We start from the raw sequence: 142,388 nt of genomic DNA on the forward strand, positions 1-142,388 counted from the left end.
AGTTATTCATTCTGATTCATTCCTTCAGAACATGAATCCTCTTCTCTGCAGCTTTGGGTTTCATTCGTGATGCTGGGATTTAAAGACGCCTCAAACATTCTGGGACGTTTGCTTCAGCGCCGTTAGCTTAGCTTAGCATAAAGACTGGGAAACAATGGAAACCGTTAGCATGAAGATCCTTTAAAACTCTGATTTTTACAGAACGTTTAAATCGTTTCCAGCAGAGAAACAAGGTGAAGGTTCATAAACAGGTTTAAATATTAAATTTTAGACTCCACAACGGTATTAAATATACAAATATAGCTGAAGAATTAAATAAAAGGTCAGAAAACTACTGGACTGTTTGATTTCTGCAGTTAAAATGTTTTAGATTCAGCTTTAAGGTGAGTTTGTGGTTTCAGAATATTCCAGGTAAAGATTAGATCCACATTTAGGGTTTTTATGTAGAAATGTAAAAAAAAAAAAGACATTTGAAAGTGATTAACTGTTCAGCCAGACCGTTTGCTCTCAAATGTAAATCAGATATTTTTTAATAAAAGTAAATGTTTGAGCATCCACAGAATCCCTGGATTTATATGTTTAATTATTCAGATTAATCTCCATCATTAAAAACACTGTAAACTTGTATTACATATTTCTGAGGGGTTTTAATCCTTAATATTTAAATGACTCCAGTAAATTAAGGTAAATGACAGTGTGGGGTCATGAAGAAAATTAAACTCATTGGAATCATTGAAATCTAGTTTTTTCTGCTGGTTTTGGTTTGTTGGTTTAAATGATGATGCTGATTAATCGGGTGCTTCTGGAGCCGGTCTTTATGCTAAGCTAACGGTGGAGCCTACGTTTCCCAGAATGCTGCATGTCAGAGTGGTTGCAGTGCTGCTGTAGCTGCATGTCTGGTGGCGGCTTCTGCTGCGACTCTGCAGCTTTAACCTGTTTCCCCTCCGCAGCACAACATGCCGTTCTGGAGGATATCCAGCCACTCGGACCTGCTGGCGCTGCACCAGGCCCTGGAGTTCGAGTACCTGTAACCGTGGTAACCGTGGTAACCGTGACGACAGCAGGACTCGGGGAACGGAGCTTTTTTCTACGACTATTTAAGAACAAACTGCAGCTTTCTGTCTGTTTTCTGTCTTTTTTTTTCTGAATGTCTGGATTTACAAACTCTGAACGGTCTTAAAGAGGACGTCCTGGTCATGGTCCTGGAGTTCTGACTCCCAAAAGACTCGGAGGACTTGGCTGAACTCAGAGGATTCGACTGATGGACTCATAAGACTCAGCTGAATTCTGAAGACTCATCTGATGAACTTGGAGGACTCGTCTGGACACTGAGGAGTCGTCTGAAGAACTCTGAGGACTTGGAGTACTCGTCTGAACTGGTCCTGCTGGTCCGTCTCTGTACGGAGCTCCTCCTGTATCTGGGCTGGTGTTTCTTCCTGCTGGACTCTGAGGACTTTGATGAACTCTGAAGACTTTGAACTCTGAGGACTGGTCTGGACTTGGAGGACTGGTCTGGACTTGGAGGACTGGTCTGAAGCTCCTCCTGTACCTGGACTGGTGTTTCTTCCTCTGAACTTTGTGTAAATTATTTCCTGACGGACGGTGGAGGAAGCTTTAGGAGGACGTTGTTGTTTTTGTTAATTTGAGGTTTTTCTATTTGGTTTTCTCTAAGGAGCAGGTGGAGGATGGAGATGTGACGTGTTGTGCCTTAATGTGTTTGAATGTTTTTCTTTAATCTGTCTGTAGATATAAAGGAGGAATCCAACACCACACACCTGGACTTCTTATTTCATCAGACTACAAACCATCCAAACTTCTGCTGTTTAATCTCAGTTATCTGACGATGTTTCTGCTTCACTGAAACTGAAACTAACTCAATCTGGTTGGTTTGGTCTCTGACATCAGAAAATGGTGACAAACATCCATCAGTAGGGGGGACTGTGATTCTAGAAAAGGCCAGTAATGAGTTCAAATTAACCACATATCCATAAAAACTCCATTTTTCACCTTTGTTTTGTATTTAGAGTCGGCTTCTCTTGGCTACTGGCAGATATGTGAAAACTGCAGATAAACACACTGAGAGTTTCATCATCATCATGTCAGTCATTATGAGGCCAAACTGAATACACGTAATCAATGACTGACTGATGAACGTCTAGAAGATCTGAAGGAAAACCTGTCACCAGATAGACCATAAACAATGATAAGTTACTGTAAGACCGCTCACTAAACCCAGAGTTCTCTATGGATTACATTCCATGCATTGTTGGAGTCACTAGTGGTGGTTAAAGCAGCATTTTCTAAGCATTTTGTCCATTCCACAGACTAGCTACTATATTTGTGGACTGGAGTTCCTGATTGTACCCAGGATAAAAACAGCAGTGGTCTGCTGTTGCCTTCTTCAGCTGCAGTGTCCATACTGGAACCCTGGATGTTGATCTATGGACTCCTCTGCCCAGCAGTGCGGTTATAAAACCATAAATTCACTTTAACTGAAGCTGCTTCTGCAATCATCCATCATATCCAACACAAAGTGCAGCCATGAGATAAAACAACAAAATTACTGAAGAACAACCAATAGAACGAGGCTCAGACAGGGATGTGTCACCTGATCTGTTCTCCTCTGCAGTGGAAACATCAAGAGGAAAATACAATAAGGCTGACCGGGACCATCCATCAGAGGTTATAACATAAATATCAAACATTATGCAGATGACACCATGCTGATAGACAAAAAGTAGTCTTAGCTTTGGGTATTCAACCTCCAATCTGTACTCTTCATTACTTTTTTTTAAAGGTGAGTTGAAGTCCTTCATTTCATTCCTTCTTGGATACTTTGCAAGTTCATTTTTGCTTTATTTTCAGGTAATTTGAACACCATGGAGAGCAAGAGCCCCACCTGAGAAGCAGAGGCAACGTCTGACTGTTATTTCTGAAGTTTCTTCTCTGGCTGAGAATTTTTTTTTCTACAGGGTGTCCTTAACGTCTGGACACACAGGAAGTCTCATTAACTGTAATGTTTGTGCCTCCACAGATTAAATATGACTGTGGAAAGAAGAAAGAGTTGAACTGGTACTTCTCAATGGACGTGAAGGATGGACATATGGAAAGACAGGGTTAGATAGTAGGATTAGAGTTAGTAGGGTTAGGGCTGGAAGGGTTGAGATTCATAGGGTTAGGGTTAGTAGGGTTAGTAGGGTTAAGGTTAGAAACCTCACATGTGTGACATTAAATCTTGTGTTCAGAAACAAATCTGCTCATTTCAGGCCTTAAATGAGCCTAAAAACCAAACAAATGTAAAGCTGCTTCAGACTGGATGATCAGAGAAGAACCAGAACCAAGAACCTTGTTGTTGTTGAGCAGCAGCTGCAGTGTCCAGGTTTGAACAGCAGGAGGCAGCAGAGAACCAATCACTGACAGCTGTACAGCCCATAATAAGGTGAGTACAGTCTGTTCATTCTTTCTCTCTGTTCACATACTCACCTGTCTCTGAACCAATCAGAGTGGAGTCCAGCTAAGTTTCCACTCTTTGGACTCTGGTGTAGTTTTCTGTTGCTGCTTTTCTTCTTGTTCCATCACCAGGATGAGTTTCAGTAAACATGACATTTATTGTGGTGTTGAATCATCATCAGTTTCTCTCTTCACTCTTTATTTCCTTTATCTGTTTGGAAACATTCAGTAAAATCAGCTTCATGTTGTTGTTGAATGAAACATGAAGACAACATGAAGCATCTGGTAGCTCTGCTCATCTACCACCATCATCTATACCTCTGTGAACACCTAGACCTCCATAAGTCCAGGTTCTGGTTCCTACCATGAGTCCACATCAACATTTAGTCTGAACATCTAAAAACTGGATCCTTGTCTGGTTTTTACTTCTTCACAGAATCTCATGAGAGGAAACAGTTTATTCATGGAGATGTTTTTATTGCAGCATGGTTTAGTTTCTCTGATGACAGAATACATTTCTTTATATTGACTATGAGATAAAAACAGCAGATACATGAAGCAAAGAGTCTCACTAGAACCAGCACCAACGTCTCATTTTCTCTACAGCAAAATAAAATCTGTGCTCAAGAACAGAAGCTGGATTAATGGTCTTTATGATTCAGGATATCAACGTTCAGCAAATCAGTCTGAACGTTTCTTCATTGGTCATTAACAGCAGTTGGTAGTAAAGACGATGCATTTAATGAAAGCACAGAAAGCAGAAAAGATCAGGAAGCTGCAGCCTGTTCCTGAGATTATTTAATAGAATCTGTTTGTTAAACTGGTTTTAATGAGCTGCAGACAGCTGATGGTTCCACTGAAATCACTGAATAACACATTTCTTCTTCATTACTGTTGCAGTTATACCTGCCACTGCAGCTGCAAGTCCCACACCAGCTCCAACTACCGCTCCAACTGGACCCCCTACAAGACCAATAGTTGCTCCAACAGCAGGTCCACCAACACCTCCTAGAGCAGCTAGAACATCCTGAATGAACCTGTTTTTTCTCTCAGCCTGTCTTCTTGCTTCTTTAGGCTTCATATCTGGATTTTCTCTCAGGAGTCGCTTCATCTCTTCTTGAATCGCTCTCTCAGCCTCCCCTAACATCTCGCTGGTGTAGAAGCTTTCTCCATTTCTCTGAACCATGGTGTTGATCTTCTCCAGCAGCTCTCTGACCTGAGAGGGATCCTGGTTTCTGTTGTTGAAGACGTGATATCTTCCACCACACTGACGGATGAAGTCACAGAGATCATCATTTTTTTGATGAATTCTTCCATGGTGACTCCTTCAGCCTCCAGATCGTCTCCATGGGTGAACAGAACCATCGTGTAATGTGCTGCCTGTTCTCCAAAAATGGTCTGGATGATTTTGATGGTTTCTTGTTCTTCTTTGGTGAATCTGCCGGGTTGGATCACCACCAGGAACACATGAGGACCAGGAGAGGACAAGGAGATGCACCAAAGGATCTCTTCTGTGATCTCCTCTTGAGTTTTGTTGGTGTCAAACAGACCTGGAGTATCAACCACAGCCAGAAGTTTACCATCCAACTCTGCTTCTTTCTTCTGACATGTTGATGTGACTGTGGATGGAGATAATTCAGATTTAAAGTCTCTTCTGCCTAAGATGGTGTTTCCTGCTGCACTCTTCCCAGCTCCAGTTCTCCCAACCAGCACCATCCCGAAGTCTGGTTCTGCCAGTTCTGCTAGTTCTGCTAGTTCTGCTGGTTCTTCTGGTTCTGTGGAGAAGTTCACCAACATGTTAGTGATGATAATGGAGCACATGGAACATGTGAACATTTCATTTCTATCATTGAACATGAAACCCTGAGAACCAAGCATGAGCTGGAGATCTGCAGCCAAACAGTGATGGAACAGTCAACAACCACAGAACCAGACTGATGGACGGACAGGATGAAGACACAAAGTTCAGACTGTTTCTGTCCATATCAGAATTCTGACTGAATCTTAACCTCCTTCCCCATCAGCAGTCTGTGCAGTGATCTCTGCTCCCAGAACTCCCTGATTTTAATGTTGGGGACAAAGAACACATGGACATAAATATGGAATGAGGACACATGGACTATGTTGTTGAGGACAGGAAAACTTGTCCTGGAGCTGAGTCTCCACCATGCCATTGTTTGACAGTTCAGGTGGTCTGAATGTTTCCTTCCAGTAGAACTCTGTGGTGACAGTCTGACTGATGGGGATGAATTCATGGAAACAACCAGGAGAATGTTGAAGGATGATGGAGGTGTTTATTTTGGTTCTACGTCTCTGTGCAGCTGATTTCTGTCTCTTTGTGGTCATTTTGTGTCTCTGTGGTTTTCTGATAACCTTTTAGCTAAGATTTTTTTTTTTTTTTTTGCACAAGACTGCAGATGATGTTCCTCCATGCTGAATGGATCTCCAACAATCTGCTCCTCTGTTCTCTGTTTCTGCTTCATTTATTTTGTTTTTCCTCTCAGTATCTCTGAGGAAACACTGCCTGCAGTTCAAACTGAAACTCTCTGAATGAGTTGATTCTGGAGAATCAGAACCAGGAGGAAGAAGGTTTAGGTTTTGGCAGGACCTAAATCTGGGACATTTTTGGTCATTTTTTAATGAAAACTGGAGAATAAAGTCATTTTTTAAAACTTTTTCTTTATGAATTTTTATGATTTAGACCAGGGGTCGGCAACCCGCGGCTCCAGAGCCGCATGCGGCTCTTTCAGCCCTCTGTTGTGGCTCCCTGTAACTTTGGAAAATAAATTGTTCTGCCTTTCAGGCGCGTTTCAATGCATTTTAATATAGAGAGTTTTATTGTGAAATTACCGCTCTTATTTTGACGAGTCACTCCATCGGATGGGCTGCTGGGGTTTTCCCCTGGTTGGGACATGAGAGCGCAAAGCTGATGCAGAGAGACAACACGGAGCTTCCGATTCCCACACGTTTCATGCCTTTTTTTTTGTTTTACTCCTGGAGAAGCAACGCCTGTAGTTTCACATCGTTTTGTACTCAAGAATGTCAAGCCTGTTTATTAAAGCTCCACTCCAAGAAAGACACGTCTTTGAGTCAGAAGTACTCATGATAGGGTAATACACGTTACTCACAAGAACACGGCTCGATGTCCAGGCAGCAGGTCAGAGAGTCAGAGGAGTGTCGTCTGGGAAAAATAGGGCAGCGACTTACCGGAGAAAAGTTATTAGCTTAAGATAAATAGATTTTACAAGTTAAATAGACATTCGCAAAATATTGATTTCCAGCTAACATTATGTAACATATGAGGTCCAGGAGGAAAAATGACATTAACCAAGTAAGATAAATATTAGTGGAAGGACACAATTTAAAAAAATGAATCTATCTAATTAGAGGCTTTGTAATTAATTAATCACGACTGATTAACAAGGACATAGAGGTAAAAAAGCGAAATATGCAGCGTTGTCTTCACTTTAAATGTCAAAAGGATTTTGCGGCTCCCGGTGTTTTCTTTTCTGTGGGAAACGGGTCGAAATGACTCTTTGAGTGTTAAAGGTTGCCGACCCCTGATTTAGAACAACATAAATCAAACAGACAAACGTAACAAAAAAAATGCCCGAGACCAAGAGTTCATATAGTTAATTACCATTTCTCATTCAGCATTACATGGGCTGCACAGTAGTCTAGTGGTTAGCACTTTGGCCTTGCAGCAAGAAGATCCCCGGTTCAAATCCCGGCCTGGGATCTTTCTGCATGGAGTCTGCATGTTCTCCCTGTGCATGCGTGGGTTTTCTCCGGGTACTCCGGCTTCCTCCCACAGTCCAAAAACATGCTGAGGTTAATTGGTTACTCTAAATTGTCCGTAGGTGTGAATGTGAGTGTGATTGTGTGTCTGTATATGTAGCCCTGTGACAGACTGGTGACCTGTCCAGGGTGTCCCCTGCCTTCACCAGAGTCAGCTGGGATAGACTCCAGCACCCCCCATGACCCTAGTGAGGATAAAGAGGTGTATGGATGGATGGATTCAGCATTACCATTGGCTAAGTATTTGCACCATTTTCCCCAACACCTTTCACCTTGTTCTTTTTGTAATCTTATTGAACATGTCATCTGTTCCATGAAATGCAGCTGTTTAACAATATCTACATACACCATGGCTCAGTGGGTAGAGTGGCTGTCTTGCAACCAGAGGGTTGTGGTTCGACCCCCCAGCCCGTCGTGCTCATGTTGAGGTGTCCCTGAGCAAGACACCTAACCTCTAATTACTCCTGATGGGTTGTGGTTAGCGCCGTGCATGGCAGCTTCTGCCATCAGTGTGTGAATGGGTGAATGTGATGCATCATGTAAAGCGCTTTGGATAAAAGCTCTATATAAATACAACCACTTACCATTTACCATTTACCAAAACAGCAGTGGGGCATCCTTTCTGAAGCCTTAGTTTTGTGATGGCCTTCTTACTGGCAACCAATAAAATTTTTAGAAGGGATTGGTCCTCTCTGCTGAGTCCATCAGAGATGAGTCCAAGGTACAGGGATACAAAAGATGTGCTGATACTAAAGCCCAAGACTTTGGAAATAATTTTTTCTACTTTCCTCCAAAAAGGCTTTATGACAGAACACGACCAGAAGATGTGAGTGAGGTCTACCATAGTGTCTCCACAGTCCCTCCAGCAGTGTCACTATATTTGGATTTCTGTTTTGGTGTAATAAAGAAACGAACCAGGTTTTTCCAACAGAAGTCTCTCTCCATCCATGAATTTGTTGAAAAGGCCGTGTCCTCCAGGCCTGCTGCCACGTTTCTTCAGTTATAATCATGTCCAGTTCTTTCTCCCATTTTTGTTTAATACAGTCTGTGTTGTCATTCTTCATTGAGATAATGTTATTGTATATGTTGCTTATTAAAGCTTTACTGCTACCCGATTTATACGCATTAATAAAGATTTGAATACAAGCTGGTATCTCTGTTGAATCAGAACTTTTCACTTTTTAGTAAAATAGTCACGTAACTGCAAGTACCTAAATAAGTCATGGCCTCCTAGCCCATATGTTTGACACACAGCTTCAAAACTATTGAATTCCCATTTTTCAACTATCTTACACATGGAAGTAATACTTTTTGGGTCCACTGTCTGTATCTGGTATCATGTAATGATGGTATAAAATCGGGATCATATGCAGGCCACCTAAGCAACCTGACCTCTCTACCCATGCTTTCAGAGAACAGTTAACCCATTAGCTTGTTGTGAGCATCAGATCTTTCTCTGTATCAGTACATCCAAGGACAGACTGAACAGGTCTATCCATCAGGCTTAGTTCTATACTCTTCCACCTGCTTACATAATATGGATCACACCAGAACACAAGAGGTCTCAATTGTGCTGATATGTAATAATCTTTTAAAGATGAAGAGCCATGCCCCCCCCCCACCGGCAGTTGAAGAGTACAAAATTTCACTCTTGGTTTTTTTCCTGTTCCAGATGAATCATGAAATCTGTTTATTCCATTCTCTAAACTGTTTTTGGGGTATTTCCAACGGAAGTGATAAGAAAAGGTACAATAATCTTGGGAGAATGTTCATTTTTATTGTTCTTATCCTGCTGCTAAGGTCCAGAGAGAGCACACTCCAGCCATCAAGGTCATCGTACATTTGTTTGTTCCTGGGTTCATAATTGGTGCTGTATAGTTGTGATAAGTCTTTGGGCATGTTTACTCCAAGATATTTAAAGTGATTTTGAAGATTTTTTTGAACGTAACTTTTCCAACTGAACAGGAAAGAACAGATGAGTAGTTTAAGGACAGTCAGAACATTGGAAATCTGATTGTTTTTACAGTTTCTGGCTGATAAATGGAGACATTCTGATATATTTCTTCAAAGGATAAAAATCTTGTTTTCAGGTTCAGAAGGTTTAACTTGGATCTTTTCATCAGAAAACATCGGAAATAATCAGCAGCATGTGATCTCAAAACTGAGGGAACATTGAATTCTCTGCTTGTCTGTTTTTTCTAAATCCACCAGTTTATGATGGAAATGATGCAGCACTGTTATCTGTAATCAGATGGCAGCGGGCTGGTTTCTACCTGTTAACAGAACGTGTGGATTTTTATCTGTGAAGTTTTGTCCTGACATGAGATAGTCATCTGACAGCAGAGCAACAATCACCACACTAACATCGGGTTTATCAACTTTGGAAAACTCTAAAAATTGTAAAATACAGACATTTCACAACAAGTCCAGTAATAATCAGGTAAAGTCTTTAACTTCATGACTTCTTATCTGAGCTGAATCTAAAGCTGAACGTATCAGAGTGTGAACAGTCAGAGGGTGAATTCTGTAGATGTACTCACCAAGCTTAGTGTATCTGGAGGCCATGTTGGTTTTTACAGGAGGTTGAAGTCGTGTTGCTGCTGATGTTCTGATGCTGAATGTTTCTGTTTTCACCTCAGCTCTGTTTTAATCTGCTTCCAGACTCCTCCCTGTCAGGTCAGCTGATGTTCTTATAGAAAGCTTCACTAAAGACATCTCTCAATGCCAAGTATGTAAGTCTGTACCAACAAGTCTGTACTTGTGTACTTGGTTGTACAGACTCAGAAGTCTGGACTCCACAGAACACAAGATCACATCGAGGTTAATGTGGAATTGGAACATCAGTGTACTTTGTTATGTCATCACCTCTGTTCATCTGCTCCGATTATCGTCACCATGAAAAACAACAAATGGAATCAGATATAATAACACAGCCCTGCATGTTCACGTTTTAACATAAAAACAGTTTATATACATATATACACACCTTCTCATTCAGTTTATTTTTACTACTTTCTACATTGTAGATACAGACTGAAGACATCAGAACTACGAAGCAAGATTTATGGAATTATGTAGTAAAGAAACAACTGTGAAATCAGTCAGAACATGTTTTATATTTTAGATTCTTTGATTCCTGCTTTGAACACTCTTGTTATTCTCTGGATGAGCTTCATGAGGTACAACCTGAAATGGTTCCACCTCACAGCTGTTCCTTGTCAAGGTTCATTAGTGGAGTTTTTTCCTTCTTAATGGGGTTGGTCCATCAGAAGTCAGGTTGGTCCACAGTTAACAGCTCTATTGGACAACTGTTAGAATTCATATGATGGCAAGAACCAATCAGCTCAGAGAAACCACAGTCCATCATTACTATAAGAACTTAAGGTCAGTCAGTCCAGAAAACTACAAAAACTTTGAATGAATCCTCAAGCAACCATCTAGGAACTACCCAGGAACCTACCAGGAACCATCTAGGAACTACCCAGGAACCTACCAGGAACCATCTAGGAACCATGTAGGAATGTCTGGTGTTTGATCACCAAACGTTGCTAAATCTGAGAATCTTCTCTAAAGATCTCGCTAATTTAGATCTTTATGGACAGAAATCTCTTCCTCCTTTCCTATCGTACATCCCGACATACCTCAGCCGTACGCCAGTGCCACTCTCTTGGTGAAAACGTCGCTGGTACCGGGGTAAGCATAGCGGGTGTCTGGTGAGGCTGAGGGCTGGTTGGTGCTCACTGTTCATGGTGGATGTGGAGCGGTACCTTGATGTCTCCTGATGTTGGCTGGATCCTTCTGCTGTCTGCTTGGTACCAGTGACCGGCTCGGATGACATGTTTCTGCCCTGCAGTCCCGGCTCTCCTCATCCTCACTGGCATGGGGTGGATCTACAGGTTCCTCTGTAGGAACCCACTGTCAGCTGTTCATCCAGACCCACCAGCTCCTGCCAGGTTTGCCCCGGATAATGCAAGATCGTTTGCGAATAAAACATTCATCCTGAACGATTTCTTAACTTCTCGAAAACTGGACTTCCTCTTTGTTACAGAGACTTTGCTGAGTGTTGGTGAGTCCAGTACCTTCACAGAATTTGCTGCCATTTTAATTGTCCGTGGACACCTGATCGAGAAGAAGGAATTGCAACTGACATACTGACATACTAAACTATGACGTTTTTCTAATTTTTTTGGACGACATACTAAACTATAATGTTTTTTGCCATATTTTGGACGACATGCTAAACTATAATGTTTTTTGCCATATTTTGGACGACATACTAAACTATGATGTTTTTTGCCATATTTTGGACGACATGCTAAACTATGACGTTTTTTGTCATATTTTGGACGACATACTAAACTATGACGTTTTTTGTCATATTTTGGACGACATGCTAAACTATAATGTTTTTTGCCATATTTTGGACGACATGCTAAACTATAATGTTTTTTGCCATATTTTGGACGACATGCTAAACTATAATGTTTTTTGCCATATTTTGGACGACATACTAAACTATGATGTTTTTTGCCATATTTTGGACGACATACTAAACTATGATGTTTTTTGCCATATTTTGGACGACATACTAAACTATAATGTTTTTTGCCATATTTTGGACGACATGCTAAACTATGACGTTTTTTGTCATATTTTGGACGACATACTAAACTATGATGTTTTTTGCCATATTTTGGACGACATGCTAAACTATAATGTTTTTTGCCATATTTTGGACGACATACTAAACTATGATGTTTTTTGCCATATTTTGGACGACATACTAAACTATAATGTTTTTTGCCATATTTTGGACGACATACTAAACTATGACGTTTTTTGCCATATTTTGGACGACATGCTAAACTATAATGTTTTTTGCCATATTTTGGACGACATACTAAACTATAATGTTTTTTGCCATATTTTGGACGACATACTAAACTATAATGTTTTTTGCCATATTTTGGACGACATGCTAAACTATAATGTTTTTTGCCATATTTTGGACGACATGCTAAACTATGACGTTTTTTGCCATATTTTGGACGACATACTAAACTATAATGTTTTTTGCCATATTTTGGACGACATACTAAACTATAATGTTTTTTGCCATATTTTGGACGACATGCTAAACTATAATGTTTTTTGCCATATTTTGGACGACATGCTAAACTATAATGTTTTTTGCCATATTTTGGACGACATGCTAAACTATAATGTTTTTTGCCATATTTTGGACGACATGCTAAACTATAATGTTTTTTGCCATATTTTGGACAACATACTAAACTATGACGTTTTTTGCCATATTTTGGACGACATGCTAAACTATAATGTTTTTTGCCATATTTTGGACGACATACTAAACTATAATGTTTTTTGCCATATTTTGGACGACATACTAAACTATAATGTTTTTTGCCATATTTTGGACGACATGCTAAACTATAATGTTTTTTGCCATATTTTGGACAACATACTAAACTATGACGTTTTTTGCCATATTTTGGACGACATACTAAACTATAATGTTTTTTGCCATATTTTGGACGACATGCTAAACTATAATGTTTTTTGCCATATTTTGGACGACATACTAAACTATAATGTTTTTTGCCATATTTTGGACAACATACTAAACTATGATGTTTTTTGCCATATTTTGGACAACATACTAAACTATGACGTTTTTTGTCATATTTTGGACGACATGCTAAACTATAATGTTTTTTGCCATATTTTGGACGACATGCTAAACTATAATGTTTTTTGTCATATTTTGGACAACATACTAAACTATGATGTTTTTTGCCATATTTTGGACAACATACTAAACTATGACGTTTTTTGCCATATTTTGGACGACATACTAAACTATAATGTTTTTGCCATATTTTGGACGACATACTAAACTATAATGTTTTTTGTCATATTTTGGACAACATACTAAACTATGATGTTTTTTGCCATATTTTGGACAACATACTAAACTATGACGTTTTTGTCATATTTTGGACGACATGCTAAACTATGACGTTTTTTGTCATATTTTGGACAACATGCTAAACTATAATGTTTTTTGCCATATTTTGGACGACATACTAAACTATGATGTTTTTGCCATATTTTGGACGACATGCTAAACTATGACGTTTTTTGTCATATTTTGGACGACATACTAAACTATGATGTTTTTGCCATATTTTGGACGACATGCTAAACTATGACGTTTTTTGTCATATTTTGGACGACATACTAAACTATAATGTTTTTTGCCATATTTTGGACGACATACTAAACTATAATGTTTTTTGCCATATTTTGGACGACATGCTAAACTATAATGTTTTTTGCCATATTTTGGACGACATACTAAACTATAATGTTTTTTGCCATATTTTGGACGACATACTAAACTATAATGTTTTTTGCCATATTTTGGACGACATGCTAAACTATAATGTTTTTTGCCATATTTTGGACGACATGCTAAACTATGACGTTTTTTGCCATATTTTGGACGACATACTAAACTATAATGTTTTTTGCCATATTTTGGACGACATACTAAACTATAATGTTTTTGCCATATTTTGGACGACATGCTAAACTATAATGTTTTTTGCCATATTTTGGACGACATACTAAACTATAATGTTTTTTGCCATATTTTGGACGACATGCTAAACTATAATGTTTTTTGCCATATTTTGGACAACATACTAAACTATGACGTTTTTTGCCATATTTTGGACGACATGCTAAACTATAATGTTTTTTGCCATATTTTGGACGACATACTAAACTATAATGTTTTTTGCCATATTTGGACGACATACTAAACTATAATGTTTTTTGCCATATTTTGGACGACATGCTAAACTATAATGTTTTTGCCATATTTTGGACAACATACTAAACTATGACGTTTTTTGCCATATTTTGGACAACATACTAAACTATGATGTTTTTGTCATATTTTGGACGACATGCTAAACTATAATGTTTTTTGCCATATTTTGGACAACATACTAAACTATGACGTTTTTTGCCATATTTTGGACAACATACTAAACTATGACGTTTTTTGCCATATTTTGGACAACATACTAAACTATGACGTTTTTTGTCATATTTTGGACGACATGCTAAACTATAATGTTTTTTGCCATATTTGGACAACATACTAAACTATGACGTTTTTTGCCATATTTTGGACAACATACTAAACTATGACGTTTTTTGCCATATTTTGGACGACATACTAAACTATAATGTTTTTTGCCATATTTTGGACGACATGCTAAACTATAATGTTTTTGCCATATTTTGGACGACATGCTAAACTATAATGTTTTTTGCCATATTTTGGACAACATACTAAACTATGACGTTTTTTGCCATATTTTGGACGACATACTAAACTATGATGTTTTTTGCCATATTTTGGACGACATGCTAAACTATGACGTTTTTTGTCATATTTTGGACGACATACTAAACTATAATGTTTTTTGCCATATTTTGGACGACATACTAAACTATAATGTTTTTTGCCATATTTTGGACGACATACTAAACTATAATGTTTTTTGCCATATTTTGGACGACATACTAAACTATAATGTTTTTTGCCATATTTTGGACGACATACTAAACTATAATGTTTTTTGCCATATTTTGGACGACATACTAAACTATAATGTTTTTGCCATATTTTGGACGACATACTAAACTATGATGTTTTTTGCCATATTTTGGACGACATGCTAAACTATGACGTTTTTTGTCATATTTTGGACGACATACTAAACTATAATGTTTTTTGTCATATTTTGGACGACATACTAAACTATGATGTTTTTTGCCATATTTTGGACGACATACTAAACTATAATGTTTTTTGCCATATTTTGGACGACATGCTAAACTATAATGTTTTTTGCCATATTTTGGACGACATGCTAAACTATAATGTTTTTTGCCATATTTTGGACGACATACTAAACTATAATGTTTTTGCCATATTTTGGACGACATGCTAAACTATGACGTTTTTTGTCATATTTTGGACGACATGCTAAACTATAATGTTTTTTGCCATATTTTGGACGACATGCTAAACTATGACGTTTTTTGTCATATTTTGGACGACATACTAAACTATAATGTTTTTTGCCATATTTTGGACGACATGCTAAACTATAATGTTTTTTGCCATATTTTGGACGACATGCTAAACTATAATGTTTTTTGCCATATTTTGGACAACATGCTAAACTATAATGTTTTTTGCCATATTTTGGACAACATACTAAACTATGATGTTTTTTGCCATATTTTGGACGACATGCTAAACTATAATGTTTTTTGCCATATTTGGACGACATGCTAAACTATAATGTTTTTTGCCATATTTTGGACGACATGCTAAACTATAATGTTTTTTGCCATATTTTGGACAACATACTAAACTATAATGTTTTTTGCCATATTTTGGACAACATACTAAACTATGACGTTTTTTGTCATATTTTGGACGACATGCTAAACTATAATGTTTTTGCCATATTTTGGACAACATACTAAACTATGACGTTTTTGTCATATTTTGGACGACATGCTAAACTATAATGTTTTTTGCCATATTTTGGACAACATACTAAACTATGACGTTTTTTGCCATATTTTGGACAACATGCTAAACTATAATGTTTTTGCCATATTTTGGACGACATGCTAAACTATAATGTTTTTTGCCATATTTTGGACAACATACTAAACTATGACGTTTTTGCCATATTTTGGACGACATACTAAACTATGATGTTTTTTGCCATATTTTGGACGACATGCTAAACTATGACGTTTTTTGTCATATTTTGGACGACATACTAAACTATAATGTTTTTTGCCATATTTTGGACGACATACTAAACTATAATGTTTTTTGCCATATTTGGACGACATACTAAACTATAATGTTTTTTGCCATATTTTGGACGACATACTAAACTATAATGTTTTTTGCCATATTTTGGACGACATACTAAACTATAATGTTTTTGCCATATTTTGGACGACATACTAAACTATGATGTTTTTTGCCATATTTTGGACGACATGCTAAACTATGATGTTTTTTGCCATATTTTGGACGACATGCTAAACTATGACGTTTTTTGTCATATTTTGGACGACATACTAAACTATGATGTTTTTTGTCATATTTTGGACGACATACTAAACTATGATGTTTTTTGCCATATTTTGGACGACATACTAAACTATAATGTTTTTTGCCATATTTTGGACGACATGCTAAACTATAATGTTTTTTGCCATATTTTGGACGACATACTAAACTATAATGTTTTTTGCCATATTTTGGACGACATGCTAAACTATGACGTTTTTTGTCATATTTTGGACGACATGCTAAAACTATAATGTTTTTTGCCATATTTTGGACGACATGCTAAACTATGACGTTTTTTGTCATATTTTGGACGACATACTAAACTATAATGTTTTTGCCATATTTTGGACGACATGCTAAACTATAATGTTTTTGCCATATTTTGGACGACATGCTAAACTATAATGTTTTTTGCCATATTTTGGACAACATGCTAAACTATAATGTTTTTTGCCATATTTTGGACAACATACTAAACTATGATGTTTTTGCCATATTTTGGACGACATGCTAAACTATAATGTTTTTGCCATATTTTGGACGACATGCTAAACTATAATGTTTTTTGCCATATTTTGGACAACATGCTAAACTATAATGTTTTTTGCCATATTTTGGACAACATACTAAACTATGATGTTTTTTGCCATATTTTGGACGACATGCTAAACTATAATGTTTTTGCATATTTTGGACGACATGCTAAACTATAATGTTTTTTGCCATATTTTGGACGACATGCTAAACTATAATGTTTTTGCCATATTTGGACAACATACTAAACTATAATGTTTTTTGCCATATTTTGGACAACATACTAAACTATAATGTTTTTTGCCATATTTTGGACAACATACTAAACTATAATGTTTTTTGCCATATTTTGGACGACATACTAAACTATGACGTTTTTTGTCATATTTTGGACGACATGCTAAACTATAATGTTTTTTGCCATATTTTGGACAACATACTAAACTATGACGTTTTTTGTCATATTTTGGACGACATGCTAAACTATAATGTTTTTTGCCATATTTTGGACAACATACTAAACTATGACGTTTTTTGCCATATTTTGGACAACATGCTAAACTATAATGTTTTTTGCCATATTTTGGACGACATGCTAAACTATAATGTTTTTTGCCATATTTTGGACGACATACTAAACTATGATGTTTTTTGCCATATTTGGACGACATGCTAAACTATGACGTTTTTTGTCATATTTTGGACGACATACTAAACTATAATGTTTTTTGCCATATTTGGACGACATACTAAACTATAATGTTTTTTGCCATATTTTGGACGACATACTAAACTATAATGTTTTTTGCCATATTTTGGACGACATACTAAACTATAATGTTTTTGCCATATTTTGGACGACATACTAAACTATAATGTTTTTTGCCATATTTTGGACGACATGCTAAACTATAATGTTTTTTGCCATATTTTGGACAACATGCTAAACTATAATGTTTTTTGCCATATTTTGGACAACATACTAAACTATAATGTTTTTTGCCATATTTTGGACGACATGCTAAACTATAATGTTTTTTGCCATATTTTGGACGACATGCTAAACTATAATGTTTTTTTGCCATATTTTGGACAACATGCTAAACTATAATGTTTTTTGCCATATTTTGGACAACATACTAAACTATGATGTTTTTTGCCATATTTTGGACGACATGCTAAACTATAATGTTTTTTGCCATATTTTGGACGACATGCTAAACTATAATGTTTTTTGCCATATTTTGGACGACATGCTAAACTATAATGTTTTTGCCATATTTTGGACAACATACTAAACTATAATGTTTTTTGCCATATTTTGGACGACATACTAAACTATAATGTTTTTTGCCATATTTTGGACGACATACTAAACTATAATGTTTTTTGCCATATTTTGGACAACATACTAAACTATAATGTTTTTTGCCATATTTTGGACAATAAACAATAACAATAAACCTGAGAAAAATCATAAACAGTAACAATATTCCATACTGTTAAATTCATTTAATAGTGCACAGCTCAGCAAACATCACAGTGTTCTGCATAGAAATCACTAAAAGCTGCTCTCAGTAATCTTCCACAGTGAGCAGATGTTCTTGTGTTGCAGGTCCATGGTCCAGACGTGGACATCGAACAGGCCAGGGGGGGTCTGGTACCGTGGACTTCCTAGAGCTCCTCCTCTTTCTGCATTCTTCATATGGGATGGAATAAAGTAGCGTTGGTTTATCACGTCCATCAAAGGCCTGTAGGTGTGAAGCAGGAAGCCCTCCACAGTGAGGATGTGAGTCTCCTCCTCCTCCTTCAGGACCATCTCTGTGTCTAGGGTGTTATTAACGCCATGAGACTTCTCAAACTTCACCGGGTTCTCCAGCCACGTGTAGATCCTCCTCATCATGGCGTCCATGTCCAGAGCAGTGATGACATCGTACTGCTTAAAGCCATCTTCACCAACTTCAGTCTGATCTGGGGTCCTGAAGAAGTCATCCTGATGGACCAGCAGCAGTTGGGCAGGTTCTTGATCAGGCGGTTGGTGAGGCTGGTTTTCCCTCCATCGGTTACGCCGTCGATGCCGATGATGTACTTCATGTTCTCAGATCGGTCAAAGCTCAGAAAAAGAGTCAAAAACATCAACAAAAACCGGGTCAGGAGCGATCGAACATGGAAGAAAGCTGAAAAAGAGAAGGTTGCAGCAGGAAACATCAACTACTGGAGTCCTCCATGGACCTTGAGTTTAGTGAGTAAGGTCAGAGCAGAAAGGGAGCTGCCACTCAGACGCCGTTCTTCCACCCACAGAGGACCTCTTTCTGCTGTCGCTGCTACACAGACTGCCCTAGTGGAGGTTTGAGGTGGAATATTCCTTTTAACAGCCCCTCAGGTCTCTTTGAGGATTTTGGATGGAATACTCGGTTAAACCAACATTTTAGGTGCATGTCCAGGGATTTAAGGTGGAATGTTCCTTTAAGGTGGATGTGTGAGGACCTTGTAGGTGGAATACTTCCTGAAACCAAACTTTTAGGTCAACATTCAGAGATTTAAGGTGGAATATTCCTTTAAACCAACCTAAATTTCATGTTTTGATCATTATCAAGTGAGAAACCTCAATCCAGACTCCTCATAAAGACGCAAAGTACTAAATTACAGAGCTGGAGTTTGACATGTCTGATATATAAACGTAATTCCACATCTAGAAAATGATTTATAAACAGCAGTACAAAAGACAAGTGCTAAAGTAAGAATAGAGCAAAAAGCAGAATATTCCTTTTTCTAACGGTTTAAAACAGAGCTGCAGTTCAGAATTATTTTACTGAATTATCTTCTGGATCAGAAAAAGTCCAGCTGTACAGTGCCTATCATAAGTACCCCCCCCCCCCCCCCTTGATGTTTTACCCTTATATTGCTTTCATAAATCAATCATGGTCAATAAAATTTAGCTTTGTTAACAAAAAAAAAATTATTGGAAAAAACTCTTTAATGTCAAAGTGAAAACAGATTTCTATAAAGTAATGTTAATGAAAGAAAATTATATAAATAAAAATAATTGTTTGCATAATTATTCACCCCCTTTTAATTTAATGGTCTAATTCAATAGAGGTCCATCAAATTGTTGCCAATAGTCTCACAATCAGTGAAATGAAGATCAGCTGAGTGGTGTGGGTGTGTTTCAAGTGATTCAGTTGTAAAACAGCTGTGTCTGAAGGGTCCAGAGAGTGGTTGATCAGTATTCCTGGATACCATTACACCATGAAGACAGAAGAAGGGCCTTTTCCAAACCGCCCCCTACACACTCCCCCTCCGTCACAGAGTCACACTCACAGCAGAAAGAGGTTCAATTCATCAGGGTGTAGGGTATAAATACAGCTTTGGGACAAACTTCCCTCTCTCAGGCAGTGGATGTTCCCATGTTCCCATGGATCCGCAGCGGCATCTTGCGGGAGTGACAGTTCTGACTTAGATAAACCAACTGAGAAGTGAGTATTTGATCCTCCAGAAGGCGCAGACGTTTGAGGTGTGTTTTACTTTTGACCATGCGGCCTCTTTTTGTTGCTAACGCATTCTGTAAAAATCAATCTGTATATTGATTTTATTTATCTTTATTAAATTATATGACACTGAATCAGTAGATCACACTTTAATGTCTAATTTGCTGCAAAATGAGTGAGTTAATTCAATCACTTTGTTTAATCTTAGGAGAGCAGAGGGCTGTACATGCAGCTGAATGCAGCCACTCTGATTATAAAGCTGTGTAATAATACTGAGGCCTGTCTGAAGATGGATTTCCGTGTAACAAGAGCCACCGTGGGTTACCTCCTGAGGTTAATCTCTTCCCTAAGGGACCATGGTTGGTGCCAGGAGATGGAGGTTCTTGTTTTTCTTTATAGTTTTGCTCATGGACTTTCCCTCTCTGTGGTCAGTTCAACATTTGGGATACCAAGGAGCACAATATGATCCACAGAGTATGTGGGAGATTAAGGCCAAGCTCTCAAGCGTCATCTGTCTGCCATCTCCACATGAGCTTCCTGCTGTTGCCCAAGGATTCTGCGACCTTGCACAGAGCACTGTATTTGCTCATGTTGCTGGTGCCATTGATGGATGCCACATATGCATCAAAGCTCCAGGTAATCAGCACTATGCAGATCACCTTAATTACAAACTTTTTCCATCCATCCAAATGCTGGCCATCTGTGATGCAGATTCCTGGATGTGTTTGTCGGTTCTCCAGGTTCAGTTCATGATGCCAGAGTTCTGTGTAACAGCCCCATCTTCTACCAGGCCCTGTACCCTCCAGCAGCTTACTGTCTACTTGGTGATGGTGCCTGTCCTTGCCTCACAAAACCGATAGGCATCATAACACCACAAGCATCCTGTGCAAGACCGTATACAGGAGAGGTACAATGTACATCATTCAAAGGCGCATTCTGTCATTGAAAGCTTTTGGAATGATGAAATCATGCTGGTGAGCCACTCTTTTCAAGACCCTGAAGATGCTACCCCAGTTTGCACCAGACCTCATTGCCTGCTGTGCATTCCTCCATAATCTGTCTGACAATGTACGATGATCTTGAAGAGATGGAGGACATGCCACCAGACGAACAACCCCAAGATGCCCCTCTTCCATCGGTGCTGGTGGACAGGAAAGCCCTGGAACCCTGATAAGGGACAGGGTTGATGCTCACCTGCCATCATTTGGCTGACCATGATTATTTGTGACGAAACTATCATACGTTCTCTTTGAATTTCAGTTGTTGATTATAAATGATTTGTCTGAACATAAAGTAATTATTTCTAAATTTCCAATAAAAAGTGTGGCTTTACAAACCTCTTTCTTCTTCATATGCATTTAATCCTACACTTATTACTGTGAAACATGTTTCTCGGACCATGAAGCGATTTAGTCCTGCCAAACATGCATGTCAGTAGGGACACAAACCGTTTCCATTACATTTGGAAACATGGTCAATCTATAACAATTCAGCATTACCAAGAACAAGACCAAATCATCTCAAAGCCATACTGTGGTTTGCTGTGAAATGTCCATGCTTTTTAGTTGTGACAGGCCTGCTAAATCATTTTATTTATGAAGGTGCATGAAGCTGCCCTCTCTGCCCTGATGATGAAATTACCCATGTTGGTTCCCCTGAAGCTGCACTGAACTACAGACCACATCACAGCCGTGCTAATTTTATTTTTGTGAAGGTAAAACTGTTTTACTTGGCATCAGACAGTTCCTGTGTTAATTTGCTACATTTAGTAACACTAGAGACCACGGGCAGAACAGAGCTCTGAGCTGGTTGTGAATTAAAGTAATAACTGTGGTCTTTACATCTGCTCAAGAAACAAAGGATGCCTCTGTCCTGTGGGTTTGCTTTTTCCTTTAAGGCACCCAACAAGTAAAGTTTCAATAAAATGGTCATGATGCTAATTTGGATTTACTGAAGACACTGAGTAAACACAAGGAATGGTCGACTTTTTATTTAGCGATAAATCAAACATTTCAACCCCCCCCCCCTTCACAGAAGAAACAATATTTATAAATAAAATAATTTAAATGACTTAAACTGTAACCACAAAAACATTTTGGCAGTTAGCTCCTTGGTTTCCTTGTCTTTCATCGTCCTTCACTGCCTCCTTCTCCAAAAAAGCAGCCACCCTGTCTTCCACATCCACACGGCTTTTCTTGGCAGGAGGTGGCTGCTGGGGTTCAGGTGGGGGTGTTGTGGGCCTCTGAGAACTTTTGGGGGCCTCTGGATCGGATGGGGTTGGGGGGTCAGTAAGACCTGCATGAGCTCCAGAGGGACCAGGGAGTATGGTGGGATCAGACATGCATGAGGACAGGAGGAGCTACAGCTAACCCTAACCCTACACCCCACTGCCTCATGCATGTCGAGGTAGAAGGCCCATGTGGGGGGGGTTTCCTCTCCCTGGTCTGTTCCAGATCCAGTGGGAGGTGTTCTGTTCCTTTAAGGCAAACAATGAAACATTAGAAATCTCAGTGGCAGACAGTGATGTTTATTTTGGGACAAAGACTTCAAATGCAGCCTACCTTCTACTTGTTTTTTAAATCCTCCCATTTCTTGGATGCCTGTTTCACCATCAAGCCCTCAAGTTTGAGCTCCTTGATAATGAACCTGTAAAGCAATATGAGGAAAGTTCATTTTCATTCTGTCTGAAGCACACTTTTCTCCTACCACCACCACCTCTGGCCCACCATTCATATGGTTGTTAAGAGAAGCAGCATGAGGTGGCAGCCTCATTACGCTCCATCCACAGCAGTCTATAGACAGATATACAAAGAAAAAAGAAACCAAAACAAAGAAAAGACAAAAGAAACTTACTCCCATGCTTCTTTGGCAGCATTTCTTTTTTATTGAAGAGCTTTTCCTGTATCACTCTCGCTTGAATAAATTCTTTAGTTTTTGTGACAGTCCCTGTAAATATAAAACACTAAAATAAACACGAACTGTTTTCTGATCAAATGCAAGGCAGGCCTTAATCAATGACACGTACATCTAAAGTTGTGAAAATCTGCATGACAATCATTAAATATTTGTGTTAGTTTAACAGTGTTTGTGCAGGCACATGCGTGGAGCTTACATTTGTATGTTGCTTCCTCCATGGCGGACAGAATCGGCGCTACACATGTTCAGCGAGTCGGCATCCGTTCTGACTCGCTTGTGGAGGTTTTCATAGCCCACTAGAGTGCCTGTACACACGTGGACAAAATTGTTGGTAGCCCTCAGTTAAAGAAGGAAAAACCCACAATTCTCACTGAAATCACTTGAAACTCACAAAAGTAACAATAAATAAAAATTTATTGAAAATTAAATAATCAAAATCAGCCATCACTTTTGAATTGTTGATTAACATAATTATTTAAAAAAACAAACTAATGAAACAGGCCTGGACAAAAATGATGGTACCCATAACTTAATATTTTGTTGCACAACCTTTTGAGGCAATCACTGCAATTAAACGATTTCTGTATTTGTCAATGAGCGTTCTGCAGCTGTCAACAGGTATTTTGGCCCACTCCTCATGAGCAAACAGCTCCAGTTGTCTCAGGTTTGATGGGTGTCTTCTCCAAATGGCATGTTTCAGCTCCTTCCACATATGTTCAATGGGATTCAGATCTGGGCTCATAGAAGGCCACTTTAGAATAGTCCAACGCTTTTCTCTCAGCCATTCTTGGGTGTTTTTGGCTGTGTGTTTTGGATCGTTGTCCTGTTGGAAGACCCATGACCTGCGACTGAGACCAAGCTTTCTGACACTAGGCAGCACATTTCTCTCCAGAATGCCTTGATAGTCTTCAGATTTCATCGTACCTTGCACACTTTCAAGACACCCTGTGCCAGATGCAGCAAAGCAGCCCCAAAACATTACTGAGCCTCCTCCATGTTTCACCGTAGGGACAGTGTTCTTTTCTTCGTATGCTTGGTTTTTGAGTCTATGAACACAGAGTTGATGTGCCTTACCAAAAAGCTCCAGTTTGGTCTCATCTGTCCAAAGGACATTCTCCCAGAAGCTTTGTGGCTTGTCAACATGCATTTTTGCAAATTCCAGTCTGGCTTTTTTATGACTTTTTTTCAGCAGTGGTGTCCTCCTTGGTCGTCTCCCATGAAGTCCACTTTGGCTCAAACAACGACGAATGGTGCGATCTGACACTGATGTACCTTGGCCTTGGAGTTCACCTTTAATTTCTTTGGAGGTTGCTCTGGGCTCTTTGGATACAATTCCAACGATCCGTCTCTTCAATTTGTCATCAATTTTCCTCTTGCGGCCACGTCCAGGGAGGTTGGCTACTGTCCCGTGGGTCTTGAACTTCTGAATAATATGAGCCACTGTTGTCACAGGAACTTCAAGCTGTTTAGAGATGGTCTTATAGCCTTTACCTTTAAGATGTTTGTCTATCATTTTTTTTCGGATGTCCTGGGACAATTCTCTCCTTCGCTTTCTGTTGTCCATGTTCAGTGTGGTACACACCTTTTCACCAAACAGCAGGGTGACTACTTGTCTCCCTTTAAATAGGCAGACTGACTGATTATGAGTTTGGAAACACCTGTGATGTCAATTAAATGACACACCTGAGTTAATCATGTCACTCTGGTCAAATCGTTTTCAATCTTTTATAGAGGTACCATCATTTTTGTCCAGGCCTGTTTCATTAGTTTGTTTTTTTAAATAATTATGTTAATCAACAATTCAAAAGTGATGGCTGTTTTTGATTATTTAATTTTCAATAAATTTTTATTTATTGTTACTTTTGTGAGTTTCAAGTGATTTCAGTGAGAATTGTGGGTTTTTCCTTCTTTAACTGAGGGGTACCAACAATTTCGTCCACGTGTGTATATCAGAGTGGCGACAACTGGGGAATTGAAGCCATTTTGTTTCCATTCACTCAATATGGGACACATCAATGAGCTATTTGTGGATTTTTTACTGATTTCAAGACATGTTTTGGACAAAATATTTTACTGGCTTGTTTTGTCTGGATGTCCAAGGTTGGATTATGGCCGTTTTTTGTGGAATATTTAACCACGCCCGATGGGTACATCGGCGGGGTTATTGCATTCGGTGCAGTATCTGGCTGGGTAAGTATGTATGTGGGTATGTCCGGTCCGATATCTCTGCAACCGCTGAAGTCAGGATAATCAAACTTGGCACTGAAGATCAGTCTAAGGTTCCCTGCTCAGTTGTGGAGTTACAGGTCAGCAGATCAAGTAGGGAGGGAGATATGTAGGATGATCAAAATTGATATATTGCATCAGTTGTATAGGGAGGACAGGGTTTTCGCCAGCAGAGGGCGTGGTTCTGCCCTCTACTGAGGGCTCATCTAGTTTCATCTGTGACTCGTTATGAGGATTCAAAGGTGAGTTGTGCTGTTTACGTTATTTGTTGGACAAATGTGTTTATATTACCCGCTGTGGTAATCACATCTGAAAGTGGTTTATACCGGCGGATTCATGAGAATCTAAGCTTTCCATGGGTGTATAATGTTTCTGTCATCGAGTTTCAATTTAGCAAAATACGTTTGCACATCTCAAGACGGCCCGAATACGGAAGGTTAACGGGTTACGGTACCCAACAGTCACCATGTAACACATCTTCATGCATGAAAATGGTCAAAGTCAAAATAACCACAACTGCCTAAAATCACATCAAACTTTTCTATCTGTCATTCACCCATACATCATAACATGAAAGTACATACATGGACTAACCTGGCACAAAAAGCGAAAAAAGACCTAGAATTACTATCTGCGGTGTAAACAACGTTAAAAGGAAAACCTGGCGTTCATGAATAGGAAACAAAATGGCTCCTATAGATCACATGACCAAAATTTTTTGGACCGTCATGTCGCCACTCTGATATACAGGCACTCTATAGCCCACTACCCCTCCCTGCAGATCGGTTTGGGATGGCCCTTAATACGGCGGACCCTCTGTGAGGACGCGCAAATGGAAAGGTAGTGTGTAGGGGGGAGTTTGGAAAAGACTCGAACACTCTAAGCAACTCAGAGAAAGGGTCATTGAGAAGTACAATTCAGGGGATGGTTACCAAAACATTTCCAAGGCACTGAACATCCCCGGAGTTCAGTGAAATCAATTATCAAGAAATGGAAGGAATATGGCACTCGTGTGAATCTGCCTAGATCAGGCCGCCCTCGTAAACTGAGCGACCTACAAGTAGGAGACTAGTGAGAGAAGCCACCAAGACCCTACAACTACTCTGAAGGAGTTACACGCTTCAGCTGCTGAGATGGGAGAGACTGTGCATGTAGCAACTGCTGCCCGGGTTCTTCACCGCTCAAAGCTTTATGGGAGAGTGGCAATGAGAAAGCCACTGTTGAAGAAAAGTCATATTAGATCTGGACTAGAGTTTGCCAAAAAGCACATGGAAGACTCCATGGTCAAGTGGAAGAAGATTCTTTGGTCTGATGAGATTTAGTGAATATGTGATGGCTAACAGCTGAACAGGTTTTATCTTATTCACTAACTCAGTGTAAAGAAGAACCAGAGCAGACAGTCCTTTCATTTCCATCTTTTATTAACTCCTCATTTCTTGGCTTTGAAGTATTCCTCGATCACGTCCTTGGCTTGGGACTCCTTACCGTAGTCCTGCAGGAAGAAATAAAAACGGATTTAAATGAGTCCAGGAAAGATCAAATAAACACCAGGAGAAACGTCAGAAAAGGAGGATTCCTGCTGATGCTTCATAAGCTGATTTTAGTGTTTAATTTGGAACCAGATCTGCTTTTAGATCCTCAGTTATGTCCTGTTGCTGCAGAACAATTCATTTACTAGAATCACTGATCCAGAAGCTTTCAGAGGACAGCTGGAGTTTATTATTACGGAACAATAAAAGAATAATCCTGTTTGCTCTGCTGTGTGTAGAACCATTTCCTCCTAAAGACTTTACTGACTTTAAGCGGATTCTCTTTTACGTTTGTGGATAATTTAGTGTGAATCTGACGAGTTCATCTGCTCTGATTCAGTACAGATGTTTACTTTGGTGTTTGTTTTAATAAAAATCAAAACCTGAACACATTCTGCTGCTTCTCTGGTACAATCTGGTCTCTAAATACAGATTTTAAGCTGCAGACATGAATCCATTTCCTGTCAAACTTTCAGATTAAAATCCAAATATTCCAATAGTTTTTATTCTAAATCCTGTGACTACAGCTTCTTTAATGGGATTATTTCTCCTGCTTTCTCGGTGCGGTTCTGCTTTGGGTCCTTCAACATCTTCACATCTTTTATGGATAAATTTATCAGTTTGGTTCTAAAATGTCAGAAAATGTCAAAATGTGGATCAGAGTTTCCTCAAATGTCTGGTTTAGTCCAGAGATCCTCAGTTTACTGTCAGAGGAAAGAACCCAGAAAATGTTCACATCTAAGGAGCTGGAATCACTGAATTTATAATAATTAAACTTAAAATGAATGAAATGAAACGGGGGACACTGATGGGTTCATTGATGATTTCAGGACGTTTTAAAGCTTCCAGCGTTCCTCTACCAGGAGATCAGGAGGCAGAAAAGCAGTTCTGTGGTTAAATTATCAGCTGGTATTCTGGATAAAACCTTTTCTGTGTCCTGAACCATTTAACGGACAAAACCTGAAGAATCTCCTTCAGCAGAAACGCTTTGGTCGTTTAATAAAACTGAATATTTAGATGGAACCCTTCTGAGGCTCAAATTAACGTTTTAAAGTTTGAAAATGTGAAATAAATATGTTCAACATTTTCTGGAATTTTTTGGTGGGAAAAAAGAAATGCCAAAAAAAGTTTAAGAACATTCACATAAAAATCAGCTGATTTTTATGTGAATGTTCTTAAAGAAAACAGAAGTTTTACTGATAAATATGGAATCACTTTAAATATTTTTGGAAGATTTTTACTCATTTTTAAAAAATATTTACAAGAATTTTCCTTTCAAATTTGGGAATTTTTTTAAATAGAAATTTTAAGGAAAACTTTTAGGGAATTGTTGGAATTTTCTTCCTGAAGGTTTTGCAAATTTTCAGAAATTTCGGGAATTTTTGCAGAATTTTTGGACTTTTTTCAGACAAAGAGAATTTTTTTTGTTTCCTGTAAATGAAGGAGGGTTAAGAAGCTTCAATCTCTAAATAACTGACGGAACAATCGGATCCATTTACTGCTCTGACAGGAATATAAGTCTCATTTTCATTCATTTTTGTCTCATTTTTCTTAATTTTTTGTCTTATTTTTCCCTCACTTTGTCTTATTTTCTTTTGCATTTTATTTTTCTTCACTTTCTGTATAATTTCTTCATTTGTGACTTATATTTTCTTTCACTTTGCAAAAGCAGAACATTTTGATTGAAGAAGCTTTAATCAGTAAAAAATAACCCACAGATTAATCAGCAGCTCAGAAATGATCCAAACTGGGCTTTTATCATTAAACGTCTCCACGGATCACTTTAAAGGATTCCTCGTCACGTTTGCTGTGTGTAGCGTTTAGCGTGTAGCCGTTGTCAGGGACTCCAGACAACACTAGCCGATGCCGGAGCTCGTACTCTGGCAGTGATCTAGCCAGGAGATAAACCAGCTGCAGAACACACAGATCAGCAGCTGCACTTGACTGGCAGAGTGTGAACATCTGGAAACATGTGGATGTGCTCACCTTGACCACCACACAGCTGCAGCCCACCACCTTACGGGGTTTTCCCTCACGGTCGATCTTACACAGACCAACCCACTCCCCGAGCTTCTTGTTGTCGTCGACCTGCAGCAGAAAAAAAAAACAAAACGACTTTTAGATCCAGAAACAAAAAAGAACAGAAAGTTGTTCTTGAGTTTGGTCTCAGATGTTGGAGCTTTTCAGGACTCCATCCTAGAGAAGCTTCTAGATGTTTAAAAGGCTCTGATTTTCATTCATTTAGTAGACAGAAGTACTCAGAGTCCTGACATGAAGGATTTCTCTTTTTACCAGGTTCTCCATCCTAAGAGAGGAACCGATGCGAGGATTAGAAGCATGAAAAGCAGCTGGAGGTCCATCTGAACATTCTGTAGGTCAGTCTAAACGTCTGTAGGTCAGTCTAAACGTCTGTAGGTCAGTCTAACGGTCTGTAGGTCAGTCTAAACGGTCTGTAGGTCAGTCTAACGGTCTGTAGGTCAGTCTAAACGTCTGTAGGTCAGTCTAAACGTCTGTAGGTCAGTCTAAACGTCTGTAGGTCAGTCTAACGTCTGTAGGTCAGTCTAAACGTCTGTAGGTCAGTCTAAACGTCTGTAGGTCAGTCTAAACGTCTGTAGGTCAGTCTAAACGTCTGTAGGTCAGTCTAAACGTCTGTAGGTCAGTCTAAACGTCTGTAGGTCAGTCTAAACGTCTGTAGGTCAGTCTAAACGTCTGTAGGTCAGTCTAAACGTCTGTAGGTCAGTCTAAACGTCTGTAGGTCAGTCTAAACGTCTGTAGGTCAGTCTAAACGTCTGTAGGTCAGTCTAAACGTCTGTGTCAGTCTTAACGTCTGTAGGTCAGTCTAAACGTCTGTAGGTCAGTCTAAACGTCTGTAGTCAGTCTAAACGTCTGTAGGTCAGTCTAAACGTCTGTACGTCAGTCTAAACGTCTGTAGGTCAGTCTAAACGTCTGTAGGTCAGTCTAAACGTCTGTAGGTCAGTCTAAACGTCTGTAGGTCAGTCTAAACATTCTGTAGGTCAGTCTAAACGTCTGTAGGTCAGTCTAAACGTCTGTAGGTCAGTAAACATTCTGTAGGTCAGTCTAAACATTCTGTAGGTCAGTCTAAACGTCTGTAGTCAGTCTAAACGTCTGTAGGTCAGTCTAACTGTCTGTAGGTCAGTCTAAACGTCTGTAGGTCAGTCTAACCGTCTGTAGGTCAGTCTAACCGTCTGTAGGTCAGTCTAAACATCTGTAGGTCAGTCTAAACGTCTGTAGGTCAGTCTAAACGTCTGTAGGTCAGTCTAAACGTCTGTAGGTCAGTCTAAACATTCTGTAGGTCAGTCTAAACGTCTGTAGGTCAGTCTAAACGTCTGTAGGTCAGTAAACATTCTGTAGGTCAGTCTAAACATTCTGTAGGTCAGTCTAAACATTCTGTAGGTCAGTCTAAACATTCTGTAGGTCAGTCTAAACATTCTGTAGGTCAGTCTAAACGTCTGTAGGTCAGTAAACATTCTGTAGGTCAGTCTAAACGTCTGTAGGTCAGTCTAAACGTCTGTAGGTCAGTCTAAACGTCTGTAGGTCAGTCTAAATGTCTGTAGGTCAGTCTAAACGTCTGTAGGTCAGTCTAACGGTCTGTAGGTCAGTCTAATAGGTCGGTCTAACGGTCTGTAGGTCGGTCTAACGGTCTGTAGGTCGGTCTAACGGTCTGTAGGTCGTTCTAACGGTCTGTACGTCAGTCTAAACGTCTGTAGGTCAGTTTAAATGTTCTGCTGTGCCGGCTGTATCTCAGACAGATTTTGGGTAACAGTGGCGATCTCCTCACAGCGGTCAGTAGAGGGAGCCAGATTATCATCAGCGATACAGCAGCAGCAGAACGTCAAACCCGGTTCCTGCGGTTCCTCACAGTTCTTCTCACCTTGATGAGGTTGATCTGGTGCTCGGCACAGAGGGCCTCCACCAGCTTCACGTACATGGGCTCATCACAGTTAGCGGCGAGGACGCAGAGGTGGGCCTGACGCCTGCAGAACACGGTTAGAACACAGAACACAGTTAGAACACAGTTAGAACACGGTACCGACAGCAACAGCAGGAACCTCAGACTGATGGAACATCTCAGACACATTGGGTAACGATTGGCAGCTTTCTACACAGAGTTCAGTAGAGGGAGCCAACGTATCATCACTGATCCACCAGAACACCTGAAGAACAGCTGAAGGAACTCACTTGTCCAGGGCCTTGGCCGCCTCACGGATCCCTCTGGCCAGGCCGTCGTGGATCAGGGCGGTCTTCAGAACCTCAGGGAGAGCGGTGTTGACATCCATCACACCTCCGGCAGCGATGCTGAGGAACACGGAACAACACGGAACAGAGGTTAGAACAGAGAACCAGGACGTTCCTACAGAGAACCAGCGGGTCCTGGAGGTCCAGCTGAGCTTCCAGCGTGTCAGAAGGAGGATCTCACTCATTGCAGAGTGAAGGGGTATCCGACAAAAGAAATCAGATCATCATTCACGCTGTGGATAAACTGTTCTGTTAAACCAGGATGGAACCACTAGAACCCATCTAAGTGTGTCCTCAACATTCAAACAAGCTCAAAAATCCAAACGTCTCCAGAATCACAGAAAACGCTTCAGAAAAGGATCTAAAAAGGCTGAACGTTTGTTAGAACGGCTTTAGTCCAGCAGCACTTTAAACCTTTTAGCTCCACGTTTAGAACGTCTGAAAACAAACAGGAGAAAACATGACGACTAAACTCAGAACAACAGAAAGACGCTGAGTTTCTGAGCCAACAGCAAAGCATTTATCACACTGAAGATTCACTGGAAGAGTTTAAACAGAAACTTTAGGACTGAAAACATCCCTAATTAAAGCTCAACTTTAGAGTTTTATTCTGTAAATCTTTGACATTAAACACACTCAGTTCATCACAGAACGTTAAATTAAATGCTCAGTCAGTTTCAACTGAACAAACTTAACATTTAGATTAATGTATTGATCGTTAATCAGCTGATCTCTAGAACACATAAATATGAATTTTAATCCACAGTGAGGCTGAATGATGTTCAGCAGCTAACAGGTGATTTTACTGTTGTCACATTAGCTGGAATATTTATAAAGTTACTGACAGAAGACTCACATTCAGACTTCCTCCCTGTTACACACACACCACTGACTGTTTTTCTGACTTTGAGGATTGAATAACTTCATAGATTGACTTTAAGTTTAGCAGAAAGTTCACATTTAGCTGTTGAAGCTAAATGTTAGCGGCAAAAGCTAACTGAAAACCAGCTGCTGTCTCTAAGTTTGTGGAGGTGTTTAATGAACCAGAACACACAGCTGGACGTTAAACCTCCACCGGGTTCTCTACGGGTCCGGTTCTGGTTCTTTAAGTGTCCGGTGCTGGTAACAGGTCCGGTTCCACCGGCAGCTGAGCGGCTAACGTTAGCGTCATGCTCACCCTTCCTCGGCCATTGTTGAATCGCGATGGATGCGGGACACAAAGTTCTGAAATACAGAACAGAAATGACAGAGGAGTTATTATCGATCACACACAGATCGCTCTGATCACTTTATCAATCAGGATGTTTGATTAATCCTCAGATTGAGTCTCTGGTTGGAGAAACGCACCCTGTTAGCCTCTCAGGCAGCGGGGAAAGAGGACGTCATCCGGCCGCGACACCGCTTTAATACCAACAGGCCCCCGCTGTGGTGTCCGCGGCGCTGCCTGTTGTAGTTTCAGCAGCGGGTTTAATATTCAGACTTCTGGATGATTAATAATCATTTTTATGAAGGTGAAATTCAGTTTGTTTGATTATAAAATGCTCGAAGCTCAACTGAAGGTCACAAAAAGTAGAAACCTTTTAACATAATTCAAATTTTTAAATAAATAGCTCCAGACTGTGATTTTTTTTAAAGGCCTAGACTCATTAATAATCAATGAAGCCAAATTAATTCCTTATTTTAAATATTAAGGATTAAACCTATACAAAATTATATAATATACAACTTTACTTTTGGATATTAAATATTAGAGCAACAGGATTATGGAGATTAAACCGACTAAAGTTTTACATGAAAACCAAAAAAAAACAAGAATTCCCTGGATCCCATGTGAGTAAGTTTGATTTTGTTTTTCTTATTTATTTTATGTCCTTTTTCCTGTCTTGACTTTTTCCTATCTCATTTTGTTTTTTATGTAATTTTAGTTTATTTATTTAGTTCTCAGATGTGCTCACAGGTTCTAGCAGGTTTTCACTGTTTATCCATTCTCATCACTGAATCATAGTCAGTTTAATTTGACTTTTTTTTAAAGAATTTATATTAAAAAGACTCTTTCACGTCAAAAAGTGAAAACAGATTTCTGCAAAGTAACCTCAAGTAATTAAATAATATATCAGAATGTTCTTTATTGATCCCAGAGTAAAAACGGTTTCTGTTCCAGTTGCTCTAATTTAAAGTTTGAAATTTTTAAGAATAAATATGAGATAAACATGAGTAGAAAATTAGAAACATAAAATGTAAAGATGTACGAGGAAAATACAAATGTGAGGAATAAACCCCAGCAGAGAGCTCAGTCAGTCATAAATACTGTAAAGAACATTAATCCTGTTAAGTGGAGGCTGAACGGACCCTCAGTCATAATCCTGAACCTGTTTTTATTATTTCAGTTTACATCCTACGGGTTCTGTTCCTCACAGTTCTCAGTTTGAATGAAGAAAAAACTAAGAAACATAAATTAAAAACCTTCAACCTCTGCAGCATTTTAATCAATTAATTGTCTATGAGAAATTATTCTGTTTTCTTTAAAAATAATTCCACTTTTTTCAGTATGAAAGGTGAAAATTAATCCAAACATTCAGGTCCGATTAAAACAAACACTTTTAAAATGAGATGTTTTTGTTGTTTTATTCATGTTTTTTATGTTTAACTGAACTTTAAAATCTATTTTTACGCAGAACAATAAAAAAATAAAGTTTAAAATCTGAATCTGTTTGTTGGATCAGAAACATGCAACGAGTCAATATGTATAAACTTTATAGTTTAATGGAATTTAATAAATCCTGTCACAAAAATAAAGAGACCAAACTGTGTGAAATGATTTTTATTTCACAGGAAACAGAATTTACTGCAGAACTGTCAGATCTGATCAAACATGAATAAACCTTCTGACAGGCATGAACTTGTTCTTCTCCAGGTTTTACTGTCGCTGCTTCACTGTTTGAGGAATTCTTCTAATCTTTCTTCCTCTATCGCGTTTTCAAAAGCAGCAAAGTCCTGGAAGAAGAAAGAAGAAGAATCAGAGGTCTGGGGTGAAGACAGACGGATATTTAATATAAACTTAGCATTAAACACGTTTAACTTCCATTTCATCTGATTTTATTCTGAAGCTTTCTGAGCATCAAACCTTTCATCTCCTGCATTCAGACATTAAACCACTGACTTCATTTTCGGCTTCAGTTTATGGATGAAAGACTTTGAACTGAAAACAGGAAATTCAGAAACAAAGAGGAAATATCAAAGATTTTTATGGTTTTAAAAGAACACAAGAAGAAACTCTGAGGAAAGGTTGTTGAAGAGCATCAGTCAGGACGATACAAGAACATTTAAAGTTCCTGAAGTTCTCCTGGAGTCCAGTTAAATCCATCATAAGAAATGGAAGAAGATGGAACATGAATAAATGTGACTAGAGCAGGACGTCCTCAAGACCTGAGAGACTAGAGAGGGAGGCCACCAAGACTCTATGACTCCTCCTCGGTTTTAACCGTCCTGTTGTCCTCATTTAAATATTGGTTCCTTTTCTGAAAAAAATCCAAAAATGACTACCTGAGCTACAGGTAAAGGTGTGTCTGGTCGTGTGCTGTGTAAACTGCTGGGTCATATAACGACTGTAAACATTGTTTTATGGCTGCCTGAACGTTTCCTGGAACTCACTCCACAGTAGACGTCTCCTCTGGCCAGCTGAGGAGGGAGAGCCGTCGGGTTCCCACAGATCCTCCTCATGGTCTCCTTGTGTTCAGAGGACTGGGCGATGTCCACCTGGACGAACGGGATCTTCAGGGACTCCAGGGTTGCCATGATCTTATCCTGACTTTTTTTAATCTGAGAAGATCAGATCAGAGTTGTAATAAATCCACGTTAGATCCACCTGGAGAACATCTGGAGAACGTACCTGCACAGAGGAGCTCACACTGGTGTAGAACAGAGTCAGAGACATGGTAGCGGTTAGCTTAGCGACCCAGACGTTCAGGAATGTTCTGCTGCAACCAGGTGAGCAGGTTTAGACACAACTCACCTGCAGGACACGCCCCCTGAACACCTTCCAGTCCTGACCTGTCAGAGAGTTGTGAAACCTCACACACACCAAAACACACAGACACACACCAAAACACACACACTTTACTGCTGTAGAGCTACTTTTACTGTAGTAACAGAGGTACTTCTGCTCTGCTGTTGTGGTACTTTTGTGGGGCGGCATGGCTCAGTGGGTAGAGTGGCCGTCTTGTAACTGGAAGGTTGCGGTTTGATCCTCGGCCCGTTGTGTTCATGTCGAGGTGTCACTGAGCAAGACACCTAACCCCTAACTGCTCCTGGTGGGTCGTGGTTAGCGCCATGCATGGCAGCTTCATCCATCAGTGTGTGAATGTAACGTATCATGTAAAGAGCTTTGGATAAAAGCTCTGTATAAATACAACCACTACTCTTACTGCAGTAATTAAAAAAGACCAGATTTTTTATGAATCAACCAAATTGAAACAAAACTTTATTTAAAAGCTAAAAAAAAAAAAAAAAAAAAAAGCTGGACTTGAACACATCACCTGTAAGATCAGAGGAGAAGGAAGCCTTAACAGAAAAACAGAACCTGACATTAGAGTTCTATCAGCTTCAACAGGAGGTTCTACTTCCTTTGGGTCAGAACCCAGTTAGCAGCAGGGCAGAAGAACGTCTGATTATCGTACAATCCTAGCCTAGCCGCACTAGACAACCCACAGCAACGAATTTAGTTCTCTGCCAGGGTGGGTCTAGTTACCCTCCATAAGGCTCGAGGCTGGATTCTCCTAAAACTGGCCGGACCAATCACCATGAAGTGTAGAGTCAGAAGGCGGGCGTAACTAAGTGATGACAGAGGCGTGACAATTCTGACAGAAACAACCGGAAACAATAAACAGTTATCTTTGGACTCGGCTTTGGCCACAGCCCTTAAAGATTTGAAGCTAAAATTCAACCTGAAAGATGAACAAAGGACGGCACTGAAGTGTTTCATTGAGAAGAAAGACGTATTTGGACTTATGCCGACGGGATATGGCAAATCCTTAATATACCAGTTGGCTCCGCTGGTTGGGAAGCTAATGGGACTGAGCCACAATCCGTCGGTGCTCTAGGAACTACATCAGCCTATTCGTTGCACTGATTGGTTGTATACCTACCCAATTGCTGCAGAGTGATTTGATAGACAACCTTTTAACCCGCCTCCCTCCCTGTCGAGCTTCCCTAGACCCTTGTGCCTTCAGAAACATGGGTGTAGCGTGGCTAGGCTAGTACAATCCTGAACCAGAACCTCCTCAGAACATCTGGTTCTTTATCTCCAGAAACATTATCAATGATCAGAGTTCTACCTTCATGCTGAGAATATTTCCAGAAGTCCACGTCCTTGAAGTCCATAGAGAGAAGGGTTACTTCTGGAGAAAGTTCTAGAGTAGACCTACTGACAACTGGTCAGTCGGTAGGACGTCCCCTCCAGGACTTCAAGGACCTGGAACTCTGGAAATATTCTCAGCATGAAGGTAGAACTTTCTACTAAATATACTAAACAAAGAACCAGCTGGTTCTGGGGACCTTGGTTCTGGTTTGGTGGTTCTATGTAGAACCTCTGTTTCCGCCTTCATCAGCTTTTATTGTGTTCCACTGTAAAGTGTCCTGACAAACGAGTGTCGTTCCAGCAGAACGCGTCACAAGAACAAGAAGAATCAAACACAGACGGTTAATAAATGATTGTATTGGTGACGTTCTAAAGTGTTCCCAGATAACCACACATTAGTGACATGCCGACATGTTAGAGCGGTTAGAGAGCCAAGCCTACCAGCAGTTCAGAGTGAGGGAGGAGGAAGTCCTGGAGAACCTGCTAGAAGGTTCCAACATGCTGTCTTTGTGCTTCTACACTTAAATAAGGACAACAGCTCGTTCCTCCTGGTCCCAAACATCTCCAGGACCTGAACTCACCAGAGAACCCAGCTAAAGTTCATCACGAGGCTGCAGAAGATAAAGTTACGAGGTGTAGATGTTCAGGTTTGATGGGGCGCTGTGCAGAAGAAGCTGTCTGAGGTGTTTGAGGGTCTTCAGCATGAACTTCCTGTTTCCTTGTTCTGACCTTAAACCTGCTCAGGGTTCTTCACTGAACACCTGAAGCAGCCTGGATGTTGTCGAGTTTTCCTCTGAAACCATCACTAGAAGTTCTCCTCCTCACTGGACAGACATTTAGCTCATTAGAAGACTAGATGTTCTACTGAAAGTCATTCCACGAAGACCCCGTTGGTCCTTCCCTGATCTGCTCAGAGTTCCGAGCAGATCAGGGAGGAACCTTCCAGATATTTTACAGAAGAACACAGACAGAAGCTGGTAGAACCTTTCTAACAAACATGAAGCTCCTGCAGCTTTCTGTCTTCACCACAAGCATCTCCTGGTTCCTTCCTACCTGGACCCAGTTCTAAACCCTGAACCCCGACCCAGAGACGAAGGAGAACGCTGCTGGTTCTCCCTCATCCAAAGATTGTCATTGGACTCTCAGTTCCAGTTCTACAGAGGTTCTAGGAGAACAGTCGGTCTCTGGAGGTTTGGACGGAGTTCCTCTGAAGGCGTCTCGCTGCAGATTCCAGCGTCTCCGTCTCCGGTCCGTTACTGAGCGTCATCTTCTCCAGAGCTGAGGAGAAACATGGAACCCAGTGAGGGAACCTCAGGAGTAGAGCTTCATGAACCAACAGCAAACCTTCTCCAAACGTCTCTACGGTTTCTACCTTTCAGAAACACTAAAATGTTTTTTTGTTTATGGTGGATTTATGTTGTCACTATTCAGTGGGTTCGACTGTGTTCAGGAACAAAAAACTAAAATAAATATATAAATAATAAAATGAAATTAAAACCTGATAAAATTTTGAAAAATCCAACAAAATAAAAACAATAAAATCATAAATATTGTACTGAAAAATAAATATAAATTACTAATATAAAAAATTACAAATTAAATAAAAATAAAATCACATGAAATCAAATCCTAAATAAATTTTTTTAAAAATCTGGTAAAATCAAAACAAAAACTGAAATTAAAAATACAACAAAATCAAAAATAAAACTGTATTGCAAAAAATAATATAAGACTCCTAAAATCTAAACATTAGGAATTAAATAAAAAAAAACCATACAAAAATTTTAAAATCTTCAAAAAAAACAAAAAATACAATTTAAAAAATCCACTAAAATCATAGAATAAAACTGTACTGAAAAATAAAATATATATATATTAAAACAAAAAAGTAAAATAAGAATAAAAACATAAAAAATGCAATAAAGTAAGAACTAATTAGGGAGGCAGTCTGAGGCCGCAGGATCAGCAGCTGAACAAACGTTCTGACGGTTGTTTTAGAACTAAACGTTCTCTGATGGTTTGTTCTGAACTAAACGTTCTGACGGTTTTTTTAGAACTAACGTTCTCTGATGGTTTGTTCTGAACTAAAACGTTCTGACGGTTTGTTTTAGAACTAAACCGTTCCTCTGATGGTTTGTTTTAGATACTAAACATTCTCTGATGGTTGTTTTAGAACTAAACGTTTCTCTGATGTTTGTTTTGAACTAAACGTTCTCTTGACGGTTTGTTTAGAACTAAACGTTCTCTGACGTTTGTTTAGAACTAAACGTCTCTGACGGTGTTTAGAACTAAACGTTCTCTGATGGTTGTTTAGAACTAAACGTTCTCTGATGGTTTGTTCTGAACTAAACGTTCTCTGATGTTTGTTTAGAACTAAACGTTCTCTGATGTTGTTTTAAAACTAAATGTTCTGACGTTTGTTTAGAACTAAACGTTCTCTGATGGTTTGTTCTGTACTAAATGTTCTCTGATGTTTGTTTAGAACTAAACGTTCTTGATGTTTGTTCTGAACTAAACGTTCTCTGATGGTTTGTTTTAGAACTAAACGTTCTCTGATGGTTTGTTTAGAACTAAACGTTCTCTGATGGTTTGTTTTAAACTAAATGTTCTGATGGTTTGTTCTGAACTAAACGTTCTCTGATGGTTTGTTCTGAACTAACGTTCTCTGATGGTTTGTTTAGAACTAAACGTTCTCTGATGGTTTGTTTAGAACTAAACGTTCTCTGATGGTTTTGTTTAGAACTAAACGTTCTCTGATGGTTTGTTCTGAACTAAACGTTCTCTGTTGGTCTGTTTTAGAACTAAACGTTCTCTGATGGTTTGTTTTAGAACTAAACGTCTCTGATGGTTGTTTAGAACTAAACGTTCTCTGATGGTTTGTTTAGAACTAAACGTTCTCTGATGTTTGTTTAGAACTAAACGTTCTCTGATGGTTTGTTCTCAACTAAACGTTCTTCTGATGGTTTGTTTAGAACTAAACGTTCTCTGATGGTTGTTTAGAACTAACGTCTCTGATGGTTTGTTTAGAACTAAACGTTCTCTGATGGTTTGTTTTGAACTAAACGTTCTCTGATGGTTTGTTCTCAACTAAACGTTCTCTGATGTTTGTTAGAACTAAACGCTCTCTGATGGTTTGTTTAGAACTAAACGTTCTCTGATGGTTGTTTAGAACTAAACGTTCTCTGATGGTTTGTTCTCAACTAAACGTTCTCTGATGGTTTGTTAGAACTAAACGTCTCTGATGGTTTGTTTAGAACTAAACGTTCTCTGATGGTTTGTTTAGAACTAAACGTTCTCTGATGTTTGTTCTGAACTAACGTTCTCTGATGGTTTGTTCTGAACTAAACGTTCTCTGATGTTTGTTTTAGAACTAAACGTCTCTGATGGTTTGTTTAGAACTAAACGTTCTCTGATGGTTTGTTTAAACTAAATGTTCTGATGGTTGTTTAAACTAAATGTTCTGATGGTTTGTTTTGAACTAAACGTTCTCTGATGGTTTGTTCTGAACTAAACGTTCTCTGAGGTTTGTTCTGACTAACACGTTCTCTGATGGTTTGTTTTAAACTAAATGTTCTGATGGGTTTGCCATGTTTTGAACTAAACGTTCTCTGATGGTTTGTTTTGAACTAAACGTTCTCTGATGGTTTGTTAGAACTAAACGTTCTCTGATGGTTTGTTTTAGAACTAAACGTTCTCTATGATGGTTGTTTTAGAACTAAACGTTCTCTGATGGTTGTTCTGAACTAAACGTCCTTGATGGTTTGTTCTGAACTAAACGTTCTCTGATGGTTTGGTTTTAAACTAAATGTTCTGTGGTTTGTTTTGAACTAAACGTTCTTCTGATGTTTGTCTGAATCTAAACGTTCTCCTGATGCTTTTTCTGAACTAAACGTTCTCTGATGGTTGTTTTTAAACTAAATGTTCTGATGGTTTGTTTAGAACTAAACGTCTCTGATTGGTTTGTTCTGAACTAAACGTTCTCTGATGGTTTGTTTAGAACTAAACGTTCTCTGATGGTTTGTTCTGAACTAAACGTTCTCTGATGGTTTGTTTTGAACTAAACGTTCTCTGATGGTTTGTTTAGAACTAAACGTTCTCTGATGGTTTGTTTAGAACTAAACGTTCTCTGATGGTTTGTTCTGAACTAAACGTTCTCTGATGGTTTGTTTTGAACTAAACGTTCCTTGATGTTGTTTTGAACTAAACGTTCTCTGATGGTTTGTTCTGAACTAACGTTCTCTGATGGTTTGTTTTAAACTAAATGTTCTGATGGTTTGTTTAGAACTAAACGTCTCTGATGGTTTGTTCTGAACTAACGTTCTCTGATGGTTTGTTCTGAACTAAACGTTCTCTGATGGTTTGTTTTGAACTAAACGTTCTCTGATGGTTGTTTAGAACTAAACGTTCTCTGATGGTTTGTTTAGAACTAAACGTTCCTCTGATGGTTGTTTAGAACTAAACGTTCTCTGATGGTTTGTTTAGAACTAAACGTTCTCTGATGGTCTGTTTTCTACATTTGAACCTGCATCTCTGCAGTTACAGATTTATTATGATTAAACTCCAGACGTTCTCACACATGAACAGCAGCAGCTGATTGGTTCTCCTGAGCAGAACCTGTGAACTTACTCTGCAGGACGCTGAGCTGTTGCTAGGGGGCGCCGTGCTGCCGTCCTCCAGCTCGTCCAGGTACAGTCGGTAGCGATGGCCGCTGTCGTCTTCGTACTCCACGTTCTCATCGTCACTGTCCACCTCCGGAGCCACGTACACCACCTCGAACTCGATCTGTCCTCGCTGCAGAGAGAAGCCGTGAGCTGCAGCAGAACCAGAACCTGAGCAGGAACAGGTGAGTCCTACCTGCTGGGACAGGATGGTCACCGCCTCCTTGTGTTTGGCGTCTCTTCAGGTTGATGCTGTTGACGGCGAGGATGGCGTCTCCAACGTGAAGACCTCCACAGCGGTCTGCCGGCTGGCTGGATGGATCTCTGAGATCAGGATGGGAACGCCGTGCTCCTTCCCGCCCTGAGGACAAGAACCACCACTGAGCACGTGCAGAAAGAGCTTCAGCGTACAGAGGAGGTCCACACATCACACCTTACTTCTTCCCACCGTTTTAAATAAATGTTGTAGATCTGAAATGAAAACTGGTTCTTCAGCTGCATGGATCATTTTACACACTTTTAATTAAAATAAATTAAAAAAAGAAAATTAAAACGAGGCGAGAATCTGTCCTACAGAACCTCACAGAGCAGATAATAGAGAACCGGATTCTTCATCCATCTCATCCAGCCTCAGTGGGGTAGAGTGGCCCGTCTTGTGAAACTGGAAGGGTTGTCGGTTCAATCCCCCGGCCCGTCGTGCTCGAGGTGTCCCTGAGCAAGACCCCTAACTCTAACTGCTTCCTGGTGGGTCGTGGTTAACGCCTTGCATGGCACCTTCCTCGGGTGTGAATGTCGACGTATCATGTAAAGAGCTTGGATATAAAGCTCTAATAAATACAACCATTTACCATCTGTACAGAGCAGGCTTCATCTGCAGCTCAACCTGAACATCAGAGCTTCAGCTTTTATCCATTCTGAGGACTAAAAACTAAATCAGGGTCAATCTACTGTGATGGAGATCCCCAGGCCCTCGTGGTCCTCCTTGACCAGAACCACCTTCCTGATGGGACCGACTCCTTGGGTTTTCTTCAGCATGTCCGGGGTCCTGCAGGCACGACAAAGACTCTACCGGTAAAGACTCAGATTTGATGGCAAAGACTCTTATTGAAACAGTAAAGACTCAGATTTGACGGTTAGGACTCAGATTTGACGGTTAGGACTCAGATTTGATGGTTAGGACTCAGATTTGACGGTTAGGACTGAAACAGGTTCTCTGCGGTGGTTTCAGGCTCACGTGTCCAACAGGAGAAGGTAGCGGTTTCTTGGGTCGCTGCGCCCCTGCAGGCTCGGATCACCGTCTTGTGGCGGTGGAGGTGGATCTCGGCCTCCAGCTGGTTCCACAGTTTGTCGTGAGCCGGTCCTTTCATGTCCCGACCCCAGTAACTGGATCTGCTGCACCCTGAACACAGAACATCCTGCCATCAGAACAGACCTTCGAGGTGGAACTGTGACCTGATCATCAGCTGTCCCTGAGGCAGCTCTAAGGTCTACCTGCCGGCCAGCTCCTTGTCCAGGTACTTACAGCCAGTCTGGCTCCATACACCTCCGCCTGCAGTACTGCCATGTGCCTGCGGAGGGCCTCGTTCTCCTTCTTGAAGAGCCGGACCTCGGCCTCCAGCCGGGCCTCGGCCAGTTTCTCCTTCTTGCTGGCCTCCAGCTCCTGCTCCTGGAATAGAACTTCCATCAGCACATCTGTACACATCTGAACGCTAACGCTAACCTGAAGCTACATCAGCTGTTAGGAGAAACCTGCAGCATTTTACTTAAAGAGATTCAGCCGAACAGAAACTCACCGTCTGGTCAGAGTCGGTGCAGGCTTCAGGGAAGAAGTAGTAGAAGAAGAAAAGAAGTTTGAGATTAGAGGAGCAGACTGAGTGATAAAAACAGAAAACCTGCAGAAAAACAGACGGAGGATTTGTCTGAGCAGCAGAAATGATGGAGAGCAGAAGGAAGAGCCCTGAAACCAAATAAGGTTCAAACCATCAAAGAGCTGAACCAGAAGAAGATCCAGCTTCAGGTTCAAACCATCAAAGAACTGAACCAGAAGACCAGAAGAAGATCCAGCTTCAGGTTCAAACCAAGAGCTGCGATAAACAAAACGCTCCAACTGAAGATTCAGGAAACGGTTCAGTAAACCAACCAGAGCCTCAGCTGCTGCTAAACCACAGGAAACATAGCTAACACTACTGGCAGGCTAACACTACTGGGTAACACTACTAACAGGCTAACACTACTAGCTAAAACTGCTGGCAGGTTAACACTACTAGCAGGCTAACACTACTAGGTAACACTACTAGCAAGCTAACACTACTAGCAGACTAACACTACTAGGTAAAACTGCTGGCAGGTTAACACTACTAGCAGGCTAATGCTACTAGCAGGCTAACACCACCAGCATGTTAACACTGACAGGTAACAAAGTGAAGTTTCTGTTGCAGAATGAGCATGTCCACATGTTTTACATATATGTGCTGCAACACGCCTACACAGAACACAGAGAACATCCCATAGAGGCAGTTTAAAGCTCATACAGAGTTCACAGAGGATATAACAATATGATAATAAATAGCATTAGCTGGTTCAGGCTAACGAGCTCCTAATAAAAGCTGAGTGATGCTAACATGCTAGCGGCTACATCCTCACTGTTCAGTTTATTGGCTGGTCGCTCCTTGAGCTGAACACAACATGATGTTGTTAAACTCAGGTGTGTCCAGGTAAAAACATCATCAGGTGACCTCTGCCGCTCCGTGGAGCTTCCGTCAGCTAAACGCTAATGAATGATCTCCATCACCGTGGTTCCTACCAGTCGGTCTTGATGGTGTCTGAGTCACCCTCCTGGCCCTGCTTGGAGTGGAGCTGCAGCTGCAGAGCGTGGAGCTGCAGCAGAAGATCATGGACCTCACGTTCTACCACAGAACGTTCAGCTTTGGCGTCCGTAAGCTCAGAGCGAAGGTCCACCAGCTGAGCCTGGAGAACCCAAGAAGAAGAGAAACCATCAGTACAGTTCTACATGATCACCTTCAGAGGGTGACCCAACATCTGGAGAACATCACCTAAACGTCAGAGAACCCTGACCTGAAGCACTTCACAGTAATCAGATTACTTCTAGTTGAACAATAGAGTATTTCCAGAAACAAACAGAACCAGTCTAACTGATGAACGTGGTTCTAACATGAACGTTCTCAGTTCTGGACCTATGGACTGGGTCTATCTATGTCTGCATCATGGCTCCACATGGAGAAGAACTGAACAGAGGAAGAGAAACATCTGAGGAGTCATAGTTCCACTAATCAGGAGGTCTAGAAGGAGTCATAGTACCACTAGTCAGGTCTAGAAGGAGTCATAGTACCACTAATCAGGAGGTCTGCAGGGATGAGAATTTTCCGCGGATCCGCGGAATTCCGCGGATTTTATCATTGCCAGGGTCATTCTTGTGAATCGTCTAAATTCAAGGAGAAAATTTTTTGGGGGGTGAGGTATGTTTATGGTCGTCGAGTCGTAATATCGAACGGCTGCTAATATCCACCGCGCTGAATGCTAGCTGCCACTCAGTGAGAGCAGTCATGTACAGTACTGTAATCGAATCACCATGAAGTGTAGAGTCCAGGGATGGGAATTTTCCGCGGATCCGCCGATTTCCGGCGATTTCATTTCAAGTTTGAACACTTTATTGTCGCTGATACTCCCGCGAGATGGTAACGACGTTAACGATAGCTTGCTAACGACGATTGTAAACGGCCCAGCGATTGGAAGTCGCTGCGCCGCCGCCGCACACATATCCCCCACCCCCGTCAACAACTTTCCGCTGGAATCAGAACTTGCTGATCCCATCCCTGGGTCTAGAAGGAGTCATAGTTCCACTAATCAGGAGGTCTAGAAGGAGTCATAGTACCACTAGTCAGGTCTAGAAGGAGTCATAGTACCACTAATCAGGAGGTCTAGAAGGAGTCATAGTTCCACTAATCAGGAGGTCTAGAAGGAGTCATAGTACCACTAGTCAGGTCTAGAAGGAGTCATAGTACCACTCATCAGGAGGTCTAGAAGGAGTCATATCGTACGTTTATATGCAGTCAAAAACCCTTTCTTAAACGGAATATTTGCAATAACCCGGTTGCGTACGGCCATGTAAACACCCGCAAAAACCCGAATATGCTCATATTCGGGTTTTTAAAAACCCGAATATGACCCCTGGGTTACTCCTTTTCTAACCCGAATATCTCGTCATATAAACGCGCATCGGAATATCCCGATAGAAACAGACATTTTTTTGCGTTCTGCGCATGTTTCATCCGAAAGGAATCTTGGTCTTTTGAGTCCGGCAACTACTTGTATGCCATAGACATACTGCGTCTGGCCCGCGACCCACCAGAAATACACAAAGAGAGGTAAACAGACATGGCGAAACCCACACGCGGCATCACAGCGTCACACAGCGTCAGCACAGCGTCACACAACAGTAGTAACTGTCTGTTTAGACATGTAAACGGGTTATTCCAAATGTTTCAGAAACCAGAATATTGACCTTAACCTGAATATTGACTGCATATAAACGTAGTCATAGTTCCACTAATCAGGTCTAGAAGGAGTCATAGTTCCACTAATCAGGAGGTCTAGAAGGAGTCACAGTTCCACTAATCAGGTCTAGAAGGAGTCACAGTTCCACTAATCAGAGCTCCTAAAACGACTCCACAGTGAACTACTTTCTCCATCCAGCTGTAAAAACAGACGACAGTTAGCACACTGTCTGGGTTCTATTATACTAACTAGTAACCAGGTTAACTAGTACCTCCAGTTTAGTTCTAATAACTAACTAGTAACCAGTATAAACCAGTGTAACCAGTACCTCCAGCTTGTGGTTGAGCTGGAACACCGTCTGGGTTTTGTGGCAGAGCTGAGCGAAGCAGGAGCTGAGGCTCGTCATCTTCTGGCGGCCTTCATACGTGATGTCCACCTGGTCCGGGTCGATCTCTCCCAGCAGCAGGTCCACGTCCACGAACGCTTTGTCGAACTCCTTCTCCAGAACCTCCAGCCAGCGGAACATGGACATACCGGGGCCGAGGCCCGGATTTGGGCCCGACGGGGAGCATCCAGCCGAGGCGGACATCTGAAGGTTCTAACGGCTCTAACGTTCTCTGACTGTATTCTGTTCGGAACCACGCGGTTAGAACCACGTTTGAACGGGACGGATGGACCGATAACCGGGTTAAAGGCGGCTAACTGGGTTAACTGGTTCTGGTTTAAAGATCCTCCGACCAGGAAGTCCACTTCCTACTGACGACACATCCGCAGAGCGACTAGTGATGTCTGACCTAGCGACGATGTTCTCTGAGCAGCAACTAGTACTGTCTGACAACTTTATTAACACCACGGCGACATGACAGTGACACCAGCAAAATATGATATAAAACGAAAAAAATGAAGAAAATAAGCTATACAACAATAAATAGTGAAGAAAATAAACAACAAAGCGATAAACAATGAAGAAAAAAAGCAGTAAAACGATATATAATGACGAAAATAACTAAACAAAAAATAATGGAGAAAATAAGATATAAACGATAAATAATGAAGAAAACAGGCTATAAAACATAAATAATTAAGAAAATAAGCAATAAAGTGATAAACAATGAAGAAAGTAAGCAATAAAATATATAATGACGAAAATAAGCTATACAACAAAAAACAATGCAAAAAAACATGCAATAAAAGGACAAATAATAAAGCAAAGAAACGATAAAACGATAAATAATGCAGAAAATAAGCTATAAAACGATACATAATAAAGAAAAGATACTGTAAAACAATATATAATGACGAAAATAAGCTATAAAATGAAAAATAATAAAGAAAATTAGTTATAAAACTGCATGTAATGACGAAAAACAAGCTGTAAAGCGATAAATAGTGAAGAAAATAGGCTATAAAACGATATAAAATTAAAAAATAAGAGAGAAAACAATACAAAAGCAACAGTTAAGCTATTTAACAATACATATATTGCATAAATTAAACACACCGCGCCCTGTGACAGACTGGTGACCTGTCCAGGGTGTCCCCTGCCTTCACCCGAGTCAGCTGGGATAGACTCCAGCATCCCCCATGACCCTAGTGAGGATAAAGCGGTGGATAGAGGATGGATGGATGGATGGATGGATGGACACACCGCCTCCTACTGGACACTCAGTGAAACTTCAGGTGTTTTAATGTGATGGAGAGGATCAGCTGTTATTCGATCAGCTGTTATTCGATCAGCTGTTATTAGATAAGCTGTTATTAGATAAGCTGTTGATCATGTTCATCAGGTGTTGAATAGCTGATATGAAGTGATTTAATATTTCTTCTGTGTCCAGGAGAAGATCAGAGCAGATTTAGAATTATAATATTTATATTCATATTTATAATGAAACAAACGAACTTTGAAATAAAACTTTAGAACAAACATCTGTGCTGCAAAAACAAACTAAACTCTCATTTTTTTGTTCAGATGTTAATCCTTGTTAGCTTCGGTTAGCATTTGTTTGCATCTGTTAGCACCTGTTAGCTTCTGTTAGCACCTGTTAGCTTCTGTTAGCTTCTCTCCTGGTCTCTGTGCTCATTAAACTACATCCTAATCCAGCTGAACTCCGGTAAAGCTGCTTTCATTTCCAGATGTTTCTGTCATCAGGTAGCAGAACACATGCTAACATGCTAACCAGCATTAGCTTCATCTAAATACTGATTTCACATCTCAGCAGTTAAAAACATTCACACAGATTTACTGGAAAATGATCCTCAGAGAGAACATTAGCAGATAGAAAGCCTGACTGATCTGTCAGATAGAGAGAGTCTTCTTCCTGAAGGGGGTGGGGCCAGCAGCTCATTTAAAGCTACAGAAACAGTTAAAATAAAACCAGGATTATGGAGTCTGGAGGAAAGAATCATCTCAGAGACTAGAAGAGGAACAACATGGAAGCTTTAAGCACAGGAAGTTAGAGTTTCTTTATCAGCGGTTCCTTCGGTTCCTCGGGTTCTTTATCTCTGATCTCTGCTCAGGAAATAGCAGCAGCTTTAACTCTTCTCCTCTGATGGTTCTAGATAAACTCTCCTTCAGATGTCTTTTAGAGCTTCCTGTTGGTTTTCACACACTTTAAATCAGTTCTAATAATAATCCTGAAGCACTACATCTAGTTAAAGCTTTGTTAGAATGTTCCAGAATTAAACCCATCAGACGTTTGTACTCAGATCTGGACTCGAATTATTCTGCTGCTGGACTCAGATTTAATCTGTTTTTGAAATAAAACTGAAGATGTTTATTTTCTCCACTGATTCTAATAATTCAGACATGAACAGATTTTATTTACCTCCAACCGTCTGAACCTTTATCTGTTAACCTGAATTATTTATTCTCTTCAGAAATGTAAAAGTATAACATTAAATGTTGTAAAAGTCTGATTTATTTATTATTGATCATTTAAAGAAGGAACCCAAGCTGTAAATAATAACATGAGTATTTATTTATAAAAACATAAATGCAGGATATTTTTTCTTGAAGCTTCTTTTACAGATCAGCTGATTGAAGAAACAGAAAAAGTGCAAAAAACTGCTTTCAGTCTCAGGCTGCTCGTCTCGTTTCTGCAGAACCGCTTCAAACAGAACCCGTTTCTACAGAACCGCTTCAAACAGAACCCGTTTCTGCAGAACCGCTTCAAACAGAACCCGTTTCTGCAGAACCAGAGCGCCTCCTTTAAACGTTCTCACTGGGTCCATCAGGAACAGCTCCACTTTAGAAGAACCTGGTGGCAGTCAGGAAGGAGGCGTTTGGACCTTCCAGACACCTGCTCAGGTTCTGTTCTGGTTCTGCTGTCAGGGCTGCATGGCCCTCGGTGGCGATGAAAAAGTCGCTCAGAAGGTTCTGCCGGAACTTAAAGGTGGGCCAGTCTTTGGATTCTGTGTTCAGGTTCTGGGTTTGGGTTCTGTTCAGGTTCTGTGTCCTGGTTCTGTCCTCGGGTTCTGTTCAGGTTCTGTTCTGCTCTCAGGGCTGCATCTCGTACTGGCCCTCTGTGGCGGTGAAGAAGTCGTTGAGGAGGTTCTGCAGGAAGTCGAAGGTGGGCCGGTCCTCGGGTTTCTGCCTCCAGCACATCATCATGACGTCGTAGAGCTCCTGAGGACAGCCGTCGGGACACGGCATCCGGTAGAAGCGGTCCAGACAGCGGATCACGTCCGGGTTGGTCATACCTGTGTGGAACATGAGATGAAGGTTTAGCGGTTCTGCAGGAAGGTTCTCCCGCTCGGTCCGACTCCTGGAGGTTCTACCTGGATAGGGGATGCGTCCGTACGTCACCATCTCTGTCAGCAGGACGCCGAAGGACCAGACGTCTGATTTGATGCTGAAGGTTCCGAAGTTGATGGCCTCCGGGGCGGTCCACTTGATGGGGAACTTTGCTCCTGGAACCACAGAACCACACAGAACCCAGTAAAGCCGAAATGTTAGCGAAAAACTGGATTTAAATCAGATAATTGTTTCTGAATAAATTTATTTTCTGACAGATTTTCTCCATTTTTCTGTTTTTCTGACTCAGTTTAAACAGAACAAACATGCAGCTGGTTCTTTGTTCTGGAAGGTTGTTCCATTTTAATTCTGCATAAATAAAACAGAGCTCTAATAAACATTTTTACTGCAGTTTATCAGCCGGACGGTTACCATAGCAACACATCACCCAACACTGATCAAACCTTTTATTGAATCCTTTGGACCCAATAAGCTTCATTACTTTATGACTGAAAACATTAAAATAACAACAAGTTTAGTTCTTATATATTATATACAAATTTATCTGTATATTTATAGAATATAAGTCATAATTTTTAAAAACACTGACAGCACATTCTAATAACAATAAATAATATAAACTGAATAATAAATAATAGAATAAGTAAAGAACACAAGTGAATAAAAAATAACAATAATAATAGTAAAAATAATAATAAAATAAACTGAATAACAACAACAATAATAAAGATAATAATAAAAAATAAATGAAGATAATAATAATAATGATAATAAATACTAAAAATAAAGGAATAAATAAATAATAAATAAATAGATAAACAAACAAACATGGCTGACCTTCCTGAGCCGTGTACTCGGACTCGATGATCCGGGCCAGCCCAAAGTCGGCCACCTTACAGCTCAGCGTGTCGCTGACCAGGATGTTTGCTGCTCTCAGGTCTCTGTGGATGTAGTTCTTCTTCTCGATGTAGGCCATTCCCTCTGCCACCTGGAGGAGTCATCATTCATTCATTCATCGTTCATGTATTCATCTCTGGTTCAGCTTTACTGCATCAGTTCTGCTCAGTGACAACTGGAGGACGTTTTCCATCCCATAATAATCCACGTATTAAAGCCTAAAACATCAGCAGTGTGTACATGTTCTATAAAAACTAGGAGAAAAGAATGTTTAGAATATTTTAAATACCAAATCAGTCTGGAGTTCTCCTAAAATCCCATTTTCCTCTTTTACCCCCCGATGACAAACTGGACCTCTGATAAAACCGTTACAATCTGATTTAAATCTACTTTAATGGTTTTAATATTTCATTGATGTCTCTGTAATTTTGGAAACATTTTTTTAGTTAACATAATATTTAAATAACAACTATTATTTATGAAATGTGTCCCACAACATGCTAGCAGAACCTGGTGAAGATGTTTTTGTCGTTTCCATCCATCAGTGTTCCTACAGAATGTGTAGATCAAAGCTGTGTCCTCTCTTCTATCTTCCATCTTTCCTGACTGAATGTCTCTCTCTACCTCATATTATCAGGATCAGACTCATTCTTTGGACTGTTTTCCATCAGTGGTCAGCAGTAACAGCTAGCTAAATATCTAGCTTCTACTGCTGAGAAAAAGATCACATTAGCATGGATTAGAGTAGGGTTAGCATAGGGTGACCATACGTCCTCTTTTGCCCGGACATGTCCTCTTTTGAGAGGCTGTCCGGCCGGCGTTTACAAAAGTCCTTCAAATGTCCGGGTTTTTGATCCCCTAAATTCCACATAACGCGAAACCGCCGCGCCGCGCTCTTGAATCGTACTGCAGCACTTAGAACCCATTCTCTTCTATCAGACAGCTTCCACTGCACGCGCTGCGGAGCGCCAGCGCCGCGTCTCTGAAGCGCCGGCGCGCGCCACGGCGCTGGAGATTCGCTTCCTCGCAGGCTGACAGGCAGGTAGGCACACTGCCAGAGAGAACACTCAACAGAAAGAAAATGCCGAAACGCAAATGTCATTTCACTGATGAAATGCGAATAAAGTACCCCTGTTTTCGTCCGGGTCGTGTCAAATGGGAGGCAGAATGTACAGTCTGCAAAGCTGGGACTTATGTCTCTGTAGCTAATAAGAAAAGGAAAAAGAAGGAAAAAAGGACTGTTGACTTGAGGCATTATTTCTATATTTTTTTCATTTGTCATTAGACACATTATTTTGAAGAATGGCCTAACTGAACATTGAAGAATAGGCTACCTCTCTTTTTTCTTTTTGTTTAATATTTTGAGGCATTATTTCTATTTTTACATAATTGATAATTGGGAGGTTATTTTGAAGAATGCTACTCTACCTCACTTTTCCTAACTAAGGTGTAAGTGTCAGACTTAGAGAGATGATTATTTCTTATTTTGTTAAACATCTGAATACATGTGTTCCTACACAACTTGAGTCAATAACTATTAAAGACTAGAGCAGGCCATATTTGTATGTGACTGATTATATTGTAAGCACAGAAAGCCCCCTGACCCACAGAAAACCCCTAAAAATGGGGGGGGGAATGAAATTTTTTGCGTGCAAGCTGGAAGTGTGTCCTCTTTTCAGAGAAACACAATATGCTCACCCTAGGTTAGCAACAACACAGAAACAAACAGCTTCAGCCTGGAACAGGAACAGCAGCACGGCTCTGGTTCTGTTCTAGTCCTGGTTCTGTTCTCGTCCTGGTTCTAGTTCTGGTTCTAGTCCTGGTCCTGGTTCTAGTCCTGGTTCTGGTTCTAGTCCTGGTTCTGGTTCTCATAAAGTTCTACAGTGACAGACAGCAGCAGGGTGCGTTGTTGAAACTGTGGATGGAAAAACTGCAGCTTCCTGTCCGGATGTTAATAATGGAGGCAGAAAAAACAGTAAAGTCTGAACTCCACCACAAACCACCGAGACCAGCTTCCTGTCACACAGTCCCAGCAGATACTGTAGTACTACTATCAGATACTGCAGTACCGCTATGAGTTACTGTAGTACAGCTGTGTATAAATACTGAGTGTTTCTAACAGGAGGTAAAATCTGAGGACGAAAAATAATTTTTAATGTTTTTAAAGCAAAGTGAATCTACAGGTCCTTCTCAAAAAATGATATTGTGATAAAGTTCAGTATTTTCTGTAATGTACTGATAAACATTAGACTTTCATATATGTTAGATTCATTACACACAACTGAAGTAGTTCAAGCCTTTTATTGTTTTAATATTGATGATATTGGCCAAAAAGTAAAGAAAAACCAAAAATCCCTATCTCCAAAAATGAGCATATTATGAAAAGGTTCTCTAAACGAGCTGTTAACCTAATCATCTGAATCAACGAGTTAACTCTAAACACCTGCAAAAGATTCCTGAGGCCTTTAAAAACTCCCAGCCTGGTTCATTACTCAAAACCGTAATCATGGGTAAGACTGCCGACCTGACCGCTGTCCAGAAGGACATCATTGACACCCTCAAGCAAGAGGGTAAGACACAGAAAGACATTTCTGAGCGAATAGGCTGTTCCCAGAGTGCTGTATCAAGGCACCTCAGTGGGAAGTCTGTGGGAAGGAAAAAGTGTGGCAGAAAACGCTGCACAACTACAAGAGGTGACCGGACCCTGAGGAAGACTGTGGAGAAGGGCCGATTCCAGACCTTGGGGGACCTGTGGAAGCAGTGGACTGAGTCTGAGTAGAAACATCCAGAGCCACCGTGCACAGGCGTGTGCAGGAAATGGGCTACAGGTCAAGCCACTTTTGAACCAGAAACAGCAGCAGGAGCGCCTGACCTGGGCTACAGAGAAGCAGCACTGGACTGTTGCTCAGTGGTCCAAAGTACTTTGTTCGGATGAAAGCAAACTTTGCATGTCATTCGGAAATCAAGGTGCCAGAGTCTGGAGGAAGACTGGGGAGAAGGAAATGCCAAAATGCCTGAAGTCCAGTGTCAAGTAGCCACAATCAGTGATGGTCGGGGGTGCCATGTCAGCTGCTGGTGGTGGTCCACTGTGTTTTATCAAGGGCAGGGTCAATGCAGCTGGCTATCAGGAGATCTTGGAGCACTTCATGCTTGCATCTGCTGAAAAGCTTTATGGAGATGAAGATTTCATTTTTCAGCACGACCTGGCACCTGCTCACAGAGCCAGAACCACTGCTAAATGGTTTACTGACCATGGTACTGCTGTGACCTGAACCCCAGAGAGAATCTGTGGGATATTGTGAAGAGGAAGTTGAGAGTCACCAGACCCACCACTGTGGATGAGCTTAAGGCCGCTATCGAAGCATCCTGGGCCTCCATAACACCTCAGCAGTGCCACAGGCTGATTGCCTCCATGCCACGCCGCACTGAAGCAGTCATTTCTGCTAAAGGATTCCCGACCAAGTATTGAGTGCATCAGTGAACATAATTATTTGAAGGTTGACTTTTTTTGTCTTAAAAACACTTTTCTTTTATTGGTTGGATGGAATATGCTAATTTTTTGAGAAAGGGATTTTTGGTTTTTCTTTACTTTTTGGCCAATATCATCAATATTAAAACAATAAAAGGCTTGAACTACTTCAGTTGTGTGTAATGAATCTAACATATATGAAAGTCTAATGTTTATCAGTACATTACAGAAAATACTGAACTTTATCACAGCATGCTCATTTTTAGAGAAGGACCTGTAAAAGAATCAGAAAGGAGGAAAATGAAACTATTTCGTAGATGATGTTGGATTTATTGTCCGGGTGTATTCTGTCTTTGGGATGGACTAACAGCTGCTGGAGTTTTGTGTGTGGCTTTACTGCTGTGTTGATGTTATATTTTCTCATAATGCGTTGTATTGGTTCCGTTATCCTGCGGATATATGGAATGGGGATTAAATCCTTATTTTTATTATCCGATTTTTGTGTGTGTTTTGATTTAGCTTCCTTTAGTTTTTTTCTCTTTGGTTTCTGCTTGTTGTTTTCCTTTGGTTATAGCCCATGTCGGATATTTACAGTTTTTGAGTGCGTTCTTGACGTGTTCTTCCTCCTCCTGTCTGTCTTTATCGTCCATTATGATGTTGGTCCATTCGTAGAGTGTTCTGACTACTGAAAGTTTGTGTGCTGTGGGATGTTCTGATGTCCAGAGGAGGTACTGGTCCATGTGAGTAGGTTTTCTGTAAACTGTTAATTTGATGCTGCCGTCTTGTCTGTGCTGTATGCTAATGTCCAGAAATGAAATGGTCCGGTGTATTTCTTCTTCATGTGTGAATTGTATGTTGCCAGTGTGGTCTATGTTGTTCAGATGGTTTGTGAGTTCTTGCGTGTGTCCAGATTTTACTATTTCCAGGATGTCATCAGCGTATCTTTTCCATAGTGTGGGTGTGCAGTGTGTGGGTGCTGTGTGGATGGCTTTTGTTTCCAGGTCCTCCATGAAAAAATTACTCATTATGGCTGATAGTGGATCTCCCATTGCAAAAACCTTGTTTTTGACGGTAAATTGTGCCCTTAAACTGAAAATAGGTGGATGTGGCAACAAACCGGAGTAGTGTGATGATGTCATTTACTGTGAGATTTGTGCGTTTTTTCAGTGTCCTGTCCTTAGAGAGTCGTTCCTGTACAATGTGTAATGTGATGTCAACGGGTGTGTTTGTGAATAGAGAAACTACATCATGTGATATGAGGAGTTCATCTTTTTGTAGTGATATTACTGAGCTCTTGTGCCAGTTGTTTTGAATTCTTGCAGTGGTGTTTTGATGTACCAAGGAGGGGTTTGATCATTTCTACTAAAGCTTTTGAGAGGTTGTATGTGACTGATCCGATGCTGTCAACTATGGGGCGTAGTGGTGTGTCTTTTTTAAGTATTTTTGGTGTTCCATATATCCGGGGGGTAACGTTAGCTGTGGGAGTAAGATGGCTGTATGCTTCCGGTGTTATCTTATTGCACTCTAGCAATGGTTTTAACAGAGTTTTTAGTGTTCTTTTCTTTTCTTCTATGGGATCTTTCTGGAGTACTTCATAAGTGTTCCTGTCCTCTAGCATGTTGGTGAGCTGTTTTTCATATGAGTCCGTGTCCATGATGACTGTGGTGCGTCCTTTGTCGGCCGGGAGTATAGTGATGCTGTTGTCCTGTCTGAGTGATTTTATTGCTTTTGGTTCCTGTTTTGTAATATTGCTGTGTGGAAGTTTTGCCGATTTTAAAATACCTGCGACTGCATTACGGAGTTCTGATTTTTGTCCCTGATCCTGTAATGTTTGGCATGCTAATTCTGTTGCTAATATGTATTCTTCGTGCGGTATTTTTGTGGGTGTGATAGCGTAGTTATCGTGGTCGGTTTGACAGATTCTGACAGATCTGTCAAACCGACCACGTGATAAAAAGGACACGTCAGCAAACGTCGGATGACGCTCTGAAGAAGACAGCAGAGGCTGTAGAAACATGTCAGCAAAGGTAACAAACTTTTTCCTGAATTGTCGGTTTAAATAAGTAATAGTTTCATATAGTACATAACGACAAAATGAACCTAATCCAACCATCTCCCTTGTTCTTAAAGATGGGCACCAGCACACTTGTCCTCCATTCCTCGGGCATCTTCTCACTATCTAAGATCCTGTTGAACAACCCAGTCAGAAACTCTACTGCTACCTCTCTGAGACACTTCCATACCTCCACAGGTGTATCATCAGGACCAAGTGCCTTTCCACTCTTCATCCTCTTCAATGCCCTCCTCACTTCATCCTTACTAATCTTTGCTACTTCCTGGTCCACAACAGTCACCTCTTCTACTCTTCGTTCTCTCTCATTTTCTTCATTCATCAAACCTAACCCTAACCCTACTCCATTTCTCTTCTTATCTACACCATGATAGAACAACTTGAACCCTGCTCCTAGACTTCTAGCTTTGCTACCTTTCCACCTGGTCTCCTGGACACACAGTATGTCCACCTTCCTCCTCTGCATCATGTCAACCAGCTCTCTACCTTTTCCTGTCATAGTTCCAACATTCAAAGTCCCTACTCTCAGTCCTAGACTCTTGGTGTTCCTCTTCTCTCTCTTCCTATGAACACACCTTCCTCCCCTCCTTCTTCGACCAACAGTCGTCCATTTTCCACCCTGTAGGTCGACCGCACCGACGGCGGTCGTTGTTAACCCGGGCCTCGACCGATCCGGTATGGAAGTCATACATTTGATTCGCATGTTTGATTTGGCCAAAGTTTTACGTCGGATGCCCTTCCTGACACAACCCTCTGTATTTATCCGGGCTTGGGACCGGAACAATAAGACACTGGCTTGTGTCCCCATAGCATAGCTCCATAAGCATATATTCACATCTATTCTGTTATTGTACTGAGTGTGTTTCATCTGTCATGTTAAACTGAATTTCTGTTGCTCTGTAAAGCGTTAATAAAGTTTATTTAATTAGAGGTGGTCTGTACCTGAGCCGACATGTCGATCAGCTTGTTCAGCTTCAGCTTCTTTCCTTCGTCTGTTTTTAGGAAGTCCAGCAGACATCCTGAGGTCAGAAAACAGGAGATTATGATCAGGATAAAATATTTACTGATCAGGAGATTAATCATCCATCCATCCTCTATCCACCGCTTTATCCTCACTAGGGTCATGGGGGGTGCTGGAGTCTATCCCAGCTGACTCTGGTGAAGGCAGGGGACACCCTGGACAGGTCACCAGTCTGTCACAGGGCTACATATACAGACACACAATCACACTCACATTCACACCTACGGACAATTTAGAGTAACCAATTAACCTCAGCATGTTTTTGGACTGTGGGAGGAAGCCGGAGTACCCGGAGAAAACCCACGCATGCACTGGGAGAACATGCAACATGCAAACTCCATGCAGAAAGATCCCAGGCCGGGATTTGAACCGGGGATCTTCTTGCTGCAAGGCGACAGTGCTAACCACTAAGACACTGTGCAGCCCAGAGATTAATCACATTATAATAAATAATATTCACTGAACAGGAGATTAATCATATTATAATAAATGAAGTTCAGCTACACTAATATGACGTCTGTAAATATTAAACACAACATGACTAACAGGAAGTGACATCAGAGGTTCTAGTTTTTCCGGTTCTGCTGCTGCTGCGACTAGAACTGTTTAATGTTCTCCGTTCTACATGAATGATGAAGGAGCAGCGTTCATAATCCTCAGTTTAATCAGCTGCAGTGAAACATCTCAGAACCTCTCAGCTGGTACCACCAGACTGTGGAGGTTCTGGTCAACGTCTGAGACGTTCTAAAGTTCAAACAGATGTTTAGTAGAACTGGATCTTTGTACCTCCAGGAGGACGTTCTGGTGAAGTTTCATGATATTTACTCTATCGTCTAAAAGGTCACTCAGAAATGTCCTTATTGTTGAAATAAAATCAGGTTATTTTTCATTGAAGATAACATTAATTAAACTAATTGTGCAGTTCTGTCAGCACATGGATAAAAGTGTTTTATTTAAACACTGGAAGAAGGCGTCATTCAATCTGTAAAATATGAAAATGATCTAACAAATAAGGAATGAGAATAAAATTGTGACGTAAACGTTTGGAGAACTCCAGTCCAACCACGCAGATGGAAAATTAATTAATGAGTCACTTTTATATAAAAACTGAGATAAATACCCACATTAGAGGTTATTAAGAACACAGATGATGGAAGTTTCCAACTGATTTTCCGTCTGATAAGTTTTTCTGACGTCATTCTGCTCTGACTCAGCGGACGTAGACTTCAGGTAAAAGCTGCTTTAAAACACCGTTAGCCTCCGTTAGCTCTGGACATGGAGGCGACACGCTGACAAATCACCAAACAACATCCCAGCAGCAACACAAAGGTTGGTGTGGTTGTTTTTACAGCTTTGTTAAATTAAAAATAATCATAATAACACAATTATTTTTACAGATATTTGAAGTTATTTGACAGAAACTTGATGTAGATCAAGGACTGAAAGTTCTTTTTCCAGATTTTCTCATTTTTGTAAAATTACAGGTAATAACCAATGACTATAATAATATAACAGAATAAAGGGTTAATTTACATGTGGACTGTAAAAACAAGCAGAGGCCAAAACTGTAAAGAACAGATTTTTACTGACACTAATTCATTCTTCGATCCATCGTTTCTGTTGCTGTCAATCAAAATGTTTTTCTTCTTCCAGCAGACGTTCCCTTAAACTGACATTTATTTATTTTCTGATCTGATGTCATTTAGGAAAAACCTGTGACCAGAACGTTTGTCGGTTTATCTCCCTTCTGAATTTGTGTCTTTGCATCGCTGTATCTTTGAGTCCTTGTAACATTTTGTGTCTTTGTGTCTTTGCATCGCTGTATCTTTGAGTCATTGTAACATTTTGTGTCTTTGTGTCTTTGCATCGCTGTATCTTTGAGTCATTGTATCATTGGGTCTTTGTGTCTTTGCATCGCTGTATCTTTGAGTCTCTGCGTCTCTTACCTTTGACCGTGACCTCTGTGACGGTGAGGATGTTTGGTGAGCTAAGTCCCCGCTGTCTTAGTATTTCTGTATCTTTGCATCTTTGTCTTTCTATCTTAGTGCCTTCTACTGCTCAGTCTTTGAGTCTCTGCATCTCTTACCGTTAACCATGAACTCGGTGACGATGAGGATGGGCTCCTTGGTGACGACGGCGTGCAGCCGTACGAGGCGCTGGTGCTGCAGCTGCTTCATCAGGTTGGCCTCTTGCAGGAAGGCCTCGGGCTCCATGGTTCCCTCCTTCAGGGTTTTTATGGCCACTTTCTGGTTGTCCTTGTAGTAACCTGCGGCGGAGAACCAGACCTGAAGCTCCGATGTCTGGGTGTGTAGAAGGTTGGCGGCAGGTAGAACTTACCCATCCAGACCTCTCCAAACTGACCGGCTCCCAGCTTCTTCACCATCTTCAGCGTCTCTCTGGGAATCTCCCACTCATCATGAGCCCACGGCTGCTGAGGAGCTCTGGGTTTACAGGGAGCGTAGAGCCGCTGGCACAGACCGTCTGCCGTTCCTGGAGAACACGGAGAACACACAGCTTTACTGTCTGAGAACCAAGAACTTTACTGTCTGAGAACCAAGAACTTTACTGTCTGAGAACCAAGAACTTTACTGTCTGAACACACTGAGAGGTAGAAGAACCTTGAGAACTTCAGGGAGTTCTTTACTCTTGCAGCACTGTGAAGAAACTCATTATTTTTGTTGTTGTTGTGTTTTTTAAACTCACAAACATGAAACAAATCTCAGACGATATTATAGATGTTCCGAAATAAAAAGGAGAAACTTTTAGAACATTGAGGCAAACGTGGAACTCGTCATTGAGATTTATTTAGAGTTCTGTAAAGATCCCAAATATACAGAACCAGTTTCCTGAACCTGCATTAATATCTATATGTATAAATGTTAACATAAAGTATGATCCTCTGTATGTTTATCAGTGTCAGAGAAGCAACTCTGAGTTCTGACGTTGTCCTACAGAACCTATGACCCAGCAGAACCCAGTAGAACCCAGCAGACGACCTACAGTCTGAATATTACATAAATATTGTGTTACTATGAATCTGAATTTAAAATGTTTTCTCTTGGACCAGAACAAAGATCATAACACCGTCAGCTGAGCTTCAGTTAAAGCAGCTCCACTTCTGTTTTTGGTTCTTGAAGACGTTCATGTTCTCGGTTCTCCGTCCAGCTCAGAAAACTATGGATTAATTTTCATAAAGCAGGAAACTTGAACAGTTTGGGACCCTGAACATTTTCAGAAAAGTGAAACAGCTTCTTGGACCGACTGGCAGCTCTGAGGTGGATTCTTCTCTAAACTGAAGAGCTTCAGGGATGGAGGTGGAACGTCTTGAAGAACCTCCAGTCCAGCTGCTTTAACTGAAGCTCTGAGGAACAAACTTCATAATTTCCAGCTGCAGTTGAGATAAACATGGTGACGGAAACAGAGAAGGTCTTGTTTCTTTAAATAAGCTTGAAAGCTTCTCTGTTGGTGCCTCTGAGCTGATGTCACTCTGAAGATCTGGTCTCTGATCTTTCTGGTTTCTCATCGCACGAGTGGAAACCAAACAGGAAGCAGTCAGTAGTTCAGCCTGATTCACAGCAGAGAGACGATCTGAGTCCAACCGCTTATAACTGCCGATCAGGAGAACTTTTAGTCCAGGCCAGGCGTCAAAACATGAAAATTACAGAGTTACTGTTCCAGAAGTGGAGCCGTCAGAAAAAGGTCCTCTAGAACTTCACGGTCGATTTTTAATGTGAAACCGACGGATCCTCAGATTAAAGTCCAGCAGCAAAACAACCTAACGTGGCTCTAAAACAGGATTTCTTTAAGCTCTTTATTCTGAGGCTGAGAAGATCAAAGTGAACACTGTTCTTCTCTCTACAGTCGCTGTGTCGTCACATTTAACCTGCTGGAGAATTTAAAGGCAGATTATCTTTAAAAACTAAATAATAAACGACACCGTTCATCAGCCGGAAACCATAAAAACCCTCAGAAACATCTCCCACATCTGAGCTCTTCAAAGTCACGATATTCAACGTCTGCTTTTAAACGTTTACAAAAAATTATTATTAAAAAAACAAACTAATCAGATTCTGTGAAAACAAAAACGTCCTCCCTCGTTAAACGTCTACAGCAGTGGTCGGCATCTGGCGGCCCGCGGGCCCAAACTGGCCCGTCAGGAATAATATCTGGCCCACCAGATGATTCTGAAAATTTGATTTGGCACAGAGCCAAGCCAGTCCGTCACCGCAACACGAAACTCGCGTGGTCGGCTGCTGCCGGGCATTTCCGCGTTTGTGCTACACGGTTGTACCAGATTTCACTGAGCAACAGTGTGTGCAAAACGTGTGTGTGTCGGGAGTCATTTTTAATACATCTGTGATCAGAGACGTGTGTCCCAAGCAGCAGCGATCAGCTGTAGAAGCTCCCCCCCCCGCAGGTTGGCCCGCTGTTCCATTGTTTACAAACATTTTGTCCCAAAGCCACATCTACTTGCCGCCCCCTGGTCTACAGGATGAGCAGATGGAAGGTAGACGGCAGACTCCAGCTTCTTAAACGTGAATATTTTCTGGTTTCTTTCCTCTCTGACAGTAAACTGAAGATCTTTGGACTAAACCAGACATTGGAGGAAACTCTGACCCAAGTTTTTGACATTTAAAGACAAACAGCTGATCGATTCCTCCAGAAGATAATCAATAGTTTCTGTTCTTGACCAAACCTTCATCAAACCAAACTCTGTTTAAAAAATTCCAGTTTAAACCCGAACAGGAGGTTCTGGATGAATCCTGAACTGCGGTTTCATGTGAGGTTCAGTTGGAGGTTTTTATGGTTGAACAGATGGAAACTCTTCTAGAAACACCATCAGCTGATGGCAGCAGCTCCACTCATCAGTAAGTCAGAACTAAGACAGAATACTGACATTTTATCGACTTATTCATCCAGAAATGATCTACGGTTTCAGTGCCTCCACCTGTTAGATGATGCAGCTCTAAGTAAATGGAGAACTCACGGCTGTAGTATCTGACCAGCTCCTGCAGGGTGCTGAAGGTGTTGGAAGGTGAGATGTAGTAACCTCCTTTATCCAGACAGCGGATCTTGTAGTGTTTCACCACATCTCCTTCTTTATCTCCGCTGTCTCTGATGGACAGCGAGAAGGAACCTGGGCAGATAAATCAGGTCAGAGTGTGTTTGGAAGCAGAGGTTCTGATTGGTTCTACAGTCAGCTGATCATCCTCACCTTTACAGGTTTCACTCTCTCTGACCAGAAAAGCTCCGGGTTTGTTTCCAGGAACCATCAGCAGCCGCTCGGTTTCTCTCCTGCTCAGATCTTTGAAGAACCACCTGCAGAAGACACTTTATTAAACATCTCAGCACTTGGTGGACAGGTGAGATAACTTTATTAGCCCTGGTGTCGTCCTGCGGGTCAAATCGACCCGTTTTAAAGTTTGAAAATGTGGAAAAAAATATTTTCACAGTGAAACTTCTGATGCCCACATTTGAACATTTTTGGGAATATTTTTGAACATTTTTTGGTGGAAAAAAGAAATGTTAAAAATGTCTCTTAAGAACATTCACATAAAAATCTAATGATTTTTCTGTGAATGTTCTTAAAGAAAATATTAGAAGTTTTACTGATATGTATGGAATCACTTTAGGTAGTTTTAGGATTTTTGGAGGATTTTTACTCTTTTTTTGAACATATTTACAGGAACTTTCTTGCCACATTTAGGGGATTTTTTTTAAAATAAAACTTTTAAGGAATTATTGGAATTTTCTTCCTGAAGGTTTTGCAAATTTTCAGAAATTTGTGGAATTTTTTTGCTGAAATTTTGGATTTTTTTCAGACCAGGAAACAGTATTTTTTGGTGCCTGTAAATGAAGACAACAGGCAGGTTAACCATCTCAGCAGGTAACCCGTGGACAGGTGAGTCATTAACAGGTGTGTTCTTACTTCTCCACCTCCAGAGTATCTGCTCGGGCCACATAGTTGGAAGGAATGAATCCTTCCTGTCCGCTGACCAGGGACTTGGCCAACCACCACTCTCCATTCCTGTGCAGAACAAACACGGTTTTATTTCTTTAATGACTCATTTTCCTGAAGAAGCTGCAGAAGTGAACTCACTCCTGCAGGACTTTGAGCCGGTCTCCTTTCCTGAACGGCAGGTCGGTGTCGTTGGTCGCCTTGAAGTCGTGTTGAGCCACGAACACGACGTCTTCTGCAGCAGAAACAGACGGAATCAGAACCAGCAGACATGAACAAACTCCTTCCTATAAACCACAGCATCAGAGTGTTCTAATGCTGATTAAACAAGTACTGCTGTGTCCATAAGCTCCTCCTCCTGCCTCAGGTGAACTAAAACACTGCACGTACCTGAACTTCTCCAACCTGCTGCCTTCGTTGAAATGTTTGAGTGATTAATGTCGGGAAAGTGATTCCTTAAATATCAGGTCTATAACTAACCAGTTCAGTCAGAGCTGTTCAAAGCTTTTCTAGTTCACTGAACTTTGTCTGACCAGGACTTATTACACAGAGTTCAGGTGTTTTCCTGTAGGACTCACTGCTGTTTATCGATTTTAAACATATAATCTGATCAGATGAAGTTCATCAAAGGTGTTATTCAGAGGCAATGGGCACCATCACAGAGACTGCAGCTGTTAAAGACCTCCGTGTTAATGTTAATGAGCTGATACTAAAATAAGAAACTTTCTGAACATTATCTGGTGTCGTACTGCTTAACAGAAATGCAAGTTATGTGAATATATCTGTGGGGATTCTCAGTCATCCAGGAGATCGTAGGAGCTTCAGTAGAAACCAGCTGGACTTCCCTGGTAGGTTTGGTTTAGGGTTTAGGGTCAGGTTTGTGAAACTTTATCTCAGTGACTCCCTCCATCAAAGCAGGGCAGTCTGAGTGAGGAGCCAGAGGCAGTCCATGGTCCATCGTAGGTTGTTGATCCTCTCTGGTCTCATTGTGAAGCAGATCTGTCCTGGTGTTGTACCGCAAGAGGTTTGGTTTTCTGACTTTTTTTGGAAAAGGGAAGCTTTTATGTGGGTGTTGGGGCTAAATTACACTAATGGAAGCAAAGTTATTACATTAAGCAGGGTGTTCCAAAGAAAGGGCTTGGATCTACAGATTGGTTGGTTGTTTGGGGATAAGTTGTTGTTACCATCTAGGTTTGTGAAAGTATGAAGGTTAGTTTAGTTTATAAATTAGTTCTGTTCCCTCTCAGGTTTTCTTTAGGGTTAAGGTCAGGAGAAACCAGCCGGACTTCTCTGGTAGGTTCTGAAGACGTTCCACCTCTCAGAGAGGTGAAAATGAGAGGTGACATCAAAATTTAATTGATATTTTGTTGTTTTAGGACATTTCTTGAATAATTTGGAGCAACTTCTGAGTCATTTTGGACAAATTCCAGATAATCTTCAGCACGTTTATTTGACTCAGGTTTGACTAGGACAACTACAAATCAGCTTGGAATTTATTTATTTTGTCATTTGGACCAATTCTGTCAGTATTTACTTATGGCCCCAGGGGTTTGTTATTTTGGACACATTTTCAGTGATTTTAACCCATTTTTAGAGTAACTTTTGGACAATATTCAGCTGACTTTGGACATGATCATTTGAGAGATTTTTAAGATATTTTGGACTGTTTTTCTACTGAACCTCTCTGGTAGCTTCTTCAGAACATTTCACCTCACTGAGAGGTCTTCAAGAACCTACCAGAGAACCTACCAGAGAACCTACCAAAGAACATACCAGAGAACCTACCAGAGAACCTACCAGAGAACCTACCAAAGAACCTACCAGAGAACCTACCAGAGAACCTACCAAAGAACCTACCAGAGAACCGACCAGAGACCCTTCCAGAGAACCTACCAGAGAACCTACCAAAGAACCTACCAGAGAACCTACCAGAGAACCTACCAGAGAACCTACCAAAGAACCTACCAGAGAACCTACCAGAGAACCTACCAAAGAACCTACCAGAGAACCTACCAGAGAACCTACCAGAGAACCGACCAGAGAACCGACCAGAGAACCGACCAGAGACGTCCAGTTGATTTCTACTGAAGCTCCTACAGTTGTGCTGACAAATGACACAGTTCAACACTAAGATGAACTATTCCTGCCTTAATGAGAGAAGTTCCTTCAACAGGATGTGAGGTTGAACCAACTTAAATGATTATCGTTGCACTGAATTAAAAATGATCCTAATGAGACGTTTGATGGATTTTTTGGTCGGTTAACGTCTCGAGGAGGATTTAGTTTGTTCCACTTGGAGTTTCTTGTTGCTGGTTAATGTTAAAAGTTATAATAAACAGTTTGGGTGACAGATGAAGCTGATGAAGTCAACTTTACACTTCACGTCTAAACAACTAAAACTTCCTCATATTTTCAGGTTCCAGATAGTTTTACGTTGAACCTTCTTGCTCATTATTTCTGAGGAAGCAGCCTTTCTGTGTTTAGCTGTCGCTGACATTAAAACGACTTTCTTGTGTTATCTTATCCCCAGTAGAGGAAACTCGGCTCAGATTTAATCGCTAAATGCTGCAGTTCACCGTACAAACAGGCCGGTTCCTTCACAGCAGAGTTCTACTGATTACCATGATCTGTGTAGGTGTTTCCACTCCGAGCCTGAAAAACAGCAGAAACCGTTTAATAAAAATGTTAAAATAAGACAGAACTCATCTCAGATCACAGTGGGTTTATATAATTTACTTACGATGTGGTTTGAGGCCTCAGAGTTGGATTTTATTTTGTAGAAAGTTCCACCGTTTATCTGTTTCTCTCCACTGCATGTGCAGCCCATCCTGCAGCGCTGGAACCTCCTGGAATGTTTAAAGTGATAATAAGTCAAAGCACCCTTCCTACAACGTTTAATCTATTATTCATTTCTTTATCTGTTAGGACGGTACCGTGCATATTAATGAGCTTACAGTCTCATACGTTCACACAACGCTGCAGTAAATAAGCCGGATTTAGCTCAAACGTTCTCCTCAGTATTTAGAACGTTTGTTCCCCAATAAAGCATGAAAGAATCAGAGAAACACTAGAATGTTAACACAGAGCTTTACTGCAGCATGACAAACACACAACACAAAACAGCACACCGTGGACACTTCAAATGTTGATTCCAAGACTTTACAGCTTTTGTAAAATATATGTACAGATGGAAAAAGGACGAGCACACAACATGACCACATAAAGACATAAAATAACTGAAAGGTCACACAAAAAACAAGCAAAATATGGTGCAAAACAACCACAAACAGCAGTAAAACTATCAAAATGTCACACAGAACTGCCAAAAATGTGACACAAAATGACCAGAATGTTTCTTAAAACTGACAGAGGTGGACCTTTTCTGTGTAGGTAAAGTCTTCCAGTTTGTGACCTTTAACAGATCAGGAGGACCTTCTAGATGTAACTCCAGTCAGTTCTAACCCCCACGCTGCATCAGCCTGAGATTCATCAACTGAAGAAGCAGAAGAGTTTCAGGCTCCAGTCCTGCTGCAGAGTTCAGACTTCATCCCCGGAGCTGAAACATGAATAAAACCAACGACGTTCAGGACGTCTTCAGGTTTCTGTATAAAACCAACGATGTTCAGGACGTCTTCAGGTTTCTGTATAAAACCAACGATGTTCAGGACGTCTACAGGTTTCTGTATAAAACCAACGATGTTCAGGACGTCTACAGGTTTCTGTATAAAACTAATGATGTTCAGGATGTCTTCAGGTTTCTGTATAAAACTAATGATGTTCAGGACGTCTACAGGTTTCTGTATAAAACCAACGATGTTCAGGACGTCTACAGGTTTCTGTATAAAACTAATGATGTTCAGGACGTCTTCAGGTTTCTGTATAAAACTAATGATGTTCAGGACGTCTTCAGGTTTCTGTATAAAACCAACGATGTTCAGGACGTCTTCAGGTTTCTGTATAAAACCAACGATGTTCAGGACGTCTTCAGGTTTCTGTATAAAACCAACGATGTTCAGGACGTCTTCAGGTTTCTGTATAAAACCAACGATGTTCAGGACGTCTACAGGTTTCTGTATAAAACTAATGATGTTCAGGATGTCTTCAGGTTTCTGTATAAAACTAATGATGTTCAGGACGTCTTCAGGTTTCTGTATAAAACTAATGATGTTCAGGACATCTACAGGTTTCTGTATAAAACTAATGATGTTCAGGACGTCTTCAGGTTTCTGTATAAAACCAACGATGTTCAGGACGTCTTCAGGTTTCTGTATAAAACCAACGATGTTCAGGACGTCTTCAGGTTTCTGTATAAAACTAACGACGTTCAGGACGTCTACAGGTTTCTGTATAAAACTAATGATGTTCAGGACATCTACAGGTTTCTGTATAAAACCAACGATGTTCAGGACGTCTACAGGTTTCTGTATAAAACTAATGATGTTCAGGACGTCTTCAGGTTTCTGTATAAAACTAACGACGTTCAGGACGTCTACAGGTTTCTGTATAAAACTAATGATGTTCAGGACATCTACAGGTTTCTGTATAAAACTAATGATGTTCAGGACGTCTTCAGGTTTCTGTATAAAACTAATGATGTTCAGGACATCTACAGGTTTCTGTATAAAACTAATGATGTTCAGGACGTCTTCAGGTTTCTGTATAAAACTAATGATGTTCAGGACGTCTACAGGTTTCTGTATAAAACCAACGATGTTCAGGACGTCTACAGGTTTCTGTATAAAACCAACGATGTTCAGGACATCTTCAGGTTTCTGTATAATACCAACGATGTTCAGGACGTCTACAGGTTTCTGTATAAAACTAATGATGTTCAGGACGTCTACAGTCTTATGTCTCAGTGAGAACACAAAGCGACTGATGTGAGGAAGTGGAAAATCTGTTTACAGCCTCAGACTGCAGCGTTTGCATCAACACTTTATGATTCCGTTACAAATAAAGCTCTAAAAATAACTGATCAGAGCCTGAAGCACAGATCTGCTGTCAGCTCTTCATGAAGTCGTTAATGAACTCTGGGTCAGAGGAAGTCTGACTTAAAGTTCACTTTTAAAAGTTTACGGTGAATCAGAGCCGTGATCTTTATTCTGTCTTTAATGTTTGTGTCACATAGACACGCTGCATGTAGAAGTTATTAATGTGATAAAACTGAACAGTAACGGTTAAAACAACTCTCTACCATCCAGCAGCACGCAGCCTTAAAACTCCAGCTGGGAGTCACCGTGAGCAGAAACCAACTTTAAACTACTTTATTTTCATCACAAATACACAGAATTATATATTAAATCATAAATTAAATTTGATTATAAATATAGATGTGATATTTTAAAGTAACTATTACACATCTTTTTTAAATATTCAAAGTATGTAAAACCTAAAAAAAAATGCTGTGAAAAAATCTAAAAGCATTTCTTCAAAATTCTAAATTACAAAAAATATATTTAAAAAAAATTATTTTGAAATATTTTAAAACATTTCAAGTAGTGGTTTAATCTTCCTTTTAAAAATATTTTCAGTAGTTTTCATTTGTACTTCTAATGAATGTTGTGATGTGTCGTATTTCAAACAACGTTGGATTCTCCGTGAGCAGAAACTAACTTTAAACAACTTTATTTTCATCCTTTGTTTCATCAAACATACACAGAATAATGTCTGAAAAATAAAGGAACTGTACATATGTATATTTTAAAATAACTATTCAATATTGCGAAAAATCTAAAAGTGTTTCTTTAAATTCTAAAAAATATATTTAAAAAATTAAAAGAAATATTTAAAAACATTAAATGTGTGTTTTCAAGTCGTGGCTTAATCTTCAGTTTTTAAAAACTATTTTCAATATTTTTAAATTGTAACTTCTAATTTATATTTTGACGTGTGGTATTTAAAACAACTTTTATCCACTTTGTCCAAACGAGAACTAAAAGTCACCGTGAGCAGAAACTAACTTTAAACAACTTTATTCTCATCCTTTCCTTCATCACACATACACAGGATTTTATTTAAAAATATATATGTTAAAATAAACAGATTTAAATATTAAAGAACATAAACCCTAAAAAATACTGAGAAAAATCTAAAAGTGTTTCTTTAAAAATTCTAATTTAAAAAATATATTTATTAAGCGTAAAAAAATATTTTTAAATATGAATTATTGGTTTTCAAGTAGTGGTTTAATCTTTCATTTAAAAAAATCTATATATTTTTCGATTTGTAACTTCTTCTATTTTAATGTGTCATAATTTAAACAACTTTTATCCACTTTGTTAAACCAGATAAATGCAGTGAAGCAGAATATTTCCTCTGAGCTGCACTTTACTAGAAGCAGAACGTAGAACAAGAAAATATTTAAATAAAGTGTTTCCTATTTAAATTCAGTGCTCGAGTAAATATAGACGGATGTAAATCAGGTTTAGAGAAGTGAAGTGCTGCTGTTTAATAATGAGACTTACTGAACGTTTAAACATATTTTTCTTCTCATATTTGCCTTAATATTATATTTAAAAGTTAAATTCGGTCCGTTCCATTGAAGCTGCTTCATCAGCACAAATAAAAGACTTTCATTCTAATAATTCTGATCTTCCACTTCAAACATTAAAATCATCAGTTTTAGGTGTAAATGTGTCCTTTCTGCTCTGCTGGTCTTACCGCTGTGATGTCTTCAGATCAGATCAACTCCTCCATCCTGTCCTCTCAACGTCTCACAGCTAAAATGTCTTCAAGCTGCAGCTCCAGAAAGTTCTTATGTCTGAGGGACGGGGGAGACCACGAAGAGAGCATGAAGAGAGCATGAAGAGAGCATGAAGAGAGCACGACGCCCCCTGAGGGCCGCCTTCACTTCACTGAAAACTTAGTTTGTCCTCTGCAGCACAAACACACCAGTTACTCCCAGTTACTGAGTAAAAATACTCCACTACAGTCTGGAAACTGCTTTGGCTGCAGAATGAAGTAAAACTACTGGATGTTCTATTAATAAATCATCTCCGGTTAAAGATCTTTTAAAAGGTGTGTGAGTTGAAAAATAAAGAAATCTAAAAAACCTATAAGAAAAATATTTTTAAAATGTTAAAAATCAAATAAAAACACAGTCTAATTAAAAATATTTTAAAACTCAAAAATACCAGAAAATATTTAATAAATATTAAAACAAATATCAAGCAATTTAAAAAATATCTAACAAAAACATTTTTTAAATGTTAAAAATCAAATAAAGACAAAGTCAAAACATTTGGGATATTAAAATATTTTAAAATTTCAAAAAAATAAAACATATTTAATAAATATCAAAATAACAAATAAGCAAGTTTAAAAAAATCTAACAAATGCCCAATAATATCAAAATTATAAAAAAAACCAAGGAAATAGTCAAGTAAAAATACTGACTTAATAAGGATAATAATAAAAACAACAATAATACATTTTATTAGTGACGCATTTTTCATTTCAGTAAAATCTCACAGTTCTGCATCAAAGAGCCAAAAGGATAAAAACTAAACAGGTGAGTTAATGGAGCTAGTTACCAGTTAGCATCAGTTAAACTAGTGAAGTAAACCAGTAATTAAAGCAGCTCAGCTTCAGTCTGAACAGTCACAAATCTATCAGTAAGTAATTGATTAGTTATTGTCGATTAATCTCCAGCTGCTGATTATTGATGAATCGGTTTCAGTCATTTCTAGTTAAAACTGTCTGAATTCTTCTTCAGTCTGAATATTTTCCGGTTTCTTTGCTCCTCTGTGACAACAAGCAGCTGATCAGGTCAAATAATCGATCAGTCAGACTGATTGATCAGACAGCAGCTTATTGGCTCCATAAACATCAGCTGTGTTGTGTTGTTTTGTACGGTGTGTGTTGTGTAGTATTAGAAGTTTTCTGGTTTCACACTTTTTAACATCATCTGAAAGCTTCAGCAGCAGATCTCTGATAACATCTAAAAGTTTTGTTCACTGAGATTGTCCTTCAGCTGTTGGATTAGTGTGTAGCATTGTGTAGCACTGTGTAGCATTGTGTAGCACTGTGTAGCACCAGTGTGTAGCATTGTGTAACATTGTGTAGCATTGTGTAGCACTGTGTAGCATTGTGTAATATTGTGTAACATTGTGTAGCACTGTGTAGCATTGTGTAGCATTGTGTAGTTGTCTGTAGCATTGTGTAGCACTGTGTAGCACTGTGTAGCAGTGTGTAGCATTGTGTAGCACTGTGTAGCATTGTGTAGCATTGTGTAGCACTGTGTAGCACTGTGTAGCAGTGTGTAGCATTGTGTAGCACTGTGTAGCACTGTGTAGCAGTGTGTAGCATTGTGTAGCACTGTGTAGCATTGTGTAGCATTGTGTAGCACTGTGTAGCACTGTGTAGCAGTGTGTAGCATTGTGTAGCACTGTGTAGCATTGTGTAGCATTGTGTAGCATTGTGTAGCACTGTGTAGCACTGTGTAGCAGTGTGTAGCATTGTGTAGCATTGTGTAGCATTGTGTAGCACTGTGTAGCACTGTGTAGCAGTGTGTAGCATTGTGTAGCACTGTGTAGCACTGTGTAGCATTGTGTAGCATTGTGTAGCACTGTGTAGCACTGTGTAGCAGTGTGTAGCATTGTGTAGCACTGTGTAGCATTGTGTAGCATTGTGTAGCATTGTGTAGCACTGTGTAGCACTGTGTAGCAGTGTGTAGCATTGTGTAGCATTGTGTAGCATTGTGTAGCACTGTGTAGCACTGTGTAGCAGTGTGTAGCATTGTGTAGCACTGTGTAGCATTGTGTAGCATTGTGTAGCACTGTGTAGCATTGTGTAGCATTGTGTAGCATTGTGTAGCACTGTGTAGCACTGTGTAGCAGTGTGTAGCATTGTGTAGCACTGTGTAGCATTGTGTAGCACTGTGTAGCACTGTGTAGCAGTGTGTAGCATTGTGTAGCACTGTGTAGCATTGTGTAGCATTGTGTAGCACTGTGTAGCATTGTGTAGCATTGTGTAGTTGTCTGTAGCATTGTGTAGCACTGTGTAGCATTGTGTAGCATTGTGTAGCAGTGTGTAGTTGTCTGTAGCATTGTGTAGCATTGTGTAGCAGTGTGTAGCATTGTGTAGCAGTGTGTAGCACCAGTGTGTAGCATTGTGTAATATTGTGTAGCACTGTGTAGCACCAGTGTGTAGCATTGTGTAGCATTGTGTAACATTGTGTAGCATTGTGTAGCACTGTGTAGCATTGTGTAGCATTGTGTAGTTGTCTGTAGCATTGTGTAGCACTGTGTAGCATTGTGTAGTTGTCTGTAGCATTGTGTAGCATTGTGTAGTTGTCTGTAGCATTGTGTAGCAGTGTGTAGCATTGTGTAGCATTGTGTAGTTGTCTGTAGCATTGTGTAGCACTGTGTAGCATTGTGTAGTTGTCTGTAGCATTGTGTAGCAGTGTGTAGCATTGTGTAGCATTGTGTAGTTGTCTGTAGCATTGTGTAGCAGTGTGTAGCATTGTGTAGCATTGTGTAATATTGTGTAGCATTGTGTAGCACTGTGTAGCATTGTGTAGCAGTGTGTAGCATTGTGTAGCAGTGTGTAGCACCAGTGTGTAGCATTGTGTAATATTGTGTAGCACTGTGTAGCATTGTGTAGCAGTGTGTAGCATTGTGTAGCAGTGTGTAGCACCAGTGTGTAGCATTGTGTAATATTGTGTAGCACTGTGTAGCACCAGTGTGTAGCATTGTGTAGCATTGTGTAACATTGTGTAGCATTGTGTAGCACTGTGTAGCATTGTGTAGCATTGTGTAGTTGTCTGTAGCATTGTGTAGCACTGTGTAGCATTGTGTAGTTGTCTGTAGCATTGTGTAGCATTGTGTAGTTGTCTGTAGCATTGTGTAGCATTGTGTAGTTGTCTGTAGCATTGTGTAGCACTGTGTAGCACTGTGTAGCATTGTGTAGTTGTCTGTAGCATTGTGTAGCATTGTGTAGTTGTCTGTAGCATTGTGTAGCATTGTGTAGCATTGTGTAGTTGTCTGTAGCATTGTGTAGCATTGTGTAGCATTGTATAGCACTGTGTAGCACTGTGTAGCACTGTGTAGCAGTGTGTAGCAGTGTGCAGCAGTGTGTAGCATTGTGTAGCAGTGTGTAGCAGTGTGTAGCAGTGTGTAACATTGTGTAGCAGTGTTTGTAGCAGTGTGCAGCATTGTGTAGCAGTGTGTAGCACTGTGTAGCAGTGTGTAGCACTGTGTAGCAGTGTTTGTAGCACTGTGTAGCATTGTGTAGCAGTGTGTAGCATTGTGTAGTTGTCTGTAGCATTGTGTAGCAGTGTGTAGCATTGTGTAGCATTGTGTAATATTGTGTAGCATTGTGTAGCACTGTGTAGCATTGTGTAGCATTGTGTAGCACTGTGTAGCATTGTGTAGCAGTGTGTAGCATTGTGTAGTTGTCTGTAGCATTGTGTAGCAGTGTGTAGCATTGTGTAGCATTGTGTAATATTGTGTAGCATTGTGTAGCACTGTGTAGCACTGTGTAGCATTGTGTAGCACTGTGTAGCATTGTGTAGCAGTGTGTAGCACCAGTGTGTAGCATTGTGTAATATTGTGTAGCACTGTGTAGCATTGTGTAGCAGTGTGTAGCATTGTGTAGCAGTGTGTAGCACCAGTGTGTAGCATTGTGTAATATTGTGTAGCACTGTGTAGCACCAGTGTGTAGCATTGTGTAGCATTGTGTAACATTGTGTAGCATTGTGTAGCACTGTGTAGCATTGTGTAGCATTGTGTAGTTGTCTGTAGCATTGTGTAGCACTGTGTAGCATTGTGTAGTTGTCTGTAGCATTGTGTAGCATTGTGTAGTTGTCTGTAGCATTGTGTAGCATTGTGTAGTTGTCTGTAGCATTGTGTAGTTGTCTGTAGCATTGTGTAGCATTGTGTAGCAGTGTGTAGCACTGTGTAGCATTGTGTAGCATTGTGTAGTTGTCTGTAGCATTGTGTAGCATTGTGTAGTTGTCTGTAGCATTGCATTGTGTAGTTGTCTGTAGCATTGTGTAGCAGTGTGTAGCATTGTGTAGCAGTGTGTAGCACTGTGTAGCACTGTGTAGCAGTGTGTAGCACTGTGTAGCATTGTGTAGCACTGTGTAGTTGTCTGTAGCATTGTGTAGCAGTGTGTAGCATTGTGTAGCATTGTGTAGCACTGTGTAGCACTGTGTAGCATTGTGTAGCACTGTGTAGTTGTCTGTAGCATTGTGTAGCATTGTGTAGTTGTCTGTAGCATTGTGTAGCATTGTGTAGCAGTGTGTAGCAGTGTGTAGTTGTCTGTAGCATTGTGTAGCATTGTGTAGCAGTGTGTAGCAGTGTGTAGTTGTCTGTAGCATTGTGTAGCATTGTGTAGCAGTGTGTAGTTGTCTGTAGCATTGTGTAGCAGTGTGTAGCACTGTGTAGCACTGTGTAGCATTGTGTAGCATTGTGTAGTTGTCTGTAGCATTGTGTAGCATTGTGTAGTTGTCTGTAGCATTGTGTAGCACTGTGTAGCACTGTGTAGCATTGTGTAGTTGTCTGTAGCATTGTGTAGCATTGTGTAGTTGTCTGTAGCATTGTGTAGCATTGTGTAGCATTGTGTAGTTGTCTGTAGCATTGTGTAGCATTGTGTAGCATTGTATAGCACTGTGTAGCACTGTGTAGCAGTGTGCAGCAGTGTGTAGCATTGTGTAGCAGTGTGTAGCAGTGTGTAGCACTGTGTAGCAGTGTGCAGCAGTGTGTAGCAGTGTGCAGCATTGTGTAGCAGTGTGTAACATTGTGTAGCAGTGTTTGTAGCAGTGTGCAGCATTGTGTAGCAGTGTGTAACATTGTGTAGCAGTGTGTAGCACTGTGTAGCAGTGTGTAGCACTGTGTAGCAGTGTTTGTAGCAGTGTGTAGCAGTGTGTAGCAGTGTGTAACATTGTGTAGCAGTGTGTAGCAGTGTGTAACATTGTGTAGCAGTGTTTGTAGCAGTGTGTAGCAGTGTGTAGCAGTGTGTAACATTGTGTAGCAGTGTGTAGCAGTGTGTAACATTGTGTAGCAGTGTGCAGCATTGTGTAGCAGTGTTTGTAGCAGTGTGTAGCAGTGTGTAGCATTGTGTAGCAGTGTGCAGCATTGTGTAGCAGTGTGTAACATTGTGTAGCAGTGTGTAGCAGTGTGTAGCAGTGTGCAGCATTGTGTAGCAGTGTGTAACATTGTGTAGCAGTGTTTGTAGCAGTGTGTAGCAGTGTGTAGCATTGTGTAGCAGTGTGCAGCATTGTGTAGCAGTGTGTAACATTGTGTAGCAGTGTGTAGCAGTGTGTAGCAGTGTGCAGCATTGTGTAGCAGTGTGTAACATTGTGTAGCAGTGTTTGTAGCAGTGTGTAACATTGTGTAGCAGTGTGCAGCATTGTGTAGCAGTGTGTAACATTGTGTAGCAGTGTGTAGCAGTGTGTAGCAGTGTGTAACATTGTGTAGCAGTGTTTGTAGCAGTGTGTAACATTGTGTAGCAGTGTGCAGCATTGTGTAGCAGTGTGTAACATTGTGTAGCAGTGTGTAGCAGTGTGTAACATTGTGTAGCAGTGTTTGTAGCAGTGTGTAACATTGTGTAGCAGTGTGCAGCATTGTGTAGCAGTGTGTAACATTGTGTAGCAGTGTGTAACATTGTGTAGCAGTGTGTGTTGCTGTGTGTTCTCATACAGTGGAGTTTCCGTGACACAGTTCCTCTGGTGGTCAAACCGCTGTTCATCTCTGAAGCAGGTCAGCCAACCATCACACAGGATCCAGCAGCAGAACTTCCCCCTCCGTCCAGCAGAGGGACCCAGACACCAGAACACAGAACCCCTGGAGCCGAGGAACCCTCAGGAGAACGTGCAGGACGTGGAGGCTTCAGGTGAGATGTTCTCCTCAGTATTAAGAACGTTTGTCCTCAATAAAATCATGGAAGAATCAGAAAAACTCCGTAATGTTTACACACAGAAAACAGCGTGACAAACACACTAAACAACACAAAATGACTGAAATGTCACACAATACAACACACCGTGGACTCTTACAATGTTTATTCCAAGACTCTACAGCTTTTGTAAGACGCACCACACAACAAAAACACATAAAATGACTGAAATGTGTAACAAAGCAAACAAAATGGGATGCAAAACAACCACAAAAAGCGGTAAACTATCAAAATGTGACATATATGTAACTCAGGAACACATAAAAGAACCAAACTGTGAGGCTAAACATCCACAGACAGACGTAAAACAATAAAAACGTTCCACAGAGGTTTTTTGCGGAACGTTTTTGTTGTGACACAAAACCAAAAAAAATGTTAAATGGTAAAGATGGAAAAAAAACAGAACAGAATAACAGAAGTGATATCAGACGAGTCCACAGTGAGGAAAATGTTCTCTCATAGAACCCTGTAGATCCAGGTAAACTGTGCTGTTGCTCTGTTCAGCCACTAGAGGGAACCATCAGTCTGTTTAATCTGGAGTCCCTATATTACCAGAGTAGCGACAAATGGGGATTTGACGCCATTTTGTTTCCATTCGGTCTACCACGCACTAATGCACCCGTGACTGTGGCTGTGTCTGAAATCGCATACTAACGTACTACTCATACTAAGTGTGACGTCAAAATAAGTATGTAGTGCGTTCACATTAGATAATATGAAAAGACTGAGTACGCGAGAAATACCCGGATGTATACTATATCCGGAAAAATTTTAAGTAAGCGCGGTGACCACACTAGTCATACTCAACCGCCCCATAATGCTTTGCGAGCTATCCACCGAAATGGAAGCCTCCGCGGGATCTGTGGCCGGACCGCGGCGATTTTTATTTTATTTTATGTGGTTAAGTAGTCATCCTAATCACCCCACAGATTTGAGAAATAGGCGTTTTCTGACCAACGTTTTAAATTTGTCAGATGCCTCACAACGTGCTACTGAATGCTAGCAGCTAGTTGCAGCAGCTCGCTTTGCATACAGAACAAGTAGCAGCTACCTCCAGTAGCCTGCAGCTACAACTGAAACGATTCGCATAATCTGGCTAATAACTGCACGAGGAGTGCCGGCTTGAAATTGCCACATTAATTATGCGACTGTTTGTTAGCGTAAAATCGACCTGAAGCCGGCATTCAGCCGAGATATTTGATAGCCGTACTTCCGGTTTTTGTCGTAGGAGATTTGAAATGCGTTATGGGAAACGTAGTAGTATACTACAGTGTGAACGGTCGACATTCTAATCATACTTATAGTACGTAGTATACAGTATGTACTCATTGAGAATGTAGTATGTAGTACGTTAGTATGTAGTACGTTAGTATGTAGTACGTTAGTATGTAGTACGTTAGTATGCGATTTCGGACACAGCCTGGATGTGTACTCGCTTAGCGTACGATATGTGTTTTATTTGGATTTTTACATTCTAAGCTTTCTAGTCATCGTTCAAAAGTAAAAAAGGATGATTGCTTATCAATAATAATGATTTTTTTTTACAATTTAGAGGACACAGGAACTCTACTGGAGCCTATCCCAAATATGGGACGCGCAGCGTGAGGTGCACATTCACGAAAACTAGCTATTTATGGATTTTTTTTACTGATTTCAAGACATGTTTTGGACAAAATATTTTACTGGCTTGTTTTGTCTGGATGTCCAAGGTTGGATTATGGCCGTTTTTTGTGGAATATTTTCATCTGTGACTATGAGGATTCAAAGGTGAGTTGTGCTGTTTACGTTATTTGTTGGACAAATGTGTTTATATTACCCGCTGTGGTAATCACATCTGAAAGTGGTTTATACCGGCGGATTCATGAGAATCTAAGCTTTCCATGGGTGTATAATGTTTCTATCATCGAGTTTGGAGCTTCGGTCAATTTAGCAAAATACGTTTGCACATACGGGCCGCTGAAGTTTAACGGGGTTCATGCATCTCCATGCATGAAAATGGTCAAAGTCAAAATAACCACAACTGCCTAAAATCACATCAAACTTTTCTATCTGTCATTCACCCATACATCATAACATGAAAGTACATACATGGGACTAACCTGGCACAAAAACCATGATGAAGTCGGTTTCCATCCCACTCTCCGGACTTTATTTTCCCAGTTTCCTTCTTTCACTATTACTGGGAAATCTAAACATGTGGAATCCCTTCTCCGATCGATTTGTGCACCTAAAGGCACAACAGCCCGTCATTTTTCAGGTATTTAGGGAGCGAAAAAAGACCGAGAATTACTCTCTGCGGTGTAAACAACGTTAACAGGAAAACCTGGCGTTCATGAATAGGAAACAAAATGGCGCCATAGATCACATGACCAAAATTTTTTGGACCATCATGTTGCTACTCTGGTAATATAGGGACTCTAGTTTAATCCATAGGTTCTAAGAAGATCTGACCTCCTTCCTTCTCACACAAACACACAATAAACACACAATGACATGTTCCTCACCTCTGCTAGAGCACAGCATGAAGGTTGAATATGGAACCTGGGAGAACAGGAGGAACAGAGAACAGAACAGGACCATAAATCTGGCTGCACCACAACTGGGTGTTTCCTGTGGGACCATTTATCCAGCGCACAGAGTAGAGTGGTTCAGTACACAACAATACACAACTAGACCACCTGTACCACACACACACACACACACACACACACACACACACACACACACACACACACACACACACACACACACACACACACACACACACACACACACACACACACAGCTGCAGGTGCTCAGTGTTACTGTGTGTATTACTATGTCTGGTTGCGTTACTGGTTGTGGTACCGTGTTGTTGTGTTCCAGTGTGTGTTAGTGTGTGTTGTGTGTGTCTGGTATGTTTCCAGCTGCTTGTTTCCTCCTGCACCCGGCGGATGCTGCAGCTCTGTGGTCTCCAGACGCTGCTTCCTGCTGCAGAAGGTCCATAAGTGGTCCCTCAGGATCCACAACAACAGAGGAGAAGAGACCCATCAGAACCCTGGAACCTCCACCATGTTATCCTGCTGCAGGACCACAACCTGATACACAACCTGTACACAACCTGATACACAACCTGATACACAACCTGTAAACAACCTGATACACAACCTGATACACAACCTGATACACAACCTGATACACAACCTGTACACAACCTGATACACAACCTGTACACAACCTGTAAACAACCTGATACACAACCTGTACACAACCTGATACACAACCTGATACACAACCTGTACACAACCTGTAAACAACCTGATACACAACCTGTACACAACCTGATACACAACCTGTACACAACCTGTAAACAACCTGATACACAACCTGTACACAACCTGATACACAACCTGTACACAACCTGTAAACAACCTGATACACAACCTGTACACAACCTGTAAACAACCTGTAAACAACCTGTAAACAACCTGATACACAACCTTTAAACAACCTGTAAACAACCTGATACACAACCTGATACACAACCTGATACACAACCTGTAAACAACCTGATACACAACCTGTACACAACCTGATACACAACCTGTACACAACCTGTAAACAACCTGATACACAACCTGTACACAACCTGATACACAACCTGTACACAACCTGTAAACAACCTGATACACAACCTGTACACAACCTGTAAACAACCTGTAAACAACCTGTACACAACCTGTAAACAACCTGATACACAACCTTTAAACAACCTGTAAACAACCTGATACACAACCTGTACACAACCTGTACACAACCTGTAAACAACCTGATACACAACCTGTAAACAAACTGATACACAACCTGTACACAACCTGTACACAACCTGTAAACAACCTGATACACAACCTGTACACAACCTGATACACAACCTGTACACAACCTGTAAACAACCTGATACACAACCTGTACACAACCTGTACACAACCTGATACACAACCTGTACACAACCTGTAAACAACCTGATACACAACCTGTAAACAAACTGATACACAACCTGTACACAACCTGATACACAACCTGTACACAACCTGTAAACAACCTGATACACAACCTGTACACAACCTGATACACAACCTGTACACAACCTGTAAACAACCTGATACACAACCTGTACACAACCTGTAAACAACCTGTAAACAACCTGTACACAACCTGTAAACAACCTGATACACAACCTTTAAACAACCTGTAAACAACCTGATACACAACCTGTACACAACCTGTACACAACCTGTAAACAACCTGATACACAACCTTTAAACAACCTGTAAACAACCTGTACACAACCTGTACACAACCTGTAAACAACCTGATACACAACCTGTACACAACCTGATACACAACCTGTACACAACCTGTAAACAACCTGATACACAACCTGTACACAACCTGTAAACAACCTGTAAACAACCTGTACACAACCTGTAAACAACCTGATACACAACCTTTAAACAACCTGTAAACAACCTGATACACAACCTGTACACAACCTGTACACAACCTGTAAACAACCTGATACACAACCTTTAAACAACCTGTAAACAACCTGTACACAACCTGTACACAACCTGTAAACAACCTGTACACAACCTGTACACAACCTGTAAACAAACTTATACACAACCTGTACACAACCTGATACACAACCTGTACACAACCTGTAAACAACCTGATACACAACCTGTACACAACCTGTAAACAACCTGTAAACAACCTGTACACAACCTGTAAACAACCTGTAAACAACCTGTACACAACCTGTAAACAACCTGATACACAACCTTTAAACAACCTGTAAACAACCTGTACACAACCTGTAAACAACCTGTACACAACCTGTAAACAACCTGATACACAACCTTTAAACAACCTGTAAACAACCTGTACACAACCTGTAAACAACCTGATACACAACCTGTAAACAACCTGATACACAACCTGTACACAACCTGTACACAACCTGTAAACAACCTGTAAACAACCTGTACACAACCTGTAAACAACCTGTACACAACCTGTACACAACCTGATACACAACCTGTACACAACCTGATACACAACCTGTACACAACCTGTACACAACCTGTAAACAACCTGTACACAACCTGTACACAACCTGATACACAACCTGTAAACAACCTGATACACAACCTGTACACAACCTGTACACAACCTGTAAACAACCTGTACACAACCTGTACACAACCTGTAAACAACCTGTAAACAACCTGTACACAACCTGTAAACAACCTGTACACAACCTGTACACAACCTGATACACAACCTGTACACAACCTGTACACAACCTGTACACAACCTGATACACAACCTGTACACAACCTGTAAACAACCTGATACACAATCTGATACACATCCTGATACACAACCTGTAAACAAACTGATACACAACCTGTACACAACCTGTACACAAACTGATACACAACCTGTACACAACCTGTACACAACCTGTACACAACCTGTACACAACCTCTACACAACCTGTAAACAACCTGTAAACATCCTGATACACAACCTGTAAACAACCTGTAAACAACCTGTAAACAACCTGATACACAACCTGTACACAACCTGTACACAACCTCTACACAACCTGTACACAACCTGTACACAACCTGTACACAACCTGTACACAACCTGTACACAAACTGATACACAACCTGTAAACAACCTGATAAACAACCTGTAAACAACCTGATACACAACCTCTACACAACCTGTAAACAACCTGTAAACATCCTGATACACAACCTGTAAACAACCTGTAAACAACCTGTAAACAACCTGATACACAACCTGTACACAACCTGTACACAACCTCTACACAACCTGTACACAACCTGTACACAACCTGTACACAACCTGTACACAAACTGATACACAACCTGTAAACAACCTGATAAACAACCTGTAAACAACCTGATACACAACCTCTACACAACCTGTAAACAACCTGTAAACAACCTGATAAACAACCTGTAAACAACCTGATACACAACCTGTACACAACCTGTACACAACCTGTAAACAACCTGTAAACATCCTGATACACAACCTGTAAACAACCTGATACACAACCTCTACACAACCTGTAAACAACCTGTAAACAACCTGATACACAACCTGTACACAACCTGTACACAACCTGTACACAACCTGTACACAACCTGTAAACATCCTGATACACAACCTGTAAACAACCTGTACACAACCTGATACACAACCTGTACACAACCTCTACACAACCTGTACACAACCTCTACACAACCTGTACACAACCTGTACACAACCTGATACACAACCTGTAAACATCCTGATACACAACCTGTAAACAACCTGATAAACAACCTGTAAACAACCTGTACACAACCTGTACACAACCTGTAAACATCCTGATACACAACCTGTAAACAACCTGATAAACAACCTGTACACAACCTGATACACAACCTGTACACAACCTGTACACAACCTGTAAACATCCTGATACACAACCTGTAAACAACCTGATAAACAACCTGTAAACAACCTGATACACAACCTGTAAACAAACTGTAACCAATGGAACATGAATAAATGTGACTAGAGCAGGACGTCTTCAAGACCTGAGAGACTAGAGAGTGAGGCCACCAAGACTCTATGACTCCTCTGAAGGAAAAAGAGACCAGAGAGTGAGGCCACCAAGACTCTATGACTCCTCTGAAGGAAAAAGAGACCAGAGAGTGAGGCCACCAAGACTCTATGACTCCTCTGAAGGAAAAAGAGACCAGAGAGTGAGGCCACCAAGACTCCTATGACTCCTCTGAAGGAGAAAGAGACCAGAGAGTGAGGCCACCAAGACTCTATGACTCCTCTGAAGGAAAAAGAGACCAGAGAGTGAGGCCACCAAGACTCTATGACTCCTCTGAAGGAAAAAGAGACCAGAGAGTGAGGCCACCAAGACTCCTATGACTCCTCTGAAGGAGAAAGAGACCAGAGAGTGAGGCCACCAAGACTCCTATGACTCCTCTGAAGGAGAAAGAGACTAGAGAGTGAGGCCACCAAGACTCTATGACTCCTCTGAAGGAAAAAGAGACCAGAGAGTGAGGCCACCAAGACTCTATGACTCCTCTGAAGGAAAAAGAGACCAGAGAGTGAGGCCACCAAGACTCCTATGACTCCTCTGAAGGAAAAAGAGACCAGAGAGTGAGGCCACCAAGACTCCTATGACTCCTCTGAAGGAGAAAGAGACCAGAGAGTGAGGCCACCAAGACTCTATGACTCCTCTGAAGGAAAAAGAGACCAGAGAGTGAGGCCACCAAGACTCCTATGACTCCTCTGAAGGAAAAAGAGACCAGAGAGTGAGGCCACCAAGACTCCTATGACTCCTCTGAAGGAGAAAGAGACCAGAGAGTGAGGCCACCAAGACTCCTATGACTCCTCTGAAGGAGAAAGAGACTAGAGAGTGAGGCCACCAAGACTCCTATGACTCCTCTGAAGGAGAAGAGACCAGAGAGTGAGGCCACCAAGACTCCTATGACTCCTCTGAAGGAGAAGAGACCAGAGAGTGAGGCCACCAAGACTCCTATGACTCCTCTGAAGGAGAAGAGACCAGAGAGTGAGGCCACCAAGACTCCTATGACTCCTCTGAAGGAGTTCCAGTCTTCCAGTTATTCTCTGAGTTGTTTTACTTCTAAACTTGTCAGTATTCTCAGTAAACATTCCAAACATCCAACATGTGAGCAGAAACCAAAGGTAATAGAAACACTGAGAGCAGATCAATGGATCAGAACTTGGTTTGTTCTTCTTCCTTCTCCTGCTGGAGCCTCAGATATAAATCCTGGATATGAAGCAGAGTAGAGCAGCTCCACCTGCGGCCTCCAGCACCAACCTGCTGCTGACACTGAAGATGTATTTCCTTCTAAATGACCTCACATGAGCTCAGCACTCAGCTCGTTCTGGTCCTCCAGTTGGACTTCCTGTGTGTGTGGGAACAGCTCCTGTCCTCCGTCTCACTGAGAAACTCTGCATTCACCCTGAAAACACAAAGTCATCGTCAATAAACTGGAACAATCGAGCTCCCCGATGGACCCACCAGCTTCACTTTCCTGCTGCAGCTGTGTCCGACGTTAATCCACCGTTTCCTGCATGTTTACACTCACAGTGACTACATGTGTGTATATTGTACATGTATATATGTATGTGTGTGATCCTGCAGCCTCACATGAGCTCAGGTCTTCATGTTTGTCAGTTCAGGAGTTTTTTGTGCTGCTTCTTGTGTTATTTGTCCAAAATGATCTAAATGTATCCAAAAATGATTACAGTATGTCCAAAATGATTTAAATTTTGCACTTGCTAAAGGTTTTTCCTTATGTCTGAATTCTTGCTTGTGTTGTACGTCGCTTTGGACAAAAGCGTCTGATAAGTGAAACTGTAGAATTGTAGAATATGCCCAAAAATGATCTAAATGTGTCCAAAATGATTTAAATGTCAAAAAATAATAAAAAACTATGTCAAAAAAGATTAAAATGTGTCCAAAATTATTTAAAACATGTCAAAATGATTAAACAATGACTTTAAACTGAACTAGAGTGATTTAAAATGTGTGTAAAATAATGATTAATGCTGTCAGAAGGCGGAGTGAGTCTCTGTGAGTTAGTGTCTGATCTGAACCCTCCTGTTGTCCTCATTTACAGGCACCAAAAAATATTGTTGCTTTCTATGAAAAAAATCAAAAAATTCCACAAAAAATTGCCAACTTTAAAAAAATTCCCAAAAAAATCCTTAAAAGTTTCCCTTTAAAGTTCTATTTAAAAAAAACTAATTTGTCAAGAAATAAAAACTTAAAAAATAAAAAAAATTGTAAATATTTTCAAAACATTTTCCAAAAAAATCCTAAAAATATTCAAAGTGATTCCATATTTATCAGTAAAACTTCTGATATTTTCTTTAAGAACATTCGGTAAAAATCAACCAAAATCCAGTAAAATTCTCTGGATTTTGGTTGATTTTTATGTGAATGTTCTTAAAGAAACTTTAGCATTTTTCCCACTAAAAAATGTTGAAAATGTGGAAGCTTTCACTATGAAAACATGCATATTTCCTGACATTTTCAAACTTAAAACAGGTCAGTTTGACCTGCAGGACGACACCAGGGTTACCTGGGTTCAGAGGAGCATAAATCACACTGACTGGATGTTCTCAGTGCTTTTAGGATGTTCTTCTTTCTTCAGATGTCAGGTCTGGGGTCAGGGAGGCCTCCAGCAGCCTACCTGGTTCTGCAGCTGTTCCTGTAAACATGGCGCTGGATGGGAAAGCCCCTGATTATTGTTCTCCACTCCTCGGTGTTTACGCTGGAACCGGCCAGCAGGTGCTTCCTCCAACAGTCTCAGCTTTTCCACAAGATTCCAGGATTAAACTGACCCATCTGACGGCTGCAGCTTCCCTCTGAAACACTCCACACGCTGTTCTGGTGTCTGGAGCTGCTGCAGGACGTCATGGTGGATCCAAAGCTGCAGCTGCTAGCTTCATGTCAGCTGAAAGCATCAGCCAATCAGCTGTCAGGATACCAGAGCTGGGGCCTCCTGGAACCTCCAAAAAGAGCCTTTTGTTCATAATAATCTGATTATCATCCTTACTGCTAACGTTTCTGTCTAAGGTGGAGAATTTAAAGTTATCATGATCCATAGAGACACAATAAACACATTAAACCAGAGGGTCCAACATGAGGCCCGCGGTCCAAAAGTGGTCCTCCAGAGGGTCCAACATGAGGCCCGCGGTCCAAAAGCGGTCCTCCAGAGGGTCCAACATGAGGCCCGCGGTCCAAAAGCGGTCCTCCAGGGGGTCCGACATGAGGCCCGCGGGCCAAAAGCGGTCCTCCAGAGGGTCCGACGTGAGGCCCGCGGTCCAAAAGCGGTCCTCCAGGGGGTCCGACGTGAGGCCCGCGGTCCAAAAGCGGTCCTGCAGAGGGTCCGACGTGAGGCCCGCGGACCAAAAGCGGTCCTCCAGAGGGTCCGACGTGAGGCCCGCGGACCAAAAGCGGTCCTGCAGAGGGTCCGACGTGAGGCCCGCGGACCAAAAGCGGTCCTCCAGAGGGTCCGACGTGAGGCCCGCGGTCCAAAAGCGGTCCTCCAGAGGGTCCGACGTGAGGCCCGCGGACCAAAAGCGGTCCTCCAGAGGGTCCGACGTGAGGCCCGCGGACCAAAAGCGGTCCTCCAGAGGGTCCGACGTGAGGCCCGCGGACCAAAAGCGGTCCTCCAGTGGGTCCGACGTGAGGCCCGCGGTCCAAAAGCGGTCCTGCAGAGGGTCCGACGTGAGGCCCGCGGACCAAAAGCGGTCCTCCAGAGGGTCCGACGTGAGGCCCGCGGACCAAAAGCGGTCCTCCAGTGGGTCCGACATGAGGCCCGCGGACCAAAAGCGGTCCTCCAGAGGGTCCGACGTGAGGCCCGCGGACCAAAAGCGGTCCTCCAGTGGGTCCAACATGAGGCCCGCGGTCCAAAAGCGGTCTTCCAGAGGGTCCGACGTGAGGCCCGCGGACCAAAAGCGGTCCTCCAGAGGGTCCAACATGAGGCCCGCGGTCCAAAAGCGGTCCTCCAGAGGGTCCGACGTGAGGCCCGCGGTCCAAAAGCGGTCCTGCAGAGGGTCCGACGTGAGGCCCGTGGACCAAAAGCGGTCCTCCTGAGGGTCCGACGTGAGGCCCGCGGTCCAAAAGCGGTCCTGCAGAGGGTCCGACGTGAGGCCCGCGGACCAAAAGCGGTCCTCCTGAGGGTCCAACGTGAGGCCCGCGGTCCAAAAGCGGTCCTCCAGAGGGTCCAACATGAGGCCCGTGGTCCAAAAGCGGTCCTCCAGAGGGTCCGACGTGAGGCCCGTGGACCAAAAGCGGTCCTCCAGAGGGTCCGACGTGAGGCCCGCGGACCAAAAGCGGTCCTGCAGAGGGTCCGACGTGAGGCCCGCGGACCAAAAGCGGTCCTCCTGAGGGTCCAACGTGAGGCCCGCGGACCAAAAGCGGTCCTCCAGAGGGTCCGACGTGAGGCCCGCGGTCCAAAAGCGGTCCTGCAGAGGGTCCGACGTGAGGCCCGTGGACCAAAAGCGGTCCTCCAGAGGGTCCAACATGAGGCCCGTGGTCCAAAAGCGGTCCTCCAGTGGGTCCGACATGAGGCCCGTGGTCCAAAAGCGGTCCTCCAGTGGGTCCGACATGAGGCCCGCGGACCAAAAGCGGTCCTCCAGAGGGTCCGACGTGAGGCCCGCGGACCAAAAGCGGTCCTCCAGTGGGTCCAACATGAGGCCCGCGGTCCAAAAGCGGTCTTCCAGAGGGTCCAACGTGAGGCCCGCGGACCAAAAGCGGTCCTCCAGAGGGTCCAACATGAGGCCCGCGGTCCAAAAGCGGTCCTCCAGAGGGTCCGACGTGAGGCCCGCGGTCCAAAAGCGGTCCTGCAGAGGGTCCGACGTGAGGCCCGTGGACCAAAAGCGGTCCTCCTGAGGGTCCGACGTGAGGCCCGCGGTCCAAAAGCGGTCCTGCAGAGGGTCCGACGTGAGGCCCGCGGACCAAAAGCGGTCCTCCTGAGGGTCCAACGTGAGGCCCGCGGTCCAAAAGCGGTCCTCCAGAGGGTCCAACATGAGGCCCGTGGTCCAAAAGCGGTCCTCCAGAGGGTCCGACGTGAGGCCCGTGGACCAAAAGCGGTCCTCCAGAGGGTCCGACGTGAGGCCCGCGGACCAAAAGCGGTCCTGCAGAGGGTCCGACGTGAGGCCCGCGGACCAAAAGCGGTCCTCCTGAGGGTCCAACGTGAGGCCCGCGGACCAAAAGCGGTCCTCCTGAGGGTCCAACGTGAGGCCCGCGGTCCAAAAGCGGTCCTGCAGAGGGTCCGACGTGAGGCCCGTGGACCAAAAGCGGTCCTCCAGAGGGTCCAACATGAGGCCCGTGGTCCAAAAGCGGTCCTGCAGAGGGTCCGACGTGAGGCCCGCGGACCAAAAGCGGTCCTCCAGAGGGTCCGACGTGAGGCCCGCGGACCAAAAGCGGTCCTGCAGAGGGTCCGACGTGAGGCCCGCGGTCCAAAAGCGGTCCTCCTGAGGGTCCAACGTGAGGCCCGCGGTCCAAAAGCGGTCCTGCAGAGGGTCCGACGTGAGGCCCGCGGACCAAAAGCGGTCCTCCTGAGGGTCCAACGTGAGGCCCGCGGTCCAAAAGCGGTCCTCCAGAGGGTCCAACATGAGGCCCGTGGTCCAAAAGCGGTCCTCCAGAGGGTCCGACGTGAGGCCCGCGGACCAAAAGCGGTCCTCCTGAGGGTCCAACGTGAGGCCCGCGGTCCAAAAGCGGTCCTCCAGAGGGTCCAACATGAGGCCCGTGGTCCAAAAGAGGTCCTCCAGAGGGTCCAACGTGAGGCCCGCGGACCAAAAGCGGTCCTCCAGTGGGTCCAACATGAGGCCCGTGGTCCAAAAGAGGTCCTCCAGAGGGTCCAACATGAGGCCCGTGGTCCAAAAGAGGTCCTCCAGAGGGTCCAACATGAGGCCCGTGGTCCAAAAGCGGTCCTCCAGAGGGTCCAACATGAGGCCCGCGGACCAAAAGCGGTCCTCCAGAGGGTCCAACGTGAGGCCCGCGGACCAAAAGCGGTCCTCCAGAGGGTCCAACATGAGGCCCGTGGTCCAAAAGAGGTCCTCCAGAGGGTCCAACGTGAGGCCTGTGGGCCAAAAGCGGTCCTCCAGAGGGTCCAACATGAGGCCCGCGGACCAAAAGCGGTCCTCCAGAGGGTCCAATCTGGTCCTCAAAGTGTAAAAATTACACAGAAGACATTAACTGCAGATTGTAAATTAGTAAAGCTATAAATTTCAAATCATTTCTAGACCATGACAAGTTGTTTGGATCATAAAAACATTGTTTTTTAAATTTTCCTTCAGTGTTAACAGCTGCTGTTAAATTCATCAGCATGAGAAATAAAAGTCTAATGATTTCCTCTGAATCCTCTTTCTACTTTAGCTACATTCACCTGACTGTTTTTTATTCTCCATGTTCTGGTTCCAGTAAGAAGCCTGAAGAGTCTCTGCTTCTTCCTGTCTGACTCTCAGCCAATCAGAGTGACAGCAGCCACGTGTCACATGACCACAGGAGACCAGAGGAGGGAGGTGATGGAAGCATCCATCAGATGTTCAGGACCTGCAGCCTCTCTGTGGATTAACACTGAATATTTATAGTAGAAGAACCTCTGGAGGAAGCTGCAGATCATCACTCCGTCCAACCATTGATCAGCTGTTTTACAGACACACTGTGGGTTTAAATACAACATAGTTTGTTCATGTATGATTACTGAAATATCTTTACATTACATAGATATTTGTTTTATTTTTTAATATTTGTTGATACTTAGTTTTTAAAAAAATATTTTTGTACTGTATTTTATCTACACTACCGTTCAAAAATTTAGGCTCACTTACAAATGTCCCTGTTTTTGAAAGAAAATCAGTTAATTCCATTAAATGAGTGATAAATCCAGTGTAGACATAGTTAATGTGCTAAATGACTGTTCTATCTGTAAACAGCTGATTTTAATGGAATACCTCCATAGGGGTACAGAGGAACATTTCCTGTGTTCTAATGCTACATTGTGTTAGCTAATGGTGCTGAAAGGCTCATTGATGATCAGAGAACCCTTGTAGTTATGTTAGCACATGGATAAAAGTGGGAGTTTAATGGATGAGCCCAGACTTCTGATCACTGGTGAAAACTTAACATAATAGCCATATTTAATCTGTAGAGGAAAAAAAAAATATAGTTATATATAGTTAATGAGATTTCTTGTGTCCATACTTTAGGGACACTTGTATTTTAAATATTTTTACGTAACGTCTACTTTTATAAGCATGTTTTTAAGTCTTGGAATAGTTTTGATATATGTAGCTTTTTGTCATTTTTTATACACTTTTATATATTTTGTACATTTTGCAAATATTTTATTTTTTTCATAATTCTTGTAATACTTTTTGGTATTTCTAACTTTTTACAATTATTTTTGGATACTTTATTAATTTATTATTCATTTTGCAAATATTTTTGGAATCTTTTTTGTTATTTTAAAATGTTTTCAAGGTTCTGAAATAAAAAAAATTGTCAGTTGGAAGTGTTTTAATCTTTTAAGCATTTTTTTACTTTTTATTTTTTATATAATTCTTGGAATACTTTATATTTCTAGATTTAAATATGTTTTTTTTAGATATTTTCAATTTTGTAAAAATTTTGGGGATCTTGTGAAACATTTCTGTAAGTTTTTTTTATGTTTAAAGGTTTCTGTGTTTTTGAAGAAAGTCAGTTAAAAATGTCTTAATTTTTTAAGCATTTTTAATTGTTTTATTTTTATAATTCTTTGAATACTTTGATATTTCTAGCTATTTTTCAGTTATTTTTGGGTACATTTTTATATTTTTAAAATTTTGTAAATATTTTTGGGATCTTGTAGAATATTTTTGTAAGCCATTTAAAAATGTAAAAATATTTTTTAATAAAGTGAATATTTGTTTTGCAGGTTTTTGCTGCCTGTCTGGTGTTGTGTGCAGCACGCTGGTCTACTGATATAAAAAGTGCCATCTGAATAAAACAGATCTGATTTCACAAAAAAAACAATAAAAATGACTTTGAAGTGGATTTAATGTCAGAGACAACATGTGCAGTACACTGAGCAGAGATAAACTCTGTAACGCAGATAAACAGTGGACGGTCTAAAACAGAACAGATCATTAACCTGACTTCCTGTCTGTCCAGGTGAGCAGTGATGCAGTTACCTGACGGAGGTGATGAGAAGCTCCACCATCAACCCTAACCACCTGAGCTACACCTGCACAACAGGGAGCAACTGTAACTATGAAAACACACGACTGTGATTATTTAAACACATTGAAACAGTTTAAACGTGGAGCAGCAGGAAGGAGAAACAGTGCAGAGCTACAGTGTGAGTTCAGTTCAACTATTAAACGTGTGCTGGTTTCTGTCTAAGGCTCAATAAATATAACTTTAATAGAACATTGTGCTGTTCATGATGCAGACTGTTCATGAGGATCTTAAAGGACTGTAATCAGCTGATAAACGAACGCTGCACCTTGGTGGAACCTGCAGACCATCAGTCAGACTGAAGGTTGTCGGTTCTTCTCTGAGGAGAAACGTCAGCATCATGAAAAGCACCGAATCACTCACAGTGTTTAGAAACAGTTTAGCTGTGAATAAAACCTGCTACATGCTGTATATACATTCAAGTTTCAACATTCTTCCTCATTGGAGCAGCGGCTGTTTCACCTCAGAAACACAGAAAACAGCTGTAAAATAAACATCATCCACCGTCAGCCGTTTCTGTCTGCTGCTCAGTAGAACCTCAGTCCTGGAGTTCTTCTTCAAGCTTAGTGAGCTTCAGCTGTAGTCCTTCTAGTCCATCTAGTCCTAGTCCATCATCTCTGATCATCTGTTCACTTTAAGCAGCAGCGACTCAAAGCCTGTTTTCATCCTTCTGGGGTGAACATTTTCACATTTTTACAGTTTAATACATCATTTTTTAAACAATTTCATTTATATCTTAAGACATTTCATAGAAGCTGCAACTATTCAGTGATAAAAGTCAAACTACATCATCACCGTTGTGTCGACTTTTTTCCCAGAAGAACATCGGGCTGCTGGTGACAGTTCAGTGAATCAACGTTTTTACAGTTTTAGGTTCAGAAACCTCAGGACCAGCTGGACTGTAGGGTTAGGGATAGAAGAGCTGAGCTGTCGTGGTCATCTCCACCCTGATGAAGAACCCTCACAGACGTCTTCTAACTTCCTGATAACTTCTACAGAGCAGCAGCAGCAGGAAGCATCAGATCGGTGATGAAGGTTCAGGTGATTAAACAGAACATCCACTCCAGTCTTCTGGTCCCTGATGTTCCTCCTTCAGTTCTCCCTGGCTCTCACAAAGTCTCCGCTAGCGTATGATCTGCTCTTCTTCAGACTCTTGGACTCGATGCTCGTGACGTCCTCCTGGCTGTTCATCTCAGACTCTGAATCTTCTCCGTCAGCGTACGTTCCGTCCTCGGACTCTGCGTTCACTCTGATTGGAGGATCCAGCAGCTTCAGCGTTGGTTCTTTAGCTGCTTTCATGGTCTCATCCTGACTGTTGGACCTGCTGCTAACTAAAGGTTTCCGTCTGTCTTCACTTTCTTCTTCAGGTTCGTCTGAGTCTTCTTCAGCTTCATCTTCTCCATCGTTTTCGCTCCAGTTGTCGTTGGGTGTTTCCTCGTCGTCCTTCTCAGACTGTTCATCGTTGCCTTCATCATTTTCACAGCCAACACACTGAGAAACATCTTCTGTCTGCTCAGGATTCTCTCCACCTTCCTCTGGTTTGCTTTCTTTGTCTTCTTCTACGGTTTCTGATGTTTCCTCCACCCCATCATCAGGCTCTTCTGTTTCCTCATTGGTCTGGGGAACATCACTTTCTTCTCCTGTGCGTTCAGCTTCATCAGGATTCGTCTCAGATTCACTAGCAGCATCTCGTCCAGATTCATCTTCTCTGTTATCCGTACGCTGAACTTCTTCTTCTTCAGCCTCGTCTGCTGCAGATGTTCCTTCACTGAACTCATTCTCATCTATTTCAGCTCCTCCCGACTCTTCTTCTGCTGTTTCATGTCCTTCAGTCTCATCTCTGGTGGTTTCTGCCCCACAGGTTCCACTTTCATTCTCAGCAGATTCCTCCTCTTCAGATTCTTCTCCAGCTGTTTCACCGTCTGCAGGCTCCTCAGTCTGAGATTTATCATCTTCTTTAAAATCTTCAACCACGCTGCTTTCTGCTATTTGGTCACATGGTTCTGTTTCACTTGCAGATGCATTTTCATCTGTAGCACTTTCTGCAGCTTCATCTTCTCCTGCAGCTTCTTCTTCTGCAGCTTCTTCTCCTGTAGCTTCACCTTCTCCTGTAGCTTCATCTTCTCCTGTAGCTTCATCTTCTCCTGTAGCTTCTTCTCCTGTAGCTTCTTCTTCTCCTGTAGCTTCTTCTCCTGTAGCTTCATCTTCTCCTGTAGCTTCTTCTCCTGTAGCTTCATCTTCTCCTGTAGCTTCTTCTCCTGTAGCTTCACCTTCTCCTGTAGCTTCATCTTCTCCTGTAGCTTCTTCTCCTGTAGCTTCTTCTTCTCCTGTAGCTTCTTCTCCTGTAGCTTCATCTTCTCCTGTAGCTTCTTCTCCTGTAGCTTCTTCTTCTCCTGTAGCTTCTTCTCCTGTAGCTTCATCTTCTCCTGTAGCTTCTTCTCCTGTAGCTTCATCTTCTCCTGTAGCTTCTTCTCCTGTAGCTTCACCTTCTCCTGTAGCTTCATCTTCTCCTGTAGCTTCTTCTCCTGTAGCTTCTTCTTCTCCTGTAGCTTCTTCTCCTGTAGCTTCATCTTCTCCTGTAGCTTCTTCTCCTGTAGCTTCATCTTCTCCTGTAGCTTCTTCTCCTGTAGCTTCATCTTCTCCTGTAGCTTCTTCTCCTGTAGCTTCACCTTCTCCTGTAGCTTCATCTTCTCCTGTAGCTTCTTCTCCTGTAGCTTCTTCTTCTCCTGTAGCTTCTTCTCCTGTAGCTTCATCTTCTCCTGTAGCTTCTTCTTCTGCAGCTTCTTCTCCTGTAGCTTCATCTTCTCCTGTAGTTTCACCTTCTACAGTTTCATCTTCTCCTGCAGTTTCATCTCCTCCTGTAGTTTCATCTCCTCCTGCAGTCTCCTCGATGTTTTCAGGTTTGGCTTCTGAATGTTCTGACTCGTCATCATTTGTAACCTGAGAGCGTTCCTCCTGTCCTGTGGTTTTATTTGTGTCTGAGGCATCATGTTCCTCCTCTGCTGCTTCAGAAGCTTCTTCTGACAGTTTGTCAGCTGTGCTATCAGACTCTTCTGCACTTTCATCGTTTGCAGAAGCTTCCACATCGTCAGCAGAATCATCCCCACTGCCAGCAGCAGTTTCTTCTGCATCTTCAGCGGTCCCTGTCTCCTCTTCTTGGTCAGATTCATGTTCACTTGTGGCTACCATCGTGGTTTCTTCTGCATCTTCAGCTGTGGCTGCTTCAGATGCACTTTCCTCCTCGGCCCCGGTTGTTTCTCCACCATCTTCAGCAGTGAAAGCGACCTCGTCGTCTGAATCCTTTGCACTGGAGGCTTCCACAGCTGCATCTCTGTCAGATTCGTGTCCGGTTGTAGCCGAAGCCTCGTCTGCAGCGCTGTGATCTTCATCTTTCTCCACAGTGGAAGCAGCCTGAACTTCACTGTCAGCAGTTCCTGTTTCCACAGACTCTTCATCAGATTCATGTTCACTCGTGGCTGCCATCGTGGTTTCTTCTGCATCTTCAGCTGTGGCTGCTTCAGAACCACCCTCTGTACCAGCTTCTTCTTCTACCTCCAGCTCATCTTCGGTTGTTGCTGCTTCGTCTGGTTCCTCTGATGATTCTTCTGCAGGAGTCCTCTCTTCATCAGATCCATCTTCACTTGTGGCTGCCACCGTAGCTTCTTCTGCATTGTCATCTTCTTCCTTAAGTTCATCAGCAGCAGCCTCCTGTTCTACCATCAGTTCATCTTCAGTCGGTGCAGCATCGCTGTCATCTGCAGTTTCTTCTTCATTTGGAGTTGCATCTTCTGCAGAATCAGCCGTCTCCGTTTCCACAGCTTCCTCATCCTTCTCAGACTCATGGTCAGTTGAAGTTGCCAAAACAGCGTCTTCTGCTGCAGGTTCATCTTCAGCTGTGGTGGCATCTAAATTATCTGCAGAATCGGTTTGACTGGCAGCTTTAGCCTCTTCATCATCAGCCCTTCCTGCCTCCTCTTCATCAGATTCATGTTCACCTTTGTCTGCTGTGATGTTCTCCACAGCTTCATCTTCATCCTCAGTTATGACAGCAGCCTGCTTTTCTATCACCAGCTCATCTTCAGTTGGTGCAGCATCGCTCTCATCTTCAGCTTCATCTTCATCTTCATCTTCATCTTCAGCTGTGGCTGCTTCAGAGGCTTCCACAGCCTCATCTTCTGCTGCAGGTTCATCCTTTGGCTCATCTTCTGTGACAGAAGCTTGTTTTTCTACAACCAGCTCATCTTCGGTTGTTGCTGCTTCGTCTGGTCCTTCTGATGATTCTTCTGCAGGAGTCTTCTCTTCATCAGTAGCTGCTTCCACAGCCTCATCTTCATCAGATCCATCTTCACTTGTGGCTGCTGTCGTGGCTCCTTTATTTTCATCTTCCTCTTTAAGTTCATCAGCAGCAGCCTCCTGTTCTACCATCAGTTCATCATCGCTCTCATCTGCAGCTTCATCTTCAGCTGTGGCCTGTTCAGAATCACCTTCTTTCAGGTCATCCTCAGTCATAACAGCAGCCTCTTTCTCTACCTCCAGCTCATCTTCAGTCGGTGTGGCTTCACCCTCGTCTGCAGTTTCATCTAAATCTTCTGCAGAATCATCTTCACTTACAGCAGCAACAGTTTCCTTTTCTAAAACCAGTTCATCTTCAGTCGGTTCTTTCACTGCATCTTCATTTGAGGCAGCAGCATCTTCATCTGCCCCGCTAGCACAAACACCTTCTTCTGCATCAACCATCTCATCTTCGGCAGTCTTCTCTTTTGACTCTTCTTCTCTCTCTACAGCAGTTTCAACTTCAGTTTCTGCAGCTACAGCCTCGTCTTTGTTAGCTTGATCTTCAGATGCCACATCTTCATTTTCAGCAGTTTCATCTTTTAACTCTTCTTCACTTGGAACAGAGATCTCACTGTCTACAGCAGTTCCATCTTCACCTTCTACAGCGTCCTCTTTTTCAGACTGATCTTCAGCTGCTACATCTTCATCTTCATCTCTGGTGGCTTCAGCAGCTTCTTTGGACTCTGTTTCAGTCGTGGCGTCTTCAGCTGGTTCCTTCAACATTTCCTCCTCCTCCGCCTCCTGCTTCGAGGACAACAGTCTCTTCTTCACCTTCAACCAGCCGTTCACTGCTGCTTCACATGTGGTTCTAGAAGCTGACGTTTCTGTTGCTTCTTCACTTGGGACCACAACATCTTCACCTTCTTCTTCTAGCGGTTTGTCCCCAGTGACAGACGCGTTAATCTCCTCAGTAATTTTAAGTTCGTCTTCAGTCGGGGAGGTTTCCTCGCTCTGTGTTTCTGCATTCTCATCTTCTTTGTTGCTGTCTACGGTGAAGTCTTCTCCTGTTTCTTCAGTCAGTTCTTTGATGGTTTCTGCTTCACTGCCTTCATCTTGTGCAGCACAAACATCTTCAGGTCGTCTGTGTTCCTTGTCTCCCTGCACTTCATTTAAAGCTTTATCGATGACCTCTTCCACCAGCATTTCTGCTGCTTCAGTCTCCTGGTCCTCTGCAGGGCGACATGAACACTCATCGATCTTCAGGTCTGCGACCACAGGACCAGCAGGTGAAGTGATGTTGGTCTTCAGACATGTTTCACAGGGACAGAACTCGTCGTTCTCGCTCCGCTGGTCGCTGTAGGACGTTCCTGTGGCTGAATCATCACTTTTCTCTGCATTAGAACCGATGGACTGTTTGACCATGATCTTCAGCCTCCTGCGCCGCTCTTCGCTCTGTGTGGTAGAAGCTCTGGACATGGCTTCTTTAGGAGGTCTTGGCAGACCTGCTCGACCTTGCATCTTCCTCAGCTCCCTGTCTATGCTGGTCTGGATTCTTCTGTGAACCTCAGCTCTGAGCTCACTGATCATCCCTTCCAGCTGCTCGTTGTCTCCAAGGTTCCAGCGCACTGTGAACTCCTTCATGGCGTTGATATAATGCGTCATGAACTGCTTTTCTATTTTGTTCAGTAAGGTTAGAACCCAGACTGGATCCGGATCCTGAGAGAGTGTTTTGGCGATCTGTGCTCTCTGGCTGAGCAGAAGACTTTCCCGTTCCTCCTGTCGTTCACCTTCGTCTGCAGGATTTTGGTCGCTGCTTTCGTTTCCGGAGCTCCTGCTGGAGGAGGGAGGACTTTCAGGCAGTTGTCTCGGACTGTCGTCGCCTGGACTTGTAGCGTCTGTTGCTGGATCTTCTTCAGTTTGATTGATTCCTTCTGCTTCTCTCTCAGAAGTCCACTGAGCTTCACCTTCACAGATGTTTTGCTGGCTTCCATCTGCACCAGGTTGAGATGCTTCTCTACCCTTCACTCCGTCGCTGCTGTTCCCAGATCCCGTTGAGCCGCTGTTGACGTCGACGCCGGAGGACGACGTGCGATTAAAGTCATCGTCCACATCTTTGTTCTTGGACACGTGTTGGTGCTCTGGAGGATCACACAGCCACAGAGACTGAAGGATGCCCATCAGCTCCTGGTACCTTTCATCCTTCTCAGTGGTGTTTTTAGGGTCGCGGTCGATGAGCTGCAGCTTCACCAGACAGTCCAGCAGCCCTCTGGCTGACGTGCTCAGCTTACGTCCGTACACCGGAGAAATCTCAGGTAGACTGTTGCACCTGTCCAGCTTGGGGTTCAGAAGCACTTTCATCACCTGTATGGAGGAGCTGAAGATCTTGGAGTCTCTCTGGTCAGAGTTTTCTTCAGTTGGAGCCTCAGTGCTTGTTGGACCATCGTCATTCGAGACGCTGTTCGTCACACCTCCTTCATTTGTGTCCTTTGAATTCTCAGCTGCACATTCTTCGTTGTTTTCTTTCTTCTCCACTCTGTTGCCGTCCTCTGGAGTCAGGACAGTTTTCTGACCCTCACAGCTTTCATTAAGATCCTCCACATCGTACATGTTTCCGTCCTCTGGTATTGTCTTCAGCCACTGATTCACCACCTCTGTCGGCGAAGCGTTGGGCAGACTGGACGGGACCAGATCAAAGTCATCTTTGCTATTTTCAGCATCTCCGTTTGCCATCTTCTGTTCGTCCACGCTGGGTTTGGACTCTCCAGGCGTCTCTTTAAGGTCAGAACTGGACAGAGTTTGAGACAGATCGGTTTCGTCTGACTCTGTATGAGAAGTGGCAGGATGCTCATTTTGTTTTGGTTGCTTTTCGCTCTGAGATGTTTCTGGAGACTTCGGTTTCTCAGTAACCTCAGCAGCTGTGTCTTCGGCGTCTATCTGAGAGTGACAGCTGTTCTCACCTTCACCTGCATTCACTGCAGAAACACCAGCTCTCTCCTCAGAACATACCTCAGCCTCCTCTTTGGTTTCCACATCTTCATCTGTTACTTTGGAGTTCTTGGTTTTGACGGACAGGCGTGAGCTCACAGATAAAGAACTCTTCTTCTCCTTAACCTCAGAGGACCTTTTTGAAGCCTTGGACTTTGAGGACATGGCTGTTGGTGTTCTGTCTTCACTCTCCTCCACCGTCACATCAGGAACTTCAGACCTGTGAGATCGGTTTGATTTGGCAGACACCGGACTTGAAGTTCTCTCTTCTGTTTCAGGAACATCGGAGACTTCTGATGTCTTTGGTCTCGCTGACTTGTTTGACCTTGCAGAAGAGGCACTTGATGCTCTCTCAGATGTGTCCTCAGGAGTTAATTTGTTTGATTTTGCTGATTTGGTGGACATGACGCTGTTTGCTCTGTCCTCTTCATCCAGTTCTGTCCTCTCAGCTGGAGTTCTTCCTGACACGTTGGACTTCAGAGTTCTTGCAGAGGTGTTGGACTTCCCTGACACAACGCTGGAGGTTCTCTCTGTTGGACCTTCAGCTGATCTGTGAGAAGCTTTGGATTTTGCAGACACTGATGTCACGTGTGATTTGGCAGAGGTGGAGCTCTCTGCTCTGTCCTCACCATCTTCTTCTGTGTTTCCATCAGCAGCATTGGCACCGTTTTCAGCAGAAACCGCCATAGTGTTTGACTTCTTTGATGTTTCAGATTTAACGGAGCTGTTACTGGGAGGATTGTCTTCTCTGGGTGCATTAGAGGCTTCAGACTTGCTAGATTTGACAGAAATATTTGACTGTGCAGTTTTGGTGGATCTGGCTGAAGCAGCTGACACAGCACTGGCTGGTCTTTGAACAGTTAGTTCTTCGTTCCCATTGTCGTCTTCTGAAGGAGCATCGTGTGTCTTCATGCTCCTCGATGATGCAGAAATGTGTGATTTGGCCGACATGTTGCTCGGTGGCCTTTCCTCCATTTCTTCTTCAGGATTTTCATCAGAAGCTTTAGAAATCCCTGTCAGTGCACTTGGCACTCGCTCTGCAGCTTCACTGTTCTTTGTAACTTCTTCAGCTGGAACATCTGATGCTTTGGACCGACTTGACTGGACAGAAGTTGCACTCTGAGCTCTCTCACTAGTTTTCACAGAAGCTTTAGATTTTCCTGATTTAGACGACAGAGCGTCTTCAGCAGCAACAGCAGAGGTTTGTGACTTGACAGATTTCGCAGAAACAGCTGACCGGACAGATGTGCAGCTCGCAGCGCCTTCCTCAGTCGGCTCATTTTCTTCTTCGGGACTCTCAAAGCTTCGTGCAGCTGAGAGGTCAGAACATTTGGACTTCTTGGATCTGGCAGAAATGTTTGACCTGTTGGTCTGTGTCGACAGTGAACTCACTCTGCCGTCGTTCTCTGGGTCAGGAAGTTCAGTGCTGTGTTCAGACGGGACGAAGGAAACTTTGGACTTCTTGGAAACATCTGATCTTACTGATTTTGCAGATTTGACTGACATGGTTGCAGCCCTCTCAGAATCAGGAGCTCCTTCTTCTGCAGCAGCCGACACCGTGGACCTTCTAGACTTTGCAGAAACAGAGGATTTTGCAGACATCACACTCGGCACTCTGTCCTGAGTTTCTTCCTCTTCATTTCTGTCCGAATCAGGAGAAACTCCAGAAACATTTGATCTTACAGAGGCTGTAGAAACGTGTGACTTTGGTCTGGTAATGTTTTCTCCAACTGGAACATCAGCTGAACATTTGGACCTGCTCGATGCTGCAGAAACATCTGATCTGACTGAGGAGACGGACATTGAACTTACTGACCTGCTTTCATTCTCCTCCTCTTCATTTGCATTTTCAACACTGAGGTCACAAGAAACCACTGAGGATTTAGATTTCTTTGATGCTGCTGAAGCACTTGTCGTTGCCGATTTTCCTGATCTGCCTGACAGATTACTGACAGCTCTGTCTTCAGTTTCTTTTCCACCAGGAAGGTCAGACCGAACTTCAGATACATGGGATTTGGTGGATTTGACTGATTTAGCTGACAGAGCGCTCGCTGTAGACTTTAGAGATGTTTCTGAAACACGGGACTGAACTGATTTAGCAGACAGAGCGCTTGGAGCTCTTTCTGGAGATTCTTCAGTTTCATCTCCTCCATCAGGAAGGTCAGACTGAACTTCAGAAACTTTCGTTTTTGCAGAAACATGTGATTTATCTGATTTAGCAGACAGAGCGCTCGCTGCTCGTTCTTCATTTTGCTCAGTGTCATTTTCTTCAGCTGGAACAGCAGCAGAACTTCTAGATTTATTTGATCGAGCAGAAACATGTGATTTAACTGACAGGACAGATGCTGAACTCTTTGCTCTTCCTTCAACTATTCTGTCCTCAGGATCTCCTGCTCCATCCTCCAGACAAACCTCAGGAACGGCTGATCTTTTAGATGATTTAGAAACATTGGACTTTGCAGATCTGACTGACAAACCACTTGGTGCTCTGTCTTTATGTTCTTCTCCTCCATCAGGAAGGTCAGAATGAACCTCAGAGACATTCGTCTTTGCAGAAACATGTGATTTAGCTGATTTGGCAGACAGAACGCTCGCTGCTCTGTTTGTAGACTTTAGAGATATTTCTGAAACATGGGACTGAACTGATTTAGCAGACAGAGCACTTGGTGCCCTTTCTGGAGTTTCTTCTGCACCTTCTCCTCCATCAGGAATATCTGCAGCTCCATCAGACTGAACTTCAGCATCATGACATTCTTCTGATTTAGCAGACAGAGCACTTGCTGCTCTCTCTGCAGATCTTCCAGAACCACGAGACTGAACTGATTTAACTGACAAGCTGCTCTGAGCTCTGTCTTCAGTTTGTTCTCCATCATTTCCCTCATTCAGAATCTCAGAACCTTCTTCAGAACGTTTGGACTTGCTTGATCTTGCAGAAACACCAGACTTCACTGAGACTGAGCTCGCTGCTCTCCCTTCAGAAACTTCAGAAACTTTCGTTTTTGCAGAAACATGTGATTTATCTGATTTAGCAGACAGAGCGCTCGCTGCTCGTTCTTCATTTTGCTCGGTGTCATTTTCTTCAGCTGGAACAGCAGCAGAACTTCTAGATTTATTTGATCGAGCAGAAACATGTGATTTAACTGACAGGACAGATGCTGAACTCTTTGCTCTTCCTTCAACTAGTCTGTCCTCAGGATCTCCTGCTCCATCCTCCAGACAAACCTCAGGAACGGCTGATCTTTTAGATGATTTAGAAACATTGGACTTTGCAGATCTGACTGACAAACCACTTGGTGCTCTGTCTTCAGGTTCTTCATGATCAGATGGATGTTCTTCTCCTTTTGATTTGGTAGATTTAGCAGAAACTGTTGACTTTGCAGTTCTAACAGACGTTGCACTCTGTGGTCTGTCTTCAGTTTCATCTCCTCCATCAGGAAGGTCAGACTGAACCTCAGAAACATGTGATTTAACTGACAGGACAGATGCTGAACTCTTTGCTCTTCCTTCAACTATTCTGTCCTCAGGATCTCCTCCTCCATCCTCCAGACAAACCTCAGGAACGGCGGATCTTTTAGATGATTTAGAAACATTGGACTTTGCAGATTTTCCTGATCTCACTGACAAACCACTTGGTGCTCTGTCTCTGGACTTTGTGGATGTTTCTGAAACATGAGACTGAACTGATTCAACAGACAAGCTGCTCAGTGCTCTCTCTTCAGTTTCATCTCCACCATCGGGAATCTCAGACTGAACTTCAGAAACATGTGATTTATCTGATTTAGCAGACAGAGCGCTCGCTGCTCGTTCTACATTTTGCTCGGTGTCATTTTCTTCAGCTGGAACAGCAGCAGAACTTCTAGATTTATTTGATCGAGCAGAAACATGTGATTTAACTGACAGGACAGATGCTGAACTCTTTGCTCTTCCTTCAATTATTCTCTCCTCAGGATCTCCTGCTCCATCCTCCAGACAAACCTCAGGAACGGCTGATCTTTTAGATGATTTAGAAACATTGGACTTTGCAGATCTGACTGACAAACCACTTGGTGCTCTGTCTTTATGTTCTTCTCCTCCATCAGGAAGGTCAGAATGAACCTCAGAGACATTCGTCTTTGCAGAAACATGTGATTTAGCTGATTTGGCAGACAGAACGCTCGCTGCTCTGTTTGTAGACTTTAGAGATATTTCTGAAACATGGGACTGAACTGATTTAGCAGACAGAGCACTTGGTGCCCTTTCTGGAGTTTCTTCTGCACCTTCTCCTCCATCAGGAATATCTGCAGCTCCATCAGACTGAACTTCAGCATCATGACATTCTTCTGATTTAGCAGACAGAGCACTTGCTGCTCTCTCTGCAGATCTTCCAGAACCACGAGACTGAACTGATTTAACTGACAAGCTGCTCTGAGCTCTGTCTTCAGTTTGTTCTCCATCATTTCCTTCATTCAGGATCTCAGAACCTTCTTCAGAACGTTTGGACTTGCTTGATCTTGCAGAAACACCAGACTTCACTGAGACTGAGCTCGCTGCTCTCCCTTCGGTCTCCCCTTCATTAAGAACCTCCTCAGAAGCTTCAGTGCAGCTCTCAGAAGGAACCGCAGAACCTCTGGATCTCACAGAGGCTCTGGAGCTGTTTGACTTTGAGGATTTCACAGATGCAGCTGACACGTTGCTTGGAGCTCGTTCTTCAGCGTCTCCTGCAGCTGAAACCCGGTTGGATCTGGTAGATCTATCAGAGCGAGCTGATTTCACCGACAGAGCGCTGGCTGCTCTCTCCTCCTCACAGTCTGATCTTGCTGAAGCGTTTGACTTGCTAGATCTGAGCTCATCGTCTCCTTCGACGTCCTCATCATGTTTGGGAGGATCTGGTGACGTTCTACTGGCTGCTGAGATGTTTGTTTTAGCAGATTTAGCCGACATAGTACTCAGCGCTCTCTCTGCAGGTCCTTCTTTAGGTTCTCCTGTGGACTGACGGGACCTTCTAGACGCTGCAGATGACTTAGATTCCGCTGATTTCTCTGATGTGACACTAGAGGCTCTTTCCTCACTTTGCTCTGCATCATCTCCATCCTCAGGAGCATCAGATACTTTAGATCTAGTAGATTTTGCAGAAACATTTGACTTTGCTGATTTTACCGACGTTGTGCTTCGTGGTCTGACTTCAGCTTCAGAGTTCACAGAGATGTCCACAGTTTCTCCAGCAGGAGGATCAGACCTCTTTGATTCTCCAGAACCGTGAGATGCAGCATCTTCTAAGTCTTCAGCGTTGACCTCACTCATCTCTTCACAGCCCTTTGATTTTCCAGATGCTGCAGAAACATTTGTTTTAGCAGATTCAGCAGACATTGCACTCTGTGTTCTCTGATTCTCCTCCGTTAACTCGACAGCAGGAGAAGGTGGGCTTTCTTCAGGTGGAGCTTCAGACGTTCTTGACTTTTTAGACTTTGAAGAAACGTTTGACTTCTCTGATGTTGTGCTTTGTGCTCTGGGTTCAGTCTGAGTTTCCTCAGTAGGGTTTGCTTCACAGGCGTTGGATGTTTCTGACATGGCACTGGGTGTCCTCTGCTCTGCTTCCTCAGCCGGTTCCTCGTCTTGGAGAGGAGAAGCTCCTGAGGTTTTAGATTTAGATGACATGGAACTTAACGCTCTTTCTGCCCTCTCTGATTTTACAGATGTCGAGGACTTCACAGACGTGCTGCTTCGTGGTCTTTCTTCAGCCTCTAAAGCTTCAGACGTGGATTCTGTGGAGGCATCTGAATGAGCTGGCATGGCACTTTTGTCCTCTTCGTCTTTGGCCGGTGTGTTTGAGCTGCAGGAGGCGTTTGATTTGACAGACATGGCACTTGATTGATCGCTTTGCATTTCACCTTCTTCTTCAGCTCGGCTCTTTGTTTCTCCTTCAGCTGCTGCACAGCGACAGGTGTGAGAAGACTTGGATCTTCTTGATTTGCCAGAGTGTCCTGAAGCATTGGAAGCTCTTTCTGCAGGGCTGGAGGATGAAAGCTGCTCAGGAGATCCAGTATTTACCTCTGCAGGGGCATCTTCTGGTTCAGTGTTCCGCGTAGATGTTTGTGGAACATCTTCGTCCTCGTCATTCTGCTCATCGCCTGAAGCTCGACTGCCAGATTCTGCTGGTTCTAATGTCTGAGCAGCATCCACATGGATGTTCTCTTTGGACTGAGGGGAGCAGGTCTGACTCCTGATGGTGCAGTACTCCACAGTCTCAGCCGTTTCTGTCTCCACCAGCTGTTCTGTCAGCCCCTCGGTGGATCCACGCGCCGTCTGCCTCTCCACCACCGTCTTCCTGGAGACCACGGTGTGTGAGGAGGCGCTGGAGCTGGAGGTCTGGATGCAGCGACTCGCTCCGTGGGTCCCAGGGACGTTCTTCCAGACGTCGTAGTCGTGGCAGCGGCTGCAGCAGCGAGGACAGCGAGGCTCCTCTGCAGCTCTGTGGCGTCGCCGACAGACCGACGCCTCGTCCTGCTCGGCGGCGGACATGTTGTCAGACTCGGAGCAGCTCCGGTCGCTCACCTGTGCAGAGCAGGTGTGACTGTGAAGCAGCTCACAGCTTCTTCCTGTGCTCTTCCTCACCTCAGTGGACCAGAGCAGAGTTTCATCGTTCTCCAGTCTGAAGCACACTTTCATCTGCATGGACAAACTGCCATCTTTATTAACACGAACACGCTTCTCGATGTCGTCTTCTCTCGTCCCGTCGCCGGTGGGAGGGCAGGAGTCCACGTTTTCTGGAGACTCGGTTCCATCCGGGGCTGATTTATCAGAAGATACCGACTGTCGGGTCGCTGTGCTGTCAGACGGCAGGTCTGGATGAGCGACGCTTTGCTTTGCAGCGACTTCTGGTTCAGACATAAAAAACAAACCTCACATTAGGACTGCTGAATGAATGTCTTTCTGTAATCATTTAATGCAGCAGACAAACAGCACAGGAAGCATTTCACCTTTCAATAACACCAATTATTTAGAATTAAATTCATATTTAATAGTAGATCTGTATACAGGTGTTCTGGTGTTTCTTTCATCAGGAGAAAAGTTCTCCATCAGCAGCTTCCAGGATGAGTCCATTTGCTGTGACTGCCTGAGGACATCTCCATGTTCTCACTGCTTTAAACTGGAGACGTTAGCGCTGACTGATTTACCTGAACGCTTACTGGGAGTCTGATCAAACAAAAACACAGAATCACTCAGAACAAACACCAGGACACACAAAACAGAGACAAAAAATGACACACAAACCACCAGAAGGAGGTCAGGACTGACTAAAAGAGGTGGATGGAGAAATGGATTCAAAACTAAGATACAACAGGAAAAACAATGAACAGACAGACAGTCACAGAACAGAACAGAACGACACGAACTGGGCTCAGACAGAACCAGTCTAATCCAAACTACCCGTTAAAGAAGCATTTAGTCCAAACTGATCAACTAAAACTGGATTAAACTTCACATCTGGATCATGTAGAACCAGCAGCTAACTGCTCTGTCTGGTTCCTCAGTAGTTCTGGTTCTGGATCATGTAGAACCAGCAGCTAACTGCTCTGTCTGGTTCCTCAGTAGTTCTGGTTCTGGATCATGTAGAACCAGCAGCTAACTGCTCTGTCTGGTTCCTCAGTAGTTCTGGTTCTGGATCATGTAGAACCAGCAGCTAACTGCTCTGTGTCTGGTTCCTCAGTAGTTCTGGTTCTGGATCATGTAGAACCAGCAGCTAACTGCTCTGTGTCTGGTTCCTCAGTAGTTCTGGTTCTGGATCATGTAGAACCAGCAGCTAACTGCTCTGTTTGGTTCCTCAGTAGTTCTGGTTCTGGATCATGTAGAACCAACAGCTAACTGCTCTGTGTCTGGTTCCTCAGTAGTTCTGGTTCTGGATCATCTAGAACCAGCAGCTAACTGCGCTGTTTGGTTCCTCAGTAGTTCTGGTTCTGGATCATGTAGAACCAGCAGCTAACTGCGCTGTTTGGTTCCTCAGTAGTTCTGGTTCTGGATCATGTAGAACCAGCAGCTAACTGCTCTGTTTGGTTCCTCAGTAGTTCTGGTTCTGGATCATGTAGAACCAGCAGCTAACTGCTCTGTTTGGTTCCTCAGTAGTTCTGGTTCTGGATCATGTAGAACCAGCAGCTAACTGCTCTGTGTCTGGTTCCTCAGTAGCTCTGGTTCTGGATCATGTAGAACCAGCAGCTAACTGTTCTGTTTGGTTCCTCAGTAGTTCTGGTTCTGGATCATGTAGAACCAGCAGCTAACTGTTCTGTTTGGTTCCTCAGTAGCTCTGGTTCTGGATCATGTAGAACCAGCAGCTAACTGCTCTGTTTGGTTCCTCAGTAGTTCTGGTTCTGGATCATGTAGAACCAGCAGCTAACTGCGCTGTTTGGTTCCTCAGTAGTTCTGGTTCTGGATCATGTAGAACCAGCAGCTAACTGCTCTGTGTCTGGTTCCTCAGTAGTTCTGGTTCTGGATCATGTAGAACCAGCAGCTAACTGCTCTGTGTCTGGTTCCTCAGTAGTTCTGGTTCTGGATCATGTAGAACCAGCAGCTAACTGCTCTGTTTGGTTCCTCAGTAGTTCTGGTTCTGGATCATGTAGAACCAGCAGCTAACTGCGCTGTTTGGTTCCTCAGTAGTTCTGGTTCTGGATCATGTAGAACCAGCAGCTAACTGCTCTGTGTCTGGTTCCTCAGTAGCTCTGGTTCTGGATCATGTAGAACCAGCAGCTAACTGCGCTGTTTGGTTCCTCAGTAGTTCTGGTTCTGGATCATGTAGAACCAGCAGCTAACTGTTCTGTTTGGTTCCTCAGTAGTTCTGGTTCTGGATCATGTAGAACCAGCAGCTAACTGCTCTGTGTTTGGTTCCTCAGTAGTTCTGGTTCTGGATCAGCAGCTGACAGACTTTATGAATCAGTTCTACCTTCGTGTCCTTCAGTGCAGCCGGAGGAACGAGACTTCAGCTTTGGAAGTTTGATGTCAGATGTTTTCCTAAAGTTTTCTGCGATGGAAGGATGAGAAGGTTCTGGTCCGACACAGACCAGAACACCGGGACAGTGCAGGAGGCTCTGAACGCTGTCCACCTGGAACAGAACCACGTCTGGTCACTGAACAGTTTATTCCTCTCATGGACAGGTTCATTCAGGAGGAAAGACTTCAGCCTCTGATCAAACTACAGTTTGTCACCAACGTTTTCCTTTACTCCTTTAGCGCTGGTGCACTGCTCTGTCTCACAAAAATCACACACATCTAATCTGTATATAAAGCACTGACAGAAGCAGATTATCTCCTGAATTAAACGTTTGTGACGTATGATGAACCTCTAACACAAAGAAAAGCTGCATTTCTGTTTGGTGTAAAGAATAAAAGATCTACCTGATGGAGGCTTACAACCAAAACATCACAAATAAATGTGGTATTTTCTGTCAGAATCCACAAATCTTTCAAATGTATTTTATTTACTAAATCATAGACCTTCAGCCTGGTGCAGCAGAAAATGGAGGAGAAGTCTCAAATATTTCATAAAAGGCTCGTATTTTAGCAGAAACTTTCCTGAACCAAAGAGTGAGTATAAACTAAGGTCTGGTCTCCTGGCCAACGTCCACCTCCTGATCTGGACTCCTTCAAACTAAAAGCATTTCCTCAGACGTCACGGTCGCACCTGTCGGGGAGGAACTGGACTAACGTGTGAATGAGAGCTCGGGTGGTGACGTTTGGGAGGCAGGGTTGCTGGTTAACCAGCTTCACACAGGAAACAAAGCCTGTTGTGCCTTTGGAGAACCGGAGGAAAGAGAAAAGGTTTTGGAAGAAGCTCAAAGTCCTCAGCAGGACATGAATCTGCAGCAGGAGCTTCACCCAGGAGACCAGCTTCAGTCTGTCTGGTTCAGTTTAAGGAAATATCACAGTTTGGGTTCAAAGTTTGAAGCTTCTCCCTTTTTTTTCTGGGTTACCGTGGTAACGAGTCACTCCCTGAACATGACAGTGATTCAGTAAAGCAGTAAAATAAATGGCAGAGATGGTTATTGAAGCAAACCAACAGAAGTTCTGCCTCCAACTGGTTCATCTTCTGCTGCTTTCTGCTCCACATGCAGATCAACCGACTGCTTCCCCACATGAATGTTCTGGTAAATTACAGTAAAACACTGGCAGCAGCAGGAACTTTACTTAAACAGTTAAATGGTACTGATTACTGTAAAATATGAGGTTTACTGTTAAATTCTGAGACCAGACCTTCCTACAATACCCGGTACTTATTACACCACTGTTCAAAGTCTGGGCTCATCCAGATAATTCCATGTTTTCATAAAACTCCCACTTTTATCCATGTGCTAACATAACTACAAGGGTTTTCTGATCATCAATGAGCCTTTCAGCACCATTAGCTAACACAATGTAGCATTAGAACACAGGAGATGTTCCTCTGTACCCCTATGGAGATATTCCATTAAAAATCAGCTGTTTACAGATAGAACAGTCATTTAGCACATTAACTATGTCTACACTGGATTTATGACTCATTTAATGGAATTAAGTGATTTTATTTCAACAATAAGGACATTTCTAAGTGAGCCTAAACTTTTGCACAATCGTGTAAATGTGTATAATGATTGAATATTAACTACAACTGTAGTTTATTTTATTCTGTTAAAATGTATAATCCATAAAGTGCAGACCATAAGTAACAGCGTCTCTAATATTTCTGACCCAGTTTCGTTAAATTACAGCTCATATTATTGAAAGGCAGCTATGTTTGACAGATTGTAGTCTGCTAAACACATTTTAGAACCCAAGGAAACGTCTTTAACGTTACATAAAATAAAAACGTCTCAGTGTAAAGTAAAAAACGCCTCAGCAGCTTAGTGAAGCTCTGTGTGAAAGCCTTTTAATTAGGTCACATCATCTGTTCTGGTTTTAGGCTCCAAAAGCTTCAGATTTTACAATTCTTAACTGTGTTTATAAAAACAGAACATTTCTGCATCTCTACAGTTATTTATTACAGTACAGTGCATATATCATTTTTTTAAATTGCAAGCAGCCAAGTTTTAAAACATTTCAGGCATTAGTGAGCTACTGCTGTCCTTGTATTGAACATTATTATTTATTATTAACCTTTACTTAACCAGGAGAAATCCCCCTGAGATTAAGAAGCTCTTTTGTAAAGGAGTCCTGAACAAGACAGGCAGCAGCGAACACAACACAGTTAAAATATTACACAGCTGAAACACAGACAGAGAACAAGCAAAGACAAAGAAGAAGATTAAATTTACAAGCAAGTTATGAAAAACTAGTGCATGTTGTGGAATCGGCCTCAAGAGTTTGGATTTTAAAGCGCACAATGAGACAAATGTGGTTAATTTCCAGTTTTTCTGCAGCTTATTTCATGGTAAAGGTGCAGAGTAAATAAAAGCCTTTTTACCCAGTTCAGTACAAGATACGGATGAAGAAACAATAAATGATCGTGGAAACAGAGGCAGTGAAGAGCAGTTAGAGAGCAGACATTAGGAAACAGATCTTCTTAATAAACAACAAAATGAAAAGCTGTGGATGAATATCTGAGGGTTAATTCTCCTTAACGGGGTCTCCTGAGCACAAAGACGGGTTTTAATCAAACCGTGACCAGATAAGATCCCTGATCCTGGATGATCTCTGGGAAACTTCAGCAGATGATGGAACATCATCACACCAGCTGATCACCAGAAACCAGTCGGACCAAAACATCCACATCAAAAGTCTCCATCCGCCTATGAAACTATGCTGCTTAACTGGATTTAAATCTGCTATAAATGCCACTATTTTACAGATATTTACTGAGTTCGACCTGTTTTATGATTTTTACAGTCAGACGGTATAAATCAGTGATAGAAACCAGAATCATCCTCATTTCTTGCTGCAAATGTTCAGGTTTAAAAATTATTTTCACTGATTCTCTTTATCATCCACACACATTTATTTTAATCTGCACTGTTAAAGCAGGAGCCCTTTAGTGGCAGTAACTCATCTTTAATCCTGTGTGTGTGTAGTTTGATGGTATACTTTCATTATTAAAGCAGTAAAATCTGAACACTGCTGCTCCTGTTTGTTTGCTTTTTGTTTCTCCTGACACTTTTAAAATGCTGTGAAAAGCTGCCGCCTGAAATATTGACTGTTCTGTTGATTTAGTTTGGCTCGTGTGCAGCCGGTTCTGATGACGGTGCAGCTTTTGGATTCCAGTAACGGCAGATGAATGGCTTCATCTGTGGTCACACGAAGCCCAGGTGAAGATAATTAATTACCGCCGTGGAAGACACATTTCTGAGACTCCTCCGGCATCAAAGCAGCAGAGTTTGACCTGCTTCTCCTCAAAAATAGCTCTGACTCGACCAAGATTAATGTGTTCAGGACAGAGATCCTCAATCTGAATGTATGTGAGGGAATATCCCCGTTTCAGTCCCTCAGCACAACCTCAAAGTGTTTATACGCTCCTGACTGGATCACAGCAAACTGCAGGCTTATATCTGCAGTTAAACCAGAGGTAGATCTGATTACAGCAGGTCATCTCTGCTTCTGAATGCTGATAAAGAAACTATTAAACACAAATTAAAGTCTGTGTTTGACTGTTTACAGACTGTAAACTTTACTGTCATAGAGAAACAGAAATATTCAAAGTAAACAAGCTGCAAAAATATTCAAACTGATAAATGGATTACCAGAATAGCTGGAGTCATTAAATTAAATTCCTGGTTTCAGTCACAATCCGTCCTGACATGGCTGAATGTGAAGTTGTGGATGTGACTGGTTGGCTGTCACTAGAGGCCTCTCTTTCACTCTCAGCAGCCGTGGAACAACAAACCGACCTGTTCAGAGCAGGCGTTAACCTCAAAACAGTGCATTCTTTTTTAGGTTAGTGTGTTGGTTTTATTAGACAGGTTAGTGGAGAGATAGACAGGAGAGAGAGGAAGACCTGCAGCAAAGAGCCAGGAGCTGGAATCAAACCCAGATAGCAATACCAGGAACTACAGGCCTGTTCATATGACTGTAGCCCTGTTTATACGACTGTAGCCCTGTTCATACGACTGTAGCTGTGTTCATATGACTGTAGCCCTGTTCATACGACTGTAGCCTTGTTCATACGACTGTAGCTGTGTTCATACGACTGTAGCCCTGTTTATGACTGTAGCCCTGTTTATATGACTGTAGCCGTGTTCATACGACTGTAGCTGTGTTCATACGACTGTAGCCCTGTTTATACGACTGTAGCCCTGTTCATACGACTGTAGCCCTGTTCATACGACTGTAGCCCTGTTTATACGACTGTAGCCCTGTTCATACGACTGTAGCTGTGTTCATATGACTGTAGCCCTGTTTATGACTGTAGCCCTGTTTATATGACTGTAGCCGTGTTCATACGACTGTAGCTGTGTTCATACGACTGTAGCCCTGTTTATACGACTGTAGCCCTGTTCATACGACTGTAGCCCTGTTCATACGACTGTAGCCCTGTTCATACGACTGTAGCCCTGTTTATGACTGTAGCCCTGTTCATACGACTGTAGCCCTGTTCATACGACTGTAGCCCTGTTCATACGACTGTAGCCCTGTTTATGACTGTAGCCCTGTTTATACGACTGTAGCCCTGTTCATACGACTGTAGCCCTGTTCATACGACTGTAGCCCTGTTCATACGACTGTAGCCCTGTTTATGACTGTAGCCCTGTTTATACGACTGTAGCCCTGTTCATACGACTGTAGCCCTGTTCATACGACTGTAGCCCTGTTCATACGACTGTAGCCCTGTTTATGACTGTAGCCCTCTTTATACGACTGTAGCCCTGTTCATACGACTGTAGCCCTGTTCATACGACTGTAGCCCTGTTCATACGACTGTAGCCCTGTTTATGACTGTAGCCCTGTTTATACGACTGTAGCCCTGTTCATACGACTGTAGCCCTGTTCATACGACTGTAGCCCTGTTTATGACTGTAGCCCTGTTCATACGACTGTAGCCCTGTTTATTCGACCGTAGCCCTGTTTATATGACTGTAGCCGTGTTCATACGACTGTAGCCCTGTTCATACGACCGTAGCCCTGTTTATACGACCGTAGCCCTGTTTATACGACTGTAGCCCTGTTCATACGACTGTAGCCCTGTTCATACGACCGTAGCCCTGTTTATACGACCGTAGCCCTGTTTATCCGACTGTAGCCCTGTTCATACGACTGTAGCCCTGTTCATACGACTGTAGCCCTGTTTTGACTGTAGCCCTGTTCATATGACTGTAGCCCTGATCATACGACTGTAGCCCTGTTTATACGACTGTAGCCCTGTTTATATGACTGTAGCCCTGTTTATACGACTGTAGCCCTGTTCATACGACTGTAGCCCTGATCATACGACTGTAGCCCTGTTCATACGACTGTAGCCCTGTTTATGACTGTAGCCCTGTTCATACGACTGTAGCCCTGTTCATACGACTGTAGCCCTGTTTATACGACTCTAGCCCTGTTCATACGACTGTAGCCGTGTTCATACGACTGTAGCCCTGTTCATACGACTGTAGCCCTGTTTATGACTGTAGCCCTGTTTATGACTGTAGCCCTGTTTATGACTGTAGCCCTGTTCATGACTGTAGCCCTGTTTATGACTGTAGCCCTGTTCATGACTGTAGCCCTGTTCATACGACTGTAGCCCTGTTTATACGACTGTAGCCCTGTTCATACGACTGTAGCCCTGTTCATATGACTGTAGCCCTGTTCATGACTGTAGCCCTGTTTATGACTGTAGCCCTGTTTATGACTGTAGCCCTGTTCATGACTGTAGCCCTGTTTATGACTGTAGCCCTGTTTATGACTGTAGCCCTGTTCATGACTGTAGCCCTGTTCATACGACTGTAGCCCTGTTCATACGACTGTAGCCCTGTTCATACGACTGTAGCCCTGTTTATGACTGTAGCCCTGTTTATGACTGTAGCCCTGTTCATGACTCCAGCCCTGTTCATACGACTGTAGTCCTGTTCATACGACTGTAGCCCTGTTTATGACTGTAGCCCTGTTTATCCGACTGTAGCCCTGTTCATACGACTCTAGCCCTGTTCATTTGACTGTAGCCCTGTTTATGACTGTAGCCCTGTTTATACGACTGTAGCCCTGTTTATACGACTGTAGCCCCTCTTTATTGGTCGCCACTCATTGTGCTGTTCACCCGGAAATACTAGATGTTGAACAGATGAACACAGTAAGAGCCCCTGAGCTCACAGAGGACCCTAAAGGCGTCGTGTCCAGGTGTGTAGAGCTCACCTTGCGGCCCTCCACGGTGTACAGCTTCCTGATGTGGTACTGCATCAGCTCAGAGACCTCCTCTAAGAACAGCCCAAAGCTGCGTAGACTCCTGCGGTGCAGAACGATGGTCTTCCTCAGCGAGGGGTCGCTGTTCTTCACCAGCACCACTCTCTTGTTGTACCTGTGGTGGTCCAGAGGGGGGTCCTGTGGCCGGCAGTGGTGGGGCTGGTGGTGGTGGTAGGCTGTGTGGTAGTACTGAGAGTCTGCTGCCTGTCTGCACTCAGAGCACATGTAGCACTCTGGTTCATGGTGGGCCACCAGGCCATGCTGGTGGATCCGGGGCAGTCGGGGGGACTGGTGCTTGTAGGGGACGGAGGACCGGTGGGAGTCGCCTCCAATGGTGCTAAAGCACTGGAAGCTGCGTCTGTGAGAGGACATGTTGAAGCTGCAGTCTCAGATGAGCTTCAGACAGACACCTGGATTCTCCTGAGCTGCCTAGAAGAAGGTCCTGCACAGAACATGACTCCCACCACCCGCACTCTGAAACAGAAAGAACACAGCATGGTTCATGTAAAGTCCTGCAGCTCTGTGGATCCAGAACATCATGAAGAAGGAGAGAACTCAGAGACTCTGTTAGAATGATGGAAACCGGGAGAAAAGAAACAGCAAAGTTTGGGTTTTTACAGAATCTGATAAGTGTAGGTAGTTACTTTTTAACGTAGAATAAAATGATTTTGATGAAATATCTTGATTTTAAGCTCAGATTTGGTTAATCTTCCTGATAGAACGGCATGTCACAGACAAGGACTTGCAGGATGAAAGCTGGAAATCTGTTAATTCTTTTTGTTTTTACTGGTTCTGGCTAATAAATAGCATTATTTGAGGGAACAGAACTTTCAAGATGATGCATCAATGAATGTCTGGCTCATAAATTATGTCATTCTGGTGATTTTTAGAAGACTACATGTCTTTCAAACCGACTAGTGGATTTATGGGGTTCAGAAGGTTACAAAGCAAAATCATCTTTGTCATTAATATTTCACTGAGCAGGGCTGCACAGTGGTCTAGTGGTTAGCACTTTGGCCTTGCAGTAAGAAGATCCCCGGTTCAAATCCCGGCCTGGGATCTTTCTGCATGGAGTCTGCATGTTCTCCCTGTGCATGCGTGGGTTTTCTCCGGGTACTCCGGCTTCCTCCCACAGTCCAAAAACATGCTGAGGTTAATTGGTTACTCTAAATTGTCCGTAGGTGTGAATGTGAGTGTGATTGTGTGTCTGTATATGTAGCCCTGTGACAGACTGGTGACCTGTCCAGGGTGTCCCCTGCCTTCACCAGAGTCAGCTGGGATAGACTCCAGCACCCCCCATGACCCTAGTGAGGATAAAGTGGTGTGTAGAGGATGGATGGATGGATGGATGGATGGATGGATGGATGGATTTCACTGAGCCAAAGTGAAAATCAGCGCTTTACTAAAATAATATCACTTTATGTTATTAATAAATTATCACCGTCTTTGTGACTGACGTGATAGAAAGCTGCACCACACAGTTTTCTTCACATGATAACTATATTTTCTGTCTTTCTGTGAAATAGAAATATATATTAATTCAGGAAATATTCAGTTAATTTCAGCAACTTAATTTCTGAACATGTCTGTTTCTAGATCAAATATATTTATATCCAATATCAGAATAACCCCAACAGCACAGGGGGTTTACTGCCTGTAAGTCTGTTTGTTTTTCCTTTATGCTGAGACAACAGATAAAAATTAGCCTTGTGCTAAATCCGGCTTATTTACTGCAACCTTGAGTAAATTTCTGAGATCGTAGGTTCATTAATATGTACTGTCCCGTCCTATTAAAGAAAGACATAAAGACATATCCAGACCAAAGGAACTGCAAAGGTTGTGATAAATGAAAATGTGTCACAGTATTATAATTTAAAGTGTGTGGTGTTGCAGAGATCCCTAAAAATCACTTTTTGCAGGATTCTGTATTCCAGACTGCAGCAGAACTCACATCATCATTTTCATGTTTGTTTTAGTGCAAAAGAAATCTGAAAATAAAGACTATTCCCACTAAAACTGACTCATATCCAAGTCAAATCAGAACGAGACTTTATGTGGCCCCAGTTGGAGGTAAAAGCAAAAGAAACAGACGTGACGGAGCTCTTGGTTTCTTTCCATTTTATCCTCAGACAGCCTGCAGGAACACCATCAGCCTCCAGTTTGGTCCTCTTTAAGCACTGCTTCGTAACAGAGCGTGGTTCCTCAGCTGTTCTCTGAAGGACTTAAGTCTAAATTAGAACCAAACATGGCTGATGAGCGCTGACATAAGGCTGCTCAGAAAAGACAATCCGTACACAGACACCTGTAAGTCTGCAGGTTTAATCACTATAAGGCCCTTCTACATTTAACTTTACTGGCTTCTTTTTCAGTCTGTTTCTGCGCTGTTCCAAGAAGCTCCTATAGCTGAAGATTTACTGGAAACCCACCAACCTGGAGGGCTGCAGATCTGAGCAGATGGTAGCTCTGGACACAGAAACACCTTTACCTGCATGTACAGCGGGGGTTTACTGTGGTCAGTGCAGCTGAACCAAACTCAGAGAGGATTTGTTCTCACAGTGGGACTGCCGTGACGCTGCCGTGACACGCGAACACGCAGCTGAAGATCAAAGAGTAAATGGAGGCAGGGATAACGAGGATACAGCCACAAATACATCCTCCAAGTGACTTTAAATAACAAGCTTAAGACCGAGTGAGCAGTGGAAGTGGACATTACCTCAGCGATTTTCACTGACGAAAATACATCCTCAGGCAGCTTCTCCTGCAATTAAAACACAGGGATTACTTAGAAACCTCTGCAATAAGCACAATGCATTCTTACCGGGACTATACTGGAGGTAAACACGCCTCATTGTTGCCTGATGGAAAGCGATGCAAGCCCACTATGAAATGCAAATAAAAACGCTGCACATTCTGGAAGCGGTAAAATAGGCTAAGCTTGACTGACACCTATAAAGGGCAGGTTTGGCTGTTGTCCTTGTTCTTGTATTAGCAGCGCTGTAAGGAAAACAGCCAGTGTTCCTGCAGCTCAACAGCCTGGCAGAGCAGAGAAAAGTCATTTATCGCTGTAAATACTCTGACATGTCGCGCTGCCAAGTCTTTAACCAACCTACAATCATTTATAGCCTGCAAACGCTTTCCATTGTCTTCAATACTAGTTGAGTAGAAAAGGTGATTCTGTGCTCATAATCCAGGATTAGGAAGGTAAATTCTATTTCAGTGAATTTATATCAGAGTCTTGAATGCATTCTTTGTAAAATATGTTTTAGGATCAATCATATCATGCACGGCCTACAGGAGAAAAGCACATTACTGAATGTCTGATGCTGAATTCTGACATTTTCCACGTTTTTTATGAACTCAGGAATAAGACAAAGCTTAAAATCAGAAACAACCACAACAGTATAGTTTTAGAGCTGCTCTGCTGCAGGATGCAAACACTACAGGTATAATCATTAGTGCTAGGTGGTTAAGGCAGGCAGTAAACGGTCATTTTAAGATAAATATGTGTATGTAACTCACTGTACTGTAGTGTTTGCAGAAAGCACAGATTTATAAGAATAATTATTCTGCAAATTAGCTGCTGCTAAACAAACACACAGCAGGTTTCAACTCACTGGATTAAAATAAAGGACTTCTGAATTCAGCAGGACAAGCTAGCATCTGATCTGGGATAAAGAGGATCTCAGAGGCTTCCAAACAGTCTAAACAAGGAAGATAAAAGTTGCATCCTGCAGACCGGCCTGCAGGAGTCCTCCAGGACTGAACAACATCAGCAAAATTTCTGTCATATTTCAAATAGATTTGAAGTCCTGCTTCTGTCCCATAATTTTAAAACAAGATGGAGAAACAACACATGAGATTCTAGAACACCATGACTGAGTCAGAGGATGACAGTAAAGCTCTGACTCACTGCATAATGTACAGGACCTTCATGGTTCATTTACTGCATTGATTACAATCATGATTTCAGTTGATTGTTAAATCCTGGAGTTCAACACTGATTCATGCATCATTTCTCTGCAACTAACCAACCAGATTCAAACGTGAACTTCATTTGATTTTCTGTAAGTGAAACATATTTTCATGTCACTGTTTCAGCAGGTTAAATGTACAGTATAATTATAAGTTTACATTCAGAAGGTTACTCACCTGATCCACAATCATGATCCCGACAATTTAAAAAACTACACAAAATATTCCCGGAGCTGTAAAGTCCCAGAGAGCAGCTGCAGAGAAACCTCCTGAGCTTCTGCAGCAGCGGCCTACCTGCTAATCACATGCATGGACGCTAAGGATAGCAAGAAAAGCCTCGCTAATCACTCTGAGATTGGACTGAAATCTGCTGAGGCTTTGGACACATGACTTGGACTTCACTGTTACATAAAGGGAGTTAAAATGTCTTCAGAGAGCAGCAGACAACCTGTGACTAAGCACAATACGCCCCTCAGTTCTGTGAGTCAGAGGACACAGACCTGCTGGATACCTATCTGGATTACACCTGAACACCTTACCTGTTACACCTGAACACCTTACCTGTTACACCTGAACACCTGAACACATTACATGTTACACCTGAACACCTTACCTGTTACACCTGAACACCTGAACACCTTACATGTTACACCTGAACACCTTACCTGTTACACCTGAACACCTGAACACATTACATGTTACACCTGAACACATTACATGTTACACCTGAACACCTTACCTGTTACACCTGAACACCTGAACACATTACATGTTACACCTGAACACCTTACCTGTTACACCTGAACACCTGAACACCTTACATGTTACACCTGAACACCTTACCTGTTACACCTGAACACATTACATGTTACACCTGAACACCTTACATGTTACACCTGAACACCTGAACACATTACATGTTACACCTGAACACCTTACCTGTTACACCTGAACACCTGAACACATTACATGTTACACCTGAACACCTTACCTGTTACACTTGAACACCTGAACACTTTACATGTTACACCTTAACACCTTACCTGTTACACCTGAACACCTGAACACATTACATGTTACACCTGAACACCTTACCTGTTACACTTGAACACCTGAACACTTTACATGTTACACCTTAACACCTTACCTGTTACACCTGAACACCTGAACACATTACATGTTACACCTGAACACCTTACCTGTTACACCTGAACACCTGAACACTTTACATGTTACACCTTAACACCTTACCTGTTACACCTGAACACCTGAACACATTACATGTTACACCTGAACACCTTACCTGTTACACCTGAACACCTTACATGTTACACCTGAACACCTGAACACATTACATGTTACACCTGACCACCTTACCTGTTACACCTGAACACCTTACATGTTACACCTGAACACCTGAACACCTTACATGTTACACCTGAACACCTTACATGTTACACCTGAACACCTTACATGTTACACCTGAATACGTTACATGTTACACCTGAACACCTTACCTGTTACACCTGAACACCTTACATGTTACACCTGAACACTTTACATGTTACACCTGAACACCTTACATGTTACACCTGAACACCTTACCTGTTACACCTGAACACCTTACATGTTACACCTGAACACTTTACATGTTACACCTGAACACCTTACATGTAACACCTGAACACCTGAACACTTTACATGTTACACCTGAACACATTACATGTTACACCTGAACACCTTACATGTTACACCTGAACACCTTACCTGTTACACCTGAACACATTACATGTTACACCTGAACACCTTACATGTTACACCTGAACACCTTACATGTTACACCTGAACACCTTACCTGTTACACCTGAACACATTACATGTTACACCTGAACACCTTACATGTTACACCTGAACACCTTACCTGTTACACCTGAACACCTTACCTGTTACACCTGAACACCTGAACACTTTACATGTTACACCTGAACACCTTACCTGTTACACCTGAACACCTGAACACTTTACATGTTACACCTGAACACATTACATGTTACACCTGAACACCTTACATGTTACACCTGAACACCTGAACACCTTACATGTTACACCTGAACACCTTACCTGTTACACCTGAACACCTTACCTGTTACACCTGAACACCTTACATGTTACACCTGAACACCTTACCTGTTACACCTGAACACCTGAACACATTACATGTTACACCTGAACACCTTACCTGTTACACCTGAACACCTTACATGTTACACCTGAACACTTTACATGTTACACCTGAACACCTTACCTGTTACACCTGAACACCTGAACACATTACATGTTACACCTGACCACCTTACCTGTTACATCTGAACACCTTACATGTTACACCTGAACACCTGAACACCTTACATGTTACACCTGAACACCTTACATGTTACACCTGAACACCTTACATGTTACACCTGAATACGTTACATGTTACACCTGAACACCTTACATGTTACACCTGAACACCTTACCTGTTACACCTGAACACATTACCTGTTACACCTGAACACATTACATGTTACACCTGAACACCTTACATGTTACACCTGAACATCTTACCTGTTACACCTGAACACCTTAGATGTTACACCTGAATACGTTACATGTTACACCTGAACACCTTACCTGTTACACCTGAACACCTTACCTGTTACACCTGAATACGTTACATGTTACACCTGAATACGTTACATGTTACACCTGGACACTTTGCTCTGTAAATAAAATGTATTGTTATTATTAATATTGTTAGGGATGTCAAAAAAGTCTTTATAATAGCAGTAAAATCACAGTGGTTGTGTTTATCTTTGCTTCCTTCAAGCTGTTTTTCAGCTTCACATAATAAAACCAGCTCCAGTATTTCCATTTTATGCACCTTTTTGCTCCATGACATTTATTTTAACACATTTATACGATGCAGATTTGACACAGTGGACAAAGAAAGAAGCTTTGAAAATAAAACTTGTAATTATAGACTATTATCTATATCGGTATTTTTAGTGAAATATTTTTTCTAAATTTTTAATATTGTTGTACATTTATATATTTAAAACATTTTGTAATTTTTATTGGTTTTACTGAGATTTTTCTTTCAAAACACATTTTTTTTTTTTTTTTTTAAATATTTCATGGTAAGACAACCAGCTGTTCAGACTGAGACTCCTGGATGGATTTAAACTGATCTGGAGTCAGTTTGTTCCAGAACTCAGATGTTTGTCCTCCTAAATGTCATGGTTCTATCTGCTGGACTGAAGAAGTTCTGAAAAAGTCCATTAAGAAGTGATAAATCTGGAGATATTCCCAGTATGAAGGTAGAACCCTGACCATTAATAAGACTCCTGTTGATAACAGATCAGCTGGGATTGGGGGCTCTGATTGATTATTGATTGATTGATCCCAGTGGGAGCAGTGGAGCTGCTTTAAACACTCAGGCGGGGTCAGGTCAGAGCTTCCAGTAAACACGGGGGGGGGGTTCTGTTATCAGAGGCAGCATGACCCCATCCCCACAGAGTGCTGAGTCACTGCTCCCACTCCCACAGACTCACTGCTTCCTGCACCATCTGTGCTGGGCGTAAGGAGCTGGTGGGTCATGGAGGGTGGAGCAGGGTCGAGGTGGACGGGTTGAGCCTGACTCAGAGCGGGACGACACAAAGACCCCCCAGCTGGGGGATGAAGGAGTGAGTCAGCAGACCGAGGGTTTCCTCCTCCGTGTGACTCAGAAGCAGAGATGATTTATCCTTTAATTAAAAGTCTGAGGCACAGGAGGATAAATCAGCAGCTCCTCCACCTGCTGCAGATTAAACAGTGAAGAGATTCCTGAGGACCTTCGTGTCCGATGCTCTGGATGCCGGTCGGATCACGGTGACAGCAGGACGTCCATCAGGAGCTAATCGTCACACGTGTGCCCTGATGCTCGGCTTAGCCCCCCCCACCCGCCTACTGCAGTCTAATTATCAGGCTAATGAACGTGCTGCAGGACTCCTGACAGAGCCGGGAATAACGGGCAAAGGTGAGGCCTGGACGTTTAAAACCAAGCTGAAGGTTGACTGTAAGCTGTGATAAATACTTTCACTAACAGGAGCTCTAACAAACACTGACACGGTGGGGAAGCACAGACTCTCCTTCTACAAACACACTCTTAAATCTTCTCCTTTTCCTGTCAGCTTCTCCCTTCAGCCAATCATCTGCTTCCATCTAACCCTGTCCTCTGCATCCTCGTCTCTCACAGCTAACTTTACGTCCTCCTCATCAGGACAGTCAAACAAAACCGGGCCTCCAGAGGGTCCAAAACTGGACCTCAAAGAGTAAAAATTACAGAGAAGACATTAACTGCAGGTTGTAAATGTAAAATAGTTTTGAGGGAATAAGTTGTTTTGATCATAAAGTAAAACACCACAGTATTGTTCCTTTGTTATTTTGTGCCTCGTTTTTGTAATATTTTGTCTGTTTTTTGTTGCTTTTTTAATCTGACTTATCAGATCTCAGGTTTTTGTTTTTTTTCCTAATTCTTGTCATTTTGTTTCCTTTTAGTCTCACTTGTGTTTTCTTTTCTTATTTTTGTCATTTTGTGTGTTGCTTTATTTGTTGCTTTTGTCGTTTTGTGTCTTTTTTGTCTCACTTGTGTCATTTGTCCATTTTTTGTTGCTTTGTCTTGTTTTGTCGTTTTTTTCTTTTCATTTCTACTTTAAAATAACACAAATGAGTGCTCATGTAGAGAGATAAAAGCTCATTTGTAAACGTGAACATAAACACATTAAACACTTATCTTACCACAGACAGTCAGCAGGAAAAGCTTCACGCTGATGTTGAGTCAGAAATGTGACCTGCTGCCTTTCCCCTTAAAGTGCTATATTTACACGGCTTAAACTAAATAAAACACCGTAAATACATTTTGGAAAACCAAGAGAAGCTAAAAGTAGCAGGTTTAATGTGTATGATAAAGAAGCTGAGCCAGTCCAGTGACAGTCCAGTCAGGCTTTACTTCTGCTCACCTGAACAGGTCACACTGAGGATCAGGAGGACGGATGCAGGCAGCAGAACCAGGACAGGAGACTGCACACTGTGGACAAATCCTAGAGAGAAAACAGCACCTCTCATTTACATGTTTAATTACAGCCATGGTTCAGTTTCACAAATGACACGGTGGAACAGGCTGATGCGACTGATATTAAGACACATTCGGGTCATTCTGTATGAAATCAACCAATTCTAAGAAAACTTCCCACCTGACCCTCTCAGATTTTGCTAAGTTTTTACATACATTTAGTACATTATGTATGATGGGAAAATCCAAAATTTGAATGCTTTATTGTCATTAGTTTCAAAGTTATGGCCATTTGAAGTAGGTAGGGGGTACCCTATTATTGCAGCCAAAATTAAGACTTGGAATTTTCGACCATTTTCAGACTTCTATAACTTCTGAACAACAAAAGATAGAGATCTGACATTTTCAGAATCATTTCACAGTGACCTATAGTCCTCAGAAATGTGAAAAATATTTACTTTATATTTATAATTGCATGTTACAGAGAATGACAAATTTGCGATTTTATCCATCGTGAACTTCTAAACTGCTACATTTGTCCACCCATTACACAAAAACTAATCATCATATCCATTAGAGATTTTATGTGGTATCATTTGGCTATCTAAGGACTGGATCTGTGTAAAATGAAAGTGCTATGGTATGTAATGCATGAAATATGAACAGCTAAAAATCACAAATATCTGTCCGACCTTCGGATTCAAAGGTCAATATCAGCATGTGGGATAGGTGGTATGAAAAAATAAAAGACATCATGTGAAATTACAGGAATCTCCCTAAATTTTGACACCAAGCACAACTTGCTTCTATAAACCGTTTTATGTATAATGTTGACCTTTGAATCCGAACATATTTTTCCACCACCACCTCAGAAACACTGTGAGCTACACAGGAACAGCTAAAGCTACCTAGCTGTCAAGCTAACGAAGAAGAAGACGGAGAAGCTTTTATTTGTCGACATTCTACAGCACTGTGAAATGTTGTTTTCACATATGTCAGTTTGGGTCAGAACGCAGGGTCAGACATGGTCCAGAACCCCTGGAGCGGGACGGGTTTACGGGCTGAAGGTCCCACAGTGGCAGCATCAGGGTTTGATCTTTACCTTCTGATCAGAACCACTAAACCAGCTACAGGGATCAACACACGGCTGTTGTATGTATATTTATCAGCCACTACTGCTCACAGTTATCAGTAATCATTGTGCTCTGTTAGAGTTAGGAGAATCACCATATTTTACCTCACGTTTAGCAAACTGCTCCATTTTGTCTCCCTCTGGTCATCTCAAAATGGCGAAAAGGCACGGTGTTTAAATCTGCTTCAAATATATCCTAGCAGGAGAACAGTCATCTAATAATAAGCTTGAAAGAAATTTAGTTCATTTTGACCATATATTAATTAGTTACCTGTAAAATAGCGGAGGTTTTGGGCATTTTGAGAAGGAATCAGATGAATTAAGATGGAGGGACCTTCACTACCGGTACCATTAAAGACTGCGGTTTGAGACACAAGTCCCGCCTTTAGCCCCTAACAGCCAATGACCTGCCTCGTTGTAGATTAAGCGGGAAATGTTCAGCCAATTATCTTATAGCAGCCGAACCGGGAAACATCCGACCAATCGTGTTGTTGCTGTGATTGGAGTGCGGTGTGGTGAAGAACGTGTGAAGAAAAACACTTTTAACCTGAGTTTGGACCAAAGTCACTGAACTGTCAGTTATCAGATTTAACCAGTGATTCTGTTCATTCAGTTTTATGTTCTGGTGACCATTAAAGGGATTTTAGTGGCCCTCATGGTTATTATACACATGTTTAAATCTTATATTATCTTATATCTTATCTTCTGTATATTATCTCACATTGATGTGCTTATGTGTTGTTTCATGTAGAGTTTGTTGTTGTGATGCTTTATTGTCCAGGAGTAAATAATAATAAAGTATAAAAAAGTAAAAAATAAAAAGTAAAAAATGGGCAACTCAAAGTATTTCTTACTTTATTTTTTCCTTTAGATGATTATGGCAGTCGCTGTCTGTAATTATTCTACTTTACTGAATTTTTTCTCTTTTAACCTCTAGCAAAGAGGACCCTTCAGAGTACCTTTAAGTCTTTGTTTTTGCAGAGTTTTATCAGGAAATCTTATTTCGTTGTAAATACGTTCCCTGAATGTTAGTACACAGGTAACAGGTATTTCTCCTCTTGTCAGAACAGCCAGGTCCTAGACTGGCAAAACAACATTTCTGTCAGAAGTGGGATTCGAACCCACGCCTCCAGAGGAGACTGCGACCTGAACGCAGCGCCGTAGACCGCTCGGCCATCCTGACAGACAGCAATAGCGGTCGAAATTACTGTTCAAATACCGTAGTTAGGACTCATGTATATTACTATATAAAGATCATTGGTGCTCATAATGAAATATCTACAGGAATCTGACACACAATAAATATGATGTGCGGACATAAGACATATATAACATGTGAGTGAGGAGATAAACAATCGTAACGGCACTTGGAAGATACTGAAGGCCTGAAGGCAACATGAAGTCTTCCACACTGAATAATTTATATTAAAAAATCAAAATGATTTCAAATAGAAAAATAAAATAGGAAGCAAAATGAGCAAGATTTAATTTTTTGTTTTTTTAAAAAAAAAAGTTTAAATTTTTATCAGATTTGTTAATTTTTAACATGTATTATTATTATTATTATTTCTTTACATATTGTTATTAATTATATATAAAAAATATAAATTTTTGTGTTTGAGTATTTTTATCATTTTTATCATTTTATTTTCATTATTTATTTACGTCCATCTTAATAAATGTAAAAAAACAAATTCAGTTACTATGAATTTGATTCCAATAAAATACTTTGTTGATAGATTATAGATCATATCGAGTGTCAGTTAAGTTTTTATAAAGTCTTGTATATTTATTTATAGATCTCATTTTGTGTGTTATTTTTGCATTAGTCATTAAAATAATTTCACAGTGTGTTTTTGTACATTTATTGATTTTTCTGCATATTTTAAAAATGCAGGAACGTCTTTGTGTGCAGCTAAACGCTCAGGGCATAATTAAACCCAAAATGAACTATGATTCATGATGAAGATGATTTTATCCGTCATTAATGTTTAATTTATGTGTTTTTGGGGCAGTTTTTCCTCAGAATTATTACCCTCCATAAGCAGAAGCTGACCAGTCTATAAATTACAGAAGTTTTCCAATAAGGTCACGGCTGGAGGCTAATTAAGGGTTTTTTTCTCAGCTCCAAACATCCTGGGAAATGTGCCCTCTGAAAGTGCAAACGGTGTGATATTCTGCAGTGGAGAAGAAGGAGAAGAAGTTAAAAATACTCGATGTAAGTTCAGAGATGCTTCCTGTGTTTGTTGTGGAGATGAAGCAGTTTGGGTTGAGATCTTTCTGATGTCTGTTCTGATGAAGGGTTCTCTCTCAGTGTTAAAGGTTTGCAGGGAACCGTCCAACCTTTGGTCCAACTTTATAATCCAAGAGTCAACAGTTTGCATCCATCTTCTTAAGTTCTGAAAACTTCCAACAGAAATATGTTTATCCAACAAACTGCATTAAGTTAAAGTTATTGACTTCTCCTCTGCAATGAAAGTTCATTTAAATATTTAATGATTAGTAGCAGAAACACAAGTTCTTTCGTTGGTTAAAAACTGACGAGGTTCCAACCAGGACTGGTTTTCTTGTATATCTACAGATTTCATTCTTTCGTCATTATGAACATAAGTTTTTAGTAGACAAACATTAATAAAAAGTTGTTCCACTCAGATTTACTTCAGCAGTTTTAGAATTTGCACATTTTAGTAAAGAACAGTAAAAAAAACAAGACAACTAGAACCTTTTTTAAAGTTTGAACTGCAGCCGTGTCTTTGAACACAATATTTAAACCTTTAAAACAACAAACTTGAGTTTTTATCACAGATCACACTGAGTTGATCCTGTCATTATGATGTTAAAGATGTTTGAGGTTTTATTCATCAGAGAGCCGGTCTAACAGGTCATACGTGGTCTACAGGTCATACATGGTCTAACAGGTCATACGTGGTCTACAGGTCATACATGGTCTAACAGGTCATACGTGGTCTACAGGTCATACATGGTCTAACAGGTCATACGTGGTCTACAGGTCATACATGGTCTAACAAGTCATACATGGTCTAACAGGTCATACATGGTCTACAGGTCATACGTGGTCTAACAGGTCATACATGGTCTAACAGGTCATACATGGTCTACAGGTCATACATCGTCTACAGGTCATACATAGTCTAACAAGTCATACATGGTCTACAGGTCATACATGGTCTACAGGTCATACATGGTCTAACAAGTCATACATGGTCTACAGGTCATACATGGTCTAACAGGTCATACATGGTCTACAGGTCATACGTGGTCTAACAGGTCATACATGGTCTAACAAGTCATACATGGTCTAACAGGTCATACATGGTCTACAGGTCATACATGGTATAACAAGTCATACATGGTCTAACAGGTCATACATGGTCTACAGGTCATACATGGTCTACAGGTCATACATGGTCTAACAAGTCATACATGGTCTACAGGTCATACATGGTCTACAGGTCATACATGGTCTAACAAGTCATACATGGTCTACAGGTCATACATGGTCTACAGGTCATACATGGTCTAACAAGTCATACATGGTCTACAGGTCATACATGGTCTACAGGTCATACATGGTCTAACAAGTCATACATGGTCTGTAGGTCATACATGGTCTACAGGTCATACATGGTCTAACAAGTCATACATGGTCTACAGGTCATACATGGTCTACAGGTCATACATGGTCTACAGGTCATACATGGTCTAACAAGTCATTCATGGTCTACAGGTCATACATGGTCTACAGGTCATACATGGTCTAACAAGTCATGCATGGTCTACAGGTCATACATGGTCTACAGGTCATACATGGTCTACAGGTCATACATGGTCTAACAGGTCATACATGGTCTACAGGTCATACATGGTCTAACAAGTCATACATGGTCTAACAGGTCATACATGGTCTAACAGGTCATACATGCTCTAACAGGTCATACATGGTCTAACAAGTCATACATGGTCTAACAGGTCATACATGGTCTACAGGTCATACATGGTCTACAGGTCATACATGGTCTAACAAGTCATACATGGTCTACAGGTCATACATGGTCTAACAGGTCATACATGGTCTACAGGTCATACATGGTCTACAGGTCATACATGGTCTAACAAGTCATACATGGTCCAACAAGTCATACATGGTCTAACAGGTCATACATGGTCTAACAGGTCATACATGCTCTAACAGGTCATACATGGTCTAACAAGTCATACATGGTCTAACAGGTCATACATGGTCTACAGGTCATACATGGTCTACAGGTCATACATGGTCTAACAAGTCATACATGGTCTACAGGTCATACATGGTCTAACAGGTCATACATGGTCTACAGGTCATACATGGTCTACAGGTCATACATGGTCTAACAGGTCATACATGGTCTACAGGTCATACGTGGTCTGTAGGTCATACGTGACTGCAGCTGCCTACTTTCTTCTGGCAGTTTTCATCCATTGCTGCTCGTTAAGTTCTCCTCCATCTGTCCTACCAGGCCTTCCAGCTCGTTTCCTGTTTTCCAGCGGTCGACATGCAGCTCGGCTGAAGTGTCGGAGCTCTGGGGACGCCGGTGACTCACTTCCATGAGGCTGGGTTTGATGTGGAGTCTTTAAGGAAGCATTCAGCAGGAAGGGATTCCTTCAGCTCAGACATCAACAACATCCCGAATATTCGTGCCATAACATAACTCAGAGGAACGGGAGTGATGCTGGAAGTGATGCCAAGGTCTGCTGGAGCAAAGCAGCCGCTAATCTGAGCGTAAACAGCTCAGATCAAGGTGGCGGGAAGTCACAGCTGACGTACTTTGTGGTGAATAAGCAGCAGCAGATGAGCGGAGATGTTCCTGTCTGGAACTGCAGCGTTCATCAGGAATCTGACATGAATCTGTTCAGACTGCAGCTCACAGACGCTTCCAGTAGCAACCAGACCACCTGATGTATATACAGGGCTGGAAAAGTATCTGCCCCCTTCTCAAATTCTTAGTTTTTTAAAAATATTTCCTACATTTAAATGTTTAAGACCATCAGACAAATGTAAATGTCAGACAAAGTTAGCCAAAGTAAGCACAAAATACAGTTTTTAAATGATGATTTCTTGTTTTAAGGATAAAATCAATCCAAACCTTCCTGCATCGTGTTCATGTTGAGGTGTCCCTGAGCCAGAACCGAACCCCTAACTGCTCCTGGTGGGTCGTGGTCAGCGCCTTGCATGGCAGCTTCCTCAGTGTGTGAATGTGTGAATGTGACGTATCATGTAAAGCGCTTTGGGTATCGTTCAGGTATAGTAAAGCACCATATAAATACAGACCATTTAAAAAGTAATTGCCCCTCTGGTTAAGTCACATTTTTTGGAAAGCGAGTTCAGTTTCACACCCAAACCTGATGACCTCCAGACCTGTTCAATGCAGAAATCACTTCACTCAGAAACTTCTGAACATCTTAAAGAACTAAATGAAGGTTCTGGAGCGGCCGAGTCCAAGTCTGGACCTGAATCTGACTGAAATGCTGACAGGACCTTATAAAGAAGAGAGGACCAGAACATCTCCACAGAGATGAGAAAGACTCATTAGCAGATCAAGAAAATGCTGCTGGGGGTGGAACAACCAGTTATTAGCTTTAGGGGCCAATTACTTTTTCACACAGGAGCAGGAAGCTTTGAATGGTTTTTATTCCTGAATAAATAAAATTATCATTTAAAAACTACAACCCTAACCCATTTATCTGATGATCTGAAACATTAAAATGGAGAAAATATGCAAAAATAATATGAATTTGAGAAGGGGGCAGATACTTTTTACAGCAGTGTTTATAACAGCTGATACTGATCAATACTAGTATTAATGGACTGTAGACCTCAGATATGTAGATTTATACCTATGATTGGCTCATTTCATGTAAAATACAACAGTAGCTGTTCTAGTAGAACCAGACTCTGGTTTCTGGGTTAAATGTGGTGAAAAAGCTCTGCGTCCATCATCAGGACGCTGCTTTGCTTTGTCTGACCTCAGCTGGTAAAAGCTTCTAACTTCAATCATCTGAGTCATTAGAGAGTCTGGAGATCAGGATGCTGCTCAGTAAACACCAAGACTAAACACCTCGCTTTAAAGAATAAATAAGTCAGTAAACAGCACAGCTTTCAGCTAAAACTCTTTTAATGCTGCCTTTGACAGAACGTTTTAATAACTGAGTGCATGAAGAGAATCCAGCAGGAATTAGTCTTTAGCTAATAAATGAATTGTCCTTTAACTTGGACCTTGATGTTTTCTGCTTTTATAAATGTGTGAAATATTTTTTAAAAATCCAAAAGCAGATGGTTTAATGTAAAGACGTCAAAACTAAGATCTAGTTTTACTTTTAGTTTTTATTCCATTCATTAACAGAAGAAAAAAAGAAAAAAAACACTTCAATACAACACAGAAACAAAAGTGTCCAAACTTGTGAATGAAAAGGAGCAGAAAGGAAACAAACAACAAACAAACAACTAAATAAACAAACAAACAACAAACAGAATGACTGCAGACTTTCATCTCCTGGCAAGCTGTGAGACTAGTAATTCATTTCTCTCTATTTTAATAATATTCTGGTTTTCATTTCATTTTTAAATCTTGATTCTTTTGAACTCTATGTCTTCAAAATATAAAATATTTTATGCAAAACTTGACATGATCCCACATTAACAGCAGACTCTTATAATGTGGAGCAGAACTTTGCAGTTTCACAGGATTCAGAGTTTTTTTTTTCTTAAATCTGAGATAACATTTAAAAACTGTTTGGTATTTTATTTAGTATTCAACATCTGTATAAGAACTAAAGTTTTAAAGATAAACAATCATCCAGACAAAAATAGAGCTGATGGAAAATGAAGACCAGAAACTGTTTAAACTGAAATATTACAGATTTTAGATTAAATAGTTATTTTCTATTAATTTGCAGTTGTAATACTATAATGATAGCATGTAATGATAATAATAATAACAATAATAATGATAATAATAATAATAATTAGCATTACAGTCGTACAGGGATTCCCAGCTCTAATGTTCTTCTATTTATTTCTTACATCCATTAATGAATCTGTTTTTCCTCCACATGAGAACACACAGGGAACACACAGGGAACAGATCAGACGTTCTATGTGTTAAATGGAACAACCAGGCTGTAATTAAGAAGGACGATAGAACGTTGTGGTCCAGGCTGAGGTGAGGAGTTCTGGTTCTCTGGGGATCATCTGTTGCAGTGGACACCACACTGCAGCTCTAATGCAGCTCTATTGTAGCTCTAATGCAGCTCTGTTGCAGCTCTATTGCAGCTCTGATGCAGCTCTATTGCAGCTCTGTTGCAGCTCTATTGCAGCTCTAATGCAGCTCTATTGCAGCTCTATTGCAGCTCTGTTGCAGCTCTATTGCAGCTCTGATGCAGCTCTATTGCAGCTCTGTTGCAGCTCTATTGCAGCTCTAATGCAGCTCTATTGCAGCTCTAATGCAGCTCTGTTGCAGCTCTATTGCAGCTCTGATGCAGCTCTATTGCAGCTCTAATGCAGCTCTGTTGCAGCTCTATTGCAGCTCTGATGCAGCTCTATTGCAGCTCTGTTGCAGCTCTATTGCAGCTCTAATGCAGCTCTATTGCAGCTCTAATGCAGCTCTGATGCGGCTCTATTGCGGCTCTGATGCGGCTCTAATGCGGCTCTATCGCGCCTCTAATGCGGCTCTAATGCGACTCTATCGCGGCTCTATCGCGGCTCTAATGCGGCTCTATCGCGGCTCTATCGCGGCTCTAATGCGGCTCTATCGCGGCTCTATCGCGGCTCTATCGCGGCTCTAACGCGGCTCTAACGCGGCTCTAACGCGGCTCTATCGCGGCTCTAATGCGGCTCTAATGCGGCTCTATCGCGGCTCTATCGCGGCTCTATCGCGCCTCTAATGCGGCTCTAATGCGACTCTATCGCGGCTCTATCGCGGCTCTAATGCGGCTCTATCGCGGCTCTATCGCGGCTCTAATGCGGCTCTATCGCGGCTCTATCGCGGCTCTAACGCGGCTCTAACGCGGCTCTAATGCGGCTCTATCGCGGCTCTAATGCGGCTCTAATGCGGCTCTATCGCGGCTCTATCGCGACTCTAATGCGGCTCTAATGCGGCTCTATCTCGGCTCTAGTGCGGCTCTATCGCGGCTCTAATGCGGCTCTATTGCGGCTCTAGTGCGGCTCTAATGCGGCTCTATCGCGGCTCTAATGCGGCTCTAATGTGGCTCTAATGCGGCTCTATCGCGGCTCTATCGCGGCTCTATTGCGGCTCTAGTGCGGCTCTAATGCGGCTCTATCGCGGCTCTATCGCGGCTCTATTGCGGCTCTAGTGCGGCTCTAATGCGGCTCTATCGCGGCTCTAATGCGGCTCTAATGCGGCTCTAATGCGACTCTATCGCGGCTCTATCGCGGCTCTAATGCGGCTCTATCGCGGCTCTATCGCGGCTCTAATGCGGCTCTATCGCGGCTCTATCGCGGCTCTAACGCGGCTCTAACGCGGCTCTAATGCGGCTCTATCGCGGCTCTAATGCGGCTCTAATGCGGCTCTATCGCGGCTCTATCGCGACTCTAATGCGGCTCTAATGCGGCTCTATCTCGGCTCTAGTGCGGCTCTATCGCGGCTCTAATGCGGCTCTATTGCGGCTCTAGTGCGGCTCTAATGCGGCTCTATCGCGGCTCTAACGCGGCTCTAATGCGGCTCTAATGCGGCTCTATCGCGGCTCTATCGCGGCTCTATTGCGGCTCTAGTGCGGCTCTAATGCGGCTCTATCGCGGCTCTATCGCGGCTCTATCGCGGCTCTAGTGCGGCTCTAATGCGGCTCTATCGCGGCTCTAATGCGGCTCTAATGCGGCTCTATCGCGGCTCTATTGCGGCTCTAATGCGGCTCTAATGCGGCTCTATCGCGGCTCTATCGCGACTCTAATGCGGCTCTAATGCGGCTCTATCGCGGCTCTAATGCGGCTCTAATGCGGCTCTATCGCGGCTCTAATGCGGCTCTAATGCGGCTCTATCGCGGCTCTAATGCGGCTCTAATGCGGCTCTATCGCGGCTCTATCGCGACTCTAATGCGGCTCTAATGCGGCTCTATCTCGGCTCTAGTGCGGCTCTATCGCGGCTCTAATGCGGCTCTAGTGCGGCTCTAGTGCGGCTCTAGTGCGGCTCTATCGCGGCTCTAGTGCGGCTCTAGTGCGGCTCTAATGCGGCTCTATCGCGGCTCTAATGCGGCTCTATCGCGGCTCTAATGCGGCTCTAATGTGGCTCTAATGCGGCTCTAGTGCGGCTCTAATGTGGCTCTATCGCGGCTCTAATGCGGCTCTATCACGGCTCTAATGCGGCTCTATCTCGGCTCTAATGCGGCTCTATCGCAGCTCTAATGCGGCTCTAATGCGGCTCTATCGCGGCTCTATCGCGGCTCTAATGCGGCTCTATCGCGGCTCTAATGCGGCTCTAATGCGGCTCTAGTGCGGCTCTAGTGCGGCTCTAATGCGGCTCTATCGCGGCTCTAATGCGGCTCTAGTGCGGCTCTAATGCGGCTCTATCGCGGCTCTAATGCGGCTCTATCGCGGCTCTATCGCGGCTCTAGTGCGGCTCTAATGCGGCTCTATCGCGGCTCTAATGCGGCTCTAATGCGGCTCTAATGCGGCTCTAGTGCGGCTCTAATGCGGCTCTAATGCGGCTCTATCTCGGCTCTATCGCGGCTCTAATGCGGCTCTATCGCGGCTCTAGTGCGGCTCTAATGCGGCTCTATCGCGGCTCTAATGCGGCTCTATCGCGGCTCTAGTGCGGCTCTAGTGCGGCTCTAATGCGGCTCTAGTGCGGCTCTAATGCGGCTCTATCTCGGCTCTAGTGCGGCTCTATCGCGGCTCTAATGCGGCTCTATCGCGGCTCTATCGCGGCTCTAATGCGGCTCTATTGCGGCTCTAGTGCGGCTCTAATGCGGCTCTATCGCGGCTCTAATGCGGCTCTAATGTGGCTCTAATGCGGCTCTAGTGCGGCTCTAATGTGGCTCTATCGCGGCTCTAATGCGGCTCTATCACGGCTCTAATGCGGCTCTATCTCGGCTCTAATGCGGCTCTATCGCAGCTCTAATGCGGCTCTAATGCGGCTCTATCGCGGCTCTATCGCGGCTCTAATGCGGCTCTATCGCGGCTCTAATGCGGCTCTAATGCGGCTCTAGTGCGGCTCTAGTGCGGCTCTAATGCGGCTCTATCGCGGCTCTAATGCGGCTCTAGTGCGGCTCTAATGCGGCTCTATCGCGGCTCTAATGCGGCTCTATCGCGGCTCTATCGCGGCTCTAGTGCGGCTCTAATGCGGCTCTATCGCGGCTCTAATGCGGCTCTAATGCGGCTCTAATGCGGCTCTAGTGCGGCTCTAATGCGGCTCTAATGCGGCTCTATCTCGGCTCTATCGCGGCTCTAATGCGGCTCTATCGCGGCTCTAGTGCGGCTCTAATGCGGCTCTATCGCGGCTCTAATGCGGCTCTATCGCGGCTCTAATGCGGCTCTAGTGCGGCTCTAATGCGGCTCTAGTGCGGCTCTAATGCGGCTCTATCTCGGCTCTAGTGCGGCTCTATCGCGGCTCTAATGCGGCTCTATCGCGGCTCTATCGCGGCTCTAATGCGGCTCTATTGCGGCTCTAGTGCGGCTCTAGTGCGGCTCTAGTGCAGCTCTAATGCGGCTCTATCTCGGCTCTAGTGCGGCTCTATCGCAGCTCTAATGCGGCTCTATCGCGGCTCTAATGCGGCTCTATCGCGGCTCTAATGCGGCTCTAGTGCGGCTCTAATGCGGCTCTAGTGCGGCTCTATCGCGGCTCTAGTGCGGCTCTAGTGCAGCTCTAATGCGGCTCTATCTCGGCTCTAGTGCGGCTCTATCGCAGCTCTAATGCGGCTCTATCGCGGCTCTAATGCGGCTCTATCGTGGCTCTAATGCGGCTCTAGTGCGGCTCTAATGCGGCTCTAGTGCGGCTCTATCGCGGCTCTAGTGCGGCTCTAGTGCGGCTCTATCGCGGCTCTAATGCGGCTCTATCGCGGCTCTAATGCGGCTCTATCGCGGCTCTATCGCGGCTCTAGTGCGGCTCTAATGCGGCTCTAATGCGGCTCTAATGCGGCTCTAATGCGGCTCTAGTGCGGCTCTAATGCGGCTCTAATGCGGCTCTATCTCGGCTCTATCGCGGCTCTAATGCGGCTCTATCGCGGCTCTAGTGCGGCTCTAATGCGGCTCTATCGCGGCTCTAATGCGGCTCTAGTGCGGCTCTAATGCGGCTCTAGTGCGGCTCTAATGCGGCTCTATCTCGGCTCTAGTGCGGCTCTATCGCGGCTCTAATGCGGCTCTATCGCGGCTCTATCGCGGCTCTAATGCGGCTCTATTGCGGCTCTAGTGCGGCTCTAGTGCGGCTCTAGTGCAGCTCTAATGCGGCTCTATCTCGGCTCTAGTGCGGCTCTATCGCAGCTCTAATGCGGCTCTATCGCGGCTCTAATGCGGCTCTAGTGCGGCTCTAATGCGGCTCTAGTGCGGCTCTAATGCGGCTCTATCTCGGCTCTAGTGCGGCTCTAATGCGGCTCTAGTGCGGCTCTAATGCGGCTCTATCTCGGCTCTAGTGCGGCTCTATCGCGGCTCTAATGCGGCTCTATCTCGGCTCTAGTGCGGCTCTAATGCGGCTCTAGTGCGGCTCTAATGCGGCTCTATCTCGGCTCTAGTGCGGCTCTATCGCGGCTCTAATGCGGCTCTATCGCGGCTCTAATGCGGCTCTAATGCAGCTCTAGTGCGGCTCTAGTGCGGCTCTAATGCGGCTCTATCTCGGCTCTAGTGCGGCTCTATCTCGGCTCTAGTGCGGCTCTATCGCGGCTCTAATGCGGCTCTATCGCGGCTCTAATGCGGCTCTATCGCAGCTCTAATGCGGCTCTATTGCAGCTCTAATGCAGCTCTAATGTAGCTCTAGTAGAGCTCTAATGCAACTCTATTGCAGCTCTATTGGAGCTCTGATGCAGCTCTGATGCAGCTCTAATGCAGCTCTGATGCAGCTGCAGTGAAACAGGCCACACTGAGAGTTTACAGAGCGTTCTGGAGGAACATTTCTCCGTCCTTCCTCTCCGTCCTGCAGCTTTAAATGAAATCCAGCCGTCTCCTTCCAGAGCTGGCAGCGGTACCGGCCTCCCTCTGAGCTGCTGCCGGGCCGGTATCTGCTCAGAACAGGTGCCGGATCGGCGGGCTGCAGCATTCAGAGCAGGTACAGGTGGGAGGCCCGGCTCCCATCTGTGTCCTCGGCTTCCTCTGCCACATGGCAGCTGTCCCTCTGAGAGTCTGGTCCATTCTTCGTCCGGCCACGCTGCCACCCCACACTCTGCCTGTTGTTGAGCCACAATAGATGAAGAATAGCTGCACCCATAATCCCTCTGGGCTGGCTGCTGCTTTCTTCCTCCTCCTTTGGCCGGCTTTCGGGCCAAGAACAAATTGTAAACAGGTTATTATGCTGCGCTGACACACTCCAACTGGAAGCAGCAGCCGACAGCGTTTAGTGATGTAAATGTGTCTTTATCCGTCACGCAGACTTTCATTTGGAGTAAAGTTCACTGCGTTCAGAGGGAAGATGAAGCTGTAATGAGTTTGGTGTTTTCTACTGGACAGAATTATTCACTTAAAATCACTCACAGTGGGAAGTTTTTCTCCTTTCAGCAGAAAATGTTTCATCTGCTGTAGCTTCTTCACAAACCTGAATAAAATCACTTCAGTGACTCTAAACTAACCTCACAGTAATCTGATTACTGTCCTCTGATGAATAATCAAACAAATATTTCATAAAGACAATATTTCAGACATAAGTATAAACTCAGAGAACCAAAGAACCAGCTGTGATTCCAACCAGTCCAACTGATGAACATGGTTCTAACATGAACGTTCTCAGTTCTGGACCTATGGACTGGGTCTATCTATGTCTGCATCATGGTCCACATGGAGAAGAACTGAACAGAGGAAGAGAAACATCTGAGGAGTCATAGTTCCACTAATCAGGAGGTCTAGAAGGAGTCATAGTTCCACTGATCAGGAGGTCTAGAAGGAGTCATAGTTCCACTAATCAGGAGGTCTAGAAGGAGTCATAGTTCCACTAATCAGGAGGTCTAGAAGGAGTCATAGTTCCACTAATCAGGAGGTCTAGAAGGAGTCATAGTTCCACTGATCAGGAGGTCTAGAAGGAGTCATAGTTCCACTAATCAGGAGGTCTAGAAGGAGTCATAGTTCCACTAATCAGGAGGTCTAGAAGGAGTCATAGTTCCACTCATCAGGAGGTCTAGAAGGAGTCATAGTTCCACTAATCCGGAGGTCTAGAAGGAGTCATAGTTCCACTAATCAGGAGGTCTAGAAGGAGTCATAGTTTAACTAATCAGGAGGTCTAGAAGGAGTCATAGTTCCACTAATCAGGAGGTCTAGAAGGAGTCATAGTTCCACTAATCAGGAGGTCTAGAAGGAGTCATAGTTCCACTAATCAGGAGGTCTAGAAGGAGTCATAGTTCCACTAATCAGGAGGTCTAGAAGGAGTCATAGTTCCACTGATCAGGAGGTCTAGAAGGAGTCATAGTAGCACTAATTAGGAGGTCTAGAAGGAGTCATAGTTCCACTAATCAGGAGGTCTAGAAGGAGTCATAGTTCCACTAATCAGGAGGTCTAGAAGGAGTCATAGTTCCACTAATCAGGAGGTCTAGAAGGAGTCATAGTTCCACTAATCAGGAGGTCTAGAAGGAGTCATAGTTCCACTGATCAGGAGGTCTAGAAGGAGTCATAGTTCCACTAATCCGGAGGTCTAGAAGGAGTCATAGTACCACTAATCAGGAGGTCTAGAAGGAGTCATAGTTCCACTAATCAGGAGGTCTAGAAGGAGTCATAGTTTAACTAATCAGGAGGTCTAGAAGGAGTCATAGTTCCACTAATCAGGAGGTCTAGAAGGAGTCATAGTTCCACTAATCAGGAGGTCTAGAAGGAGTCATAGTTCCACTAATCAGGAGGTCTAGAAGGAGTCATAGTACCACTAATCAGAGCTCCTAAAATGACTCCACAGTGAACTACTTTCTCCATTCAGCTGTAAAAAGCTGCTTCAGGCATTTTCTATCGTTCTGGTTTCCTCCATGCTGAGGAGGACTAAAGGAGGTCATATGAAGAACTTTAGGAATCAATAAACTTCACTTTAGTTCCACTGAGTTCCTGCTGTGGAGCCTGAATTTAAAACATGAAATCTGTAGTTAGTAATCTGATACCAGACAGAAGTAATCTGAGTACTGAGGCTCCTCTGATTGCCATCCAGGTTTAAAGAACATGTCGGCCTCCATCAGCAGGAATCCTGAGTCACGTAGCAGACATCAGAAGCTTCCTGCTGACCTCCAGTCTACAGACGTGCTTCTGGAGGTTCTTGTCCAGATGGAGATGATCCGTTCTCCAGCTGTGAGCCACCCCGGCGTTACGTTGGAGCTGTTTGTTTGCTGAGGGAAGTGAGGAAAGAGGAAGTGTGATGGAGGACCTGACGGAGCGATGGAGGAGCTGGAGGAGAGCCAACAGCAATCAGAGCCAGCAGAGGATCAGTGTTTGTTCAGCCGTCGTCCTGCAGGCCTGTAAATCCTTCATCAATCCTTCATCCTGCAGAGGAGAAACTCTCAATTAGCACAAATTAAAGTCCTGATCAGTGAGTGAGGAAATAAAGACCTGGAGCTCCACAGACTGACCCACCAGAACCAGCAGAACAGAACACATCTACTGAAGAACAGATCATTCTAGAACTCATCAGATCAACTCAGCTTCAATCAGGAGTTAAATAGTTAAAGTTCATGCCTCAGAATGACTTTAAACTGATGCAGGCTGTTAATGAGTAGTTTGACACCAAACGCTGTTTTTATGTTTAAAAGGTTCAAGTTTGGAACGTTACTTTGCTGAGATAATATGAATAAAACCGGCATCCTGTGTGTTTGAACTACAGTTTATTGGTTGTCAAGTGTTCAAATAAACAAACAAAAACTAGTTTGTTGTTCAATTAAAACGGGAAAAAGACAAGAAATGCTGAAGAAAATGTTACTGAAGCGACTTCATTTTAAATGTTTGCCGATTTAAAAACTTCTGATTTTAATGAAGTTCATCAATAAATCAGTAAAACCGGCTGGAATAAGTTCATCTTTGTGACTATTTAACGTATAAACCTGTGTTTATGCTGCCAGCTAGTAAAATAGTTCAGACTGCAGGAGGAAGAGCTGCTTCCTGGACCTGATAGGATGAAGATCATCTGGTCAGAAACTGAACTAAGACACTGGTTTAACTGGTCTAACTGGTGTAACTGGTCTAACTGGTCTAAATGGTCTTACTGGTTTAACTGGTTTAACAGGTTTAACAGGTTTAACTGGTCTAACTGGTCTAACAGGCTGAACCGGTCTAACTGGTCTAACTGGTCTAACTGGTTTAACAGGTTTAACTGGTCTAACTGGTCTAACTGGTCTAACTGGTTTAACAGGTTTAACTGGTCTAACTGGTCTAACTGGTTTAACAGGTTTAACAGGTTTAACTGGTCTAACTGGTCTAACAGGCTGAACCGGTCTAACTGGTCTAACTGGTCTAACTGGTTTAACAGGTTTAACTGGTCTAACTGGTCTAACTGGTCTAACTGGTCTAACTGGTTTAACAGGTTTAACAGGTTTAACAGGTTTAACTGGTCTAACTGGTCTAACTGGTCTAACTGGTGTAACTGGTCTAACAGGCTGAACCGGTCTAACTGGTCTAACTGGTCTAACTGGTCTAACTGGTTTAACAGGTTTAACTGGTCTAACTGGTCTAACTGGTCTAACTGGTCTAACTGGTTTAACAGGTTTAACTGGTCTAACTGGTCTAACCGGTTTAACTGGTTTAACTGGTCTAACTGGTGTAACTGGTCTAACTGGTCTAAATGGTCTTACTGGTTTAACTGGTTTAACAGGTTTAACAGGTTTAATTGGTCTAACTGGTTTAACTGGTTCACTGAGCAGAACTCCTGAAACCACTGATCTCCTGAACCTTCCAGGTTCTGGTTCTGGATCTATTTAAGTATAAAACATGATTCATCGTTAAACTCACCGTTCTTCTTTATCTTTTCTCTGAAATTCAGCCTGAAGAAAACGATGGTGGAATCAAAGAGGGAAAATGTGAAGAATCGTCTGAAGGAGCAAAAAATCTATGTTTATATTATTTATTTCATTATACCTTTATTTATATTATTTATTTTATTATACCTTTATTTATATTATTTATTTTATTATACCTTTATTTATATTATTTATTTTACGTAAATCTATATTTATATTATTTATTTTACGTAAATCTATATTTATATTATTTATTTTCAGTAAATCTATATTTATATGATTTATTTTACTTAAATCTTTAATATATATTTATCTTTTCGAATTTGGATTTACTTAATTTTTTATTATATCTATATTTATATTATTTATTTTATTATACTTTTATTCATGTTATTTATTTTTAGTAAATTTATATTTATATTATTTATTTTCAGTAAATCTTTAATATATGCTTATGTTTTTAATTTGTATTTATTTCATTTATTTTCATCACATCTATATTTATATTATTTATTTTATTATACATTTATTTATATTATTTATTTTTATTAAAGCTATATTTACACTATTTATTTTTTAGCAAATTTACATCATTTATTGTTATTATATCAATATTTATGTATCTAATATATTTTGATTAAATCTATATTCACAGTTTTTATTTTCAGTAAGTTTATATTTACATAATTTATTTTTTATTAAAGCTATATTTAGATTATTTAGTTTGGGTAAATCTATATTTATATAATGAATTTTAATATATTTTTTAGTACATTTATATCATTTATTGTTTAGTAAATATGAAATTATGTAATTTAACTCTTCAGTAAGTTTATATTTACATAACTTATTTTCAGTAAATTTATATTCATATAATGCATTTTTAGCAAATCCATATTTATATCATTAATATTGAATACATTTGTGTTAGTTTTTTAGTAAATTTATATTTACATAATTTATTTTTAACAAATTTATATTGATATAATTTGTTTTGAGTCACTTTATATTATTTTGATTTTACATTTCTAAAGTTTAGAAACATTTTTCTGAAACTTAACGCGGAGAATTTAAAACTAATATTTATATGAAACAATGACAAACAGCACTATCTGCCCCACAAGCAGTACTATCTGCCCCCAGACAGCACTATCTGCCCCACAGAGAGCACGATCTGCCCCACAGACAGCACTATCTGCCCCACAAACAGTACTATCTGCCCCACAGAGAACACTATCTGCCCTACAGACAGCACTATCTGCACCACAGACAGCACTATCTGCCCCCAGACAGCACTATCTGCCCCCAGACAGCACTATCTGCCCTACAGACAGCACTATCTGCACCACAGACAGCACTATCTGCCCCCAGACAGCACTATCTGCCCTACAGAGAGCACTATCGTCCCCCTACAGCTCCACATTTACATTTAGGGCTGTAGGGGTCTGCCTCCTAAAGCTCGGTGTTGCCCCCTTAAGCTCGGTGTTGCCCCCTAAAGCTCGGTGTTGCCCCCTAAAGCTCGGTGTTGCCCCCTTAAGCTCGGTGTTGCCCCCTAAAGCTCGGTGTTGCCCCCTAAAGCTCGGTGTTGCCCCCTTAAGCTCGGTGTTGCCCCCTAAAGCTCGGTGTTGCCCCCTAAAGCTCGGTGTTGCCCCCTAAAGCTCGGTTTTTGCCCTCTAAAGCTCGGTTTTGCCCCCTAAAGCTAATTTTTGCCCACTAAAGCTCGGGTGTTGCCCCCTAAAGCTCCATCTTGTCCTCTAAAGCTCGGTGTTGCCCCCTAAAGCTCGGTTTTTCCCCCTAAAGCTCGGTTTTGCCCGCTAAAGTTCGGTTTTGCTCCAAAAGCTCGGTTTTGTCCTCTAAAGCTCGAGTTTTGCCCCCTAAAGCTCGGTTTTGCCCGCTAAAGCTCGGTTTTTGCCCTCTAAAGCTCGATGTTGCCCCCTTATGCTCGGTTCTGCCCCCTAAAGCTCGGTTTTGCCCCTAAAGCTCGGTTTTCTCCCCTTAAGCTCGGTTTTGCCCCTTAAGCTCGGTGTTGCCCCCTAAAGCTCAGTTTTTGCCCTCTAAAGCTCGGTGTTGCCCCCTAAAAATCGTTTTTTGCGCTCTAAAGCTCGGTGTTGCCCCCTTAAGCTCGGTTTTGCCCTCTAAAGCTCAGTTTTTGCCCTCTAAAGCTCGGTTTTGTCCCGAAAGCTCGGTTTTGCCCCTTAAGCTGGGTGTTGCCCCCTTAAGCTCGGTTTTGTCCCCTAAAGCTCGGTTTTGCCCTCTAAAGCTCGGTTTTGCCCTCTAAAGCTCGGTGTTGCCCCCGAAAGCTCGGTTTTGCCCTCTAAAGCTCAGTTTTTGCCCTCTAAAGCTCGGTTTTGTCCCGAAAGCTCGGTTTTGCCCCTTAAGCTGGGTGTTGCCCCCTTAAGCTCGGTTTTGCCCCTTAAGCTCGGTGTTGCCCCCTAAAGCTCAGTTTTTGCCCTCTAAAGCTCGATGTTGCCCCCTAAAAATCGTTTTTTGCGCTCTAAAGCTCGGTGTTGCCCCCTTAAGCTCGGTGTTGCCCCCTAAAGCTCGGTTTTGTCCCCTAAAGCTCGGTTTTGCCCTCTAAAGCTCGGTGTTGCCCCCTAAAGCTCGGTTTTGTCACCTTAAGCTCGGTTTTTTCCCTCTAAAGCTC

At 42.3% G+C, this 142,388-nt stretch overlaps 8 protein-coding genes, 2 long non-coding RNA genes and 4 other non-coding genes across 30 annotated transcripts in view; 3 read left to right on the forward strand and 11 right to left on the reverse strand.

Annotated features, from left to right (window-relative positions):
* LOC127530403 (eyes absent homolog 4-like) overlaps positions 1–1,772 on the forward strand; it is a 13,373-nt gene extending 11,601 nt beyond the window's left edge. The window contains 1 exon segment of the mRNA XM_051937063.1: positions 951–1,772. Within this exon segment, the coding sequence (XP_051793023.1) occupies positions 951–1,031 (81 nt within the window). The 3' untranslated portion in view covers positions 1,032–1,772.
* Positions 1,246–5,181, reverse strand: LOC110969904 (GTPase IMAP family member 9-like). Its single transcript, XM_051937064.1, is given in 3 exon segments — positions 1,246–1,592; positions 4,357–4,746; positions 4,749–5,181. Coding segments are annotated over 3 exon segments (1,155 nt in total). The 5' UTR covers positions 5,167–5,181.
* Positions 5,182–27,020: 21,839 nt separating this feature from the next.
* rps12 (ribosomal protein S12) lies at positions 27,021–32,837 on the reverse strand. Its single transcript, XM_022220087.2, has 6 exons — positions 32,751–32,837; positions 32,581–32,627; positions 31,347–31,463; positions 31,039–31,141; positions 29,133–29,234; positions 27,021–27,109 (listed from the first exon to the last, which is right to left on the reverse strand). Exons 2-6 carry the CDS (start codon positions 32,592–32,594, stop codon positions 27,047–27,049), a joined length of 399 nt encoding a protein of 132 aa, XP_022075779.1. The 5' UTR covers positions 32,595–32,627; positions 32,751–32,837; the 3' UTR covers positions 27,021–27,046.
* LOC127530354 (uncharacterized) lies at positions 29,250–30,765 on the forward strand. Of its 2 annotated transcripts, none has more exons than XR_007936963.1 (6): positions 29,250–29,561; positions 29,623–29,662; positions 29,702–29,941; positions 30,039–30,239; positions 30,319–30,518; positions 30,582–30,765. It is a non-coding gene; the product is annotated as an uncharacterized LOC127530354 (long non-coding RNA). The 2 variants fall into 2 exon arrangements; XR_007936964.1 differs by having other exon boundaries at positions 30,480–30,518.
* LOC127530429 (small nucleolar RNA SNORD100) lies at positions 30,903–30,985 on the reverse strand. The gene has a single exon (XR_007937019.1). It is a non-coding gene; the product is annotated as a small nucleolar RNA SNORD100 (small nucleolar RNA).
* Positions 31,230–31,312, reverse strand: LOC127530430 (small nucleolar RNA SNORD100). Its single transcript, XR_007937020.1, has one exon. It is a non-coding gene; the product is annotated as a small nucleolar RNA SNORD100 (small nucleolar RNA).
* On the reverse strand, positions 31,562–31,637 carry LOC127530426 (small nucleolar RNA SNORD101). Its single transcript, XR_007937016.1, has one exon. It is a non-coding gene; the product is annotated as a small nucleolar RNA SNORD101 (small nucleolar RNA).
* Positions 32,838–34,209: 1,372 nt separating the features above from the next.
* On the reverse strand, positions 34,210–36,876 carry LOC110969905 (SH3 domain-binding glutamic acid-rich-like protein 3). Of its 2 annotated transcripts, none has more exons than XM_022220086.2 (3): positions 35,293–36,876; positions 35,055–35,222; positions 34,210–34,602 (listed from the first exon to the last, which is right to left on the reverse strand). In XM_022220086.2, the coding sequence occupies exons 1-3, from the start codon at positions 35,335–35,337 to the stop codon at positions 34,582–34,584; spliced, it is 234 nt and encodes a 77-aa protein (XP_022075778.1). In that variant the 5' UTR covers positions 35,338–36,876; the 3' UTR covers positions 34,210–34,581. The 2 variants fall into 2 exon arrangements, with proteins under 2 accessions (XP_022075778.1, XP_022075777.1); XM_022220085.2 differs by having other exon boundaries at positions 34,210–34,397; positions 35,293–36,875.
* Positions 36,877–37,096: 220 nt separating this feature from the next.
* On the reverse strand, positions 37,097–46,750 carry LOC110969903 (golgi-associated PDZ and coiled-coil motif containing). Its single transcript, XM_051936998.1, is given in 15 exon segments — positions 37,097–37,963; positions 37,965–38,037; positions 41,382–41,550; positions 41,614–41,658; positions 41,660–41,730; positions 41,733–41,778; positions 42,366–42,482; positions 42,652–42,685; positions 42,687–42,793; positions 42,795–42,816; positions 42,909–42,939; positions 42,942–43,094; positions 44,103–44,116; positions 44,221–44,384; positions 46,261–46,750. Coding segments are annotated over 15 exon segments (1,380 nt in total). The 5' UTR covers positions 46,522–46,750; the 3' UTR covers positions 37,097–37,890.
* Positions 46,751–48,888: 2,138 nt separating this feature from the next.
* On the reverse strand, positions 48,889–75,947 carry blk (BLK proto-oncogene, Src family tyrosine kinase). Its single transcript, XM_051936963.1, has 14 exons — positions 75,745–75,947; positions 69,764–69,863; positions 65,844–65,949; positions 65,725–65,755; positions 63,245–63,338; positions 63,074–63,172; positions 62,360–62,463; positions 62,132–62,281; positions 59,482–59,634; positions 59,231–59,410; positions 57,066–57,142; positions 50,524–50,674; positions 49,710–49,841; positions 48,889–49,631 (listed from the first exon to the last, which is right to left on the reverse strand). Exons 3-14 carry the CDS (start codon positions 65,928–65,930, stop codon positions 49,429–49,431), a joined length of 1,461 nt encoding a protein of 486 aa, XP_051792923.1. The 5' UTR covers positions 65,931–65,949; positions 69,764–69,863; positions 75,745–75,947; the 3' UTR covers positions 48,889–49,428.
* A 2,961-nt stretch (positions 75,948–78,908) lies between these two features.
* Positions 78,909–82,600, reverse strand: LOC127530327 (uncharacterized). The gene is made up of 10 exons (XM_051936931.1): positions 82,522–82,600; positions 82,228–82,419; positions 81,901–82,160; positions 81,315–81,452; positions 81,205–81,259; positions 80,857–80,923; positions 80,409–80,475; positions 80,151–80,217; positions 79,287–79,456; positions 78,909–79,124 (listed from the first exon to the last, which is right to left on the reverse strand). Exons 1-10 carry the CDS (start codon positions 82,540–82,542, stop codon positions 79,055–79,057), a joined length of 1,107 nt encoding a protein of 368 aa, XP_051792891.1. The 5' UTR covers positions 82,543–82,600; the 3' UTR covers positions 78,909–79,054.
* A 9,340-nt stretch (positions 82,601–91,940) lies between these two features.
* Positions 91,941–114,234, reverse strand: LOC127530404 (retinitis pigmentosa 1-like 1 protein). Its single transcript, XM_051937065.1, has 6 exons — positions 113,307–114,234; positions 105,263–105,281; positions 104,136–104,962; positions 103,976–104,014; positions 98,081–98,177; positions 91,941–97,894 (listed from the first exon to the last, which is right to left on the reverse strand). Exons 1-6 carry the CDS (start codon positions 113,787–113,789, stop codon positions 91,941–91,943), a joined length of 7,419 nt encoding a protein of 2,472 aa, XP_051793025.1. The 5' UTR covers positions 113,790–114,234.
* Positions 114,235–124,713: 10,479 nt separating this feature from the next.
* Positions 124,714–124,796, reverse strand: trnal-cag (transfer RNA leucine (anticodon CAG)). The gene has a single exon. It is a non-coding gene; the product is annotated as a tRNA-Leu (tRNA).
* An 11,081-nt stretch (positions 124,797–135,877) lies between these two features.
* LOC127530340 (uncharacterized) lies at positions 135,878–137,705 on the forward strand. 15 transcript variants are annotated; one of them, XR_007936902.1, is made up of 5 exons: positions 135,888–136,905; positions 136,940–137,007; positions 137,042–137,211; positions 137,246–137,449; positions 137,484–137,594. It is a non-coding gene; the product is annotated as an uncharacterized LOC127530340 (long non-coding RNA). The 15 variants fall into 15 exon arrangements; XR_007936908.1 differs by lacking the exon at positions 136,940–137,007 and having other exon boundaries at positions 135,878–136,905; positions 137,348–137,415; positions 137,552–137,675; XR_007936910.1 differs by lacking the exon at positions 136,940–137,007 and having other exon boundaries at positions 135,878–136,905; positions 137,348–137,449; positions 137,484–137,598.
* The last annotated feature ends 4,683 nt before the right edge of the window (positions 137,706–142,388 follow it).

This window comes from Acanthochromis polyacanthus, chromosome 16 (genome assembly GCF_021347895.1).
Source record: "Acanthochromis polyacanthus isolate Apoly-LR-REF ecotype Palm Island chromosome 16, KAUST_Apoly_ChrSc, whole genome shotgun sequence".
Taxonomy (NCBI): Eukaryota; Metazoa; Chordata; class Actinopteri; family Pomacentridae; genus Acanthochromis; species Acanthochromis polyacanthus.

Coding starts and splice junctions, on each gene's coding strand:
- rps12 (XM_022220087.2), bottom strand. Junction 29,235..31,038: donor ACCAGATCAACCTCATCAAG/GTGAGAAGAACT, acceptor TTTCTGCTGCAG/GTCGACGACAACAAGAAGCT. Junction 27,110..29,132: donor GCAGCTGTGTGGTGGTCAAG/GTGAGCACATCC, acceptor TTCTTCCTGCAG/GACTACGGTAAGGAGTCCCA.
- LOC110969905 (XM_022220085.2), bottom strand. CDS start 35,337: ATGTCTCTGACTCTGTTCTACACCAGTGTGAGCTCCTCTGTGCAG. Junction 35,223..35,292: donor GTGTGAGCTCCTCTGTGCAG/GTACGTTCTCCA, acceptor TGATCTTCTCAG/ATTAAAAAAAGTCAGGATAA. Junction 34,398..35,054: donor GAGGAGACGTCTACTGTGGA/GTGAGTTCCAGG, acceptor TTCTTCTTCCAG/GACTTTGCTGCTTTTGAAAA.
- blk (XM_051936963.1), bottom strand. CDS start 65,930: ATGGGCTGCACATGCAGTGGAGAGAAACAGATAAACGGTGGAACTTTC. Junction 63,339..65,724: donor AAACACCTACACAGATCATG/GTAATCAGTAGA, acceptor TTTCTGCTGCAG/AAGACGTCGTGTTCGTGGCT. Junction 50,675..57,065: donor TGATCGACATGTCGGCTCAG/GTACAGACCACC, acceptor TGACTCCTCCAG/GTGGCAGAGGGAATGGCCTA.
- LOC127530327 (XM_051936931.1), bottom strand. CDS start 82,542: ATGTTTACAGGTTGTGTACAG. Junction 82,420..82,521: donor TGTTTACAGGTTGTGTACAG/GTTGTGTACAGG, acceptor GGTTGTGTACAG/GTTGTTTACAGGTTGTTTAT. Junction 80,924..81,204: donor TGTTTACAGGTTGTGTACAG/GTTGTGTACAGG, acceptor GGTTGTGTACAG/GTTGTTTACAGGTTGTTTAA.
- LOC127530404 (XM_051937065.1), bottom strand. CDS start 113,789: ATGTCCTCTCACAGACGCAGCTTCCAGTGCTTTAGCACCATTGGAGGC. Junction 98,178..103,975: donor GAGCCGAGCTGAAGAAGAAG/GTGAAATGCAAA, acceptor GTCAAAACCAAG/AACTCCAAAGTAACAGATGA. Junction 97,895..98,080: donor TGCAGTGAATGCAGGTGAAG/GTGAGAACAGCT, acceptor CTGACCTTAAAG/AGACGCCTGGAGAGTCCAAA.